General features: G+C 41.4%; 1 protein-coding gene across 1 annotated transcript; it reads right to left on the bottom strand.

Annotated features, from left to right (window-relative positions):
* Positions 1–21,166: 21,166 nt before the first annotated feature.
* LOC106576893 (phospholipid phosphatase 4-like) lies at positions 21,167–97,606 on the bottom strand. The gene is made up of 7 exons (XM_045701753.1): positions 97,599–97,606; positions 95,530–95,638; positions 84,638–84,728; positions 42,967–43,030; positions 42,347–42,471; positions 28,719–28,889; positions 21,167–22,076 (listed from the first exon to the last, which is right to left on the bottom strand). Exons 1-7 carry the CDS (start codon positions 97,604–97,606, stop codon positions 21,865–21,867), a joined length of 780 nt encoding a protein of 259 aa, XP_045557709.1. The 3' UTR covers positions 21,167–21,864.
* Positions 97,607–141,184: the final 43,578 nt, after the last annotated feature.

Below are 141,184 nucleotides of genomic sequence, written 5' to 3'. Positions count from 1 at the left end.
CAAGCAATGGCTCAAGGATCAGGCCATTGAACTCCTTATAAAACTCATTACAAAACCCGTCTGGTCCTGGGGCCCTACCATTTTGCAGTTTCTCAATTGCAAACATTATCTCTTCCTTGGTAGTAGCCTGGTGGTTAGAGTGTTGGACCGGTAACTGAAAGGTTGCTAGATCGAATCCCTGAGCTGACAAGGTAAAAATCTATCTACCCCTGAGCAAGGCAGTTAACCCACTGTTCCCCGGGCGCTGAAGACGGAGATGTCGATTTAAGGCAGCCCCCTGCACCTCTCTGATTCAGAGGGACTGGGTAAATGCGGAAGTCACATTTCAGTTGAATGCATTCAGTTGTACAGCTGACTAGGTATCCCCCTTTTCCCTTTCCCTAATAGGGCCATCAAGGAGAGACCTCTGTTCTTTGGAAATAGTTGGGAGCTTAATCTTAGAAAATAAGTCCTCCATTAGTTTGGGTGCATCATTTGTCAGTTCTGAGGCATAAAGATTTGCATAACATTTCTTAAATAACTAATTTATCCATTTTCATATATACGGTTGCCATCAGAATCAGTAATAGTAGCAATTGACTGGGAGTCTGCTCTCTTTTTACCTAGGTACGCCAAATATTTTCCTGGTTTATCGCCATGTTCATATAGCTTTTGCCTGACAAGTTTCATTTTCTTTTCAGCGTCCTGTGTTAGGAGAGAGTTCAATGTTGATCTAAGGACTGATATTTCCTTTAATAGGGCAGGAGTGGGCATTTTAATGTTGTCCTTCTCTTTAGTTGCCAATTCACCCGCTAAAGTTGTTTGCTTTTCATGTTTTTCCTGCCTCTTAGTGACTGAGTATGACAATCAGACCCCTGGCGTACGCTTTAAAAGTTTTCTCAAAGGAGCGAGGGGTTATCTGTTGATTGAGAGATAATAGTGAAAAATGCTTTAAACTCTGTAATAGAATATCATGTAAATGTATGGTCTTTAAGAATGGTTGTATTCAATCTCCAATGTCTTGATGGATTGGGTGCCCCTTTGAGTTTTATGTCCAGGATCACCTCGGCATGATCAGATATGACTATGCTTCCTATATTAGCAGATAAAACAGACTGCAAAGACATCCTGGCATTAAAAAGTAATCTATTCTAGTCTGACATCCATGAGGTGCAGAGAAAAAGGTGAACTCTCTGTTGGAGGGATGAAAGGTTCTCCAGATAACAGCATACGGCAGATCATCACAAATAGCTTTAAGCGACCTAGCTTGAGGAGAGGGTGAAGCTGTGCCACTGGGAAACTTGTCAATAAGCGGTTCAACAAACAATTACAATCTCCTCCAACCACTGCAGTGTCTGAGTTTAATTCTGAGAAGTCTAGAAATATCTTAGTGAGGAAATCGGGGGGTGGGCTGGGGGGAAGTAAATATTCGTCATGGAAATTTCCTGCCCTTTAAAGTACCTTTAATTATAACAAAACAACAACATGTATCTTTCACACAACTCAACACCTTAAGTGGTAGGTTCTTTTTCACAAGAATTGCCACACCTCTACTTCTGGATGTAAATGATGAGAAAAACACTTGACCAAACCCCCCTTATTGCAATTTCAGATGCTCCTTATCATTCAAATGAGTTTTTGCTTCAGAGCAATATCAATATTAGCTTTTTTCCAAAAACATTGTACTTTTTACTTTTAATGGGGTTATGGCTGCCTCTAATGTTCAATGTACATAAATGCATTCTGTTACCTGCCATTGCACTTAGACTAATCAATATGCAGACTGAATCCTACTGTAAAGATAGGGTGGTACCTTTTCCCACATGTTGAACTCTCCCCATGTGTTGAACTCTCCCCATGTGTTGAACTCTCTCCATTCTCACCGAGCCTAAACAAACTATATGAACCCTGAACCCAAACTATACTACACCTGAAAAATAAACATGTAATGTTCCAGAAGGGGGTTTTCCCGCTAGCTAACACAAAGGGGATTTCAACTCTCCAATGTAGACTCTTAAGTCTGCATAACCATTCTATAGCCTCGTCATTTATACATATGAAAATGAAAATCAATAAAAGAAGATTGAGGCTCTTCCACCTAAGACCAAGCCGGGGCACTGATATAGATTCACACAGATCTCAGTCTGAGCTATGGTGGCAGTTACAGTAGCAAGAAAAATAATATAAATACAAATGTTACTAAACAAGAGCACTCACATCACTACTTCATGACCAGATTTGAATAAAAAAGATATCCAATGCTGCGGAGGTGTAGCTTAAAGTTATTTACCCAAGAGAGTCAATAAACACAGCAGCCTCTTCAGGTGTATAAAGCTTATTAGACGTTCCGTTGACCATTATCTTCAATGTAGCTGGGTACAGCAGTGCGTAGTCCATCTTCATTCTCTTGAGTCGAGCCTTCACCTCATCAAACACCTTGCGTCTTTATACAACCGCTGTGGAGTAATCATTGAAGAATGAGACCCTTGGAACTTGGCGTTGAATACCGTCAGATCCGATGCGTCTGGCTGCATCCATGATGTGCTGCTTGTCGGTGAAGTTGTGTAACTTTATAACCACTGGCCGTAGGCGCTGGTTGGGACCGGGTGTCGATGTCTGAGAGCGATGGGCTCTATCCAGCTTCACACAACCAGCCTTATTATCCATTTGTAGGTAGCCAGTAATCCATTCCTCTAAGAATTTAACTGAACGTGTCCTTTCAGCATTTTCTGGGAGTCCCACTACACGGATATTGCATCTGCATCCTCGGTTATCTAAGTCATCATTTTGCTCCGCCATTTCGCGCACCTGTTTCTCAAGTGCCTTTATCTTAGTGTCCATTGATGTAGTTGAAGTTTCCACAGTAGCAATTCTTCCTTCCGCCTCAACAACACACTTGACAACCTTCTGTAGTTCAGCTGAAGGGCCTGCTATTCCTTCCAAGAACATTCCTATCTTGACATCGATCACTTTAGTAATGTTATCAGTCATCTTTTGAATCATCAGGTCCATTGTGCCTGGATCTGCAACGGTGTTAGTTAGCTTCGCTCATCCTGCACATCTACAGGGGTGGTTATTTATGTCAAGTTCTTAGTAGTTCTGTTGGGCATGTCGTCGGAAACTTTTGAGAAATAGCCCTCAAAACTCATTGTAGGGTAACTTATTTTACAAATTCTACCACTTTTTTCAAGCAGAAAAATGTATATAAAGAGAGAAACTAACGAATGCCATGGGAGCTCTCTGAAACAGTGTTTTCTCTACAGCGCCATTTTGTCCCCCGCCTCCATCATTTTTGAATGGAAGAATTATGAAACCACCAAGACTCTTCCTAGAGCTGACCGCCCAGCTAAACTGAATAATCAGGGGGAGAAGGGCCCTGGTCAGGGAGGTGACCAAGAACCGATGGTCACTCTGACAGAGCTCCAGTTCCTCTTTGGAGATGGGAGAACCTTCCAGAAGGACAACCATCTCTGCAGCACTCTACAAAATCAGGCCTTTATGGTAGAGATGCCAGACGGAAGCCACTCCTCAGTAAAAGGCACATGACAGCCCGCTTGGAGTTTGCCTAAAGACACCTAAAGGACTCTCAGACCATGAGAAACAAGATTCTCTGGTCTGATGAAACCAAGATTGAACTCTTTGGCCTGAATGCCAAGTGCCACATCTGGAGGAAACCTGGCACCATCCCTACGGTGAAGCATGGTGGTGGCACCATCATGCTGTGGGGATGTTTGTCAGTGGCAGGGACTGTGAGACTAGTCAGGATCGAGGGAAAGATGAACGGAGCCAAATACAGAGAGACCCTTGATGAAAACCTGCTCCAGAGCCCTCAGGACCTCAAACTGGGGCAAAGGTTCACCTTCCAACAGGCCAACATTCCTAAGCACACAGCCAAGACAACACAGGAGTGGCTTCAGGACAAGTCTCTGAATGTCCTTGAGTGGCCCAGTCAGAGCTCAGACTTGAACCCGATCGAACATCTCTGGAGAAACCTGAAAATAGCTGTGCAGTGACACTCCCCATCCAACCTGACAGATATTGAGAGGATCTGCAGAGAAGAATGAGAGAAACTCCCAAAATACAGTTGTGCCAAGCTTGCAGCATCATACTCAAGAAGACTCAAGACTGTAATTGCTGCCATAGGTGCTTCAACAAAGTACTGAGTAAAGAGTCTGAATACTTTTGTAAATGTGATATTTCTATATATTTTTTAATGAGGAAAAAAACAAAAAAACGATTTAATCCATTTCAGAATAAGGTTGTAATGTACAAAAATGTGGGAAAAGTGAAGGGGTCTTAATAATTTCCAAATGCACTTTATGCCTATTCAATGTACTTGCAGAAGGAGCTGTCTTCTGCTGGCACAATGGGCTTTTTCTGCTGCGATGTTGCACGCAAATGCTGGCCATATTTGCAGAAAGTTGTGTAGATATGCCCAGAGTTGGAGGAGCTTCTAAAAATGCACCCTCTCATCTCCGTTATTCATGCGAAGGCACATGAATGTTCTTGTGAGGTCATTTTTTTACTTCATGACTGTTTTTGTGTTATGCAGAAATGCTATTGTAATGCTTTTTAAAATAATAGAATGAATACAAAAACAAATATTTGTTCATTCCGGCATTAAACTGTAGCACAAATGGGGAGGCAGAAATCAGTCTGATGCCGGCAACACAACCGTGGAGGAAGTTGAGCAGGAGAATAGTTTTATATCCAGAGCTTCTGTCACGACAAAGTACATCTCCAAGGCTGACAAGTGTATTATGATAACATAACTAAACCTGAAGGTTTAGGATTGCAACCTAATTCCTTTAATAATGTTTAACTATTAAGTGGTCCTTATATTTGAGCTCCAGCACACTTCAATTAATAAGATAAACCTAATTGCCCCTCTCTTGGACTGTCACCTTGCCACGGTGGAGAGGCTTACATACTCCAATGACCCTGAGAGCTAAGCCGGAGGGGATTTATAATCCTGGCAGGTGAAACCAAGTCGACTAGGTCAAAGGGTAGGAGGCAGACAAAGCAGTCCATGGTCCTCCATGTTAGGGGTTGGGCAAGGGGTTGGGCACCTGTTTCTCAAGTGCCTTTATCTTAGTGTCCATTGATGTAGTTGAAGTTTCCATAGTAGAAAGAACACTCTTGTTATTCTGCATACCTAATGTTATTATTCTTCTTCTGCCATTTTCTGTGCTCCCTATCTACTTTAAAAACCGTTGAAACTATTATCATCACTTAAATCAAATCAAATCAAATAACATTTTATTATTTGTCACATGCACCAAATACAACCTGACAGTGAAATGCATACTTATAAGCCCTTACGCAACAATGCAGTTTTAAGAAAAATACCAAAATAAAAATTATAAATAAAACTAACAAATAATTAAAGAGCAGCAGTAAAATTACAATAGCGAGGCTATATACAGGGTGTACATGGTGTACAGAGTCAATGTGTGGGGCACTTGTTACTAGAGGTAATTGAGGTAATATGTACAATACCGGTCAAAAGTTTTAGAACACCTACTAATTCAAGGTTTTTATTTTTACTGTTTTCCACAATGTAGAATAATAGTGAAGACATCAAAACTATGAAATAACACATAAGGAATCAGGTAGTAACCAAAAAAGTGCTGAACAAATCAAAATATATTTATATTTGAGATTCTTCAAATAGCTTTGCACACTCTTGGCATTCTCTTAACCAGCATCATGAGGTAGTCACCTGGAATGCATTTCAATTAACAGGTGTGCCTTCTTAAAAATGAATGTGAAGAATTTCTTTCCTTCTTAACGCGTTTGAGCCAATCAGTTGTGTTGTGACAAGGTAGGGGTGGTATACAGAAGGTAGCCTTATTGGTAAATGACCGAGTCCATATCATGGCAAGAACGGCTCAAAAAAGCAAAGAGAAGTTACAGTCCATCACTACTGTAAGACATGATGGTCAGTCAATACGGAAAACTTTTAAAGTTTCTTCAAGTGTAGTCGCAAAAACCATCAAGCGCTATGATGAAACTGACTCTCATGAGGACAGCCACAGGAATGGAAGACCCAGAGTTACCTCTGCTGCAGAAGATAAGTTCATCAGAGTTACCAGCCTCAGAATTTGCAGCTCAAATAAATGCTTCACAGAGTTCAAGTAACAGACACATCTCAACATCAACAGAAATGTGTCCTTTGGTCTGGAGTCCAAATTGGAGATTATTGGGGTGGGTGAACGGATGATCTACGTATGTGTATTTCCCACCGTAAAGCATCAAGGAGGAGGTGTGATGGTGTGGGGGTGCTTTGCTGGTGACTCTGTCTGTGATTTATTTAGAATTCAAGGCACACTCAACTAGCATGGCTACCTAAGCATTCTGCAGCAATGCGCCATCCCATCTGATTTGGGATTAGTGGGACTATCACTTGTTTTTCAACAGCACAATGACCCAACACACTTCCAGGCTGTGTAATAGCTATTTTATGAATAAGGAGAGTGATGGTGTGCTGCATCAGATGACCTGGCCTCCACAATCACCCGACCTGAACCAAAATTAGATGGTTTGGGATGAGTCGGACCTCAGAGTGAAGGAAAAGCAGCCAACAAGTGCTCAGCATATGTGGGAACTCCTTCAAGATTGTTGAAAAAGCATTCCAGGTGATGCTGGTTGAGAGAATGCGAAGAGCCGTCATCTGTCATCAAGGAAAAAGCTGCGTATTTGAAGAATCTCAAATATTTAACATATTTTGATTTGTTTAACCCTTTTTTTGGTTACTACATGACTCCATAAGTGATATTTCATAGTTTTGATGTCTTGGTGGGAGTCGGCCAATTATGCACGGCTGCAATGCGGTCACTCTCCATCTCCACCCCTGATGTGGAAATGCGATACCCTAGGAAGGAGACGGCCTGCTGAAAGAAAAGGCATTTCTCAGCCTTGACGTACAGGTCATGCTTCAACAGTTGTCCAAGTACCTCGCGCACCAAGGACACATGCTTGGCGCATGTAGCGGAGTATATCAGAATGTCATCGATATACACCACTACACCCTGCCCGTGCAGGTCCCTGAAAATCTCGTCTACAAAGGATTGGAAGACTGATGGAGCATTCATCAACCCGTACGGCATGACGAGGTACTCATAATGCCCTGAGGTGGTACTAAACGGCGTCTTCCACTCGTCTCCCTCCCGAATACGCACCATTGACTCAATCGCAGTGGCGATAAGAGGAAGCGGGTAACTGTACCTCACCGTGATTTGATTTAGACCTTGATAGTCAATGCACAGGCGCAAACCTCCATCCTTCTTCTTCACAAAAAAGAAACTCGAGGAGGCGGGTGAAGTGGAGGACCGAATGTACCCCTGACGCAGGGATTCAGAGACATATGTCTCCATAGCCGCCGTCTCCGCTTGCAACAGGGGATACACGTGATTCCTGGGAAGTGCAGCGTCGACCAGGAGATTTATCGTACAATCCCCTTGTCGATGGGGTGGTAATTGAGTCGCCTTCTTTTTACAGAAGGCGAGAGCCAAATTGGCATATTCAGGGGGGATGCGCACGGTGGAGACCTGGTCTGGACTTTCCACTGTGGTAGCACCAACGGAAACCCCTACACACCTCCCCGAGCACTCTCGTGACCACCCCGTGAGAGCCCTCTGTTGCCAGGAAATGGTGGGGTTATGACGAGCCAACCAGGGAAGGCCTAGTACCACGGGAAACGCAGGAGAGTCAATGAGAAAGAGACTGATTCTCTCCTTGTCACCCCCCCGTGTCTCCATGGCCAGGGAGATGGTGGCTTCCCTAATGGTCGACTATCCAGAGCGTGGACCGGGAAAGGTCTAACCACAGGAATAATGGGGATCCCTAAACTAAGGGCTAACGCTCTGTCGATAAAATCCCCAGCTGTGCCTGAATCGACGAGCGCCTTATGCTGGGAATGCGGGGAAAACTCAGGGAAACAAACAGGTACAAACAGGTGGACAACAGAGGTCTCTGGATGAGAGAGGTGCAGACTCACCTGGGGTGACGCCAGAGTGCCCTGCCTGCTGCATCGACTCACAGAGGGACCAACCCGGCACCGACCGGCAGTGTGTCCTCTGCGGCCACAGATGGTGCACGTGAAGGCCCCTCCTCCAGCCTCCCTACACGCACCCCCTCCCAACTCCATGGGCACCGGAGCAGGAGTGCTGGGAGATGGAACCGACAGAGCCCCCTCAGGACGTCCACAGGTGACCAGCAGGTTATCGAACCGGATGGACAGATCCACCAGTTGGTCAAAGGGGATGGTGGCATCCCTGCACGCCAACTCCTGTCGGACATCCTCGCACAGGCTGCATCGATAGTGGTTGATGAGGGCCCTGTCGTTCCATTCTGCTCCGACGGCCAAGGTCCGGAATTCCAGAGTGAACTCCTGTGCGCTCCTCGTCCCCTGTCTCAAATGGAAGAGCTGTTCCCCGCTGCTCTTCCTTCGGGTGGATGGTCAAAGACGGCCCGGAAGCGGCGGGTGAACTCCTCGAAGTGGTCCAACGCTGCGTCTTCCTCTCCCCACACGGCGTTTGCCCACTCCAGACCTCTCCCCGAGAGGCATGAGATGAGGGCAGACACTCTCTCCCTTCCCGAGGGAGCTGGGTGAACGGTGGCCAGGTATAGGTCCAGTTGTAAGAGGAACCCCTGGCACTGTGCTGCCGTTCCATCATACTCCCTGGAAAGGGAGAGACGCATCCCACTGGAACTGGATCTGGACTGGATGGGTAGAGGTAACCCCGGTTGCGCTGGTCGATGGTCCATGGTCTTGATAACGCGATCCATCATGGCACCGAGATTATGCAGCATTGCCGCGTGTTCCTGGAAGCGCTTCTCGACTCCTCTGACCGGGGTACCTGCTCCTGCTGACTCCATGGGTGGTATGAAATTCTGTCAGGCGTGTGCATACTTGTGGGGAAGTCAGGTGCAGGAGAGCAGAGAATTGTGAACAGGCGCACACTTTATTTCGTCAGAAGAGAGATACAGACGGACGCAGCTGCGTCAAAAAACCTCCAGCCGACAAGGCAAAGTGTAAAGCGCGCAAAACAGTCACAAAACATAAAATGTATAACAATACAAACAGGCTTCGTGAAATAACACGGGAAAAAACGCACGTGAGCCTAGTGCGTACAAAACACGTAACACACAAACAATTTCACACAAAGACATGAGGGGGAACAGAGGAATAAATACATGTAGTGTGATTGGGGAATGAAAACCAGGTGTGCCGGGAACAAGACAAAACAAATGGATAAATTAAAAACGGAGCGGCGATGGCTAGAAAGCCGGTGACGTCGACTGCCGAACGCCACCCGAACAAGGAGAGGAGCCGACTTCGGCGGAAGTCGTGACAGCGAGATAGAAAGTGAGAGAGAGAGGGATGGGTTTTCCAATCTTGGTTTGTCCACCAGACGACAGAAACAGAAAGAAAACAGTTATCAGCTGAACATAACAATATGCCAGTGAAATCAATGACAGTAGCAGGTGACCCAACTGTGGTCTGACTATAATGATTTCCCATTGTAGCCAACTCAGTTGCAGTAATTCCATTTCAGATTTTTTGGTAATTTTGCTATAATTCTTTTATAATAAATAAACAAAATTGATATCAGCTAAATCATTATAACAGATTGGTAGGTCTACCATTAATGAGAAAATTTCTTAAATATATGTGGGTTTTTGGTTACGGAATTACAAGGCACAAGGCAATAATTCTTAAATCTTCATTCTTGCGGATCATTGGGACGCTACCGTCCCACCTGGCCAACATCCGGTGAAATTGCAGAGCGCCAAATTCAAATTTCAGAAACACGTAATATTAAACATTCATGAAAATACATCATTTAAAAGCTTAACTTCTTTTTAATCCAGCCGCTTTGTCAGATTTCAAAAAGGCGAAAGCACACCATGCAATTATCTGAGGACAGCGCCCCGCACACAAAAGCATTACATACATTTTCCAACCAGGTAGGTGCACCACGAAAGTCAGAGATAGCGATAAAATAAATCAATTACCTTTGAAGATCTTCATCTGGTTGCAATCACAAGGGTTCCAGCTACATAAGAAATGGTCCTTTTGTTCGATAAAGTCCTTTATATCCCAAAAAAGTATGTTTCAATGGCGTGCTTGACTCAGTAATCCACCGGTTTCCTTCGTTCAAAACACATAAAAAATGAATCCCGTAAGTTACCAATAAACTACTTCTAAACAAGTCAAACAACGTTCCTAATCAATCCTCAGGTACCTTATTATGTAAATAAACAATCAAATTTAAGACGGAGAGTACCGGAGACCATTACCGGAGATAAATAACGAAGTATGCGCACTCACCGGAACACGCTACAAACACTACAACCAAAATGGGAGCCATTTAGAAAAACTACAAATTCTTGCTCATTTTTCAAGGAATAAGCCTGAAACTCTTTCTAAAGACTGTTGACATCTAGTGGAAGCCCTAGGAACTGCAATCTTGGAGGACCTCATTTTATATTCCCATTCCCAGCCATTGTAATCAGAGGTGAGCTGAAGAAAAAAAATCTGGATGGATTGTCCTCGGGTTTTTGCCTGCCATATCAGTTCTGTTATACTCACAGGCATTATTTTAACAGTTTTGGAAACTTTAGAGTGTTTTCTATCCAATATTTATCCATATCCTAGCTTCTGGGCCTGAGTAACAGGCAGTTTACTTTGGGCACCTCATTCATCCAAACTTCCGAATACTGCTCCCTAGCCTGAAGAAGTTAACCTGTTAGGGCTAGGGGGCAGCATTGACACGGCTGGATAAAAAACATACCCGATTTAATCTGGTTACCACTCCTACTCAGTAACTAGAATATGCATATACTTATTACATATGGATAGAAAACACCCTAAATTTTCTAAAACTGTTTGAATGGTGTCTGTGAGTATAACAGAACTCAAATGGCAGGTCAAAACCTGAGAGATTCCTTTACAGGAAGTGGCCTGTCTGACCATTTCTGGAACTTCTTTGCCATCTCTATCATTTACTAAGGATCTCTGCTCTAACGTGACACTTCCCACGTCGTCCATAGGCTCTCATAGCCCGGGAAAAAAGAGAATGTCGTCATTCCAGCCCCAGGCTGAAACACATTATCGCCTTTCTCAAGTGGCCCATCAAGAGACACTAGCTTATGCGCGTGACCCCGACCGCCCCCGCCTTTGGGATTTTTTTCCTCTGTTTGCCGAAAAGGAGATTCCCTGTCGGAATTTTACCGCTTTTCTACGAGAAAAATGACGTAAAAATTGATTTTAAACAGCGGTTGACATGCTTCGACGTACGGCAATTGAATACTTTGAATTTTATTGTCAGGAATTGCGCCAAGCGCGCGACACTTCTTTACTATTTCGGATAGTGTCTGGAACGCATACGAACAAAACGCCGCTATTCGGATATAACGATGGATTATTTTGGACCAAACCAACATTTGTTATTGAAGTAGACGTCCTGGGTGTGCATTCTGACGAAGACAACAAAAGGTAATGACATTTTTATAATAGTAAATATGATTATGGTGAGTGCTAAACTTGCCGGGTGTCTAAATAGCGAGCCCGTGATGCCTGGGCTATATACTTAGAATATTGCAAAATGTGCTTTCACCAAAAAGCTATTTTAAAATCGGACATATCGAGTGCATAGAGGAGGTCTGTATCTATAATTCTTAAAATAATTGTTATGCTTTTTGTGAACGTTTATCGTGAGTAATTTAGTAAAATGTTAGCGAATTCCCCGTAAGTTTGCGGGGGGTATGCTAGTTCTGAACGTCACATGCTAATGTAAAAAGCTGTTTTTTGATATAAATATGAACTTGATTGAACAAAACATGCATGTATTGTATAACATAATGTCCTAGGGTTGTCATCTGATGAAGATCATCAAAGGTGAGTGCTGCATTTAGCTGTCTTCTGGGTTTTGGTGACATTATATGCTGGCTTGAAAAATGGGTGTCTGATTATTTCTGGCTTGGTACTCTGCTGACATAATCTAATGTTTTGCTTTCGTTGTAAAGCCTTTTTGAAATCGGACAGTGTGGTTAGATTAACGAGAGTCTTATCTTTAAATGGCTGTAAAATAGTCATATGTTTGAGAAATTGAAGTAATAGGATTTTGAAGATTTTGAAAATCGCGCCACAGGCTGGCAGTGGATGTTACGTAGGTGGGACGAATTCGTCCCGCCGGTCACATAGAGGTTAAAGACGGTAAAACATTTATTTGAAACTAACTGTAACAGTTGATATTAGTTGGCAGGGGTCCTAACGCCAACATTACTGTTTGATGGCCTCCCGGGTGGCGCAGTGGTCTAAGGCACTGCAGTGCTAGCTGTGCCACCAGAGATTCTGGGTTTGAGCCCAGCCTCTGTTGCAGCCGCCTCAACCGGGAGGTCCATGGGGCGACGCACAATTGGCCCCAGCGTCGTCCGGGTTAGGGAGGGTTTAGCTGGCAGGGATATCCTTATCTGATCGCGCACTAGTGACTCCTGTGGCGGGCCGGGTGCAGTGCAGGCTGACCAGGTCGCCAGGTGTACGGTGTTTCCTCCGACACATTGGTGCGGCTGGCTTCCAGGTTGGATGTGCGTTGTGTCAAGAAGCAGTGCGGCTAGGTTGGGTTGTGTTTCGGAGGACGCATGGCTTTCGACCTTCACCTGAGACCAGACTGTAACTACTACCAATTGGATACCACTAAATTGGGGAGAAAAAGGGGTAAAAAACACATTGTTTGATGTATTTCTGATTGCTTTTCAGACATTTTCTGGTAGTTGTTTCCTAGGACCCCTTTTCCATCTGTTTATCCAGAAATCAAAGCCTTTACTTATCCATAATTTTTAAGATGGAAAATGGTTGACAAATGTATCATGCCTTCATTTCTCAAAAATATAGACTCTTAGCTTTCATTTGAAACCCAATTTGATATGCTCCTATGAACTTTACATGGTTCATGCTCATGGTTCCTTTTTGATGGAAATGCCCTAGGGTTGTTTGTGTCCGGCGTTTCAAGTCTCTTTAAGAAAATAGTGTCCTAAACAAACATTGGCACAGACCACCGATAATGTGTATGTTATTCCATAAAAACAAACAAATAAAAAAATACATAATTCCCTCTACAGTTTGGTGATACTGAAATGATCCTTTGCCCTACATCTGTGAGTGTAAAATGGAATGTCATTGGAATCTGACTGATGATTAAATTTCTAGGATGCCGTCTACACTAATGAGGTGCAACATATCTACAGTTCCGGTCGCTCAATGGTTTGTGGATCTAAGTGTGCGTACCAATGACACCCTATATAGTGCACCACTTTTGATCAGAGTACTATCAGTCTTGGTCAAAAGTAGTGCATTATGAAGTGAATAGGGTTCCAATTGGAACGCGTGCTAAATGTGTTCAACGAAGGCCACTGTTGTTCATCTAATTTCTCTGGTCCTTCCTGCCAGCTAGAGACTTGTGGTGGGTCACTTTGGTGTGCAGCTGATAATGAAGAATTATGGACAGGTCATCCTCACAGGGGGAGGTGTGCCAGGGGATAGGCTTACCGGGGCACATAGTGAGAGAGAGAGATACTACACCCCTCTATTCATTGTTTCACAGCATGCGCATACATTGGGGAGAACAAGTAATTGATAACCTGCAAAATCGGCAGTGTTTCCTACTTACAAAGCATGTAGAGGTCTGTAATTTTTATCATAGGTACACTTCAACTGTGAGAGACGGAATCTAAAACAAAAATCCAGAAAATCACATTGTATGATTTTTAAGAAATTAATTTGCATTTTATTGCATGACATAAGTATTTGATACATCAGAAAAGCAGAATTTAATATTTGGTACAGAAACCTTTGTTTGCAATTACAGAGCTCATACGTTTCCTGTAGTTCTTGACCAGGTTTGCACACACTGCAACAGGGATTTTGGCCCACTCCTCCATACAGACCTTCTCCAGATCGTTCATGTTTCGGGGCTGTCGCTGGGCAATACGGACTTCCAGCTCCCTCCAAAGATTTCCTATTGGTTTCAGGTCTGGAGACTGGCTAGGCCACTCCAGGACCTTGAGATGCTTCTTACGGAGCCACCCCTTAGTTGCCCTGGCTGTGTGTTTCGGGTCGTTGTCATGCTGGAAGACCCAGCCACGACCCATCTTCAATGCTCTTACTGAGGGAAGGAGGTTGTTGGCCAAGATCTCACGATACATGGCCCCATCCATCCTCCCCTCAATACGGTGCAGTCGTCCTGTCCCCTTTGCAGAAAAGCATCCCCAAAGAATTATGTTTCCACCTCCATGCTTCACGGTTGGGATAGTGTTCTTGGGGTTGTACTCATCCTTCTTCCTCCAAACATGGCGAGTGGAGTTTAGACCAAAAAGCTCTATTTTTGTCTCATCAGACCACATGACCTTCTCCCATTCCTCCTCTGGATCATCCAGATGGTCATTGGCAAACTTCAGATGGGCCTGGACATGCGCTGGCTTGAGCAGGGGGACCTTGCGTGCGCTGCAGGATTTTAATCCATGACGGCGTAATGTGTTGCTAATGGTTTTCTTTGAGACTGTGGTCCCAGCTCTCTTCAGGTCATTGACCAGGTCCTGCCGTGTAGTTCTGGGCTGATCCCTCACCTTCCTCATGATCATTGATGCACCACGAGGTGAGATCTTGCATGGAGCCCCAGACCGAGGGTGATTGACCGTCATCTTGAACTTCCATTTTCTAATAATTGCACCAACAGTTGTTGCCTTCTCACCAAGCTGCTTGCCTATTGTCCTGTAGCCCATCCCAGCCTTGTGAAGGTCTACAATTTTATCCCTGATGTCCTTACACAGCTCTCTGGTCTTGACCATTGTGGAGAGGTTGGAGTCTGTTTGATTGAGTGTGTGGACAGGTGTCTTTTATACAGGTAACGAGTTCAAACAGGTGCAGTTAATACAGGTAATGAGTGGAGAACAGGAGGGCTTCTTAAAGAAAAACTAACAGGTCTGTGAGAGCCGGAATTCTTACTGGTTGGTAGGTGATCAAATACTTATGTCATGCAATAAAATGCAAATTAATTACTTAAAAATCATACAATATGATTTTCTGGATTTTTGTTTTAGAGTTTGTCTCTCACAGTTGAAGTGTACCTATGATAAAAATGACAGACCTCTACATGCTTTGTAAGTAGGAAAACCTGCAAAATTTGCAGTGTATCAAATACTTGTTCTCTCCACTGTATATACAGAGACACACTGTAGAAATAATATACTGTAGATGGAATTGACCTGCCCTGCCTCACTCATAAACTGTTCATGCCATATACACAGATACTTCTAACACAGTATACTCACACCCAGTCCATAACACACTGCAAAATACCTACATTTTGTCTTGACATGTGAACACAAAATCAAAGATACCATATTAATAAGCATATGCTGATGTTTATTGGAAACACCACAAACAGGAGTGCAACGGTACTGATGTAGAACAACACAACATACACCTTCACTGAGAACAGAGAGTAACACACACAAGTCTCCTTCAGTTCTACATTTTCATCTGACACTGAGTCCTGTTGGAGAAAAAAAAAAACGACCATATCCAACCAGGTTAGAACTGAGGACATATTCTATTTCAAATGTGGACATGCACTATACAATTGTTCAGTTGCATATTATATAACATAATATAGTATAATATAGAATGTTGTAATAATATATATCATAAAATCTCTCCAAATGTAGTTTCTATTAACATCCTCAAAGTTTGAGGTTTATGTCGTGTTCCCAAAATGGCTACTAGTTGATGTTGTTAAAGAATAGGTTTCCTTAGCCACAAATGAAAGATCTGTAGAGTCCCAATTGTCACCGAAGAAAGCACACATCAGGATCCAGTTCATTGTTGCACCTAAAGTATATAAACAGCAAAACACATATTGCCCTCAAGCCAGACATACTTATCCATATGCAACAGTGTCTTTTCACAAATGGTATTGTCATGCCATGGTCAATAATGATACTTTACTTAAAGGATGGCTATTCAACATCGGTCTGAAGGAATTGATAAGTAAAACATTGTTGATAAAATGAAGCAAAACATGATTGTACTCTCATGAACAGCAATTTAGTTTTTTCATATTTATCCACAATCACTTTTAATTATCAACTTTTTTTCTCACTTGATATATATTTTCAAGAGACATAAATACTTTTTTGCCACACTTTTTTTTTTACATTAGGAAAATAACCAATAAAATGGAAAATGATCAAGTTCCAGTACTTTGTGGCTCCAATAGGCAATCCATAGGTCCATACATCACTTAAACACTCCCAATAGTTTTCTGATATGTCATGGCAACGCTCCCAGCAACATCACAGAATTATGACGCACTCACACACACACACACAATCTAACTGCAGTGTCCAAGTGAAAAAAGACCATGCTATTGTTTGAGGAGAGTGCACAACAACAAAACACTTTTTATCACGGCAACTGGTTTGATACATTCACCTCTGAAGGTAAATAATGTGCTTACATTCAGCATTCTGCTCTGATTTGTCATCCTGAGGGCCCCAGAGATAAAATGTAGCATAGTTTTGTTTGATAAAATCTATTTTTATATTCAAATGTAGGAACTGGGTCCTACAGTTTGAACAACTGCTGTTTCTATTTTTAATGCTTAATATGAGTCTGGAATGAGAGTTTACAGTCTAGCCAGACACCTAGGTATTTATAGTTGTCCACATAAGTCAGAACCGTCCAGAGTAGGGATGCATAGCATTTTTTGTATGTTCTCTATAGTTATAGTTATGTACTTGAAAATGTATCAATTGACCAATTCGGGACATTTGGGCAAACTCCTGGCAGACGTGATACAAAATATTGTGTCATAATGTAATTCTTCACTGTATCAGTCTGAAACTTTGCACTCAAACTGGTGCCATCTGGTGGCCAAAATCTAAATTCCAATCTGAATGTATGGCCATTCTCTTGCATTTCAAAGATGATGAAAAAAAGAAAATAGAAAATGCATGTTTTTTTGTTTGTATTATATTTTACCAGAGCTAATGTGTTATATTCTCCTACAAAAATTTCACATTTCCACAAACTTCAAAGTGTTTCCTTTTAAATGGAATCAAGAATATGCATATCCTTGCTTCAGGTCCTGAGCTACAGGCAGTTAGATTTGGGTATGTCATTTTTGGCGAACATTGAAAAAAAAGGTTGGAGCCTTTAGAGGTTTTAAGTAAAATGCAGAAACTCAGCTCAGCCCATCCATATAATGTCACAACAATGGTATGGTATGCTTCAGCAGTATGGAAAATATGCCAATTCATCTTAGTCTGAACTACATCTGCTTAGTGGGGCTATGCAAATCAGTTTGATGACTAACAAGGAGGAATATGTTATCTCACTAAATAACTTCCAGTTGCTTACATCACAGAACACTATCAGTTGCTGGAAAATAACCATCCTTGGTATTTCTCTGTAAATTGGCACTCAAATTGGGCTTGGCATAACTCAATACCCAGTAAAGAGTAATGTGCAGATTGTCTATTTATTTTGTGAGGCCAATGTCGACTAAAACCTATTTGCAATGCTTGGGCTGTCTTTGGGGTTGCTTAGTTTTAATTTGACCCTAATGTCATCACAAGCAGTGCTGCCTAACCGAACATAATGAGGATTAATGCAGTATCAGATTGGAGTTTGTGCCTGGCTCAACGCTCTTCTACCATACCAATTCCACCTGCCCGCTATCAATTGCCCTCGTTGAACTTTAATCTGTATTCAAATCTACCTCAGTGCAGGAAACGTTAAATACCCAGTCAGCCCACGTCATGGCAAGAGGGAGAGATTACTTAGCGAGAGAGAGTGTGAGAGAGGGAGCGGGAGGAGATGGAGGAGGGAGAGAGAGGGTGGTAGATAAGGAAAGAGTAAGAGAGATCGAAAGAGAAAGAGAAGGGAGAAGAGAAAAAGGGAGAGAGAGAAAAAGAGAGAGGAAAATAAATAGAAGCGATAGAGAGAAGTGTCATGGAGGGATGAGAAAGATGCCATGAGAAACATTTGAGGAAAAAGAGAAACTGGATGGAGAGAAACGGATAGAAAGAATGGGAGGAATTGGGAAAAGATAAATGAACACAGGACTGGGTAGAAGATTGTTCTGTCATTGAACGGTGCTTCTCTCCATGTATGTATTGGTGCTATATTTATCCTTATGTTGCCATGGAGAAGCAGCAACAGGAGAGATGGCAACAATGCAATAGCAACCTCTGTGGGTCTAAGACCAAGGCATAGGCTAGTAGAATAACAATAAAATACAGTTTGGACAACATTAGTGACCATACATTAGGTCATGTCTGCTCTCAAAGTTAGAAATGTTTTAGCTATCAGATTTTGTAGTCTGAATTCCCTCACTGCCCAAGCAGTTAGATCAGTGGAGTAATAAGTACTTTTAAGTAAAATACTTTAAAGTACTACTTAAGTAGTTTTTTGTGGTATCTGTACTTTACTTTATTATTTTTAATTCCTAATTCCTAAAGAAATGAATGTACTTTTTACGCCATACATTTTCCCTGACACCCGAAAGTACTCTTTACGTTTTGAATTCTTAGAGGGACAGGAAAATGGTCCAATTCACACACTTATCAAGAGAACGTCCCTGGTCAACCCTATTGCCTCTGATCTGGCGGACTCAAAGCACATGCTTTGTCTATAAATTGTCTGCGTGTTGGAGTGTGCCCCTGGCTATCTGTAAATAAATAAGAAACTGGTTTGCTTAATATAAGGAATTTTAAATGATTTATACTTTACTTTTGGTACTTAAGCATTTTTTTTTAAATTACATTTACTTTTGATACTTAAGTATATTTAAAATCAAATACATTTTGACTTTTACCCAAGTGGAATTTTACTGGGTGACATTCACTTTTACTTGTCATTTTCTATTAAGGTGTCTTTACTTTTACTCAAGTATGACGATTGGTTACTTTTTCGACCACTGGATTAGATACTCATTAATCAAATTGGGGAGCTGTGACATCTACCGTAACGAGAGCTCCATATAGCTATTCAGCTTGTCGTCCTAAAAACTAGAAATTAGTTAGCATTTTTTGCCTCTGGTTCATTTGGCATTCCTATGAGGGAAATTAATGGGGTTCTGGGATATACACCAAAAATAACATCTGAGGTTAACACAGGCTTAGGAGATCTTATATGTTTTGTTCTATGAGATAATGCCAGTCAGTTAACATGACCTTTATGAATTCTGAAGCCTTTATGTGCTCAAAATAAGTCAGTTGCGAACGAGTCGCTAACTGTTGGAGAAATGGAACTACAACATTAGTTGCAAAGTGTTTCATGTCACTGCACCAACCACGCATACAAGTATACGCTAAATTCCACCAAAAGTTAGTTAGCGTTTTTCTTATCAGCTCGAATGAAAAAGCAAGGATGGTGTATTGTTTTGCGCCAGGCTGCAACCATATCGATTTAGCGGGAAAGTGCTTGTTTTATTGGTTCCCGAACAATGTTGCACAAAGGAGACTTTGGGTCCGTCTGATAAGGCATGCAACCTGAGGTGTAGTTAAAAATGTTTTACATGTCAACACATCATTAGAGTTTAACTTATTTTGATTACATAAATGCTTCAAAATTCATAAAACCTTATGTAAACTGATGAGATTATCTTGTACAACAAACGTATAAAATCTCCTAAACCTGAGTTTACCACAGACCTTATTTTTTGCATTAATCCAAAAACCCTCTGAAACTCCATTCCTTACCCAATAGGTTTTGGCCAACGAGCCATGGCCTCCGTTAGTGACTACAAAAAGAAGCTATTACTATTGCTCTCTATTGCTGTGACATTTAATGGGATTATCACCAGCTGCTCTGCTTTCCATCCAACTCCACATCAACTAATACCAGCTGCCATACAAGCTAACTTCATTCTACTGATGAGAACAGTGAAGCAATTGTAGACCAACAACTTATAATGAGCATCCTCGTTGTACCATAACCTTTTATCAACCCACTGGTATCATTTACCGTGCATTCGTAAAGTATTCAGAATCCTATACATTTTCCACATTTTGTTACGTTACAGCCTTATTCTTAAAGGTATCCTCATCCTCATCAATCTACACATAATACCCCATAATGACAAAGCAAAAAAGCAAAAACAGGTTGTATTTTGTCTTGCAAATGTATAAAATAGAAATAACAGAAAAATACATTTACATAAGTATTCAGACCCTTTACTCAGTACTTTGTTGAAGCACCTTTGGCAGCGATTACAGCCTTCAGTCTTCTTGGGTATGACGCTACAAGCTTGGCACACCTGTATTTGGGGCGTTTCTCATATTATTCTCTGCAGATCCTCTCAAGCGCTGTCAGGTTAAATGGGGAGCATTGCTGCACAGCTATTTTCAGGTCTCTCCAGAGATGTTAGATCGGGTTCAAGTCCGGGCTCTGGCTGGGCCACTCAAGGACATTCAGAGGCTTGTCCCGAACCCACTCCTGCATTGTCTTGGCTGTGTGCTTAGGGTCATTGTCCTGTCGGAAGGTTAACAGTTGCCCCAGTCTGAGGTCCTGAGAGTTCTGGAGCAGGTTTTCATCAAGGATCTCTCTGTACTTTGCTCCATTCATTTTTGCCTCGATCCTGACTAGACTCACAGTCCCTGCCGCTGACAAACATCCCCACAGCATGATGCTGTCACCACCATGCTTCACCGTAGGGATGGTTCCAGGTTTCGTCCAGACGTGACACTTGGCATTCAGGCCAAAGAGTTTAATGTTGATTTCATAAGACCAGAAAATCTTATTTCTCATGGTCTGAGAGTCTTTAGGTGCCTTTAGGCAAACTCCAAGCGGGCTGTCATGTGCCTTTTACTGAGGAGTGGCTTCCGTCTGGCCACTGTACATAAAGGCCTGATTAGTGGAGTGCTGCAGAGATGGTTGTCCTTCTGGAAGGTTCTCCCATCTCCACAGAGGAACTCTGGAGCTCTGTCAGAGTGACCATCAGGTTCTTGGTCACCTCCCTAACCAAGGCCCTTCTCCCCCGATTGCTCAGTTGGCCGGGTGGCGAGCTCTAGGAAGAGTCTTGGTGGTTCCAAACTTCTTCCATTTAAGAATGATGGAGGACACTGTGTTCTTGGGGACCTTCCATGCTGCAGAAATCTTTTGGTACACTTGCCCAGATCTGTGCCTCAAAACATTCCTGTTTTGGAGTTCTACGGACAATTCCTTCGACCTATGGACATGTGTGTCACTTTCCCAATCACGTCCAATCAATTGAATTTACCACTGGTGGACTCCAATCAAGTTGTAGAAATATCTCAAGAATGATCAATGGAAACAGGATGCACCAGAGTTCTATTACGAGTCTCATAGCAAAGGGTCTGAATACTTATGTAAATAAGGTATTTTTGTTGATTTTTTGCTTTGTTATTATGGGTTATTGTGTGTAGGTTGCTGAGGAATTACTTTTTAAAATCCATGTTAGATTAAGGCTGTAATGTAACAAAATATGTAAAAAGTCAAGTGGTCTGAATAATTTCTGTATGTATGTCATAACCGTTTTATGTTGATTTCGCACAATTGGCCCTTAATTTCCTTTTTTCATACTTTTAGTGCCTTTTTGCTCCAGCAGTGTTGTCCTATATTCCTACACATACGCAGCCTCTCTAAATGTATACCACTGAAATGCTCCTGATTCAGGCAGGTAAAACCAACAAAGAGTGAGGGTGGAGGAAGGCAAGAGGCTGGGAGAAAGGTTGAGAGTGGGAGAGGGGGTACAGTATTGTCCACATCTCAGTCTGTGTGAGTGAGAGGGGGTTAGGTGCTCCTTGGGTGGGTGTGAGGCTAGGGGCCAGGTCTGGGTGTAGGGGTGGCAGGAGTCATACAGGCCCCACTGTCAGCCCCTTCAGAGGCATGCTGGTGGTGTTCTCGGTGGGCAGGACCAGGGGATTGCCATGGGCAGAGACGAGGTGGGGGGCTTTGGCCAGACTGGCGTAAGGCAGATGGCAGTCCATGTGCTGGAACGGGGGGTAGTGCTGCCGGTAGCAGATGTAGGCAAAGAGCAGGCCGATCACCCCTCCAACAAAGGCATCTGGGGAATAATAATAATATATTAATAATGTACATATGCTACTTACCGTAGCAGATGTTTTTTTTCCAAAAGCGAGTTACAGTATAGTGAGTGCATACATTTTCTGTATGTCTATGTGAGTGATATCCACAACAGTTAGTGCCACACTCCTACCAAATGAGCCACACTCTACCACACACAGGAGTATTGCTAGATTGCACTTCAGGTCTCAGAAATCTACCGTAGGAAATAAATGTGGGTACTTAGTTATTTATACAGTGGATGAATCATTGATGATTTACTTAATTAATTATGTTTATATTGGAAATGTCAGCTAATTTAGTTTCATCAGTTGCTCTTGTGAACGTTGTGCTAAGATCGGTTGAACTTTGGGCTGATGTCACTACTGGGCCTGGCTGAGTCTCATCATGTCCCTGGCTTGGACAGACCATCTGTCACTTTGTCACCATAGCTGAGACCAAAATTATTTCCTAGTCATGATCAATGTTTGAAAATAAGTGCTAAATTGTAATGTTGATTTGTGATCCAATAAAAACAATTTTTCACAAACAAATACATTGTAATGTTGTAGAGAGAATGAATAACTAATGCATTAGTTAGACTGGCTGAACTAGACTCAAAAAGATTTTGGAAAGTATTATTTATCTATCCAGCTGGATAAAATTAAGTTAACACCTGCACCATAAATAGTTTAACTATACAGTCGAGATGGATGACTATTCTAAAAGTAGGGATACTACAAACTAATGATGTGGAGGCTCTGTCACTGAGCTGGTGATTTGAAATGCATCATAATATGTACAGAGTCATCTAAATGTTGATGGTGTTGATGCTTCAGTACGTGTCCCTTCTCCAATGCTGGAGCTGAAACCAGACATTTACAAAGGACCCGGGGGGCTACAGCATCCCTTAATGGGGAAGAGTGCATGATGTTATCCACGCAGCCTGTTCACAGAGCAGGGTAATAGGAGATTGGGCCCCTCAAGTTTAATGATCCAAACCGCTGCTGCATCCTTCTTTTTTTTCCTGCTTTAGAAAATGTACATAAAAAAGGTGTAATATTCTTCCTGGGGGTGTACAGTATATGAACAGATTTGAATAAGATTTAATGTTGCTAAAACGCTGTCAGTTCCACTTTAATGTGGTGTTTTTGCAGATTGTATTATACTGTAGTATTTCTGGACAAATATGCTGCAGTATTTACTGTGTTTTTTTGCAGACTGTAGTATACTGTATTTTTATTGCAGAAATTACTTTAGTATTTACTATCTTTGACATAAAATGGAGGCTTTCTCCTTGAAAAATTCTACTGGAGAAATACTAAAAGGCCACTTTAGGTAGGACTTAACAAATAGTTAATCACTTGCACTCTTTTCTATAACCTGTAGGGAAGGCAATATATAATCAATACTTGTCATGTAGGTTTCTAAATTATAGGTGGCACAAATTGGGCTATGGGAGAGGGGGATGGGCAGGGTATATGCAAATGAAATACTTTAGTATTTACTATAATAAATGTTTTTTGTGTTTTTGCAGACTGTAGTGTTTTTTCAGACATTAATGTAGTATTTTCTATAGTATTCTACAGCATACTACAACATTTTATAGTAAGTACTACACATGATCGATAAATACTAGTGTATAGTATAGAATTCTACGGTATACTACAGTTAACTACATAATTCTATAGTATATACTGTAGTATTCTATAGTAAACTCTATTTTTCTTTCATTTGCGATCCCTCTAAAAGTAATTAGTGGTGTCTGACAGCGATGTCGCCTAACGCCTAATTTCTGCTGTCACTTTATCACTGGACATCAAATCGCTCTCTTTCCCCCCTCTCTGGTTCTTTCTATCACTCTCTCTCTGGAAATAATGACTCAATGCTGTGTGCTTGCTTTCTGTCTTTCTCTCTCTATCCCTCTCTTTCTGGACATTACTGTCCATGTTGGTGGGGATGGAGGAACAGACGGCAGTTAAGACAGCATAGAAAATGTGTTACCTCACTGTCATCGCCAATGTTTTGAGATTCACACACTTATCACCCTCTTCCTTATACAAACCTCTAATTACCCCTGTGTGTGTGTCTGGCAGGGTTTGTGTGTTTGTGTGATTGTTTGTGTGAGTGTGTGAAAGAGAGAGAGAGACAGGTTTCCCTTTTAGACCTGGAGACTCGGTGCCCTAGTATTTACTATAGCGCTTTTGATTTATTATCTTTGACATAAAAGTGGAGGATTTCTCCTTCAAGAAACCAACTAGAGACATACTAAAAAAGCAAACTTACCCTAACCTGTAAATAGGACTGGGGTCTAAACAGATAATTCATCTCTTTTGCTTTTTTTCTATAACATATACAATGTAATACCGCATATGGTCTATACTTGGCATGTAGGTTTCTCAGTTATGGGTGGCACAAATTACAATATGGGGAGGGGAATGGGCAGGGTATATGCAAATTAAATACTTTAGTAGTTACTATAGTTTAAAAAGTGTAGTGTTTTTGCGGACTGTAGTGTTTTTGAGGACATTACTGTAGCATTTACTACAGTGCTTTTTGCAGATAATACTGTAGTATTTACTATAGTGTTCTACAGTATACTACAACATTCTATAATAAGTTCTACACATGATCGATGGATACAACCATGTGAAGTATAGTATTCTGTAGTATATCACAGTTTACTATAGTAAACGGTAGAATTTCTTCATGTGGGAATAATGATTTATAGATAGGGTTTAGGTTCCTAACTAAACCTACACAGACTGATTTAATTTTGGATTGGAGATGTTTAATGTGAGTCTGGAAGGAGAGTTTACAGTCTAACCAGACACCTAGGTATTTCTAGTTGTCCACATATTCTAAGTCAGAACCGTCCAGAGTAGTGATGCTGGACGGGCGGGCAGGTGCGGGCAGCAAACGGTTGAAGAGCATGCATTTAGTTTTACTTGTATTTAACCTGTCTGGGAACCTGGGACGCTTGCGTCCCACCCTAGTCCACAGCCAGTGAATCGCGTCGCGTGAAATACAAACACCTCATAAATGCTATAACTTCAATTTCTCAAACATATGACTATTTTACACCATTTTATAGATACACCTCTCCTGAATCGAACCACATTGTCCGATTTCAAAAAGACTTCACAGCAAAAGCAAAACATTAGATTATGTTAGGAGAGTACCCTGCCCAAAAAAATCACACTGCCATTTTCAAAACAACTAGCATGCATCACAAATATCCAAAACACAGCTAAATGCAGCACTAACCTTTGACAATCTTTATCAGATGACACTCCTAGGACATCATTTTACACAATACATGCATTTTTTGTTCGATAAAGTTCATATTTATATATAAAAACAGCATTTTACATCGGCGCATGACGTTCAAAAAATATTTTCCCTCAAATGCTTCTGGTGAATCAGCGCTACAATTTACAAAATTACTATTCGAAAACATTGGTAAATTATAATATTGCCATTCAAAGAATTATAGATTAACATCTCGTGAATGCAACCACATTGCCAGATTTCAAAATAACTTTACTGGGAAATCACACTTTGCAATAAACGAGGTGCTATGCTCAGAAAAATAGGCTAGGCGATACATGTTAGCGCCATCTTGGAACCATCTAAAATCAAATATACTATTGTAAATATTACCTTACCTTTGATTATCTTCATCAGAAGGCACTTCCAGGAATCCCAGGTCCACAACAAATGTAGTTTTGTTCGAAAAAGTGAATAATTTATGTCCCAATAGCTCCTTCTTGTTAGCACGTTCCGAAGGCTACTCATAATGTACGAGGCACGCTGGACTTGTCGTCACGAATGTGCAAAGAAAATATATTTACGTTCGTTCAAACATGTCAAACGTTGTATAACATAAATCTTTAGGGCCTTTTTCAACCAGAGCTTCAATAATATTCAAGGCGGACGATTGCATTGTCTTACTAAACGTTTCGGAACAAAAGGGTTCCCATGGGCGTCCGCGTCATAGTAGAAATGGCCCTCCCCCTGTGACCAACTTTCCAAGCCTCTCTTTTGGTCAGTTTCTACCGGAGAAGACTCCAACCACTTTGTAAAGACTGTTGACATCTAGTGGAAGCATTAGGAAGTGCTAAATGAATCCTAACTCACGGTGTGTTTCAAAGGCACAGGTGATTCCACAAATCAGATTTCCACTTCCTGCATGGAATCTTCTCAGGTTTTGGTCTGCCATATGATTTCTGTTATACTCACAGACACCATTCAAACAGTTTTACAAACTTTAGAGTGTTTTCTATCCAAATCTAATTATATGCATATTCTAGTTACTGGGCAGGAGCAGTAACCAGATTAAATCGGGTACGTTTTTTATCCGGCCATGCAAATACTGCCCCCTATCCCCAACAGGTTTAAGAGCAGTTGGAGGCCATGGAAGGAGAGTTGTATGGCATTGAAGCTCATCTGGAGGTTAGTTAACCTGTTGTGGTATAGGGGGCAGTATTTTCACGAGTATAACAGAACTCTTATGTCAGGCCAAAACCTGAGAAGATTCCATGCAGGAAGTGCCCTGTCTGACAATTTGTTGTCCTTCTGTTGCATCTCTATCGACATTACAGCATCTGTGTTGTAACGTGACACTTTCTAAGGCTTCCATTGGCACTCTAAAGCCGCCAGAAAGTGGAATGGGGTGTCTGCTGTCTCTGGGCAAAGTATAGGAGCAGAGTTTGTAAGTGGTCAGCCTGGGGACAGTGAGACTGGAGATGCGCATTCACGAGACTTCTCCATTTTTTTCTTTCAGTCTTTGAATGAATACAACGTTGCCTGGTTGGAATATTATCGCTATTTTACGAGAAAAGTAGCATAAAAATTGATTTTAAACAGCGTTTGACATGCTTCTAAGTACGGTAATGGAATATTTCTAAATTGTCACGAAATGCGCTCGCGCATTACCCTTCGGATAGTGACCTGAACGCACGAACAAAACGGCAGTATTTGGATATAACTATGGATTATTTTGAACCAAAACAACATTTGTTGTTGAAGTAGAAGTCCTGGGAGTGCATTCTGACGAAGAACAGCAAAGGTAATCCAATTTTTCTAATAGTAATTCTGAGTTTAGGTTGTCCCAAACTTGGTGGGTGTCAAATTAGCTAGCCGTGATGGCCGAGCTATGCACTCAGAATATTGCAAAATGTGCTTTCGCCGAAAAGCTATTTTAAAATCGGACATAGCGATTGCATAAAGGAGTTCTGTATCTATAATTCTTAAAATAATTGTTATGTATTTTGTCAACGTTTATCGTGAGTAATTTAGTAAATTTACCGGAAGTTTTCGGTGGGTATGCTAATTCTGAACAACACTTGCTAATGTAAAAAGCTATTTTTTTATATAAATATGAACTTGATTAAACAAAACATGCATGTATTGTATAACATAATGTCCTAGGAGTGTCATCTGATGAAGATCATCAAAGGTTAGTGCTGCATTTAGCTGTGTTTTGGGTATTTGTGATGTATGCTAGTTACTTGGAAATGGCTGTGTGGTTTTTTGTGTCTATGTACTCTCCTAACATAATCTAATGTTTTGCTTTCGTTGCAAAGCCTTTTGGAAATCAGACAACGTGGTTCGATTCAGGCTAAGTGTATCTATAAAATGGTGTAAAATAGTCCTATGTTTGAGAACTTTGAATTATGACATTTTGTGGTTTTAAATTTGGCGCTCTGATTTGTCACTGGCTGTTAAATAGTGTGGGACGATTTCGTCCCACCTCCCCTAGAGAGGTTAACACAGTGTCCAAAGAAGGGCCAGAGGTATACAGAATGGTGTCGTCTGCTTAGAGGTGGATCAAAGAATCACCAGCAGCGAGATCGACATCATTGATGTATACAGAGAAGAGAGTCGGCCCGAGAATTGAACCCTGTGGCACCCCCAAAGAGACTGCCAGAGGTCCGGACAACAGGCCCTCCGATTTGACACACACTATCAGATGACATAGCCTCCATAATCATCTGACCTCCATCCAATTGAGATGTTTGAGATGAGTTGAACCGCAGATTGAAGGAAAAACAGCCAACAAGTGCTCAGCATATATGGGAACTCCTTTAAGAATGTTGGTTGAGAGAATTCCAAGAGTGTGCAAAGGTGTCATCAAGGCAAAGGGTGGCTACTTTGAGGAATCTAAAATCTGAAACACTTTTTTGGTTACTACATGATTCCATTTCTGTTATTTTAATGTAGAACATAGAAAAAACCTTGAATGAGTAGGTGTGTTCAAATGTTGGACTGATACTGTATGTACCAGGAAAAACTCTGGGCCTTAGAAACCGAGTTTATGTGTATTCTAGTAATCTTATGTAAGCCTACAATTTTAAGTACATTCATGTTGATTTTAGCTTTTTATATCTTCCGTGTACATTGTGATGATAGGGATGCAATTCCCTGGTTTTCCAGAAATCCTATTTGGAAGATTCCTGGATTAGTTGAAAACCAGGGAATTTGGGGATAGTTAAAGGAATATTGCAAAAGTAATTCCCGCACATTGGATAATAAAGTTGACTGAATTCAACAGCCTGTAAGTCACATGGTCAGAAAAAAACTCCTGGACCTAAATGGTTTATCTGCTGGTTAATTTGGATGTGGCGTGACTGTGACAGACCTTGCCAGTGGTGTTTGTAGTCGCAGGTGCGGGACAGGGCGATCATCACAGCACTGTAAAGGGGCAGCAACATGGCACACAGACGCCAGCTGCGCCCGCGGCCCTGGTCCGTGAAGCAATGCAGCTTCCCAGCCAGGTAGAAGGAGGTGAAGCCCAAGCCAGAGAATGCAACTGAGGGATTGGGGGAGACAGGGAGAGGGAGATGGGGAGTGCAAAGAAGAGAGAGAGAACAAACAGCAAAAACATATTCATGATCAAGTACAAATCTTAGAATTAGCTATAAAAGACTACCAGAACCCACTGGATTCTCCAATTACATTGAATGAACTACAGGACAAAATACAACCCCAAAAGGCCTGTAGTGTTGATGGTATCCTAAATGAAATGATGAAATATACAAACAACAAATTCCAATTGGCAAAACTTCAACTCTTTAACACCATTCTTAGCTCTGGCATCTTCCCCAATATTTGGAACCAAGGACTGACAGACCACATATTCACCCTGCACACCCTAATTGACAAACAAACAAACCAAAACAAATGCAAAGTCTTCTCATGCTTTGTTGATTTCAAAAAAGCTTTCGACTCAATTTGGCATGAGGGTCTGCTACACAAATTAATGGAAAGTTGTGTTGTGGGAAAAACATATGACACTATAAAATCCATGTACACAAACAACACATGTGTGGTTAAAATTGACAAAAAACACACACCTTTCTATCCACAGGGCTGTGGGGTGAGACAGGGATGCAGCTTAAGCCCCGCCCTCTTCAACATGTATATCAACGAATTTGCGAGAGCAACAAAACAGTCTGCACCACCTGGTCTCACCCTACTAGAAAGTCAAATTTCGACTATTTGCTGATGATCTGGCGCTTCTGTCCCCAACCAAGAAGGGCCTAAAGCAGCACCTAGATCTGCTGCACAGATTCTGTCAGACCTGGACGCTGACAGTAAATCTCAGCAAGACAAAAATACTGGTGTTCCAAAAACGTTGCCAGGACCACAAATACAAATGTAATCTAGATACCATTGCCCTAGAGCACACAAGAAACGATACATACCTCGGCCTAAATATAAGGTAACTTCTAAAAAGCTGTGAACGATCTGAGAGACAAGGCACGAAGGGCCTTCTATGCCATCACAAGGAACATAAAATTTGATATACCAATTAGGATCTGGCGAAAAATACTTTATAACCTAGCAAAAAAGAAACGTTTATGTTCATTGAATAAGCATGGGCACACAAGAAACGAGCATGGGCACACAAGGACCCTGTATTTCAGGACCCTGTATTTCAAAGATAATTCAGAAAAATCCAAATAACTTCACAGATCTTCATTGTAAATGGTTTAAACACTGTTTCCCATGCTTGTTCAATGAACATAAACAATTAATGAACATGCACCTGTGGAACGGTCGTTAAGACACTTACAGCTTTCAGACGGTAGGCAATTAAGGTCACAGTTATGAAAACTTAACCTGTTAGGGCTAGGGGGCAGCATTGACACGGCTGGATAAAAAACATACCCGATTTAATCTGGTTACCACTCCTACTCAGTAACTAGAATATGCATATACTTATTACATATGGATAGAAAACACCCTAAATTTTCTAAAACTGTTTGAATGGTGTCTGTGAGTATAACAGAACTCAAATGGCAGGTCAAAACCTGAGAGATTCCTTTACAGGAAGTGGCCTGTCTGACCATTTCTGGAACTTCTTTGCCATCTCTATCATTTACTAAGGATCTCTGCTCTAACGTGACACTTCCCACGTCGTCCATAGGCTCTCATAGCCCGGGAAAAAAGAGAATGTCGTCATTCCAGCCCCAGGCTGAAACACATTATCGCCTTTCTCAAGTGGCCCATCAAGAGACACTAGCTTATGCGCGTGACCCCGACCGCCCCCGCCTTTGGGATTTTTTTCCTCTGTTTGCCGAAAAGGAGATTCCCTGTCGGAATTTTACCGCTTTTCTACGAGAAAAATGACGTAAAAATTGATTTTAAACAGCGGTTGACATGCTTCGACGTACGGCAATGGAATACTTTGAATTTTATTGTCAGGAATTGCGCCAAGCGCGGACACTTCTTTACTATTTCGGATAGTGTCTGGAACGCACGAACAAAACGCCGCTATTCGGATATAACGATGGATTATTTTGGACCAAACCAACATTTGTTATTGAAGTAGACGTCCTGGGTGTGCATTCTGACGAAGACAACAAAAGGTAATGACATTTTTATAATAGTAAATATGATTATGGTGAGTGCTAAACTTGCCGGATGTCTAAATAGCGAGCCCGTGATGCCTGGGCTATGTACTTAGAATATTGCAAAATGTGCTTTCACCAAAAAGCTATTTTAAAATCGGACATATCGAGTGCATAGAGGAGGTCTGTATCTATAATTCTTAAAATAATTGTTATGCTTTTTGTGAACGTTTATCGTGAGTAATTTAGTAAAATGTTAGCGAATTCCCCGTAAGTTTGCGGGGGTATGCTAGTTCTGAACGTCACATGCTAATGTAAAAAGCTGGTTTTTGATATAAATATGAACTTGATTGAACAAAACATGCATGTATTGTATAACATAATGTCCTAGGGTTGTCATCTGATGAAGATCATCAAAGGTGAGTGCTGCATTTAGCTGTCTTCTGGGTTTTGGTGACATTATATGCTGGCTTGAAAAATGGGTGTCTGATTATTTCTGGCTTGGTACTCTGCTGACATAATCTAATGTTTTGCTTTCGTTGTAAAGCCTTTTTGAAATCGGACAGTGTGGTTAGATTAACGAGAGTCTTATCTTTAAATGGCTGTAAAATAGTCATATGTTTGAGAAATTGAAGTAATAGGATTTTGAAGATTTTGAAAATCGCGCCACAGGCTGGCAGTGGATGTTACGTAGGTGGGACGAATTCGTCCCGCCGGTCCCATAGAGGTTAAGACACTAAAGAGGCCTTTCGACTGACTCTGAAAAACAACAAAAGAAAGATGCCCAGGGTCCCTGCTCATCTGCGTGAACGTGCCTTAGGCATGCTGCAAGGAGGCATGAGGACAGCAGACATGGCCAGGGCAATAAATTGCAATGTCCGTACTGTGAGACGCCTAAGACAGCGCTACAGGGAGACAGGACGGACAGCTGATCATCCTTGCAGTGGCAGACCACGTGTAACAACACCTGCACAGGATCGGCACATTCAAACATTACACCTGCGGGACAGGTACAGGATGGCAACATCAACTGCCCGAGTTACACCAGGAATGCACAATCCCACCATCAGTGCTGACTGTTCGCAATAGGCTGAGAGAGGCTGGACTGAGGGCTTGTAGGCCTGTTGTAAGGCAGGTCCTCACCAGACATCACCGGCAACAACGTCGCCTATGGGCACAAACCCACCATCGCTGGACCAGACAGGACTGGCAAAAAGTGCCCTTCACTGACGAGTTGCGCTTTTGTCTCACCCGGGGTGATGGTCGGATTTGCGTTTATCGTCGAAGGAATGAGCATTACACCGAGGTCTGTACTCTGGAGCGGGTTCGATTTGGAGATGGAGGGTCCATCATGGTCTGGGGCAGTGTGTCACAGCATCATCGGAATGAGCTTGTTGTCATTGCAGGCAATCTCAACGATGTGCGTTACAGGGAAGACATCATGTGGTACCCTTCCTGCAGGCTCATCCTGACATGACCCTCCAGCATGACAATGCCACCAGCAATACTGCTCATTCTGTGCGTGATTTCCTGCAAGACAGGAATGTCAGTGTTCTGCCATGGCCAGCGAAGAGCCCGGAACACAATCCCATTGAGCATGTCTGTGACCTGTTGGATCGGAGGGTGAGGGCTAGGGCCATTCCCCCCAGAAATGTCTGGGAACTTGGTGGAAGTGTGGGGTAACATCTCACAGTAAGAATTGGCAAATATGGTGCAGTCCATTGAGGAGGAGATGCAAAACAATGCCGTCGGAGGAGAGGGTGCTGGAGCGGTCATCTAGTGAAGCTTCGGATGTGCGCACACCACCCACCGCTTCTGAGTATATTACTCGCTAATGTCCAGTTGTTAACAAAGTCAATAAAATTAGGGCAAGAGTTGCTTTCCAAAGAGATATCCGGGATTGCAACATACTCTGTTTCACAGAGACATGGCTTGCTGGGGACATGCTGTTGGAGTCCGTACAGCCAATGGGATTTTCAGTGCATCACACCAAGGGGAACAAACATCGCTCTGGTAAGAAGAAGGGTGGGGGTGTATTTTTCATGATTAACCTCTATGGGACCGGCGGGACGAATTCGTCCCACCTACGTAACAGCCACTGCCATCCTGTGGCGCGATTTTCAAAATCTTCAAAATCATATTACTTCAATTTCTCAAACATATGACTATTTTACAGCCATTTAAAGATAAGACTCTCGTTAATCTAACCACACTGTCCGATTTCAAAAAGGCTTTACAACGAAAGCAAAACATTAGATTATGTCAGCAGAGTACCAAGCCAGAAATAATCAGACACCCATTTTTCAAGCCAGCATATAATGTCACCAAAACCCAGAAGACAGCTAAATGCAGCACTCACCTTTGATGATCTTCATCAGATGACAACCCTAGGACATTATGTTATACAATACATGCATGTTTTGTTCAATCAAGTTCATATTTATATCAAAAACCAGCTTTTTACATTAGCATGTGACGTTCAGAACTAGCATACCCCCGCAAACTTACGGGGAATTCGCTAACATTTTACTAAATTACTCACGATAAACGTTCACAAAAAGCATAACAATTATTTTAAGAATTATAGATACAGACCTCCTCTATGCACTCGATATGTCCGATTTTAAAATAGCTTTTTGGTGAAAGCACATTTTGCAATATTCTCAGTAGATAGCCCAGGCATCACGGGCTCGCTTATTTAGACACCCGGCAAGTTTAGCACTCACCATAATCATATTTACTATTATAAAAATGTCATTACCTTTTGTTGTCTTCGTCAGAATGCACACCCAGGACGTCTACTTCAATAACAAATGTTGGTTTGGTCCAAAATAATCCATCGTTATATCCGAATAGCGGCGTTTTGTTCGTGCGTTCCAGACACTATCCGAAATAGTAAAGAAGTGTCGCGCGTTGGCGCAATTCCTGACAATAAAATTCAAAGTATTCCATTGCCGTACGTCGAAGCATGTCAACCACTGTTTAAAATCAATTTTTACGTCATTTTTCTCGTGAAAAGCGATAAAATTCCGACAGGGAATCTCCTTTTCGGCAAACAGAGGAAAAAATCCCAAAGGCGGGGGCGGTCGGGGTCACGCGCATAAGCTAGTGTCTCTTGATGGGCCACTTGAGAAAGGCGATAATGTGTTTCAGCCTGGGGCTGGAATGACGACATTCTCTTTTTCCCGGGCTATGAGAGCCTATGGACGACGTGGGAAGTGTCACGTTAGAGCAGAGATCCTTAGTAAATGATAGAGATGGCAAAGAAGTTCCAGAAATGGTCAGACAGGCCACTTCCTGTAAAGGAATCTCTCAGGTTTTGACCTGCCATTTGAGTTCTGTTATACTCACAGACACCATTCAAACAGTTTTAGAAAATTTAGGGTGTTTTCTATCCATATGTAATAAGTATATGCATATTCTAGTTACTGAGTAGGAGTGGTAACCAGATTAAATCGGGTATGTTTTTTATCCAGCCGTGTCAATGCTGCCCCCTAGCCCTAACAGGTTAACCAAGCGTGGTGTAATTGTAACATCATATAAGAACTCAAGTCCTTTTGTTCACCTGACCTGGAATTCCTCACAATCAAATGCCGACTGTATTATCTCCCAAGAGAACTCTCCTCGGTTATCATCACAGCCGTGTATATCCCCCCGCAAGCGGATACCAAGACGGCCATCAAGGAACTTCACTTGACTTTATGCAAACTGGAAACCATATATCTTGAGGCTGTGTTTATTGTAGCTGGGGATTTTAAGAAAGCTAATCTGAGAACAAGGCTACCTAAATTCTATCAGCATATCGATTGCAGTACACGAGCGAGTAACACACTCGACCATTGCTACTCTAACTTCCGGGATGCATACAAGGTCCTCCCTCGCCCTCCTTTTGGCAAATCTGACCATGACTCCATCTTGTTGCTCCCCTCCTATATGCAGAAACTAAAACAGGAAGCGCCGGTGCTTAGGTCTATCCAACGCTGGTCTGACCAATCGGATTCCACGCTTCAAGATTGCTTCGATCATGTGGACTGGGATATGTTCCGGGTAGCCTCAGACAATAACATTGTATACGCTGACTCGGTGAGCGAGTTTATAAGGAAGTGTATAGGAGATTATGTACCCACTATGACTATTAAAACCTTCCCTAACCAGAAACCGTCGATTGATGGCAGCATTCGCGCAAAACCGAATGCACGTACTACCGCATTTAATCATGGCAAGGTGATTGGAAACGTGACCAAATACAAACAGTGTAGTTATTCCCTCTGTAAGGCAATCAAACAAGCAAAGCGTCAGTATAGAGACAATGTGGAGTCGCAAATCAATGGCTCAAACATGAGAGGTATGTGGCAGGGTCTACAGACAATCAAACAGATTACAACAACAAAAAATCAGCCCCGTCGCGAACATCGATGTCTTGCTCCCAGACAAATTAAACAACTTCTTTGCACGCTTTGAGGACAATACAGTGCCACCGACACGGCCTGCTACCCAAGACTGTGTGCTCTTCTTCTTCGTGGCCGACGTGAATAAGACGTTTGCCCCATTTAGCCCCACCCATCTCTTTAAGGGTTGATCCGAGCATTCTGTACTACCAACAGCAGTCAAGCACCCAAGCTAACTTGCTAGCTACTTCCAGACACAAATGAGAGAACAACTCATTGAACATTACTCGCCCTAGCAGAGCTGGTTAGGGTACAGCCTTCCCTGTAGCTCAGTTGGTAGAGCATGGTGTTTGCAACACCAGGGTTGTGGGTTCGATTCCCACGGGGGGCCAGCACAGATAAAAAAATATATAAAAAAAAATGTATGAAATGTATGAAATTGTATGAAATGTATGCATTCACTACTGTAAGTCGCTCTGGATAAGAGCGTCTGCTAAATGACGTAAATGTACTATGTTATCCAGAGTGTTGGTGACTGCAATTGTGCTGTCAGATTGTCTGTTCGTAAATTCCGGGTGTTTCGCTCTAGCAGCATTCAGAGTGCACACTGGATGCTCTGGCTGATGAGTAGGGTTGATCCGAACTTTCTGACTTCGCAACGGCAGTCAAGCACCCAAGCTAATTGGCTAACATTGGCTAGCTTGCTAGGTACTTCCAGACACATAATGAGAGAACACACCACTCTGACCATTTTACAGCTGATTAGGCTGGTTTCATATTATCCAGAGCGTTGGTGACTGCTACTGTGCTGCTGGCAACAATTTAATTATCCTTTTTTGCTGACGTTTAATGATACCGGCCATATTTAACGTGTTGAGCATTCATAAATTCATCAGTTATTCTGCGCTCTGGCACACAGATGAGAGTCTTTTGTTAAGACATGTAGGTAAACAATGAACCATAATTCCAACTCATGTTACTACCCTGCATGAATGTTAGAACTGTTAAGGCTCCATGGATTGATGAGGAATTGAAAAACTGTATGGTTGAAAGAGATGGGGCAAAAGGAGTGGCTAATAAGTCTGGCTGTACATCTGACTGGTTTACTTACTGCAAATTGAGAAATTATGTGACTAAACTCAACAACAAAAAAATAACAAACTTTATTATGAGGCCAAGATAAATGAGATTAAACCTTGAAGTACTTTAAATTAAATTATGGGCAGAAAGACAAATTCAACTCCATCTTTCATCGAATCAGATGGCTTATTCATCACAAAACCATTTGATGTTGCCAGTTATTTGAATGATTATTTCATTGGCAAAGTGGGCAAACTTAGGCAGGAAATGCCCATGACAAACAGTGAGCAATTATATTCATGTATAAAAAAACAAGTAATGAATAAAAAGCAGTGCAAGTTTGAATTTTGTGAAGTTAGTGTGGGAGAGGTGGAAAAATTATTGCTAACGATCAATAATGACAAACCTCTTAGCATTGATAACTTAGATGGAAAGCTACTTAGGATGGTAGCTGACTCTATAGCCACTCCTATCTGTCATATTTTTAATTTGAGCCTAAAAGAAAGTCTTTGTCCTCAGGCCGGGAGGAAGCCAAAGTAATGTCGCTACCCAAGATTGGTAAAGCGGCCTTTACTGGTTTTAACAGCAGACCTATAAGCTTGCTGCCAGCTCTTAGCAAACTGTTGGAAAAGATGGTGTTTGACCAAATACAAAGCTATTTCTCTGTAAACAAATTAAAAAACAGACTTTCAGCATGCTTTTAGAGAAGGGCACTCAACATGTTCTGCACTGACACAAATGACTGATGATTGGTTGAAAGAAATTGATAATAAGAAGATTGTGGGAGCTGTACTGTTAGATTTCAGTGCAGCCTTTGATATTATTGACCATAACCTGTTTTTGAAAAAACTTAAGTACTACGGCTTTTCAACCTCTGCCATATCGTGGATTCAGAGCTATCTATCTAATAGAACTCAAAGGGTTTTCTTTAATGGAAGCGTCTCTATTGTCAAACTTGTAAAGTGTGGTGTACCTCAGGGCAGCTCTCTAGGCCCTCTACTCTTTTCTTTTTTTTACCAATGACCTGCCACTGGCATTAAACAAAGCATGTGTGTCCATGTATGCTGATGATTCAACCACATACGCACCAGAAACCACAGTTAGCTACCGATACCCTTAACCTGTTAGGGCTAGGGGGCAGTATTTGCACTGCTGGATAAAAAAAATGTACCCGATTTAATCTGGTTACTAATCCTACCCAGTAACTAGAATATGCATATACTTATTATATATGGATAGAAAACACTCTAAAGTTTCTAAAACTGTTTGAATGGTGTCTGTGAGTATAACAGAACTCATTTGGCAGGCAAAACCCTGAGACATTTTCTGACAGGAAGTGGATACCTGATGTGTTGTATTACCTTTAAACCTATGCCATTGAAAAACACAGGGGCTGAGGAATATTTTGGCACTTCCTATTGCTTCCACTAGATGTCACCAGCCTTTACAAAGTGTTTTGAGTCTTCTGGAGGGAGATCTGACCGAACAAGAGCCATGGAACGATGATGGCCCATTAGACACCTGGCGCGTGAGTTCATGTTGGGTACCCTCGTTCCAATACGTTATAAAAGAGAATGCATTCGTCCACCTTGAATATTATTCATGTTCTGGTTAAAAAAGGCCCTAATGATTTATGCTATACAACGTTTGACATGTTTGAACGAACGGAAATATATTTTTTCCCCTCGTTCATGAAGTGAAGTCCGGCGGGCTTAGATCATGTGCTAACAAGACGGAGAATTTTGGACATAAATGATGAGCTTTTTTGAACAAAACTACATTCGTTATGGACCTGTGATACCTGGAAGTGACATCTGATGAAGAGAATCAAAGGTAATGGATTATTTACATAGTATTTTCGATTTTAGATCTCCCCAACATGACGGCTTGTCTGTATCGCAACGCGTATTTTTCTGGGCGCAGTGCTCAGATTATTGCAAAGTGTGATTTCCCAGTAAGGTTATTTTTAAATCTGGCAAGTTGATTGCGTTCAAGAGATGTAAATCTATAATTCTTTAAATGACAATATAATATTTTACCAATGTTTTCTAATTTTAATTATTTAATTTGTGTTGCTGACTTGACTGCCGGTTATTGGAGGGAAACGATTTCCTCAACATCAATGCCATAGTAAAACGCTGTTTTTGGATATAAAAATGAACTTGATAGAACTAAAAATGCATGCATTGTCTAACATAATGTCCTAGGAGTGTCATCTGATGGAGATTGTAAAAGGTTAGTGCATCATTTTAGCTGGTTTTATGGTTTTGGTGACCCTGTCTTTGAATTGACAAAACATTACACACAACTCTTGTAAATGTACTGTCCTAACATACTTTCGCCGTAAAACCTTTTTGAAATCGTAAAACGTGGTTAGATTAAGGAGATGTTTATCTTTCAAAGGGTGTAAAATAGTTGTATGTTTGAAAAATTTGAATTTTGACATTTATTTGGATTCAAATTTGCCGCTCTTGAAATGCACCTGCTGTTGATGGAGTGCACCACGGGTGGGACGCTAGCGTCCCACCTAGCCCATAGAGGTTAACCTCTCTAGGGCAGGCGGGACGAATTCGTCCCACCTACGCAACAGCCAGTCTAATCCAGTGGCGCGATTTTCAAATACCTTAGAAATGCTATTACTTCAATTTCTCAAACATATGACTATTTTACAGCTATTTAAAGACAAGACTCTCGTTAATCTAACCACACTGTCCGATTTCAAAAAGGCTTTACAACGAAAGCAAAACATTAGATTATGTCAGCAGAGTACCCAGCCAGAAATAATCAGACACCCATTTTTCAAGCTAGCATATAATGTCACAAAAACCCAGAAGACAGCTAAATGCAGCACTAACCTTTGATGATCTTCATCAGATGACAACCCTAGGACATTATGTTATACAATACATGCATGTTTTGTTCAATCAAGTTCATATTTATATCAAAAACTAGCTTTTTACATTAGCATGTGACGTTCAGAACTAGCATACCCCCCGCAAACTTCCGGGGAATTTACTAACAATTTACTAAATTACTCACGATAAACGTTCACAAAAAGCATAACAATTATTTTAAGAATTATAGATACAGAACTCCTCTATGCACTCGATATGTCCGATTTTAAAATAGCTTTTTGGTGAAAGCACATTTTGCAATATTCTAAGTACATAGCCCAGCCATCACGGGCTAGCTATTTAGACACCCGGCAAGTTTAGCACTCACCAATATCAGATTTACTATTACAAAAGTTTGATTACCTTTTGTTGTCTTCGTCAGAATGCACTCCCAGGACTGCTACTTCAATAACAAATGTTGGTTTGGTCCAAAATAATCCATCGTTATATACGAATAGCGGCGTTTTGTTCGTGCGTTCCAGAAACTATCCGAAATGGTAAATCAGGGTCGCGCGCATGGCGCAATTCGTGACAAAAAAAATCTAAATATTCCATTACCGTACTTCGAAGCATGTCAACCGCTGTTTAAAATCAATTTTTATGCAATTTTTCTCGTAAAAAAGCGATAATATTCCGACCGGGAATCTCCATTTAGCTAAACAGAGGAAAGAAAACAAAGCTTTCGGTCGACGCGGGCACGAGCCTGAGTCTCACAGTACTGTAACCAGCCACTACCCAAACGCGCTACTTTTTTTCAGCCAGAGCCTGCAAAGCCACGATTCAGCATTTTGCCGCCTTCTGAGAGCCTATGGCAGCCGTAGGAAGTGTCACGTTACAGCTAAGATCCTCACTCTTCAATAAACAGAGACAAGAAGAACGACACCTTGTCAGACAGGCCACTTCCTGCATGAAATCTTCTCAGGTTTTTGCCTGCCATATGAGTTCTGTTATACTCACAGACACCATTCAAACAGTTTTAGAAACTTTGGAGTGTTTTCTATCCAAAGCCAATAATTATATGCATATTCTCGTTACTGCGCAGGAGTAGTAACCAGATTAAATCGGGTATGTTTTTTATCCAGCCATGTCAATACTGCCCCCTAGCCCTAACAGGTTAACAAAGAGTTGCAGTCTGTTTTGGAATCAGTGGATAGTAATAAACTGGCCATGGACATCTCTAAAACTAAGAGCATTGTATTTGGTACAAATCATTCCTTAAGTACTAGACCTCAGCTTAATCTGGTAATGAATGGTATGGCTGTTGAACAAGTTGAGGAGACTAAATTACTTGGCGTTACCTGTCATGGTCAAAAAACAGATTCAATCGTTGCAAAGATGGGGAGAGGTCTAGCCGTAATAAAGAGATACTGTGTTTTTTTGACACCACAATCCAAAAAGCAAGTTCTGCAGTCTCTAGTTTTGTCTAATCTTGATTATTATCCAGTCGTGTAGTCCAGTGCTACAAGGAAAGACCTACTTAAGCTGCAGCTGGCCCAGAACAGAGCGGCACGTTTTGCTCTTAGTTGTAATCAGAGGGCTAATATTAATACTATGCGCGCCAGTCTCTCTTGGCTAAGAGTTGAGGAGAGTGACTGCATCACTTATTTTTTATAAGAAACATTGTGTTGAAAGTCCCAAATTGTTTGCATAGTCAACTTACACACAGCTCTGACACACACACTTATCCCACCAGACATGCCACCAGGGGTCTTGTCATAGTCCCCAATTACAGAACAAATTCAAGAAAACGTACAGTATTATATAGAGCCCTTATTGCATGGAACTTCCTTCCATCTCATATTGCTCAAATAAACAGCAAACTTGGTTTCAAAAAACAGATAGAGCAACACCTCGCGGCAGAACATCTCTCCCCTATTTGACCTAGATAGTTTGTGTGTATGCATTGATATGTATGCTACGTGTGCCTTTTTAAAAATGTATGTAGTTCTTTCCTTGAGCTGTTCTTGTCTAATGATGTTCTGTATTATGTCATTCTGTATTAAGTTTCATGTTTTGTGTGGACCCCAGGAAGAGTATCTGCTGCTTTTGCAACAGCTAATGGGGATCCTTGTAAAATAGAAAATACCAAATCTTCAGGTAGCTAATGAAGCATGTTCAATGTTAGCTAGCTAACATTAGACTATAACTAGTCAAACAAATGGCTCTGAGATACGAAAAATAAGATCATACACGCAACATTAGCTAGCAAGCCAGCCAGCCAACATTAGCTACCTAGCTAATAGCACACTTTAATTTGAAATGAAAATACTTTGTCAAAATTAGAAACATGTAATATCTGAAAATGTAGCTAGCTAGACTATCTTACCCATGGTCTGAAATCGGAGTAGAGAGCCAGAGCAAATTTACCAGCTTGTACGTCTATCAACAGTTGTTGCAGTGACATTCTGTTGAAATGGATAATTGCATAGTGGTCTTTTGTTAAGACACATAGCTAGCTAGCTAGCTAAACAATGAACCATAGTCCCAACTCATGACATTACTACCCTGCATGAATCTGCAGGTAGCTAACCAACCAGGTTCAATGTTAGCTAGCTAACATTAGGCTATAACTAGTCAAGCAAATGGCTCTGAGATACAAATAATAAGATCATACAGGTAACATTAGCTAGTGAGCCAGCCAGCTAACGTTAGCAAGATAACAGTACATTTTAACTTGAAATGAAACCACTTTCTGTCAAAATTAGAAATGGGTAATATCTGAAAATGTAGCAAGCTGGACTATCTTACCCGTATACATCATGGACGGACGCGTCTCCTGTCGGATGGTTGCCCTTAGTTTGAATATGTAATCCTTGCTTTCTCCATCTCCTTAGCTATCATACTCGAATTCCACTCATTTCAAAACTCTGTCCTCCAGAATGTGGAAAGCATACACTTGCTACAACCTAACCGATGTTCTGAGAACTTACACAGAACCAGTTTTGGTTTGCTGGGATCAAGATTAGGGATTCTGTGCCTTGCCTGGCTCAAACTGATCCCTAAAACATACTGATCGACAGTGTTGTGGCTGACTGACTGACTGATACTCACAAGAAGAGTGGCTGCTTGGGAAACTCTTGCGTCCCTCTGACACCAGGTATGGTTCTCCGGTGCACAGCATCTTAACATTCACCTGTCCATCTGGGAAACAACGCTGGAAGAAGTCTGGCCTGGGTCTGCAGAGAAAATGAAGAAGACATTTCAGTCATTTTACATTTACATTTTAGTCATTTAGCAGACACTCTTATCCAGAGTGACTTACAGTAGTGAATGCATACATTTCATACATTTGTTTTTCCCGTACTGGTCCCCCGTGGGAAGCAAACCCACAACCCTGGCATTGCAAACACCATGCTCTACCAACTGAGCCACACAAAGTTATGCCACCTAGAGTTAACTTTAAGTACATGTCAAGGCATTTAGTTCATTATTTAAATCACAACCGGACGTGATTGGGAGTCCCATAGGCAGTCATTGTAAAGAGAAATTTGTTCTTAACTGACTTTCCTAGTTAAATAATGGTTAAATAAAAATAAAAGAAATAAAAATAAGTGCCACACTGCATAACTGAATAGTGAATGCCAATTTAAATAAGGTACTCATTGATATATAATTCAACCTTCCCCAAACAGTTTTTGAGTCTATTTGGTGTACTGCAATGATGTATTTACCTGCCAACGATCAACTTGATAGTGTTTGTGAAGACTCCATTCAAGGCTAGAGCCAGTGAGACAGCTGCAGGACAGAGAAAGAATCAGAGACAGAAACTGGTTTTACAGAGACACAGAGTAGAAAACAACACAGCAAAATGATTGAGCAACCGGGGGTGACACAGCACTTACAACCTCAATAATATACCTGAGTCAGAGGGCAAGCATGCATCTATTACAGATGAATGATAATCTATGGGGAATAAGTTGCGTGCCAAGATTTGAGCTCCATTGTGAGGTTTTCTTTGCCACTCTGGTAGAGATTCTGGATCTGTGCCAGTTATTCTGCAGTTGATGTAGTAAAAAAACAGAACATTAAAGGGATATGTTTTTTGTACCTTTATTTAACAAGGCAAGTCAGTTAACCTGTTGTGGTATAGGGGGCAGTATTTTCACGGCCGGATAAAAAACGTACCCGATTTAATCTGGTTACTACTCCTGCCCAGAAACTAGAATATGCATATAATTATTAGCGTTGGATAGAAAACACTCCAAAGTTTCTAAAACTGTTTGAATGGTGTCTGTGAGTATAACAGAACTCATTTGGCAGGCCAAAACCTGAGAAGATTCCAAACAGGAAGTGCCATCTCTGACTATTTCTTGGCCTTCTTGATCATCTCTATCCAAAACAGGGGAGCTCTGCTGTAACGTGACATTTTCTAACACTCCCATAGGCTCTCAGAAGGCGCCAGAACGGGGAATGATGACTTTGCAGGCCATGGCTGAAAAACAGTAGCGCATTTGGATAGTGGTCGATCTGAGAACAATGAGACTGGGGGCGCGTGCACGAGAAGACGCCATGTTTTTATTTTTTCGTCTTTGAATGAAAACAGGGTTTCCCGGTCGGAATATTATCGCTTTTTTAAGAGAAAAATCGCATAAAAATTGATTTTAAACAGTGTTTGACATGCTTCGAAGTACAGTAATGGAATATTTTTACATTTTTTATCACGAAATGCGCCGGGCGCGTCACCCTTCTTTACCCTTCGGATAGTGTCTTGAACGCACGAACAAAACGCCGCTATTTGGATATAACTATGGATTATTTGGAACCAAACCAACATTTGTTATTGAAGTAGAAGTCCTGTGAGTGCATTCTGATGAAGAACAGCAAAGGTAATCCAATTTTTCTTATAGTACATCGGAGTTTGGTGAGTACCAAACTTGGTGGGTGTCAAAATAGCTAGCCATGATGGCCAGGCTATCTACTCAGAATATTGCAAAATGTGCTTTCACCGAAAAGCTATTTTAAAATCGGACATAGCGATTGCATAAAGGAGATCTGTATCTATAATTCTTAAAATAATTGTTATGTTTTTTGTGAACGTTTATCGTGAGTAAATTCACCGGAAGTGTTCGGTGGGAATGCTAGTTCTGAACGTCACATGCTAATGTGAAAAGCTGGTTTTTGATATAAATATGAACTTGATTGAACAAAACATGCATGTATTGTATAACATAATGTCCTAGGAGTGTCATCTGATGAAGATCATCAAAGGTTAGTGCTGCATTTAGCTGTGGTTTTGTTTTTTGTGACATTATATGCTAGCTTGAAAAATGGGTGTCTGATTATTTCTGGCTGGGTACTCTGCTGACATAATCTAATGTTTTGCTTTCACTGTAAAGCCTTTTTGAAATCTGACAATGTGGTTAGATAAAGGAGAGTCTTGTCTTTAAAATGGTGTAAAATAGTCATATGTTTGAAAAATGGAAGTTTTTGGATTTTTGAGGAATTTGTAATTCGCGCCACGCCTATCATTGGATATTGGAGCAGGTGTTCCGCTAGCGGAACGTCTACATGTAAGTTAACCTTGTTTTGAACACCTCCAAAACAAAGGTAATGTGGTTCGGTAAGAGGAATGCCTCTCTCCCTACCGGTGTGATTACTACCTCTGAGGGTTTAGAGCTTGAGGTAGTCACCTCATACAAGTACTTGGGAGTACGGGTAGATGGTACACTGTCCTTCTCCCAGCACATATCCAAGCTGCAGGCTAAGGTAAAATCTAGACTTGGTTTCCTCGATTGTAATTGTTCCTCTTTCACCCTAGCTGCCAAACAAACCCTGATTCAGATGACCACCCGACCCATGCTAGATTACGGAGATGTCATTTATAGATCAGCAGGTAGGGGTGCTCTCGAGGGGCTAGATGTTCTTTACCATTCGGCCGTCAAATTTGCCACCAATGCTCCTTATAGAACACATCACTGCACTCTATACTCCTCTGTAAACTGGCCATCTCTGTATACCTGACACAAGACCGACTGGTTGATGCTTATTTATTAAACCTTCTTAGGCCTCACTCCCCCCTGGATCTGAGATACCTACTGCAGCCCTCATCCTCCACATACAACACCCATTCTGCCAGTCACTTTCTTTTAAATGGTTCCCAAAGCACACACATCCATGGGTCGCTCCTCTTTTCAGTTTTCTGCAGCTAGCGACTGGAACGAGCTGCAAAAAAACACTCAAACTGGACAGTTTTTTCTTCATCTCTTCATTCAAAAACTCAATCATGGACACTCTTACTGACACTTGTGACTGCTTCATGTGATGGATTGTTGTCTCTACCTTCTGGCCCTTTGTGCGGTTGTCTGTGCTCAATAATGTTTGTACCATGTTTTGTGCTGCTACCATGTTGTGCTGCTGCCAAGTTGTCTTGCTATCGTGTTGTTGTCATGTTGTGTTGCTACCATGCTGTGTTGTTATATGTTGCTGCCATGCCATGTTGTTGTCTTTAGGTCTCTCTTTATGTATTATTGTGGTGTTTCACTTGTAGTGATGTGTGTTTTGTCCAACATTTTTATTTTTAATCCCAGCACCCATCCCTGCAGGAGGCCTTTTGCCTTTTGGTAAGCTGTCATTGTAAATAAGACTTTGTTCTTAACTGAAGTACCTAGTTAAATAAAGGTTAAATAAAAAATAAATAGAACATAATAGAAATAAGACCATGGTCATAAAAAAAAATCCTCCATAATCTTAAATGGCACTGACCACCACTGGTTTCCATCTACAGTTTTTGTGCAAATAAATTCATGCCGTATAAAAAAAAGATGGAAACAGGAAGTTTCGGTCCAATTTTATATATGCCAACAGATAATTTGTTCGTTTGACATGGTTGGATCTTTTTGTGTCAGTAAAATTAAAATGCCTTTATGTGCAAATATTAATATAATAACCATCATATTAATGTAAACTTGGAGTCACGCTGAGATATGGAGTGTAGTCCTCCCACTACTATTCAGGAATCCATGCGGTTTATTAGGCTACAAATGAATTAAGTTAGAACTTCACAGGGTGGTGACTGTGCACGGTGATGATCTTGATTCTCCTTTCCAATAAATATTGAGGGACTTATTCTGGTGACATGATGAGTGCTGCTTTACTGCCGTTTGACAAATAAAATTATTCTCGCTCTTATCCACAATAATCTAATTTTGTTGACTAGCCTACCCGCACATCCTATCAGCACTGTATCTGTGAGCTGTTGGCTAGAGTGCACATACCAAGAGCACAGTAGGCAGTATACTTTTTAACCTTTTCATGCGTGAGTTACAAATATCTCTAATGGTCCCCCCAGCATGAGTTTTTTATGAGTGTGATGTCAGAATGTGCTCACTTTTCCAAAATTGTATTGTTACGCAACAGGACAGTTAACCCACGTTTACAAACATAGATCTTGATGAAAAGGTACTGTCTGTCAACTAGGCAAATGAGAAAGCCAAAACAAAATCCTAGATAGCAAGACTACACAGTCCGGAGCTTCCAGCTCCACAAAAGAAGCCTCCAGTGATGATCTATGGTCTGAAGCCTGTAGGGATAATCCATGGCAAGAAGCCTGTAGGGATGATCCATGGCCCGGAGCCTGTAGAGATGATCCATGGCACGAAGCCTCCAGTGATGATCCATGGCACAAAGCCTCCAGTGATGATCCATGGCGCCGAACCTGTGGTGATGATCCATGGCACGGAGCCTGCAGCGACGGTCCCCAGTCCAGAACCTCCTGAGACGGTCTCCAGTCCGGAGCCTCCAGCAACGCTCCCCAGTCCGGGGCTCCAGCGACGCTCTCCAGTCCGGAGCCTCCAGCGACGCTCTCCAGTCCGGAGCCTCCAGCGACGCTCTCCAGTCCGGAGCCTCCAGCGACGCTCTCCAGTCCGGAGCCTCCAGCGGTGTCCTGCAGCCCAGAACCTCCAGTGGCGGCCTGCAGCCCAGAACCTCCAGCAATGATCTACAGTCCGGTTCTTTCGACGATGATCCATGGTCCGGTGATAATAAAGCAGAAGGATCAGCGGTTGGAGCGGGGATTACGCCCCGAACCGCCTCCTCTGCTGGAGGTTAAGGTTATGTGGACTGCATTTGAGTCGCCATAAACAGGAGTTGCCCACCCTACCCTCCCTTTTGTTTTTGTTTAGGAGCATTCGGAGTCTGCACCTTTGGAGCGGGGGGGGGGGTACTGTCACATCCTGACCATAGTAAGAGGTTATTTTCTATGGTAGAGTAGGTCAGGGCGTGACAGGGGGTGTTTTGTGTTTTTCTATGTTTAAGTTCTAGTATTTCTATGTTGTTTTTTTGGGGGTTGATCTCCAAATGGACGCAGCTGGTCCTCGTTGTCTCGAATTGGAGATCATATTTAAGTAGGGGTTTTTCTCCACCTGGGTTTTGTGGGTTATTATATTTTGAGTAGCGTTTGTTTCTCTCTGCGTCACGGTTTGTTGTCTTGTCAATTCAGTTATTTATGTATTGCAAAGTTTCACGGATTAAATCAAATGTGGAACTACAACCCCGCTGCACTTTGGTCAGCTCCTTTCGACAGCCGTGACAGGCACTCACAAACTCTACCCACCGTCGGATTACTTTAGACTTCTAGAAAATGTTTTACTAAATTATTTTGAGCGCTGTGTGAGCTCACCCGTAATGTGATGAATTATAAATAGTACCGTGAAACTTAAATTAATAGCATAGGCATGTATTTGCTTAAATCACTGAACACAACAGGCACTTATAAGAAAAAGGCTTCTTTTTGAGTCAGGTTTCTATTTCCTTAATTCACACAGCTACTGCTCATTTGCATAGTTAATTGTTTCATTCCAGCATTCACTTCCAGCATTTTAATCAATTTCCTGCACCAATGTGTTTTCGTTTACATACTTTGTCATGTCTCTCTCTCTCTCTCTCTCTCTCTCTCTCTCTCTCTCTCTCTCTCTCTCTCTCTCTCTCTCTCTCTCTCTCTCTCTCTCTCTCTCTCTATATATATATATATATATATATATATATATATATATAGTACCAGTCAAAAGTTTGGACACACCTACTCATTCAAGGGTTTTTCTTAATTTTTTACTATTATCTACTTTGTAGAATAATAGTGAAGACATCAAAACTATGAAATAACACATATGGAATCATGTAGTAACCAAAAAAGTGTTAAACAAATCAAAATATATTTTCTATTTTATATCCTTCAATGTAGCCACCCTTTGCCTTGATGACAGCTTTGCACACTCTTGGCATTCTCTCAACCAGCAGCACCTGGAATGCTTTTTCAACAGTCTTGAAGGTGTTCCCACATATGTTAAGCACTTGTTGGCTGCTTTCCCTTCAATCTGCAGTCCAACTCATCTCAAACCATCTCATTTGGGTTGAGGTCGGGTGACTGTTGAGGCCAGGTCATTTGATGCAGCACTCCATCACTCTCCTTCTTGGTCAAGTAGCCCTTCCACAGCCTGGAGGTGTTTTGGGTTATTGTCCTGTTGAAAAACAAATGATAGTCCCACTAAGCGCAAACCAGATGGGATGGGGTATCGCTGCAGAATGCTGTGGTAGCCATGCTGGTTAAGTGTGCTGCCATGACTGTCCTGTGAGTATCCAATGGGTCAGATCAGCTTGGCGGTGGATGACAGTAACCAGGCCCTCTCTCACCCACAGAAGGGAGGAGGGAACTGGGCCGGTTTGACAGCTCACACCCTGTCGTAAATTAAAGGAGGGGAGATCCAGTAGGAATGGCTTTGTTAACAGACAGTCTTCCCACCGAAACTCTAACAGTTTCTAAAGCAAATACTGGAGAAAAAAATTTAACATATGAATGGTCGGAGATAATCTATAGAATTGTTTTTATTTTGTAATGTCATTAAAAAGGTTATAAAGGAAATACTGTAACTTGGAAAGTTTCTGTCAAGTTTCCATCCTTAACGTTGTAAATGAAATATAAAAATTATGAAAGTAGTTTTGTTAAGATAGGAATGTGATTTTAGGAGCCATAAGAGAATCTATCTCCTATAAACTGTGCATAGTAAGTATCCACGCCCCGAGTGAGGTCAGAGAACGTGTCAGACTGACAGAACCATCCCCTTCGGCCAGAGTGCATAAAAGGATTGTTAAAGAGATTAAGCTCCCTGGGCAAGGTGGGCCACAGCCAGTGTAATCGCGTGGCACGAAATACAAATACCTCATAAATGCTATAACTTCAATTTCTCAAACATATGACTATTTTACACCATTTTACAGACAAGACTCTCGTTAATCTAACCACACTGTCCGATTTCAAAAAGGCTTTACAGCGAAATCAAAACATTAGATTATGTCAGGAGAGTACCCTGCCAACAATAATCACACAGCCATTTTCAAAGCAGCCTATATGTCACAAAAAACAAAACCACAGCTAAATGCAGCACTAACCTTTGATGATCTTCATCAGATGACACTCCTAGGACATTATTATGCTTTTTACATTAGCATGTGATGTTCAGAACTAGCATACCCACCGCAAACCTCCGATGAATTTACTTAATTACTCACGATTAACGTTCACAAAATACATAATTTTTTAAAGAATTATAGATACAGAACTCCTTTATGCAATCGCGGTGTCAGATTTTAAAATAGCTTTTCGGCGAAAGCACATTTTGCAATATTCTGAGTAGATAGCCCGGCCATCACGGCTAGCTAATTTGACACCCACCAAGTTTGGTCCTCACCAAACTCAGATTTACTATAAGAAAAATTTGATTACCTTTGCTGTTCTTCGTCAGAATGCACTCCCAGGACTTCTACTTCAACAACAAATGTTGTTTTGGTCCGAAATAATCCATAGTTATATTGAAATAGCTCCGTTCTGTTCATGCGTTCAGGTAACTATCCGAAGGGTGACGCACGAGCGCATTTCGTGACAACAAATTTCAAAATATTCCATTACCTTACTTCGGGGCATGTCAAACGCTGTTTAAAATCAATTTTTATGCGATTTTTCTCGTAAAATAGCGATAATATTCCAACTGGGCGACGTTGTATTCGTTCAAAGAGAGAAAGAAAAACATGGAGAATTCACATGAACGCGCATCTCCAGTGTCACTGTTCTCAGCCTGACCACTCACAAAATCTCCTGCTGTTTTTCGCCCAGAGACTGGAGAGACGTCATTCCACTTTCTGGCGCCTTCTGAGAGCCAATGGAAGACTTAGGAAATTTCACGTTACAGCAGAGATGCTGTATTTTTGATAGAGATGCCAATGAAGGAGAACAAATTGTCAGACAGGGCACTTCCTGTATGGAATCTTCTCAGGTTTTGGCCTGCCATATGAGTTCTGTTATACTCACAGACACCATTCAAACCGTTTTAGAAATGTTAGAGTGTTTTCTATCCAAATCTACTAATTATATGCATATTCTTGTTTCTGGGCAAGAGTAGTAACCAGTTTAAATGGGGTACGTTTTTATCCGGCCGTGCAAATACTGCCCCCTAGCCCCAACAGGTTTAACATTAGACCAGAAAAGAGTGGAGCGTGGCTACACATTTGAAACGGTTGGAACTTTGAACCTCAACACAAGGGGCGGCAGGTAACCTAGTGGTTAGAGCGTTGGACTAGTAACCGAAAGGTTGCAAGATTGAATCCCTGAGCTGACAAGGTACAAATCTGTCATTCTGCCCCTGAACAAGGCAGTTAACCCACTGTTCCTAGGCTTTCATTAAAAATAAGAATTTGTTCTTAATTAACTGACTTGCCTAGTAAAATAAAGATAAATAAAATAAAAGGTGAATAAACTCACCTCCCAGACTAGACCAGAACATCACCAGGCTGCAGCTGTGTGTGTAAAGGGATTCAAAGTCAGACTATTAACAAGAGCTGGAGAGAGGAGAATACTCCCCTCTCTGACAATCACTGGTATGGCTGATTAGCTGGTTCATTCCATGGTAAGTGTAGATGGGGAAAAAAACAGATTTAAGAATACCAAGCAATGACCTCATTGCACACCAATGAGACGGGCGGTGTTCACTTGATTGACTGTATTTTAGTCCAATGACCAACTATCGTTTTGAAACCTAGGTAGATAGCCAATGAGCTGGGCTTTAAAGGAGTACGTGATGGTCCTTTGTGTGAATAAAAAACATTTTGCTGAGCCCAACAGCCATCATTCGGCAGAGAGTATCGAGAGAAGAAAGCAGGACTGGTATTACGCACGCATGCTCGATTAGTTACACCAATTTAATTGCTATTTTAGAAAGTAGAACATGGCTAATAAAACAGGAAAAACTCAATCGAAGATGAAGTATACTGTACAGATTTGGACAAAATTATTGGACGAGATTATATTTCATAATAATCATTTTGTTCCCCAAACTCTATATAATATATGTTTATAGATATATGTTGTTTATTTGATGTATTGATGCAGGGCTCATCTGTAACGCCCCTGCTAAAATAATGGTTCAATAAAATAAGTAATAGTAAACTTGAGTTCTTACTTAATAAAAAAAAAAATCAATAGTGGTAAAGACTCAGATATAACCTCTGGGAGCTAACTCCAAAGAGACCACAGTCAAGTCTCCATCCCCCACTCATGCAAATGGCTCCACACCCACACCCACCCCCACCCAGCCATGTGTAGGATGGTAAGTGCTTTACAGCAGAAAGAAACTGCTATTGGACTTGGCATCAGCAGCACAATCTTGTGTAGAGGACTCAGGGTGTTCTAAATACCATAATTGTAAATAGTGTGTAAATAGATGTTTTTTTATATATACATATTGTGGCAAAGAAGGGGGTCAAGTGATAAATGGCAGATATGTGAGGGCAGAACTAATAAACGGGCTCTGCCCGATCACTAAAATGGCCACCCCGATCAGAACTACAGATCACAAAATGGCCGACTGCCAAAACTACAATTCCCAGAAGCAAGGGGAACCCTCAGAAGGTGGAGCCGACCCACAGATAAAAGGTCAAGAAAAACCAGGAAGAGAGAGAGAGGGTGGGAAGGATCTATGAACCATAGAGAAAGAGACAATCTACATTGGCTGGATTTACCGTGTACGAGCTGGACTGTTTTGGACTTACCTGTTGGCGTTTAGACCTGGACCTACCGAGAACCAGATTTGTGTACCGAACCCTGCTATCCTTGACCTTACCTACGGCCTGGGTGGACCAGGACAGCGAAACAAACACACAGGTACTGTCATGTTTGAAAGAACTTTCATTCGGAGCTGACTTTGGTGACAGTTTCCCACTTAATTTGTGACAAACGCTCCTAACTTTGAAGAGGTTTGCCACAATATATATATATATATACATACAGTTGAAGTCGGAAGTTTACATACACTTAGGTTGGAGTCATTAAAACGAGTTTTTCACTGGTGTACCTGTGGATGTATTTCAAGGCCTACCTTCAAACTCAATGCCTCTTTGCTTGACTTCATGGGAACATCAAAAGAAATCAGCCAAGACCTCAGAAAAAAATTGTAGACCTCCACAAGTCTGGTTCATCCTTGAGAGCAATTTCCAAACACCTGAATGTACCGCGTTCATCTGTACAAACAATAGTATGCAAGTATAAACACCATGGGACCACGCAGCCGTCATACCGCTCAGGAAGGAGACGCATTCTGTCTCCTAGAGATGAACGTACTTTGGTGCAAAAAGTGCAAATCAATCCCAGAACAACAGCAAAGGACCTTGTGAAGATGCTGGAGGAAACAGGTACAAAAGTATCTATATCCACAGTTAACCTGTTGGGTCTAGGGGGCAGCATTTGCACGTCTGGATAAAAAAAATGTACCCGATTTAATCTGGTTACTAATCCTACCCAGTAACTAGAATATGCATATACTTATTATATATGGATAGAAAACACTCTAAAGTTTCCAAAACTGTTTGAATGGTGTCTGTGAGTATAACAGAACTCATTTGGCAGGCAAAACCCTGAGACATTTTCTGACAGGAAGTGGATACCTGATGTGTTGTATTGACTTTAAACCTATCCCATTGAAAAACACAGGGGTTTAGGAATATTTTGGCACTTCCTATTGCTTCCACTAGATGTCACCAGCCTTTACAAAGTGTTTTGAGTCTTCTGGAGGGAGATCTGACCGAACAAGAGCCATGGAACGGTGATGTCCCATTAGACACCTGGCGCTACTTCATGTTGGGTACCCTCGTTCCAATACGTTATAAAAGACTATGCATTCGTCCACCTTGAATATTATTCATGTTCTGGTTAAAAAGGCCCTAATGATTTATGCTATACAACGTTTGACATGTTTGAACGAACGGAAATATATTTTTCCCCTCGTTCATGACGAGAAGTCCGGCTGGCTTACATCATGTGCTAACGAGACGGAGATTTTTGGACATAAATGATGAGCTTTTTTGAACAAAACTACATTCGTTATGGACCTGTGATACCTGGAAGTGACATCTGATGAAGAGAATCAAAGGTAATGGATTATTTACATAGTATTTTCGATTTTAGATCTCCCCAACATGACGTCTAGTCTGTATCGCAACGCGTATATTTCTGGGCGCAGTGCTCAGATTATTGCAAAGTGTGATTTTCCCAGTAAGGTTATTTTTAAATCTGGCAAGTTGATTGCGTTCAAGAGATGTAAATCTATAATTCTTTAAATGACAATATAATATTTTAACAATGTTTTCTAATTTTAATTATTTAATTTGTGACGCTGACTTGACTGCCGGTTATTGGAGGGAACGATTTCCTCAACATCAATGCCATAGTAAAACGCTGTTTTTGGATATAAAAATGAACTTGATAGAACTAAAAATGCATGCATTGTCTAACATAATGTCCTAGAGTGTCATCTGATGGAGATTGTAAAAGGTTAGTGCATCATTTTAGCTGGTTTTATGGTTTTGGTGACCCTGTCTTTGACTTGACAAAACATTACACACAACTCTTGTAAATGTACTGTCCTAACATACTCTAAATTTATGCTTTCGCCGTAAAACCTTTTTGAAATCGTAAAACGTGGTTAGATTAAGGAGATGTTTATCTTTCAAATGGTGTAACATAGTTGTATTTTTGAAAAATTTGAATTTTGACATTTATTTGGATTCAAATTTGCCGCTCTTGAAATGCACCTGCTGTTGATGGAGTGCACCACGGGTGGCACGCTAGCGTCCCACCTAGCCCCAAGAGGTTAATCTAACCACGTTTTACGTTTTCAAAAAGGTTTTACGGCGAAAGCATAAATTTAGAGTATGTTAGGACAGTACATTTACAAGAGATGTGTGTAATGTTTTGTCAATTCAAAGACAGGGTCACCAAAACCATAAAACCAGCTAAAATGATGCACTAACCTTTTACAATCTCCATCAGATGACACTCCTAGGACATTATGTTAGACAATGCATGCATTTTTAGTTCTATCAAGTTCATATTTATATCCAAAAACAGCGTTTTACTATGGCATTGATGTTGAGGAAATCGTTTCCCTCCAATAACCGGCAGTCAAGTCAACACCACAAATTAAATAATTAAAATTAGAAAACATTGGTAAAATATTATATTGTCATTTAAAGAATTATAGATTTACATCTCTTGAACGCAATCAACTTGCCAGATTTAAAAATAACCTTACTGGGAAATCACACTTTGCAATAATCTGAGCACTGTGCCCAGAAAAATACGGCGTTGCGATACAGACTAGACGTCATGTTGGGGAGATCTAAAATCGAAAATACTATGTAAATAATCCATTACCTTTGATTCTCTTCATCAGATGTCACTTCCAGGTATCACAGGTCCATAACGAATGTAGTTTTGTTCAAAAAAGCTCATCATTTATGTCCAAAAAATCTCCGTCTTGTTAGCACATGATCTAAGCCAGCCGGACTTCTCGTCATGAACGAGGGGAAAAATATATTTACGTTCGTTCAAACATGTCAAACGTTGTATAGCATAAATCATTAGGGCCTTTTTTAACCAGAACATGAATAATATTCAAGGTGGACGAATGCATACTCTTTATAACGTATTGGAACGAGGGTACCCAACATGAAGTAGCGCCAGGTGTCTAATGGGACATCACCGTTCCATGGCTCTTGTTCGGTCAGATCTCCCTCCAGAAGACTCAAAACACTTTGTAAAGGCTGGTGACATCTAGTGGAAGCAATAGGAAGTGCCAAAATATTCCTCAGCCCCTGTGTTTTTCAATGGGATAGGTTTAAAGGTAATACAACACATCAGGTATCCACTTCCTGTCAGAAAATGTCTCAGGGTTTTGCCTGCCAAATGAGTTCTGTTATACTCACAGACACCATTCAAACAGTTTTAGAATCTTTAGAGTGTTTTCTATCTATATATAATAAGTATATGCATATTCTAGTTACTGGGTAGGATTAGTAACCAGATTAAATCGGGTACATTTTTTTTATCCAGCCGTGCAAATACTGCCCCCTAGCCCTAACAGGTTAACATCCTTATAATTTATCGCCCTCCAGGTTCCCTTGGAGAGTTCATCAATGGGAGAGTTCATCAATGAGCTTGACGCCTTGATAAGTTCCCTACCTGAGGATGGCTCACCCCTCACAGTTCTGGGTGACTTTAACCTCCCTACGTCTACCTTTGACTCATTTCTCTCTGCCTCCTTCTTTCCACTCCTCTCCTCTTTTGACCTCACCCTCTCACCGTCCCCCCTACTCACAAGGCAGGCAATGCGCTTGACCTCATCTTTACTAGATGCTGTTCTTCTACTAATCTCACTGCAACTCCCCTCCAAGTCTCCGACCATTACCTTGTATCCTTTTCCCTCTCGCTGTCCTCCAACACTACTCACTCAGCCCCTACTCAGATGGTATTGCGCCGTCGCAACCTTCGCTCTCTCTCTCCTACTACTCTCTCCTCTTCCATCCTATCATCTATGTCCCCTATCCTCCCGGCCGGCTCGGTCCTCCCCTCCTGCTCCGTGGCTTGACGATTCATTGCGAGCTCACAGAACAGGGCTCCGGGCAGCCGAGCGGAAATGGAGGAAAACTAGCCTCCCTGCGGACCTGGCATCTTTTCACTCCCTCCTCTCTACATTTTCTTCCTCTGTTTCTGCTGCTAAAGCCACTTTCTACCACTCTAAATTCCAAGCATCTGCCTCTAACCCTAGGAAGCTCTTTGCCACCTTCTCCTCCCTCCTGAATCCTCCTCCTCCTCCGCTCCCTCTCTGCGGATGACTTTGTCAACCATTTTGAAAAGAAGGTTGACGACATTTGATCCTCGTTTGTTAAGTCAAACGACACCGCTGGTCCTGCTCACGTTGCCCTCCCCTATGCTTTGACCTCTTTCTCCCCTCTCTCTCCAGATGAAATCTTGCGACTTGTGACAGCCGGCCACCCAACAACCTGCCCGCTTGACCCTATCCCCTCCTCTCTTCTCCAGACCATTTCCGGAGAACTTCTCACCTCGCTCATCAACTCATCCTTGACCGCTGGCTACGTCCCTTCCGTCTTCAAGAGAGCGAGAGTTGCACCCCTTCTCAAAAAACCTACACTCGATCCCTCTGATGTCAAAAACTACAGACCAGTATCCCTTCTTTCTTTTCTCTCCAAAACTTTTGAGCGTGCCGTCCTTGGCCAGCTCTCTTGCTATCTCTCTCAGAATGACCTTCTTGATCCAAATCAGTCAGGTTTCAAGACTGGTCATTCAATATAGACTGCTCTTCTCTGTGTCACGGAGGCTCTCCGCACTGCTAAAGCTAACTCTCTCTCCTCTGCTTTCATCCTTCTAGACCTATCTGCTGCCTTTGATACTGTGAACAATCAGATCCTCCTCTCCACCCTCTCTGAGTTGGGCATCTCCGGCACGGCTCACTCTTGGATTGCGTCCTACCTGACAGGTCGCTCCTACCAGGTGCCGTGGCGAGAATCCGTCTCCGCACCACGTGCTCTCACCACTGGTGTCCCCCAGGGCTCAGTTCTAGGCCCTCTCCTATTCTCGCTATACACCAAGTCACTTGGCTCTGTCATATCCTCACATGGTCTCTCCTATCATTGCTACGCAGACAACACACAATTAATCTTCTCCTTTCCCCCTTCTGATAACCAGGTGGCGAATCGCATCTCTGCATGTCTGGCAGAAATATCAGTGTGGATGACGGATCACCACCTCAAGCTGAACCTCGGCAAGATGGAGCTGCTCTTCCTCCCGGGAAGGACTGCCCGTTCCATGATCTCGCCATCACGGTTGACAACTCCATTGTGTCCTCCTCCCAGTGTGCTTAGAGCCTTGGCGTGACCCTGGACAACACCCTGTCATTCTCCGCTAACATCAAGGCGGTGACCCGATCCTGTAGGTTCATGCTCTACAACATTCGCAGAGTACGACCCTGCCTTACACAGGAAGCGGCGCAGGTCCCAATCCAGGCACTTGTCATCTCCCGTCTGGATTACTGCAACTCGCTGCTGGCGGGGCTCCCTGCCTGTGCCATTAAACCCCTACAACTCATCCAGAATGCCGCAGCCCGTCTGGTGTTCAACCTTCCCAAGTTCTCTCACATCTCCCCACTCCTCCGCACACTCCACTGGCTTCCAGTTGAAGCTACAAGACCGTGGTGCTTGCCTACGGAGCTGTGAAGGGAACGGCACCTCCATACCTTCAGGCTCTGATCAGTCCCTACACCCAAAGAAGGGCACTGTGTTCATCCACCTCTGGCCTGCTCGCCTCCCTACCTCTGCTGAAGCACAGTTCCCGCTCAGCCCAGTCAAAACTGTTCGCTGCTCTGGCACCCCAATGGTGGAACAAGCTCCCTCACGACGCCAGGACAGCGGAGTCAATCACCACCTTTCGGAGACACCTGAAACCCCACCTCTTTAAGGAATACCTGGGATAGGATAAAGTAATCCTTCTAACCCCCCCCCCCCCCCCCCAAAAAAAGATATAGATGTACTATTGTAAAGTGGTTGTTCCACTGGATATCATAAGGTGAATGCACCAATTTGTAAGTCGCTCTGGATAAGAGCGTCTGCTAAATGACGTCAATGTAAATGTAAATGTAACCTGAAGGAAAAAGCCACTGCTCCAAAACTGGCATAAAAAGCCGGACTACGGTTTGCAACTGCACATGGGGACAAAGATCGTACTTTTTGGAGAAATGTCCTCTGGTCTGATGAAACAAAAATGGAACTGTTTGGCCATAATGACCATCGTTATGTTTGGAGGAAAAAGGGGGAAGCTTGCAAGCCGAAGAACACCATCCCAACCGTGAAGCATGGGGGTGGCCGCATCATGTTGTGGGGGTGCTTTGCTGCAGGAGGGACTGGTGCACTTCACAAAATTAGATGGCATCATGAGGCTGAAAATTATGTGGATATATTGAAGCAACATCTCAAGACATCAGTCAGGAAGTTAAAGTTTGGTCGCAAAGGGGTCTTCCAAATGGACAATGACCCCAAGCATACTTCCAGAGTTGTGGAAAAAGGGCTAAGGACAACAAAGTCAAGGTATTGGAGTGGCCATCACAAAGCCCTGACCTCAATCCTATAGAAAATGTGTGGGCAGAACTGAAAAAGCGAGTGCGAGCAAGGAGGCCTACAATTGTAACTCAGTTACACAAGCTCTGTCAGGAGGAATGGGCCAAAATTTACCCATCTTATTGTGGGAAGCTTGTGGAAGGCTACCCGCAAAGTTTGACCCAAGTTAAACAATTTAAAGGCAATGCAACCAAATACTAATTGTTTGTATGTAAACTTCTGACCCACTGGGAATGTGATGAAAGAAATAAAAGCTGAAATAAATCGTTCTCTCAACTATTATTCTGACATTTCACATTCTTAAAATAAAGTGGTGATCCTAACTGACCTAAGAGGGAATTTTTCCTCGGATTAAATGTCAGGTATTGTGAAAAACAGAGTTTAAATATATTTGGCTAAGGTGTATGTAAACTTCCGACTTTAACTGTATATATGTACATGTATATATATATATATATATATATATATATACATTTTTCAATTTGTTTGTGGTGTGTTCACTTATGACATACAATCAATGTTAGCTGCTTACTTGGCCCTTATCTTAAAATTTCACTTCTGTGTTTGAAGACATTTTATCAGCATTCTTGTCGCGTCTCCTGTTAGTTCCTTTTATTTAGGGAATCTAATCATCCATCATGTATGACATTACTGGGAGTGTGTAAACTTATATTTTTTATTAGCATAGCATTTTTGTATGTTCTCTATAGTTATGTTCTTGAAAATGTATCAATTTACCAATTCGGCCACTTGGAGGCCACTACATTTAGCCAACTGGTGAGGAACACCTTGGTGACCACCACACCATCACACCTCCTCCTCCATGCTTCATGGTGGGAACCACACATCCGGAGATCATCCGTTCACCTACTCTGCTTCTCACAAAGACACGACGGTTGGATCCAAAAATCTCAAATTTGGACTCATCAGAACAAAGGACAGATTTCCACCGGTCTAAAGTCCGTTGCTCGTGTTTTTTGGCCCAAGCAAGTCTCTTCTTCTTATTGGTGTCCTTTAGTAGTGGTTTCTTTGCAGCAATTTGACCATGAAGGCCTGATTCACACAGTGTCCTCTGAGCAGTTGATGTAGAAATGTGTCTGTTACTTGAAATCAGTGAAGCATTTATTTGGGCTGCAATCTGAGGTGCAGTTAACTCTAATGAACTTATCCTCTGCAGCAGAGGCAACTCTGGGTCTTCCTTTCCTGTGGCAGTCCTCATGAGAGCCAGTTTCGTCATAGCGCTTGATGGTTTTTGCGACTGCACTTGAAGAAACTTCAAGTTCTTGACATTTTATGAATTGACTGACCTTCATGTCTTAAAGTAATGATGGACTGTTGTTTCTCTTTGCTTATTTGAGCTGTTCTCGCCATAATATGGACTTGGCCTTTTACCAAATAGCGCTATCTTCTGTATACTACCTGTTAACCTCTATGGGCTAGGCGGGACGAATTCGTCCCACCTACGTAACAGCCACTTTAATAAGCCTGTGGCGCGATTTTCAAAACCTTAAAAATCCTATTACTTCAATTTCTCAAACATATGACTATTTCACAGCTATTTAAAGACAAGACTCTCGTTAATCTAACCACACTGTCCGATTTCAAAAAGGCTTTACAACGAAAGCAAAACATTAGATTATGTCAGCAGAGTACCAAGCCAGAAATAGTCAGACACCCATTTTTCAAGCTAGCATATAATGTCACATAAACCCAGAAGACAGCTAAATGCAGTACTAACCTTTGATGATCTTCATCAGATGACAACCCTAGGACATTATGTTATACAATACATGCATGTTTTGTTCAATCAAGTTCATATTTATATCAAAAACCAGCTTTTTACATTAGCATGTGACGTTCAGAACTAGCATACCCCCCGCAAACTTCCGGAGGAATTCGCTAACATTTTACTAAATTACTCACGATAAACGTTCACAAAAAGCATAACAATTATTTTAAGAATTATAGATACAGACCTCCTCTATGCACTCGATATGTCCGATTTTAAAATAGCTTTTTGGTGAAAGCACATTTTGCAATATTCTAAGTACATAGCCCAGGCATCACGGGCTAGCTATTTAGAAACTCCGCAAGTTTAGCACTCACCATAATCATATTTACTATTATAAAAGTTTGATTACCTTTTGTTGGTCTTCGTCAGAATGCACTCCCAGGACTGCTACTTCAATAACAAATGTTGGTTTGGTCCAAAATAATCCATTGTTATATCCGAATAGCGGCGTTTTGTTCGTGCGTCCCAGACACTATCTGAAATGGTAAATCAGGGTCGCGCGCATGGCGCAATTCGTGACAAAAAAAAATCTAAATATTCCATTACCGTACTTCGAGGCATGTCAACCGCTGTTTAAAATCCATTTTTATGCCATTTTTCTCGTAAAAAAAGCGATAATATTCCGACCGGGAATGTCCATTTAGCTAAACTGAGGAAAGTAAACAAAGCTTTCGGTCGACGCGGGCACGCGCCTGAGTCTCACAGTACTGTAACCAGCCACTACCCAAACGCGCTACTTTGTTTCAGCCAGAGCCTGCAAAGCCACGATTCAGCTTTTTGCCGCCTTCTGAGACCCTATGGCAGCCGTAGGAAGTGTCACGGGACAGCTAAGATCCTCACTCTTCAATAAACAGAGACAAGAAGAACGACACCTTGTCAGACAGGCCACTTCCTGCCTGAAACCTTGTCAGGTTTTTGCCTGCCAAATGAGTTCTGTTATACTCACAGACACCATTCAAACAGTTTTAGAAACTTTAGGGTGTTTTCTATCCATATGTAATAAGTATATGCATATTCTAGTTACTGGGTAGGAGTGGTAACCAGATTAAATCGGGTATGTTTTTTATCCAGCCGTGTCAATACTGCCCCCTATCCTAAACAGGTTAATTGAAATGCATTCCAGGAGATTACCTCATGAATCTGTTTGAGAGAATGCCAAGTTTGTGAAAAGCTGTCATCAAGGCAAAGGGTGGCTACTTTGAAGAATCTAACATATAAAATATATTTTGATTTATTTAACACTTATTTGTTTACTATGTGATTCCATATGTGCTATTTCATAGTTTTGATGTCTTCACTATTTTTCTAAAGTGTAGAAAATAAAAAAATACAGAAAACCCCTTGAGGGGTATTGACTGGTACTGTATATATATTTAAACAAAATCCTTGACAAAATAATGATTATCTTCTATGACTTTTCGCCAGTTCTTGTTTTCACCACTAGAGGGCAATTGGATGATTTATAGGGGTCTGTACTCCCGAAGTTGTTGAACTTTTTTTGTGCTTGCCAGTGTCATGACTCTCCTCTGAGGATCCAAAAGATCAGGTTACAGTGGATCAGCTCTACAGCGCTCTCTCTCTCTCCCACAGAGGGGAAGAGGGGGTTTTATGACACCTCACTCGATTGTAAATCATAGGCAGCAGATGATTCCCTTGGAATGTCTGTGTGACTTATGAACAGGTCACCGCCTAAGAACTTCAACAACTTCGGGAAAGTACACAGGGACAATATATTTCATCCTCTGAATGTTGGTAATGATGAGAAATGGAACATGGGAAATTAATGTATATTTTGTGATGTCATTAAAATGATCAGAAAGACGTTATAACAGGAACATTGTAACTTTAAGAGCTTTCATACAGTATATTTCAGATTTACATCTAAATGTTGTAAAACTTATATGATAGAAATGTGATTTTAGTATTCTAATGAGATAATGGGTTTTCATGTCTGTGGCACACTAACTAAATCACGCCCCGAATGAGGTCAGAGTTTGTGTCAACATGATGGAACTGCCTTCCAAGGCCATAGTGCTTAAAAGGACTTGTTGAGAATTTAAGTACAGACCAGAGAACGTGAGGATGTGGTCCACACGTTGAAATGGTTATAACTACAATATCAGAAAATGGTAAGACCCTCTGAAACTCTCGACGAGTGAAGAATGTGAAGACTAGACCAAAACATACACCATCTGCAGCTCTGCATGCAAAGTACTGTAGTCTAGGACAATTGACCAAGACTGGAGGGAAGAACAAATCCCTCTCACCACAGTGTGGTATATCAGATGTGTCCATTCTAAGAACACTCCAGAACAAAAGAAGCCTACAGCTAAGAAGGACATTGTGACCTGTGGTGGACAACCAGAGACTTGCATCGAACTACTTCTCATAGAGAGACCGAGTGGTTTCAACAGAAAGACAACAGGGAAAGACTTCTACGTATAAATATGTTGCATTTCAAATCCGAATGAGTGGTTGTTAGGGTGATAAATATTAACATTTACGGTGAGCGTAGTTTCCAAATCAATGTACAAGAAGTCCGCTCCCTTTGTCTCTCCCGCTCTTTATCTTTCCTCACCCCCTTTCCATTGGGTAACAAGCCATCATATCTGGTTAGTCCACTAGGGACTTTTCAATGCATTATGTTAGTAATCAATAACCTATGTATACCGTGTGTGTGTGTTTATGTATTTCTGTGTGATTATTTTGTTAGTTAGTAAGTAAATAATTAAGCCAATTTGTGTATCGATGATTCACCACTTAGGTTAGGGTTCGTGCAGATTTACGAAGTCAGTGACGTTCAGAATGAGACAGATATGAGGAAATTATTGATTGATGACTGGTATGATATCTATATATTCTTGAGTTAATTCGGGAAATGGTAACTCATTAAATTAACATTTCCCGTGTTGCCCCAAATTCCTGATGAGTTAATTGTTACGTGATTAATTTAATCAAGTAATAACTAAGCGTAGTAGGTAATTATTCAATGAATAGCAGTCATCACGATAGTGCTAGTCACGTCACGACACCAGTTAGCTAGCAGTTCTCAGTTCTCAGCCGCCAACGGCTAGCAGTTTCTGACTGGCGATAAAAACGGATGATTGCCATAATTTTTTGGAGTCATTACTGAATTATTTAATGTAACAAATAAAACATTAAACCTTGTAAACAATTCAGAGTAATTCATGATAAACTCATAAACAATCCATTTAGACCCGTCGTTTATTTTAAACAGGAGTTTATTTGCTGAAATATGTGCCGTTGCCCAGCTATAAAAAGGGACAGGCGGCTATTGAGACTCAGCGTTTAATTGAAGTTTTACAGTAATTGCTACTAGCTAATTCATATTATGATTTCTGTCAGTCGAGAGTTAGCCAACTATGACTCCTTGTGGGAGCTCACTATTTCCCCAGTTAGCACTAGGACTAAAGTAGCCTATAGTTTCTAATTTGGATGAGAATTGTGTTATGCTGTTGCGCCTTCTGTGAATTTCTGAACATTGCTGTTTGGGGTTTTAAGCTGGGTTTCTGTACAGCACTTTGAGATATCAGCTGATGTACGAAGGGCTATATAAAAATACATTTGAAATTTGATTTAGTTGATTGTTTGAGAAATTGGAATTATGAGATTTTAGCTGTTTTAAATTTGGCGCTCTGATTTTCCACTGGCTGTTGTCAACCTCAATCCCGTTAACAGGATGAGAACGGGAAGGGGTCCCATAGAGGTTAACCTGTTGGGGATAGGGGGCAGTATTTGCACGGCTGGATAAAAAACGTACCCGATTTAATCTGGTTACTACTCCTGCCCAGTAACTAGAATATGCATATAATTATTGGCCTTGGATAGAAAACACCCTAAAGTTTCTAAAACTGTTTGAATGGTGTCTGTGAGTATAACAGAACTCCTATGGCAGGCCAAAACCTGAGAAGATTTCAAGCAGGAAGTGGCCTGTCTGAGAAGTAGTGTTTCATCTTGGCTCTTTTTATTGAAGACTCAGGATCTGTGCAATAACGTGACACTTCCTACGTCGTCCATAGGGTCTCAGAGCCCGGGAAAACGTTGAACGATATCGAGGCAGGCTCTGGCTGAAACACTTTATCGCTTTTGGTAAGTGGCCACTCAGAGTACTATGGGCTTAGGCGCGTGCCCGCTTCGACCGAATGCTTTCTTTTCCTTTGTCTGTTTATCTAAACGCAGATTCCCGGTCGGAATATTATCGCTTTTTTATGAGAAAAATGGCATAAAAATTGATTTTAAACAGCGGTTGACATGCTTCGAAGTACGGTAATGGAATATTTAGAATTCTTTTGTCACGAATTGCGCCATGCTTGTCACCCTTATTTAGCCTTTAGGATAGTGTCTAGAACGCACGAACAAAAGGCCGCTGTTTGGATATAACGATGGATTATTTTGGACCAAACCAACATTTGTTATTGAAGTAGAAGTCCTGGGAGTGCATTCTGACGAAGACAACAAAGGTAAGAACATTTTTCTTATAGTAAATCTGACTTTGATGAGTGCTAAACCTGCTGGGTGTCTAAATAGCTAGCCCTGTGATGCCGGGCTATCTACTGAGAATATTGCAAAATGTGCTTTCACCGAAAAGCTATTTTAAAATCGGACATATCGAGTGCATAGAGGAGTTCTGTATCTATAATTCTTAAAATAAGTGTTATGCTTTTTGTGAACGTTTATCGTGAGTAATTTAGTAAATTCACCGGCAGTGTTCGGTGGGAATGCTAGTCACATGCTAGTCACATGCTAATGTAAAAAGCTGTTTTTTTTATATAAATATGAACTTGATTGAACAAAACATGCATGTATTGTATAACATAATGTCCTAGGGTTGTCATCTGATGAAGATCATCAAAGGTTAGTGCTACATTTAGCTGTGGTTTGGGTTTATGTGACATTATATGCTAGCTTGAAAAATGGGTTTCTGATTATTTCTGGCTGGGTACTCTGCTGACATAATCTAATGTTTTGCTTTCGTTGTAAAGCCTTTTTGAAATCGGACAGTGTGGTTAGATTAACGAGAGTCTTATCTTTAAAATGGTGTAAAATAGTCATATTTTTGAAAAATTGAAGCAATAGCATATCTAAGGATTTGAATAACGCTCCACAGGATTCAACTGGCTGACGCAAGCGTCCCACCTAGCCCATAGAGGTTAATGTGCTTCTTCTTGAGCCACTCCTTTGTTGCCTTGGCCGTGTGTTTTGGGTCATTGTCATGCTGGAATACCCATCCACGACCCATTTTCAATGCCCTGGCTGAGGGAAGGAGGTTCTCACCCAAGATTTGACAGTGCATGGTCCCGTCCATCGTCCCTTTGATGCGGTGAAGTTGTCCTGTCCCCTTAGCAGAAAAACACCCCCAAAGCATAATGTTTCCACCTCCATGTTTGATGGTGGGGATGGTATTCTTGGGGTCATAGGCAGCATTCCTCCTCCTCCAAACACGACGGGTTGAGTTGATGCCAAAAAGCTCCATTGTGGTCTCATCTGACCACAACACTTTCACCCAGTTGTCCTCTGAATCATTCAGTTGTTCATTGGCAAACTTCAGACAGGCATGTATATGTGCTTTCTTGAGAAGGGGGACTTTGCCGGTGCTGCAGGATTTCAGTCCTTCACGGCGTAGTGTGTTACCAATTGTTTTCTTGGAGACCATGGTCCCAGCTGCCTTGAGATCATTGACATGATCCTCCCGTGTAGTTCTGGGCTGATTCCTCACTGTTCTCATGATCATTGCAACTCCACAAGGTGAGATCTTGCATGGAGACCCAGGCCGAGGGAGATTGACAGTTCTTTTGTGTTTCTTCCGTTTGCGAATAATCGCACAAACTGTTGTCACCTTCTCACCAAGCTGCTTGGTGATGGTCTTGTAGCCCATTCCAGCCTTGATTGTAGGTCTACAATCTTGTCCCTGACATCCTCGGAGAGCTCTTTGGTCTTGGCCATGGTGGAGAGTTTGGAATCTGATTGATTGCTTCTGTGGACAGGTGTCTTTTATTCAGGTAACAAACTGAGATTAGGAGCACTCCCTTTAACCTGTTGGGGCTAGGGGGCAGTATATTCACGGCTGGATAAAAAAAACGTACCCGATTTAATCTGGTTACTAATCCTACCCAGTAACTAGAATATGCATATACTTATTATATATGGATAGAAAACACCCTAAAGTTTCTAAAACTGTTTGAATGGTGTCTGTGAGTATAACAGAACTCATTTGGCAGGCAAAACCCTGAGACATTTTCTGACAGGAAGTGGATACCTGATGTGTTGAATTACCTTTAAGCCTATGCCATTGAAACACACAGGGGTTGATTAATGTTTTGGCACTTCCTATTGCTTCCACTAGATGTCACCAGCCTTTACAAAGTGTTTTGAGTCTTTTACTGTGAGATCTGACCGAACAAGAGCCATGGAACGGTGATGGCCGATTAGACTCTGGCGCGCGAGTTCATGTTGGGTACCCTCGTTCCAATACGTTATAAAAGAGAATGCATTCGTCCACCTTGAATATTATTCATGTTCTGGTTAAAAAAGGCACTAATGATTTATGCTATACAACGTTTGACATGTTTGAACGAACGTAAATATATTTTTTCCCCTCGTTCATGACGAGAAGTCCGGCTGGCTTAGATCATGTGCTAACAACACGGAGCTTTTTGGATATAAATGATGAGCTTTTTTGAACAAAACTACATCCGTTATGGACCTGGGATTCCTGGAAGTGACATCTGATGAAGAGAATCAAAGGTAATGGATTATTTACATAGTATTTTCGATTTTAGATCTCTCCAACATGGCCCTTTGTCTGTATAGCAAAAAATATTTTTCTGGGCGCAGTGCTCAGATTATTGCAAAGTGTGATTTCCCAGTAAGGTTATTTTTAAATCTGGCAAGTTGATTGAGTTCAAGAGATGTAAATGTATAATTCTTTAAATGACAATATAATATTTTACCAATGTTTTCTAATTTTAATTATTTAATTTGTGGTGCTGACTTGACTGCCGGTTATTGGAGGGAAACGATTTCCTCAACATCAATGCCATAGTAAAACGCTGTTTTTGGATATAAATATGAACTTGATAGAACTAAAAATGCATGCATTGTCTAACATAATGTCCTAGGAGTGTCATCTGATGGAGATTGTAAAAGGTTAGTGCATCATTTCAGCTGGTTTTATGGTTTTGGTGACCCTGTCTTTGAATTGACAAAACATTACACACAGCTATTGTCAATGTACTCTCCTAACATAATCTAACTTTATGCTTTCGCCGTAAAACCTTTTTGAAATCGTAAAACGTGGTTAGATTAAGGAGATGTTTATCTTTCAAAGGGTGTAAGATAGTTGTATGTTTGAAAAATTTGAATTTTGACATTTATTTGGTTTCAAATTTGCCGCTCTTGAAATGCACCTGCTGTTGATAGGGTGCACCACGGGTGGCACGCTAGCGTCCCACCTAGCCCCAAGAAGTGTGCTCCTAATCTCAACTCGTTACCTGTATAAAAGACACCTGGGAGCCAGAAATCTTTCTGATTGAGAGGGGGTCAAATACTTATTTCCCTCATTAAAATGCAAATCAATTTATAACATTTTCGACATGCGTTTTTCTGGATTTTTTTGTTTTTATTCTGTCTCTCACTGTTAAAATAAACCTACCATTAAAATTATAGACTGATCATTTCTTTGTCAGTGGGCAAATGTACAAAATCAGCAGGGGATCAAATATTTTTTGCCCTCACTGTATTTGCCATTAATTTTGCCTCATCCGTCTCAACCACACAATTTTTCAATTCCTCATCAATCCACGGGGATTTAACAGTTTTTACAGTCATTTTCTTAGTGGGTGCATACTTATTACTGACTGGGATAAACAATTTTATAAATGTGTCAAGTGCAGCGTCTGGTTGCTCTTCATTACACACCACGGATCAACAAATATTCTTTACATCAACAACATAGGAATCACTACAAAACGTATTGTATGACCTCTAATACACTGTCTTAGGTTTGGTTTTTGTTTCCCCAGATATCGCTCCTATATTGTGATCACTACATCTGATGGATTTGGATACTGCTTTAAATACATTTCTGCTTCATTAGTAAATATGTGATTAATTCATGTTGATGATTTCATTCCTGTGCTGTTTGTAACTACCCTGGTAGGTTGACTGATAACCTGAACCATGTTGCAGGCACTAGTTACAGTTTGAAGTTTTCTCTTGAGTGGGCAGCCTGATGAAAGCCAGTCAATATTTTAATCACCCAGAAAATATACCTCTTTGTTGATATCACACACATTATCAAGCATTTTATCCAGATAATGACTGTTAGCACTTAGTGGTCTATAGCAGCTTCCCACCAGAATGAGCTTTAGGTGAGGCAGATTAACCTGTAGCCATATTACTTCAACAGTATTTAACATGAGATCCTCTCTAAGCTTTACAGGAATATGGTTCTTAATATAAACTGCCACATCTCCACCTTTGGCATTTCTGTCTTTTCCGTAGATCTTATAACCATGTATTGCTACCAATCTATCATCAAATTATCTAAGTGAGTTTCAGAGACAGTCAGAATATGAACTCCATCTGTTATTAGCAATTTATTGATGTCATGTATTAACGTGGGCTATTTTTAGCACTTTTCTGGGATGCTTGATTGTTTTTATTGCTTTACTGGGAAGCTTAGCAGAGGTAAACATGCTCATGTTATTTATGTTAGTGCAGGGTGAGCTGCACACAGTGGACCTCTTACTAGAGCACATCACCTCAGTGCTAATAGTATGACTCTGGTTCATAGGCACATGATTACTGCATACAATAGCTGTGGGATCAGGAGAGGCATGCAGGGCAGTAAGAGGGACATCAATTAGGTTACTTACATTGTGTCTTCCAACGCCCCTGGGATAATGTACATTTGCTGAAGCATTATGACAATTCAGCAACACAATGGTAGGGATTAAATGAGCTGGGCTTGGGTCATTGATAAGTCATTTTCTCAACGCAGCCTTATAATGCTGTGAAAGGATCCAGGAACCCAAATTATTTGGGTGGATCCCATCCTCCTTATAATACGAGCTTTGTTTCCAGAAGATATAAAAATTGTCAATAAATGTTTGACCCACAGACCTGCAATAGTCTCGTAGCGAGTTATGGAGAGCTAAAAGTCTGCTGAATTGTTCAATGCCACGTTTTAGGGAGGGCAGAGGGCCCGATACTATGGTGCATTTATTGGTGTCAAGTAGTGACCCAATCTGTCACGCTCGTTGTCAGAAATGGACCAAGGTGCAGCGTGGTAGGCGAACATTTTACTTTATTTAAAAATGACACTGGAAAAAAAACACAAAATACAAAAACGAACGTAAAGCTATATGCAGTGCAGAAAGCAACTACACACAAAAAATATCCCAAAATCACAGGTGAGAAAAAGGGCTGCCTAAGTATGATCCCCAATCAGAGATAACGATTGAGATATCAGAGCCTCTGATTGGGAACCATACTAGGCCAACAAAGAAATATAAACACAGATATGCCCACCCAAGTCACACCCTGACATAACAAAATAGAGAATAAAAAAGGCTCTCTAAGGTCAGGGCGTGACAGTACACCCAAAAGGTGCGGACTCCGGCTGCAAACCTGAACCTATAGGGGAGGGTCCGGGTGGGCATCTCCTCTCGGTGGAGGCTCCGGGGGCGGGACGCAGACCCCGCTCCGCTTGAGGCGCCCCCCATTTCCATGGAACTGGACCGTGGATTGTCGCCGGAGGCTCCGGACCGTGGATCGTTGCCGGGGGAACCGGACCGTAGATCATCCCCGGGGGAACCGGACCGTAGATCGTCCCCGGAGGCTCTGGACTGGGAAACCCCACTGGAGGCTCTGGACTGCAGACCGCCACTGGAGGCTCTGGACTGCCGACCATTGCTGGAGGCTTTGGACTGCAGACCGTCGCAGGAGGCTCTGGACTGCAGACCGTCGCTGAAGGCTCTGGACTGCAGACCGTTCCTGGAGACTACAGGCCTTGGCTCATCACTGGAGGCTCCAGGCCATGGATTATCACTGGAGGCTCCGGGCCATGGATTATCACTGGAAGCTCTGGGCCATGGATCACCACTGGAAGCTCTGGGCCATGTATCACCACTGGAGTCTTTGGGCCATGGATCACCACTGGAGGCTTCGTGCCATGGATCACCACTGGAGGCTTCGTGCCATGGATCATCACTGCAGGCTTCATGCCATGGATCATCACTGGAGGCTTCGTGCCATGGATCATCACTGTAGGCTTCGGGCCATGGATCATCACTGGAGGCTTCCTGCATGAAGCCGGCACAGGGCATACCAGGCTGGGGAGATGCACTGGAGGCTGGGTGTGCGGAGCTGGCACAGCATATACTGGGCCGTGGAGGCACACTGGAGGTCTAGAGCGTAGAGCTGGCACAACCCGTCCTGGCTGAATGCTCACTTTAGCCCGGCAAGTGCGGAGCGCTGGCATAGGACGCACTGGGCTGTGAAGGTGCACTGGCGTCACAGTGCGTAGAGCCGGCGCAGAATATCCTGGACCGAGGAGGCGTACTGGAGACTAGGAGTGCTGACCAGGAGTGCACAACCCATCCTGGCTGGATGCTCATTCTCGCACGGCAAGTGCGAGGAGCTGGCACAGAACGCACCGGGCTGTGGATGCGCACTGGAGACACATTGCGTATCTCCGCAAAGCATGGTATCTGAACCGTGACCAACTCCTCATCTTAATTACAGGGAGTTGGTTCTTGTTCCCACCTTTGCTCCGCTCGCCACCCCGTGTGCCCCACCCCCCAAAAAATGTTTGAGGCTGCCTCTCGGGTTTCCGTCATCTCCTTGATTCCTGGTCTCATCGCCGTTCCTCTCTCGCTGCCTCTGCCTGCTTCCATGGCAGGGTCTTGTCCCCTGCCATTACCTCCTCCCAGGTCCAGGATGTCCTCCACTCCCTTTTCTCCCGGGCCCAGGATCCCTGCTCTTCCTGGGCATGCTGCTTGGTCCTTTGGTGGTGGGATCTTCTGTCACGGTCATCGTTAGAAATGGACCAAGGTGCAGCGTGGTAGGCATACGTTTTACTTTATTTAAAAATTACACCGGAAAAAAACAACAAAATACAAAAACGAATGTAAAGCTACATGCAGTGCAGAAAGCAACTACACACAAACAAGATCCCACAATCACAGGTGGGAAAAAGGGCTGCCTAAGTATGATCCCCAATCAGAGACAACGATAAACAGCTGCCTCTGATTGGGAACCATACTAGGCCAACAAAGAAAAATAAACATAAGTATGCCCACCCAAGCCCTGACCTAACAAAATAGAGAATAAAAAAGGCTCTCTAAGGTCAGGGCGTGACACAATCAGAGCTTTAAAATTCATATTCAGCTATTCTGAGCTGCCCTTTATAATGTCATTGAATCCCACATAAACTAGGAAAGACTCCCTTTCCTGTTGTTTAATATTGTAGGTTGAAAATCCTTATTTACATATTTCCCCAGCATGCCTTTCAAATGAAGGTGAGAGATACCCACCCATGACTAGGTCTGTTGCGGTAACCGTATTAATTCCACACCAGTGGCCATCTGTCATGAAGTTAGTCATTTTCCATGTGACTGTTAAATCATGGAAATTAGGCTTCTCTATTGCTGATGATGGACATTAGTAGCCTACCAAACTTGCCAACTGTCTGGTACTCAGCAATCAAACACTTCATGAGAGCACATGAGCTTATATTGTGCAACATTTCTATAGGCTACGCAATTGCATAAGAAAACAGAGTGATGGCCTCTATTAAAAGAGGAGGATCCAATTGGATTCTATAGGCTAGGCCTAATATATCTATAGCTTATCTTTACAACAGGAGTATAGCCTACCTGGCTGGCATGAAAATGAACCACAGGAAAAGCGTTCTCCATTCGCTATTTAAGTGCATAGATGGCATGTATTTTTTCCACTGTTTCAAGACAGGTGCATGGTAATGGTGGATTCTAAATCAAAACCCATACACTACCATTCAAAAGTTTGGGGTCACTTAGATATGTCCTTGTTTTTGAAAGAAAATCACATTTCTTGTTCATTAAAATAACATCAAATTGATCAGAAATACAGTGTAGACTTTGTTAATCTTGTAAATGACTATTGTAGCTGGAAACGGCAGATTTTTATGGAATATCTACATAGGCGTACAGAGGCCAATTATCAGCAACTATCACTCCTGTGTTCCAAAGGCACGTTGTGATAGCTAATCCAAGTTTATCATTTTAAAAGGCTGATCATTAGAAAACACTTTTGCAATTATGTTAGCACAGCTGTTTACTGTTGTCCTGATTAACCTGTTAGGGCTAGGGGGCAGTATTTGCACGGCTGGATAAAAAAATGTACCTGATTTAATCTGGTTACTAATCCTACCCAGTAACTAGAATATGCATATACTTATTATATATGGATAGAAAACACCCTAAAGTTTCTAAAACTGTTTGAATGGTGTCTGTGAGTATAACAGAACTCATTTGGCAGGCAAAACCCTGAGACATTTTCTGACAGGAAGTGGATACCTGATGTGTTGTATTACCTTTAACCTGTTAGGGCTAGGGGGCAGCATTGACACGGCTGGATAAAAAACATACCCGATTTAATCTGGTTACCACTCCTACTCAGTAACTAGAATATGCATATACTTATTACATATGGATAGAAAACACCCTAAATTTTCTAAAACTGTTTGAATGGTGTCTGTGAGTATAACAGAACTCAAATGGCAGGTCAAAACCTGAGAGATTCCTTTACAGGAAGTGGCCTGTCTGACCATTTCTGGAACTTCTTTGCCATCTCTATCATTTACTAAGGATCTCTGCTCTAACGTGACACTTCCCACGTCGTCCATAGGCTCTCAGAGCCCGGGAAAAAAGAGAATGTCGTCATTCCAGCCCCAGGCTGAAACACATTATCACCTTTCTCAAGTGGCCCATCAAGAGACACTAGCTTATGCGCGTGACCCCGACCGCCCCCGCCTTTGGGATTTTTTCCTCTGTTTGCCGAAAAGGAGATTCCCTGTCGGAATATTATCGCTTTTCTACGCGAAAAATGACGTAAAAATTGATTTTAAACAGCGGTTGACATGCTTCGACGTACGGCAATGGAATACTTTGAATTTTATTGTCAGGAATTGCGCCAAGCGCGCGACACTTCTTTACTATTTCGGATAGTGTCTGGAACGCACGAACAAAACGCCGCTATTCGGATATAACGATGGATTATTTTGGACCAAACCAACATTTGTTATTGAAGTAGACGTCCTGGGTGTGCATTCTGACGAAGACAACAAAAGGTAATGACATTTTTATAATAGTAAATATGATTATGGTGAGTGCTAAACTTGCCGGGTGTCTAAATAGCGAGCCCGTGATGCCTGGGCTATGTACTTAGAATATTGCAAAATGTGCTTTCACCAAAAAGCTATTTTAAAATCGGACATATCGAGTGCATAGAGGAGGTCTGTATCTATAATTCTTAAAATAATTGTTATGCTTTTTGTGAACGTTTATCGTGAGTAATTTAGTAAAATGTTAGCGAATTCCCCGTAAGTTTGCGGGGGGTATGCTAGTTCTGAACGTCACATGCTAATGTAAAAAGCTGGTTTTTGATATAAATATGAACTTGATTGAACAAAACATGCATGTATTGTATAACATAATGTCCTAGGGTTGTCATCTGATGAAGATCATCAAAGGTGAGTGCTGCATTTAGCTGTCTTCTGGGTTTTGGTGACATTATATGCTGGCTTGAAAAATGGGTGTCTGATTATTTCTGGCTTGGTACTCTGCTGACATAATCTAATGTTTTGCTTTCGTTGTAAAGCCTTTTTGAAATCGGACAGTGTGGTTAGATTAACGAGAGTCTTATCTTTAAATGGCTGTAAAATAGTCATATGTTTGAGAAATTGAAGTAATAGGATTTTGAAGATTTTGAAAATCGCGCCACAGGCTGGCAGTGGCTGTTACGTAGGTGGGACGAATTCGTCCCGCCGGTCCCATAGAGGTTAAACCTATGCCATTGAAAAACACAGGGGCTGAGGAATATTTTGGCACTTCCTATTGCTTCCAACTAGATGTCACCAGCCTTTACAAAGTGTTTTGAGTCTTCTGGAGGGAGATCTGACCGAACAAGAGCCATGGAACGATGATGGCCCATTAGACACCTGGCGCGCGAGTTCATGTTGGGTACCCTCGTTCCAATACGTTATAAAAGAGAATGCATTCGTCCACCTTGAATATTATTCATGTTCTGGTTAAAAAAGGCCCTAATGATTTATGCTATACAACGTTTGACATGTTTGAACGAACGGAAATATATTTTTTCCCCTCGTTCATGAAGTGAAGTCCGGCGGGCTTAGATCATGTGCTAACAAGACGGAGATTTTTGGACATAAATGATGAGCTTTTTTGAACAAAACTACATTCGTTATGGACCTGTGATACCTGGAAGTGACATCTGATGAAGAGAATCAAAGGTAATGGATTATTTACATAGTATTTTCGATTTTAGATCTCCCCAACATGGCGGCTAGTCTGTATCGCAACGCGTATTTTTCTGGGCGCAGTGCTCAGATTATTGCAAAGTGTGATTTCCCAGTAAGGTTATTTTTAAATCTGGCAAGTTGATTGCGTTCAAGAGATGTAAATCTATAATTCTTTAAATGACAATATAATATTTTACCAATGTTTTCGAATTTTAATTATTTAATTTGTGTTGCTGACTTGACTGCCGGTTATTGAAGGGAAACGATTTCCTGAACATCAACGCCACAGTAAAACGCTGTTTTTGGATATAAATATGAACTTGATAGAACTAAAAATGCATGCATTGTCTAACACAATGTCCTAGGAGTGTCATCTGTTGGAGATTGTAAAAGGTTAGTGCATCATTTTAGCTGATTTATGGTTTTGGTGACGCCTGTCTTTGAATTGGCACAACATTACACACAACTCTTGTAAATGTACTGTCCTAACATACTCTAAATGTATGCTTTCGCCGTAAAACCTTTTTGAAATCGTAAAACATGGTTAGATTAAGGAGATGTTTATCTTTCAAAGGGTGTAAAATAGTTGTATGTTTGAAAAATTTGAATTTTGACATTTATTTGGATTCAAATTTGCCGCTCTTGAAATGCACCTGCTGTTGATGGAGTGCACCACGGGTGGGACGCTTGCGTCCCACCTAGCCCATAGAGGTTAACATAGTGCTATATATCATTTGGGCAGTATAAATGCCATTTGGACATGGTTCACTGACTTTTGGGTTTGGAAACCGACTTCCTATGATCGTACATGGCAAATGGACATAACATCCAGATTTGGCACTTTCACTACTTTCATATTGCATTTGGACATTTCTTATGGCATTTGGCAATGGTTCAATGACTTTTGACTTCCTATGAAATCATTTTGCAAATGGCTAAAACATCCTGATTTGGCACTCAGAGGTTTAAATACACTAAGTTGACTGTGCCTTTAAACAGCTTGGAAAATTCCAGAAAATTATGTCATGGCGTTAGCAACTTCTGACAGGCTAATTGACATCATTTGAGTGAATTGGAGGTGTACCTGTGGATGTATTTCAAGGACTACCTTCAAACTCAGTGCCTCTTTGCTTGACATCATGGGAAAATCAAAAGAAATCAGCCAAGACCTCAGAAAATTAAATTGTAGAACTCCACAAGTCGGGTTCATCCTCGGGAGCAATTTCCAAACACCTGAAGGTACCATGTTCATCTGTACAAACAATAGTACGCAAGTAGAAACACCATGGGACCACTCAGGTGTCATACCGCTCAGGAAGGAGATGCGTTCTGTCTCCTAGAGATGAACGTACTTTGGTGCGAAAAGTGCAAATCAATCTCAGAACAACAGCAAAGGACCTTGTGAAGATGCTGGAGGAAACAGGTACAAACGTATCTATATCCACAGTAAAACAAGTCCTATATCGACATAACCTGAAGCTCAGCAAGGAAGAAGCCACTGCTCCAAAACCACCAAAGAAAAGCCAGACTACGGTTTGCAACTGCACATGGGGACAAAGATCGTACTTTTTGGAGAAATGTCCTCTGGTCTGATGAAACAAAAATGGAACTGTTTGGCCATAATGACCATCGTTATGTTTGGAGTGAAAAGGGGGAGGCTTGCAAGCCAAAGATAACCATCCCAGCCGTGAAGAACGGGGTTGGCAGCATCATGTTGTGGGGGTGCTTTGCTGCAGGAGCGACTGGTGCACTTCACAAAATAGATGGCATCATGAGGCAGGAAAATTAAGTGGATATATTGAAGCAACATCTCAAGACATCAATCAGGAAGTTAAAGCTTGGTCACAAATGTGTCTTCCAAATGAACTTTGACCCAAAGCATACTTCCAAAGTTGTGGCAAAATAGCTTAAGGACAACAAAGTCAAGGTATTGGAGTGGCCGTCACAAAGCCCTGACCTCAATCCTATAGAAAATGTGTGGGCAGAACTGAAAAAGTTTGTGCGAGCAAGGAGGCCTACAAACCTCACTCAGTTACACAAGCTCTGTCAGGAGGAATGGGCCAAAATTCACCCAACTTATTGTGGGAGCTTGTGGAAGGCTACCTGAAACATTTGACCCAAGTTATACAATTCAAAGGCATTGCTACCAAATACAAATTGAGTGTATGTAAACTTCTGACTCACTGGGAATGTGATGAAATAAATAAAAGCTGAAATAAATAATTAGCTCCACTATTATTCTGACATTTCACATTCTTAAAATAAAGTGGTGATCCTAACTGACCTAAGATGGAATATTTACTAGGATTAAATGTCAGGAATTGTGAAAAACTGAGTTTAAATGTATTTGGCTAATGTGTGTGTAAACTTCCTCCTTCAACTGCAGATTTTTCTATGGTGTTATTGACTGTACGTTTGTTTTTCCCATGTGTAACCCTGTGTAGTGTTTTTTGTCGCATTGCTTTGCTTTATCTTTACCAGGTCGCAGTTGATAATGAGTATTTGTTCTCAACTGGCCTACCTGGTTAAATAAAGTTTAAATAAAAAATAAATAGAAATATATTCAATGTGCGGGACAAAATTGAGGCTATGATTAAGAAGTTGGAGCTCTTCTCAGTCTGCATTAACCTGTTGGGGCTAGGGGGCAGTATTTTCACGGCCGGATAAAAAACGTACCCGATTTAAACTGGTTACTACTCTTGCCCAGAAATGAGAATATACATATAATTAGTAGATTTGGATAGAAAACACTCAAAAGTTTCAAAAACTGTTTGAATGGTGTCTGTGAGTATAACAGAAGTCATATGGCAGGCCAAAACCTGAGAAGATTCCATTCAGGAAGTGCCCTGTCTGACAATTTGTTATCATTCTGGGGCATCTCTATGAAAAATACAGCATCTCTGCTGTAATGTGACATTTTCTAAGGCTTCCATTGGCTCTCAGAAGGCGCCAGAAAGTGGAATGACGTCTCTGCAGTCTCTGGGCGAAAAACAGCAGGAGTTTTTATGAATGGTCAGGCTGAGAACAGTGACACTGGAGTGAGCATCCACGAGAGGACTCCATGTTTTTCTTTCAGTCTATGAGTGAATATAACTTCGCCCGGTTGGAATATTATCGCTATTTTACGAGAAAAATCGCATAAAAATGTATTTTAAACAGCGTTTGACATGCTTCTAAGTACGGTAATGGAATATTTTTGTCACGAAATGCGCCCGCGCGTCACCCTTCAGATAGGGACCTCAACACACGAACAAAACGGAGCTATTTCTATAAAACTATGGATTATTTCGAACCAAAACAACATTTGTTGTTGAAGTAGAAGTCCTGGAAGTGCATTCTGACGAAGAACAACAAAGGTAATCCAATTTTTCTTATAGTAAATCTGAGTTTGGTGAGTGCCAAACTTGGTGGGTGTCAAATTAGCTAGCCGTGATGGCCGGGCTATCTACTCAGAATATTGCAAAATGTGCTTTCGCCGAAAAGCTATTTTAAAATCGGACACTGCGATTGCATAAAGGAGTTCTGTATCTATAATTCTTAAAATAATTGTTATGTTTTTTGTGAACGTTTATCGTGAGTAATTTAGTAAATTCACCGTAAGTTTCGGTGGGTATGCTAGTTCTGAACGTCACATGCTAATGTAAAAAGCTGGTTTTTGATATAAATATGATATCCGCCCTGGCCATAGAGAGGGGTTTTTGTTCTTTATTTTGGTTAGGCCAGGGTGTTACATTGGGTGGGCGTTCTATGTTCCTTTTTCTATGTTTTTGTATTTCTTTGTTTTGGGCCGTGTGTGGCTCCCAATCAGGCACAGCTAAAGGTCATTGTTGCTGATTGGGAGTCACACATAAGGAGCATGTTTTTCCTTTGGGTTTTGTGGGTAATTGTTTCTGTTTTGAGTATTTTCCTAAGAGGACTGTTTGCTGTCGTTTTTGTTCATTTTTGTAGTGTTCTCTTGTTTTTTGAAATAAAATTCCAATGATGAACACATCCTCTGCTGCACCTTGGTCTAATTCTGACGACGGCCGTTACATATGAACTTAATTGAACAAAACATGCATGTATTGTATAACATAATGTCCTAGGAGTGTCATCTGATGAAGATCATCAAAGGTTAGTGCTGCATTTAGCTGTGGTTTTGGTTTTTGTGACATATGCTAGCTTGAAAAATGTGTGTCTGATTATTTCTGGCTGGGTACTCTCCTGACATAATCTAATGTTTTGCTTTCGTTGTAAAGCCTTTTTGAAATCGGGCAATGTGGTTAGATAAAGGAGAGTCTTGTCTTTAAAATGGTGTAAAATAGTCATATGTTTGAAAAAATAACGTTTTTTGATTTTTGAGGAGTTTGTAATTCGCGCCACGCTCTATCATTGGATATTGGCGAGGCGTTCCGCTAGCGGAACATCTAGATGTAAATTAAGTAGTTTCACACATGTATCCAATCAGACTATTTAAATGGAGAAAAGTAGTCACTGTGCTGTTTGGTATCATTATGTCCACCACACTGAACATGGACCAGAGAAAGCAAAGGAGAGATTTGTCTGAGGAGATCAGAAAGAAAATAATAGACAAGCATGGTAAAGGTAAAGGCTACAAGACTATCTCCAAGCAGCTTGATGTTTCTGTGACAACAGTGGCAAATATTATTAAGAAGTTTAAGGTACATGGAACTGTCATAAAGTTCGTCGACTGAAGAGGAGAAATCATCGGACCAATACGCAGCGTGGTAAGTGTCCATACTTATACTTTTATTTACTAGTGAACACTGAAACAAAACAAGAAAACAAACGACAGTCCTGTAAGGTACACTACCTATACACGGAGACAACCTCCCACAAAACAAAAACCCCTACTTAAATATGGCCTCCAATTAAAGGCAACGAATAACAGCTGGCTCCAATTGAAGGCCAAACCAAAACCCTGAACATAGAAATAGACTATCTAGAAATACAAACTTAGAAATACATGACATAGAACAGTACCCCAAAAACCCAACAACACAAAACAAACACACCCCTGCCACGTCCTGACCAACTACAATGACAAAATGACCCCTTTACTGGTCAGGACGTGACAGGAACTGTAGCCAACCTCCCTGGGTGGGGCTGCAAGAGGAACATCGACCCCAGATTGAACAGAAGGATAGTGCGAATGGTAGAAGAAGAACCAAGGATAGCTGCCAAAGACATACAAGCTAAACTCCAAGGTGAAGGTACGTCAGTTTCTGATCGCACCATTCTTCGTTTTTTGAGCGAAAGTGGGTTCCATGGAAGGAGACCCAGGAGGACTCCACTTTTGAAAGAAAAACATTAAAAAGCCACACTGGAATTTGCTAAAATGCATATCGACAAACCACCATCCCTCTGGGAGAAAGTCCTTTGCACAGATGAGTCAACACTGGAGCTTTTTGTCAAGTCACATCAGCTCTATGTTCACAGACGACAACATGAAGCTTTCAAAGAAAAGAACACCATACCTACAGTGAAACATGGACGAGGCTCGGTTATGTTTTGGTGCTGCTTTGCTGAGTCCCTTGAATCTGTGCAGGTTACAATGAAATCTCAAGACTATCAAGGCATTCTGGAGTGAAACGTACTACCCAGTGTCAGAAAGCTCTGTCTCAGTCGCAGGTCACGGGTCCTCCAACAGGATAATGACCCCAAACACACAGCTAAAAGAACCCAAGAATGAATAAGAACAAAACATTGGACTATTCTGAAGTAGCCTTCTATGAGACGTGATCTGAATCCTATCGAACGTCTATGGAAAGAGCTGAAACTTGCTGTCCGGAGAAGGCACCCATCAAACCTGAGACAGCTGGAGCAGTTTGCCCAGGAAGAGTGTGCCAAACTACCTGTTAACTGGTGCAGAAGTCTCATTGAGAGCTACAGAAAATGTTGATTGCAGTGATTGCCTCTAAAGGTTGTGCAACAAAATATTAGGTTAAGGGTCCCATCATATTTGTCCATGCCATTTTCATTTGTTTTATTATTTACAATATAATGTTTAATAAAAAATCTAAAGCAAAGTCTGATTTCTATTAAATATGGAATAAACAATGGTGGATGCCAATTACTTTTGTCAGTTTCAAGTTATTTCAGAGAGAACTGTGCATTCTTTGTTTTTTGTGGAGGGGTACCAACAAATTTGAGCACGTCTGTATATGGGAGGCAGGCAAATACCTTTCACTGAGAGATGGAAAGACAGATTGACAGGGGTGAGACAATTAATTGTAATGTATCTTAATGTTCTTTTGTTGTTTGCAGGTGCACTATCATTCTGACCCCAATTAGCCATGTCCCATCTACTTTTTAACTCCTTGCAAGTGTGGCTTGTTTGGTGTCTGCTGTGAAGGAATACCACAACAAGTCAACTACTTCATTGATTGATGTCTTCCAGCAAAGGCAGCAGCGCAGTCATCAACTACATGCGCCGTTTCTTCACCAACCACGGAATAGGGGAAACGTGTGGACCTGAATTGTGATAACTGCAGTGGCAAAAGCAAGAACAAGTTTGTGCTCTGGTATTGTGCCTGGCGGACCATGCACAAGCTCCAGCACAGTTTGGACCTTCACTTCCTGATCACAGGCCACACCATGTTTGCCCCCGACTGGTGCTTCAGCCTCATCAAGCAGTGCTCCAGAAAGACCAGAGTGAACACTTTGTCTGAGATTTCTGGTGTTGTGAAGGACAGCACTGTGACAGGGATCAACATCCTACAGCTGATTGGACTGGAGGATGGTACGGTACTGGTGGAAAGCTATGGCTGGCAACAACACCTGACTCCGTACTTCAGGCCGCTGCCACAGATCAAGCAGTACCAGCACTTCAGGTGAATATCATTTTCATTGCATTGTATGAGGTTATTCTTCCTATCTAAACTTGGGAGGTGAATTGATGTTATGCAAGGTTGTAATGTCTTCAATTTGTTTGTTTTTTATTTCCTGTTTTACAGCTTCGATGCTCTGGAGCCTGGTGGTGTTGTCACCAAGGAGCGTTCGGACTCAGTCGGGACCAGGTTTAATTCAATACATCCTTTAAGCCAAATAATATGGAAATAAGATAACTCTAGCTTTAGTTAATGATAGGGTGTGCATTGTTACAGTAGCTGGCGGAGTCCTAGCCTAGCTTATTTTGGTGGGAGTGATTTATGTAGTTACATGTAACAAGGTTACATATGCTACACAGGGGACTGCAAAGTGTAATTACAGAACATGTTAGTTACATTTGGAACAAGACATCTTGTAATTACATAAATCATGAGTAATTACACATGTGGAATAATCTCAGACAAGCTGGTTTGTAACTACATACCTTTGTTCCACTTGTGTAATAACCTATACTGCTTAACCCTTATTACATACACCTGGCTCCACAATCCCCCGACCTCAACCAAATTGAGATGGTTTTGGATGAGTCGGACCACAGAATGAAATTAAAGCAGCCAACAAGTGCTTAGCATTTGTGGGAACTCCTTCAAGACTGTTGGAAAAACATTCCAGGTGAAGCTGGTTGAGATAATACCAAGAGTGTGCTAAGCTGTCATCGAGGCAAAGGGTGGTTACTCGAAGAAGAATTTGTTAAACACTTTTTTGGTTACTACATGATTCCATGTGCTATTTCATAGTTTTGATGTCTTCACTATTATTCTACAATGTGGAAAATAGTAAAAATAAAGAAAAACCATTGAATGTGTAGGTGTTCTAAAACATATACATGTAACTACTATGTTATGAGTACATTTATTACTATTTAGTTTCATACTAATTAATGTGCACTTGATGTAAAGTGTTACCTGATGCGTTCTCCGTTTTGCTCTACAACTCTCACAAGTGTCACGGGACTCGTCTGAAAGTAACCGGTACCGTTTTTTAAAAACGAGTACTGTATGAAGGTAGTTTTGTGCCTACCCAAAAAAAGGGGTTAAATATTTGTAAAAACATATACATATATATACTTGATAAGGGAATTATATAATAAAGGTAAATGAATAAAGAATCCAATCCTGTCACGTAACCAATTAGTAATTAGTAGTTATGTAGCATGTATAATGAATAATTAAAGTACTAATCGACAGGCCCATAAGGTCTAGTAGAGGCCCTGGACAAAATGTGTGTGTGTGTGTGTTTTAGTGGGCCTAAGATAACAACAAGTAGACTGTGATTGACCCGGCAGCCGAGGAACTTGGAGTAACTTAGAGGAGAAAGGGAGTAACTCTAGGGGTTTCTCTAATCTCCGGGGAAAGGAACAGACAGCACTAGGTAGTAATTAACAGTGATGGGAACTCCAGGGAGGGATACAACTCACCTACTGTTTGTGTGGAGGTATGTGTGTAAGTGGAGAGTTAGCATAAAATTAATGTCATTGTTATTTGGACCTCAGAACGTTCTCTGAATAAACTGTACAGACCTTTTGCAGAAAGCTGAGTCCTTGCCTAATTATTATTAACCCAGTGTCTTACAAACCTTGGGGATTAGTCAAGGCTTATTGATTGTTAATTATTATCATTGGGATAGAACAATTCCCATGACAATACTGTACATACATATCCTTGATTTAGGACAGAAACTTCAAAACCTTGTTTCTTATTATTCCTTTTTTGACTGTCCTTTATGCCATTTATGAACGTGTTATTCAATGCTTTACATGGGCTTTAATAGTAAAAGCAAAAAATCTATATTTTATCAAATAATTTTTTTAACGTTATTTAACTAGGCAAGTCAGTTAAGAACAAATTCTTATTTTCAATGACGGCCTAGGAACAGTGGGTTAGCTGCCTTGATCAGGGGCAGAACGGCAGATTTTTACCTTGTGTCAGCTTGGGGATTTGATCTTGCAACCTTTCGGTTACCAGTCCAACGCCACCCCATATTTATTTTAGTGATATCTAAAGGGTTCCTAAAATTCCAAATCAAATAGCTAAATGATCCATAGGATTACCATCGTAAAACAATTCCATATGTCAGCTTAGCACCCCCCCCCCCCACAATTTCTATGCATCAGTAATGCAAAATACATGATATGCACTTAATATGGACATATCAACTCACTGATTTCATTCCCATACATTAGACCAGTCATCACAACTCAAGCACCCTACCGTATTTCTTTCACATCAAGTCCGCATTAGAAAACATCACTGTTATGTCACACTTTATACAGCATATATACATAGTATGACATAAGCTTATAGATGATGTGTGAAGAATTTGTCATGCTTCTGATGACTTTATGTATGCTATATAAAGCCTTTATAAGTTGTAGTTTGTTTATAGTGTGACCAACAATTGGCATAATAAAACACAGATTCAGGATAATGGTGAATATGAAGAACGAAAGGAGGATGATGTAATTAACCTTATTAAAGTTGTTTATTCGGATCCCCATTAGATGTTAGCTTACCAACTACTATTCCTCCTATTGGATTTGAGATGTGGTATGGCCTGCATTACAACCACTTATTTAATCATACTCACAGCATTTCTGCAGGATGTAAATAATGATAATAGTTTCAAGAAAATGATGAGTCATTTTAAGGGTCCAAAACATACATACCTAGACACGCTTCCTTGATTTCTGTCTTATCTGTCCGCTGAATGATCTTTACCACGAATATCACAGCCAAAGGAGTGAGAAACGAAATTGCCTGTGACAAAAACAAGAAGAAACACAATCTAAAGACATACAACAACACACTTACGTACAGTATCACTGACATTGTTGTCGATTACAGGAACTCTTAATCATTTCCCAAAGAGGTCCACTAGAGCGATTTTCCTGGCTTGATACAAAATTACTTTTCCTTCCACTGGGAGTGTGCAGTGTGGAATCTACCGTTAAAAGTTTTAATCAAAATAGTGCAAAATGAGCTGCCACCGACAAGGTTCTTTATCGTGCTCTGGAATCTCTTGCACTAAAGGGAGCATTCTGTTTGGTGTTCAGTGGCTGTCACTCCATAGGAGACTTGGGCCATCGCAGATACCAGGTTATTATTTCTGCTTCAAAAAGTGTTAATTAATTACTTTCAGACCCAATTCAATAATCCTGTTTTTCCTTCAAAATCTGCAAACACTTGATTCATAAGATGTGCAGCACATTGATGTTCACAGCACATCGAATTTCCCTTGAGATAGCAATAATTGGACCATTTAAGTCTTTAAATTCAAATGTATCGTATCAGTTAAGCAATCTGTATCAAAATCACTATCGCTCTCTGGCAATTATAACCTCACCCAGGAGATCATAGTGGGTCTATAAGAGGTCAGACTGAGTAGGGCTCTTTAACTTCTGGGATGAAGGATGACTATGGATTAGATACAGGATAGGCACAGCCCTGTCTGTGTGAAGCACAAAAGCGATAGATGGAGAAGCAAAGTTTGTGTATTAGTGCTTTGTCAATACAAATATGTTATTTTGTCATGACAATAACATTTCTTTTTGGAGAGAGTTCCTTTTTAGTTTTTTCAATATAATTTCCCTTGCTTTTTATAGAAGGCAGGGGAGGAAGTTACACAGACATTATGGTGTTAACCTTCTTCAATGTGTATCAGGGGACAGCAGTAAGCCGCTGTCACTCTGCGTATTTGCTGACCTGTGACACACGTCCCCAGTTAGATGGGGGCAGCCAAAGAATTAACACACACAGGAACTTTATTTAAACACACTGGAGATGAACATGGGCATATGCATGGGGATGATTCTGTAACGGACAGAAACAGAGATACTGTAGAATGAATATGCTATACAGGAGATAAATACACTGGCCTGAATGGAAATATGCAGTACGATAGAGTGGGATATGGGATAGAACAACAAGGATTGTATCTAATATTGACCTAATAATTACCATGTATTACATAGTAACACCAGATTAATGACTAGCATGGCAATAGGACAGTAAGAATAATGGCAAGGACTGTATATTGCATATAGTAGGCTATTGCACACCAACATTCAAGAGCAAGGACTGTATTTAAATCTATAGGAAATAGGAAGTAGTAAACAGTGACTAATCATTGCAGATAATATCAGTAGTAGTAACGTAGTAATAACAGGAATGAGAACTACATAGAATAATGCTACTCTGCACATACTGCAATGACAACAACATCGACAACAACTTACTTTGAGTACACATCCCATGCCTACATGTCCACTCACGTTCTCAGACCAGAAAACATGGTTCAGGCCTGGCTAATACTTATACGTTTGAGGGAGCATGCAAAGGACTAGATTGACTAGACTGATAGGAGCATTTGACCAATCACAGGATGCATGATAAGTGCATGGGGCCAGTGTGGGGTGCATGGGGTCAGTCTGATTGGCTGAAGCCATGAGCTGGAGGTGATTGATATTCTCAAGTGAGGGGAGAGCTAGACTACAGTGGTTCTTCCTTTAAAAGTTTTGAGTTTATGCTACGACCATTAATGGTAGATGGTGGATAGATGCTGCCTCTTAATGAGTTCCGAGAGCCGATCTGTTATCCAACGATTATTATTATTATTATTATTATTTATATTATTATTAACCCTGCATTAAAATGAGATAAAATGTTGGATCAAGCATATAATGTACAGTATTTTTTCATCAACATCTTTATGCTTTTGTTAATAAAAGAATGATAAAAATACAAAATGCAGATGTTTATTTCAACTACTGTACATCTCAGCTACATAATCCCCCAATATAATAGTATTTTTGAAATGTCTCCAGTAGATTTTCCTTTCCTCCTGAAAGCCATAATCTGTTCACTTAAATGAATAGAGATCCTGGTCATGCTACAGTATGTTGTTACAGCATAATCAAGGTGAGGACAATCGGCGATCTGCTGTATATTTATGGCCTATAGTAACCTGGAGTCACACCTTTCCAGTACTCATCAACCCGCACAAAACTCCACTCTTAAACAGCTCGTTTTTGAATGGGAACTGTGTTATCTAAAATAAAATGACATTGCGACCAAAGAGAACAGACAAAATTGACATAGTTTTCAAGCCAACTTCTGTGTTTTTGTTTGACAGCCAATATTAAAAACAGTCAAATGCATTTGTGAATTCAATCGCTTTAGCTGACATGTTGCAGTTTTTTCATTGTTCAATTATCCTGTTGGGGATAGGGGGCAGTATTTGCACGGCTGGATAAAAAACGTACCCGATTTAATCTGGTTACTACTCCTGCCCAGTAACTAGAATATGCATATAATTATTGGCTTTGGATAGAAAACACCCTAAAGTTTCTAAAACTGTTTGAATGGTGTCTGTGAGTATAACAGAACTCCTATGGCAGGCCAAAACCTGAGAAGATTTCAAGCAGGAAGTGGCCTGTCTGAGAAGTAGTGTTTAATCTTGGCTCTTTTTATTGAAGACTCAGGATCTGTGCAATAACGTGACACTTCCTACGTCGTCCATAGGGTCTCAGAGCCCGGGAAAACGTTGAACGATATCGAGGCAGGCTCTGGCTGAAACACTTTATCGCTTTTGGCAAGTGGCCACTCAGAGTACTATGGGCTTAGGCGCGTGCCCGCTTCGACCGAATGCTTTCTTTTCCTTTGTCTGTTTATCTAAACGCAGATTCCCGGTCGGAATATTATCGCTTCTTTATGAGAAAAATGGCATAAAAATTGATTTTAAACAGCGGTTGACATGCTTCGAAGTACGGTAATGGAATATTTAGAATTCTTTTGTCACGAATTGCGCCATGATCGTCACCCTTATTTAGCCTTTAGGATAGTGTCTAGAACGCACGAACAAAAGGCCGCTGTTTGGATATAACGATGGATTATTTTGGACCAAACCAACATTTGTTATTGAAGTAGAAGTCCTGGGAGTGCATTCTGACGAAGACAACAAAGGTAAGAACATTTTTCTTATAGTAAATCTGACTTTGATGAGTGCTAAACCTGCTGGGTGTCTAAATAGCTAGCCCTGTGATGCCGGGCTATCTACTGAGAATATTGCAAAATGTGCTTTCACCGAAAAGCTATTTTAAAATCGGACATATCGAGTGCATAGAGGAGTTCTGTATCTATAATTCTTAAAATAATTGTTATGCTTTTTGTGAACGTTGATCGTGAGTAATTTAGTAAATTGTTAGCAAATTCCCCGGAAGTTTGTGGGGGGTATGCTAGTTCTGAACGTCACATGCTAATGTAAAAAGCTGTTTTTTTTTATATAAATATGAACTTGATTGAACAAAACATGCATGTATTGTATAACATAATGTCCTAGGTGTGTCATCTGATGAAGATCATCAAAGGTTAGTGCTGCATTTAGCGGTCTTCTGGGTTTTGGTGACATTATATGCTAGCTTGAAAAATGGGTGTCTGATTATTTCTGGCTTGGTACTCTGCTGACATAATCTAATGTTTTGCTTTCGCTGTAAAGCCTTTTTGAAATCGGACAGTGTGGTTAGATAAAGGAGAGTCTTGTCTTTAAAATGATGTGAAATAGTCATATGTTTGAAAAATTGAAGTTTTTGTATTTTTTAGGAATTTGTAATTAGCGCCACGCCTATCATTGGATATTGGAGCAGGTGTTCCGCTAGCGGAACGTCTAGATGTAAGAGGTTAAAAACTAAGGTGTCATTGTATGCTGATGATTCATGTTTTCTTTTAAAACCACGATTATAATTTCTCCACGGCCTCATAGAGGATCTAGATACTTTGCTATCCTCTCTGGATTAAAACCAAATTATGATGTGTACCATATTACGTATTGTAACCCTAAAAAATGCAAATTTAACTTTACCGTGTAGTTTACCAATTAAATGGTCTGACGGAGATGTGGACATACTCGGTATTGTCACAGTATCCACAGAAGATGGCGCCCCTCCTCGGTTGGGCGGCGCTCGGCAGTCGTCGTCGCCGGTCTACTAGCTGCCACCGATCTATGTTTCTGTGTTCTTTGGTTTTTGTCTGTCTAGGTCCGCACCTGTTTCTTGTCTGTCATTAGTGGGGGGGGGGGGTATTTAGTTTGGTCCTTTGGGTTTGTTTTTTGTGCGGGATTAATTGTATGTCAGCGGGCAGTGTTTGTGTATGCTGTTGTTGTGTGTTCCCAGTAGCGGAACACGTTGAATTATTATTATTGCCGGGCTGCGCCCCGTGCGTATTTTTCATTCGTGGATTACCTGTTTTCCCTTTTGGGTACTGTGCCTTTTTGACCACCGAGTGTTCGGTGTAAATTAACTTCGGCACTACTGGACATAAGTCTCCTACGTTTGACTCTGCCCCTTCCTCCTGCCCTTAAGGATCCGTGACAGGTATACAAATCCCAAAAGAAAGAAATTATTTCACTCAATAAATGTTTATAGAAAGTTAGCAAAAATGGACAAGATCTTGCTCCATGGAAAGGAAAATACCTGTCTATTTGTGGAAAAATCACCCTGATTAACTTTTTAGTCATATCACAGTTTACCTATTTGCTTATGGTTTTACCTCCGCATAGTGACCTGCTTCTTAAATTCTTAAATTATATGAACAAAAAATATTCAATTTTATTTGGCATGGCAAGCCAGACAAAATTTAAAGTGCCTATTTATATAACGAATATGAATTCGGAGGGCAGAAATGATTAAATATTAGACCTCACTAAAGGCATCAGTCATACAAAAGTTATAATTAAATCCAAACTGGTCTCTAGTAAATTGGTAGGAATGTCTCATCCTATGTTCAAGAATGGCCTTTTCCTCTTTATTCAGATTACACCTCCTTACTTTCAGTTGTTTGAAAAGGAAATAATCTCCAAAATATCCTTCTTTTTTAAACAAGCCTTAGAAAGTTGGTTGCAATTTCAATTTAATCCACCTGAAAAGACAGAACAAATAATACAACAAATATTTTCGTTAAACTCAAATATGCTAATTGATTAAAAAAACATATTTTTATGAAGAATATTTTAAAAAAGGTATAATTCTAGTGAATGATATCATAAATAGGATTGGTGGAGTTATGTCACACATGCAGCTGCACCACAGCTAAATAGCTAACATTGGCTAGCTTGCTAGCTACTTCCATAATGAGAGAACACCCCGCTCTGACCATTTTACTCACCAAAGTAGAGCTGGTTAGGCTGTTTTCATGTTATCCATGTTATCCACAATTTTAATTACGCTTTTTTGCCAACGTTTACTGACACCGGCCATATTCAACGGGTGTTGAGCATTCGTAAATTCATCAGTTATTCTGCACTCTTGCACACTCTGACAAGAGTCTTTTGTTGAGGCATGTAGCTATCTAGTTGAACCAATGAACCATAATCCTAACTCATGACGTTACTACCCTGCATGAATCTGCAGGTAGCTTACCAACCAGGTTTAATGTTAGCTAACTAACATTAGGCTATAACTAGTCAAGCAAATGGGTCTGAGATACGAATAAGAAGATCATACACGTAACATTAGATAGCGAGCCAGCCAGATAACGTTAGCTAGCTAGCTAACAGTACACTTTAACTTGAAATGAAATCACTTTCTGTCAAAATTTGAAACGTGTAATATCTGAAAATGTAGTCAGCTAGACTATCTTACCTGTGGTCTGAAATTGCAGTAGATAACCAGAGCAAATTTACCAGCTAGTATGTCTGTCAACAGTTGTTGCAGTGACATTCTATTTAAAGGGATACTTGCATAGTGGAGTTTGTTGTTAAGACATGTAGCTAGCTAGCTAACTAGCCAAACAATGAACCATAATGCCAACTATTACTATTAAACTGCATAAGCCTACTGTCAAGTTAAAGTGTACTGTTATCTAGCTAATGTTAGCTGGCTCGCTAGCTAACATTATGTGTATGCTCTCCACTTTCTGCAGGACCAAGTTTTGAAATCAGTGGAATTCAAGTATGATAGCTAAGGAGATGGAGAAAACACTTGTCCATCGATGATGTATACAGGTAAAATAGTCATTTTCAGATATTACACGTTTGTAATTTCGACAGAAAGTGGTTAAATTTCAAGTTAAAGTGTACTGTTAGCTAGTTAACGTAGGCTGACTGGCTGCAGATTCATGCAGGGTAGTAACGTCATGATAAAAAAAATGATGTTCAAACGGCTCCGTTCAAACGGCTCTGTGAAGTAATGACCCGATACACACTTCTAGATTCCTGAAACGGGTCACATTTATAAACCATGCGTGGGCATAAAATAAATCCCAAAACATGCATGTGCAAGTTGTAATGCAAAGTTGTCATTTATAAAAATTGAACTTGATGTAAGAATGTACATAAACTTCAGACCATGCGTACACACAGTTTCAAGTGGTGGGTGTATTGCACTGCAAGCAGGCAAGTAGCCTAGTATTTTGTGCCAATGGGAGATAAGATGGACATGTCTATTGAGGCACCCATGCATCAATCTAAGTAACATAATAAAAAAATCCCCATCAAAATATGTAAGTTAAATCTAGAGTGATTTGATTTTTGGCATGGTATCAATTCACTGCATCTGCCTATGTTCCCTCCTGCATCTGCGGTGGAAAGTGGGAGAGCTACAGACCAGCAGACATCCCGAAAATCGGTCTTCTCACGAAAATGTCTGTAGCATTCAAACGGTTTGGCCTACGAAAAACTATGACCACTCTATAGAAAAGAGAACCTCTTCTCCGTTTTGCTCTACAACCTCCACAAGTGTCAATGGACTCGTCTAAAGGTAACCCATTGAAATTAATTGAAGTATGGAGGTAGTTTTCTGCAAACAAAAATAAGGGGTTAAATATATGCAAAAAAAGGTATGCAGTACCAGTCAAAAGTTTGGACACACCTACTCATTCTTAGGTTTTTCTTACATTTTTATATTTTCTACATTGTATAATAATAGTGAAGACATCCAAACTATGACATAACACATATGGAATCAGTGTTAAGCAAATCAAAATATATTTTATATTTGAGATTCTTCAAAGTAGCCACCCTTGGCTTGATGGCAGCGTTGCACACTCTTGGCATTCTCTCAACCAGCTTCATGAGGTAGTCACCTTGAATTCATTTCAATTAACAGCTGTGCCTTGTTTTTAACAAGTTTTTAGCATTTGTGGAATTTCTTTCCTTCTTATAGCGTTGGAGCCAATTAGTTGTGTTGTGACAAGGTAGGGGAAGAATACAGAGGATATCCCTATTTGGTAAATGACCAAGTCAATATTATGGCAAGAACAGCTCAAATAACCAAAGAGAAACAACAGTCCATCATTACTTTAAGACATGAAGGTCAGTCAATCTGGAAAATTGTGCAGTCCCAAAAACCATAAACGTTATGATGAAAGTGATTCTCATGAGGACTGCCACAGGAAAGGAAGACCCAGAGTTACCTCTGCTGCAGAGGATAAGTTCATTAGAGTTACCAGCCTCAGAAATTGCAGCCCAAATAAATGCTTCAAAGAGTTCAAGTAACAGACACATCTCAACATCAACTGTTCAGAGGAGACTGCGTGAATCAGGCCTTCATGGTGGAAATCCTGCAAAGAAACCACTACTAAAGGACACCAATAAGAAGAATAGACTTTCTTGGGCCAAGAAACACAAGCAATGGACATTAAGACCGGTGGAAATCTGTCCTTTGGTCTGATGAGTCCAAATTAGAGATGTTTGGTTTCAACCGTGTCTTTGTGAGATTCAGAGTAGGTGAAAGGATGATCTCCGCATGTGTGGTTCCCACCGTGAAGCATGGAAGAGTAGATATGATGGTGTGGGGGTGCTTTGCTGGTGACACTGTCTGTGATTTATTTAGAATTAAAGGCACACTTAACCAGCATGGCTGCCACAGTATTCTGCAGCGATACATCATTCTATCTGGTTTGTGCTTAGTCGGACTATCATTAGTTTCTCAACAGGACAATGACCCAACACACCAGAAGGCTGTGTAATGGCTATTTGACCAAGAAGAAGATTGATGGAGTGCTGCATCAGATGACCTGGCCTCCACAATCACCCGACCTCAACCCAATTGAGATGGTTTGGGAAGAGTTGGACAGCAGAGTGAAGGAAAAGCAGCCAACAAGTGCTCAGCATATGTGGGAACTCCTTCAAGACTGTTGGAAAAGCATTCCAAGTGAAGCTGGTTGAGAGAATGCCAAGAGTGTGCAAAGCTGTCCTCAAGGCAAAGGGTGGCTTTAATTCGTTTAATCTAATAATAACACTTTTTTGGTTACTACATGATTCCATGTGTTATTTCATAGTGTTGATGTCTTCACTATTATCTTTATTATCTGATGTCTTCACTATTATTCTACAGTCTTGACCAAAAATGTTGAGAATGACACAAATATTAATTTTCACAAAGTCTGCTGCCTCAGTTGGTATGATGGCAATTTGCATATACTCCAGAATGTTATGAAGAGTGATCAGATGAATTGCAATTAATTGCAGAGTCCCTCTTTGTCACTGAATCCCCCAAAAAACCTTTCCACTGCATTTCAGCCCTGCCACAAAAGGACCAGCTGACATCATGTCAGTGATTATTTCCTTAACACAGGTGCGAGTGTTGACGAGGACAAGGCTGGAGATCACTCTGTCATGCTGATTGAGTTTGAAGCTTCCAGATTGGAAGCTTCCAGTTTGAAGCTTCCAGACCACCTTCCAAAAGGAAGGTGGTGCTTGGAATCATTGTTCTTCCTCTGTCAATCATGGTTACCTGCAAGTAAACATGTGCCGTCATCATTGCTTTGCACAAAAAGGGCTTCACAGGCAAGGATACTGCTGCCAGTAAGATTGCACCTAAATCAACCATTTATCGGATCATCAAGAACTTCAAGGAGAGCGGTTCAATTGTTGTGAAGAAGGCTTCAGGGAGCCCAAGAAAGTCCAGCAAGCGCCAGGACCATCTCCTAAAGTTGATTCAGCTGTGGGATCAGGGCACCACCAGTACAGAGCTTGCTCCGGAATGGCAGCAGGCAGGTGTGAGTGCATCTGCACGCACAGTGAGGCTAAGACTTTTGGTGGATGGCCTGGTGTCAAGAAGGGCAGCAAAGAAGCCACTTCTCTCCAGGAAAAACAACAGGGACAGACTGATATTCTGCAAAAGGTACAGGGATTGGACTGCTGAGGACTGGGGTAAAGTCATTTTCTCTGATGAATCCCCTTTCCGATTGTTTGGGGCATCCAGAAAAAAGCTTGTCCGGAGAAGACAAGGTAAGCGCTACCATCAGTCCTCTGTCATGCCAACAGTAAAGCATTCTGAGACCATTCATGTGTGGAGTTGCTTCTCAGCCAAGGGAGTGGGCTCACTCACAATTGTGCCTAAGAACACAGCCATGAATAAAGAATGGTACCAACACATACTCTGAGAGCAACTTCTCCCAACCATCCAGGAACAGTTTGGTGACGAACAATTCCTTTTCCAGCATGATGGAGCATCTTGCCATAAGGCAAAAGTGATAACTAAGTGGCTTGGGGAACAAAACATAGATATTTTGGGGCCATGGCCAGAAAACTCCCCAGACCTTAATCCCATTGAGAACTTGTGGTCAATCCTCAAGAGGCGGGTGGACAAACAAAAACCCACAAATTCTGACAAACTCCAAGCATTGATTATGCAAGAATGGGTTGCCATCAGTCAGGATGTGGCCCAGAAGTTAATTGACAGCATGCTAGTGTGGATTGCAGAGGTCTGCAGAGGTCTGCAAAAAGAAGGGTCAACACTGCAAATATTGACTCTTTGCATCAACTTCATGTAATTGTCAATAAAAGCCTTTGACACTTATGAAATGCTTGTTATTATACTTCAGTATTTCATAGTAACATCTGACAAAAATATCTAAAGCCACTGAAACAGCAAACTTTGTGGAAATTAATTTTTGTGTCATTCTCAAAACTTTTGGCCATGACTGTACATGACCTTAAAGTACAACATATCCCTCAACAATAAGACAGCACTAACATACACATGAAAGAGCCAACTCAGTGGCCTTATGTTCTGCCCTGAGATTGGAAGGTTTGGAGTGCAATCCCTGGCGCCAAGTCATAACAAAGACCATAAAAATGGGACCCGATGCGTCTCTGCTTGGCAATCAGCATTAAGGAGTTTTTGTTGTTGTTGATTTACAGTAGTTGATTTTCTTATGTTTTATATGCTTCCAACTGAAAAACATGTCCTGGAGATTTTGCTACGTTATGTTTGTGAAAATTGATTGGCAATGTCCTCCATGGACCTCCACTGCCCGTATTCTTTCCGTAGAGACTTGCAGGCAATTTCTTTAAGGACGATTGATCAATATGGCTCTGTGAGGAACTTTTCATATCTTTTGATTAATGCTTAGAACATATGCGAATAGAGAATTTGACGCCTTACAAGTAATTGATTATCCTGAATGACTAATTTCTCCAGTTCACAGACCATCTGAAATCTTGCATTTGAGTCTCACTTGAGAGGTAATCGAATGAGTGGGATGAGGATGATGGTGATGATGATGGTGTGTGCTCTTGTGTGTGTGCGGCCATCTGTCTGTGTGTGTGTGTGTCACTTACGAACATGACCCTCTTGGGGATGTGGTCTGACTCCACCAAGGGGTTTTTGTAGAGCCAGAGCTCCTCTGGTTGGATTACTCTTTCAAAAGGCTCCAGGAACTCTGTGAATCTGAGGGAGACACACATATGCACATTAGCTCTCAGTCATTCACAATACATTTATTTTCATATGGGTGGCCCCAGCTGGAATCAAACCCACAATCCTGACTTTGCAAGCCCCATGCTCTACAGGACCACACGATCTCTTTACGGTAATACCAAGTTTTTTGTTCTTTGATACATTAGACAGAAAACTGGCGCTCCAACATTGTATGTACAGAACTTTGAAAAGGATTCAATATTTTTTACTGGACTTAACACGATTTTACACTTTTAACTGTTCAAATCTCTAAAAGTCTAAGCCTTTAGGGGGGGGGGTTCTACTAAGCTAACATATTAAATCGTTTTAAGATGGTCATACCATAGATCATTTAGCTGTTGATTTTGAATATTTGAATTTTAGATTTTCAATATTAGAACATTATTTGATAAAATATTGACGTTGACCTTTACTACAATAGCCCATATAAACGCATTAAGTAACACATTCAAAAATGGATAAACAGACAGTCAAAAAATGTATCATAAAGAATAAGGTTTCGAAGTGTCTGTCCTATATCTAGGAGATTTAAGAAAGCTGAGTAAATATTTTTGTATTTTGGACATATACAGTGCCTTGCAAAAGTATTCATCCCCCTTGGTGTTTTTCCTATGTTGTTGCGTTACAACCTGCAATTTAAATTTATTTTTATTTGGATTTCATGTAATGGACATACACAAAATAGTCCAAATTGGTGAAGTGAAATGAAAAAAATTACTTCTTTCAAAACATTCTAAAAAATAAAAACGGAAAAGTGGTGGGTATGTTCACAAAATACATAACAATTATTTTAAGAATAATAGATACAGAACTCCTTTATGCAATCGCTATGTCCGATTTTTAAATAGCTTTTCAGCGAAAGCACATTTTGCAATATTCTGAGTACATAGCTCGGCCATCACGGCTAGCTATTTTGACATCCGCCAACTTCGGGGTCACCTAAACTCAGAATTAGTATTAGAAAAATTGGATTACCTTTGCTGTTCTTCGTCAGAATGCACTCCCAGGACTTCTACATCAACAACAAATGTTGTTTTGGTTCCAAATAATCCATAGTTATATCCAAATACCGCCGTTTTGTTCGTGCGTTCAGGTCACTATCCGAAGGGTAACGCGTGAGCGCATTTCGTGACAAAAAATGTCAAAATATTCCATTACCGTACTTAGAAGCATGTCAAACGCTGTTTAAAATCAATTTTTATGCTACTTTTCTCGTAAAATAGCGATAATATTCCATCCGGGCCACGTTGTATTCATTCAAAGACTGAAAGAAAAAAATGGAGAAGTCTCGTGAAAGCGCATCTCAGTCTCACTGTCCCCAGGCTGACCACTTACAAACTCTGCTGCTGTACTTTGCCCAGAGACAGCAGACACCCCATTCCACTTTCTGGCGGCTTTAGAGAGCCAATGGAAGCCTTAGAAAGTGTCTTGTTACAGCACAGATGCTGTAATGTCGATAGAGATGCAACAGAAGGACAACAAATTGTCAGACAGGGCACTTCCTGCATGGAATCTTCTCAGGTTTTGGCCTGCCATATGAGTTCTGTTATACTCACAGACACCATTCAAACAGTTTTAGAAACTTTAGAGTGTTTCCTATCCAAATCTACTAATAATATGCATATTCTAGTATCTGGGCAGGAGTAGTGACCAGATTAAATCGGGTATGTTTTTTATCCGGCCGTGAAAATACTGCCCCCTATACCACAACAGGTTAATAATCTCAACCCACCCAATTCATATTCATTATATAGATAGGCACGTTTTATTTTGTCTGGTTTAGCGTCCCAGGTAAAGCAAAGTGTTTTTTTCTCATATGATTTGAAAAACGAATCATCAGGAGTAGGCAGCGCCATAAATAAGTGAGTAAACTGAGATATAACTAAGGAGTTAATCAGGGCAATTTTTCCATAAATAGACAGTTATTTACCTCTCCATGGTTGCAGGATGCTGTCTATTTTACAAGTTTACTATTGAAATTCATTGTGGAGAGCTTATTTATATATTTTGGGATATGAATAACAAGTATGTCTACTTCACCATCAGCCCATTTTATAGGTAAACTGCAGGGTAATGTAAAAGTTGTATTTTTTTAGGATCCAATACGTAATATTGTACACACACATAATTAGGTTTAAGTCCAGAGAGTACAGAAAAGCTATATAGATCTTCAATGAGAAATTGCAGGGATCTAGCTTGCGGACTTAACCTGTTAGGGCTAGGGGGCAGTATTTGCACGGCTGGATAAAAAAAGGTACCCGATTTAATCTGGTTACTAATCCTACCCAGTAACTAGAATATGCATATACTTATTATATATGGATAGAAAACACCCTAAAGTTTCTAAAACTGTTTGAATGGTGTCTGTGAGTATAACAGAACTCATTTGGCAGGCAAAACCCTGAGACAGATTCTGACAGGAAGTGGATACCTGATGTGTTGTATTACCTTTAAACCTATGCCATTGAAAAACACAGGAGCTGAGGAATATTTTGGCACTTCCTATTGCTTCCACTAGATGTCACCAGCCTTTACAAAGTGTTTTGAGTCTTCTGGAGGGAGATCTGACCGAACAAGAGCCATGGAACGATGATGGCCCATTAGACACCTGGCGCGCGAGTTCATGTTGGGTACCCTCGTTCCAATACGTTATAAAAGAGAATGCATTCGTCCACCTTGAATATTATTCATGTTCTGGTTAAAAAAGGCCCTAATGATTTATGCTATACAACGTTTGACATGTTTGAACGAACGGAAATATATTTTTTCCCCTCGTTCATGAAGTGAAGTCCGGCGGGCTTAGATCATGTGCTAACAAGACGGAGATTTTTGGACATAAATGATGAGCTTTTTTGAACAAAACTACATTCGTTATGGACCTGTGATACCTGGAAGTGACATCTGATGAAGAGAATCAAAGGTAATGGATTATTTACATAGTATTTTCGATTTTAGATCTCCCCAACATGGCGGCTAGTCTGTATCGCAACGCGTATTTTTCTGGGCGCAGTGCTCAGATTATTGCAAAGTGTGATTTCCCAGTAAGGTTATCTGGCAAGTTGATTGCGTTCAAGAGATGTAAATCTATAATTCTTTAAATGACAATATAATATTTTACCAATGTTTTCTAATTTTAATTATTTAATTTGTGGTGCTGACTTGAATGCCGGTTATTGGAGGGAAACGATTTCCTGAACATCAACGCCACAGTAAAACGCTGTTTTTGGATATAAATATGAACTTGATAGAACTAAAAATGCATTTATTGTCTAACACAATGTCCTAGGAGTGTCATCTGTTGGAGATTGTAAAAGGTTAGTGCATCATTTTAGTTGGTTTTATGGTTTTTGTGACCCTGTCTTTGACTTGACAAAACATTACACACAACTCTTGTAAATGTACTGTCCTAACATACTCTAAATTTATGCTTTCGCCGTAAAACCTTTTTGAAATCGTAAAACGTGGTTAGATTAAGGAGATGTTTATCTTTCAAAGGGTGTAAAATAGTTGTATGTTTGAAAAATTTGAATTTTGACATTTATTTGGATTCAAATTTGCCGCTCTTGAAATGCACCTGCTGTTGATGGAGTGCACCACGGGTGGGACGCTTGCGTCCCACCTAGCCCATAGAGGTTAATATAAAATTTGAGTCATCAGCATACATGGACACCTTTGTTTTTAAGCCTTGGTGTCACGTCCTGACCAGTAAAGAGATTATTTGTTATTGTAATTTGGTCAGGATGTGGCAGGGGGTGTTTGTTTTATGTGGTTCGGGCTATGTATTTTGGTAGAGGGGTGTTTGGTTTATGTGTTCCGGGGTTTGTTGGTTTATGTTCTATGTTAGTTATTTCTATGTTCTAGTCTAGTCCTTTTAGTTCTATGTTTAGGGTTTTGATGGACCTTCAATTGGAGGCAGCTGTTCCTCGTTGCCTCTGATTGAAGGTCCTATGTGTAGTGGTGTTTTTGTATTGGGATTTGTCGGTAGTTTTTTATACGTGTTTTGTTTGTTTTTCCTTCTTTTTACTTAATAAAGAACATGTGCATACATGTTCCCGCTGCACCTTGGTCCAATTCTTACGACAACTTTGACAGAACTACCCACCACCAACGGACCAAGCAGCGGAGGAAGGAGCAGCAGGTGGACTACAAGGAGTTTTGGACTTGGGAGCAAATACTAGCGGGAGAAGGACCATGGAAGAAGACTGGAGAGATCCGGGAACGCTATACAGGAACACAGGGATTGGAGCACCGGGGTGAAGGATGGACATGGGTGGACAAAGGAAGGAAGCTAGAGGAGACCAGGGGGCAGCCTCAAGAAAATTTTGGGATGGAGCTCACAGGAAGGTCGGTGGAGCCAAGGGTGGAACCAGAGCCAGTCGGAGTGAAGTTGGAGGTGAACGAAGGGAGCGAAACAGAGACAGTGAAGGATTTAATGGGGAAATTGGAGGAGAGAGCTATGAGAGAGCTGCTGTGTTGGTGCATGAGGCACGACATTCGCCCTACGGAGCGTGTCCTCGAATTATTGTCACCTGAGTTAGCTCTCCATACTTGTCCTAAGGTGCGTGCTAGCCGTCTAGTGAAGACAGTAACAGCACCACGCAGCAGGCCTCCAGTGCATCAGCCCAGTCCAGTATGTCCTGTTCCTGCCCCTCGCACTAGCCCAGTAGTGCGTGTTGCTAGTGAGGTACCTCCAGTATCAGTCTCACGCAACAGTCCTCTAGTGCGTCAGTCCAGTCCAGTACGTCCTGTTCCTGTCCCTCGCACTAGGCTTCCAGTGCGTCAGCCCAGTCCAGTACGTCCTGTTCCCGCTCCTCGCACTAGCCTTGGGGTGCATGTCTCCAGTCTGGTACCTCCACTACCAGCCCCACGCACCAGGCCTCCAGTGTGTCAGCCCAGTCCAGCTCGTCCTACTCCTGCTCCTCGCACTAGCCCTGAGGTGCGTGTATCCAGTCTGGCATCTCCAGTACCAGCCCCACGCACCAGGCCTCCAGTGCGTCAGCCCAGTCCAGCTCGTCCTACTCCTGCTCCTCGCACTAGCCTTGGGGTGCATGTATCCAGTCGGGTACCTCCACTACCAGCCCCCCGTCCAGAGCATCCGACGACAGTTCCCCGTCCAGAGCTTCCGGCAACAGTGCCCCGTCCAGAGTGTCCGGCGGCAGTGCCCCGTCTAGAGATGGCCCATAGTCCGGAACCGAGTGAGACGGCCTACAGTCCGGAACCGAGTGAGACGGCCTACAGTCCGGAACCGGCGCAGCCAGAGTCGCCTTACAGTCCGGAACCAAAGCAGCCAGAGCCTTCCTACAGTCCGGAACCGACGCAGCCAGAGCCTTCCTACAGTCCGGAACCGGCGCAGCCCTACAGTCCGGAACCGGCGCAGCCAGAGTCGCCCTACAGTCCGGGACCGGCGCAGCCAGAGTCGCCCTACAGTCCGGGACCGGCGCAGCCAGAGTCGCCCTACAGTCCGGGACTGGCGCAGCCAGAGTCGCCCTACAGTCCGGCACCGGCGCAGCCAGAGTCGCCCTACCGTCCGGGACCGGCGCAGCCAGAGTTGCTCTACAGTCCGGGACCGGCGCAGCCAGAGTCGCCCTACAGTCCGGGACCGGCGCAGCCAGAGTCGCCCTACAGTCCAGGACCGGCGCAGCCAGAGTCGCCCTCCAGCCCTGAGCCTGCGGAGACGCTCATCAGTCCTGAGCCTGCGGAGACGCTCATTATCCCTGAGCCTACGGAGACGCGCCTCGGCCCGAGGTGTCCAGCGACGCGCCTCGGCCCGAGGTGTCCAGCGATGCGCCTCGGCCCGAGGTGTCCAGCGACGTGCCTCTGCCGAGGTGTCCAGCGACACACTTCGGTACGAGGTCTCCAGCGACGCGCCTTAGCCTTGAGTCTTCAGCGGGGGAGGACAGGTTAGGTTGGGGACTAAGGCCGGGGCCTGAGCCACCTCCATAATTTCAGGATTAGGGAGGGGAGGGGTGCAGCAAGGGAGCCGTCGGTGATGGTAGCCGCCCTGCTTTCCCTCCCTTTAGTTGGGGATTATTTTTTGTTGGTTTTTTGGGGTTTTTGGATTAGGTTTTTGTTTTGTTGTGTGAGGTTTATCCGGGGTCTGCAACTTTTGGGGGGGGGGGGGGGGTACTGTCACGTCCTGACCAGTAAAGGGATTATTTGTTATTGTAGTTTGGTCAGTACGTGGCATGGGGGTGTTTGTTTTATGTGGTTCGGGCTATGTATTTAGGTAGAGGGGTGTTTGGTTTATGTGTTCCGGGGTTTTTTGGTTTATGTTCTATGTTAGTTATTTCTATGGTCTAGTCCTTTCAGTTCTGTGTTTAGGGTTCTGATGGACCTTCAATTGGAGGCAGCTGTTCCTCGTTGCCTCTGATTGAAGGTCCTATGTGTAGTGGTGTTTTTGTATTGGGATTTGTCGGTAGTTGTCTCCTGTTTAGTGTCTGTTCTACTGACAGGTCTGTTAGTGTCGTTCGAAGATGTGCATACACGTTCCCGCTGCACCTTGGTCCAATTCTTACGACAACTATGACTCTTGGATTTCTAATCCTCTAATGTTGTTATTGGATCTGATTTTAATAGCTAGCATTTCGATGGCCATAACGAATAGATATGGTGACAGCTCTTCTTGACAGTTCAAATCTCTCTGAGAAGTAGCCGTTATTTACTATTTTACACCTGGGGTTGCTATACATTATCTGTACCCATTTTATAAGAGAATTACCGAAATAGAAAAAATTCAGGCATTTATAAACAAAATCCAGTCTAACTTTATCAAATGCCTTTTCAAAATCCGCTATAAATACCATTCCTGGCTTCTTATATGTTTCATGATGTTCTATTATTTCTAGTAGTTGTCGTATATTATCTCCAATGTATCGTCCAGGTAAAAAACCTGTCTGATCAGGATTAACAATATCTGGTAAAACCCTTTTACTTCTAAGTGCTATGCATTTTGGTAGTATTTTTTGCATCACAAGATTGAAGTGTAAGGGGCCTCTAGTTTTTTAGATAGACTAGGTCTTTATTCATTGGGGAGAACAAGTATTTGATACACTGCCGATTTTGCAGGTTTTCCTACTTACAAAGCATGTAGAGGTCTGTAATTTTTATCATAGGTACACTTCAACTGTGAGAGACGGAATCTAAAACAAAAATCCAGAAAATCACATTGTATGATTTTTAAGTAATTAATTAGCATTTTATTGCATGACATAGTATTTGATACATCAGAAAAGCAGAACTTAAAATTTGGTACAGAAACTTTTGTTTGCAATTACAGAGATCATACGTTTCCTGTAGTTCTTGACCAGGTTTGCACACACTGCAGCAGGGATTTTGGCCCACTCCTCCATACAGACCTTCTCCAGATCCTTCAGGTTTCGGGGCTGTCGCTGGGCAATACGGACTTTCAGCTCCCTCTAAATATTTTCTATTGGGTTCAGGTCTGGAGACTGGCTAGGCCACTCCAGGACCTTGAGATGCTTCTTACGGAGCCACTCCTTAGTTGCCCTGGCTGTGTGTTTTGGGTCGTTGTCATGTTGGAAGACCCAGCCACGACCCATCTTTAACCTGTTGGGGCTAGGGGGCAGTATTTTCACGGCTGGATAAAAAAACGTACCCGATTTAATCTGGTTACTAATCCTACCCAGTAACTAGAATATGCATATACTTATTATATATGGATAGAAAACACCCTAAAGTTTCTAAAACTGTTTGAATGGTGTCTGTGAGTATAACAGAACTCATTTGGCAGGCAAAACCCTGAGACATTTTCTGACAGGAAGTGGATACCTGATGTGTTGAATTACCTTTAAGCCTATGCCATTGAAACACACAGGGGCTGATTAATGTTTTGGCACTTCCTATTGCTTCCACTAGATGTCACCAGCCTTTACAAAGTGTTTTGAGTCTTTTACTGTGAGATCTGACCGAACAAGAGCCTTGGAACGGTGATGGCCGATTAGACTCTGGCGCGCGAGTTCATGTTGGGTAATGACATGTTTAAATGACAATATAATATTTTACCAATGTTTTCTAATTTTAATTATTTAATTTGTGGTGCTGACTTGACTGCCGGTTATTGGAGGGAAACAATTTCCTGAACATCAACGCCATAGTAAACCGCTGTTTTTGGATATAAATATGAACTTGATAGAACTAAAAATGCATTTATTGTCTAACATAATGTCCTAGGAGTGTCATCTGATGGAGATTGTTAAAGGTTAGTGCATCATTTTAGCTGGTTTTATGGTTTTGGTGAAGCCTGTCTTTGAATTGACAAAACATTACACACAGCTATTGTCAATGTACTCTTCTAACATAATCTAACTTTATGCTTTCGCCGTAAAACCTTTTTGAAATCGGACAACGTGGTTAGATTAAGGAGATGTTTATCTTTCAAAGGGTGTAAGATAGTTGTATGTTTGAAAACTTTGAATTTTGACATTTATTTGGTTTCAAATTTGCCGCTCTTGAAATGCACCTGCTGTTGATAGGGTGCACCACGGGTGGCACGCTAGCATCCCACATAGCCCCAAGAAGTTAATGCTCTTACTGAGGGAAGGAGGTTGTTGGCCAAGATCTCGCGATACATGGCCCCATCCATCCTCCCCTCAATACGGTGCAGTCGTCCTGTCCCCTTTGCAGAAAAGCATCCCCAAAGAATGATGTTTCCACCTCCATGCTTCATGGTTGGGATGGTGTTCTTGGGGTTGTACTCATCCTTCTTCTTCCTCCAAACACGGCGAGTGGAGTTTAGACCAAAAAGCTCTATTTTTGTCTCATCAGACCACATGAACTTCTCCCATTCCTCCTCTGGATCATCCAGATGGTCATTGGCAAATTTCAGACCGGCCTGGACATGCGCTGGCTTGAGCAGGGGGACCTTGCTTGCGTTGCAGGATTTTAATCCATGACGGCATAGTGTGTTACTAATCAGACCTTCCTGCTGAGTACCTGACAGACTACCATTTCTATAGGAGTAGGTTAAACAATCTAACAATGGAGTTTTTAGTATATCAAATACTTGATATACCTCTACCGGTATGCCAACAAGCCCTGGGGTTTTTAACCTCTCTGGGCCAGTGGGACGCTTGCGTCCCACCCTAATCAACAGCCAGTGGAATCGCGTCACGCTAAATGCAAAACCTCATAAGTGCTATAACTTCAATTTCTCAAACATATGACTATTTTACACCGTTTTATAGATACACCTCTCCTGAATCGAACCACGTTGTCCGATTTCAAAAAGGCTTTACAGCAAAAGCAAAACATTAGATTATGTCAGCAGAGTACCCAGCCAGAAATAATCACACAGCCATTTTCAAAGCAACTAGCATGCATCACAAATACCCAAAACACAGCTAAATGCAGCACTAACCTTTGACAACCTTCATCAGATGACACTCCTAGGCCATCATGTTACACAACACATGCATTTTTTGTTCGATAAAGTTCATATTTATATATAAAAACAGCATTTTACATTGGTGCATGACGTTCAGAAAATCTTTTGCCTCAAATGCTTCCGGTTTATTAGCACTACAATTTACAAAATTACTATTCGAAAACATTGTTAAAATGTAATATTGTCATTCAAAGACTTATAGATTAACATGTCTTGAATGCCATCTCTTTGCCAGATTTAAAAAGAACTTTACTGGGAAATCACACTTTGCAATAAACGGCGTGGTATGCCCAGAAAAAAAGTCTAGGCTATAAATGTTGGAGCCATCTTGGAACGATCAACCATCAAAAATACTATTGTAAATAATCCCTTACCTTTGATTATCTTTATCAGAAGGCACTTCTAGGAATCCCAGGTCCATAACAAATGTAGTTTTGTTCAAAAAAGTTAATAATTTATGTCCCAATAGTGTTAGTGCGCTCCGAAGGCTAGTGAAAATGTACCGTGTGCGTCTGACTTGTCGTCAGGAATGAGCAAAAAATATATATTTAAGTTCGTTCAAACATGTCAAACGTTGTATAACATAAATCTTTAGGGGCTTTTTCAACCAGGGCTTCAATAATATTCCATTGGGACGGTTGCATTGTCTTTCAAAACGTTTCGAAAAGGGAGAGTACCCATTGGCGCCGACGTCACAATGGTAATGGCCCATCCCCTGTGACCAAGATAAACAGGCTCTCTTTCAGTCAATGTTGATAGTAGGAGACTCAAACCACTTTGTAAAGACTGGGGACATCTAGTGGAAGCCATAGGAAGTGCTAAATGATCCACAAGCCCCTGTGTGTTTCAATGGCAAATGTTTGAAGTGATATCCACACATCAGATTTCAGTTTCCTGTCAGGATTTGTCTCAGGGTTTTGCCTGCCATATGAGTTCTGTTATACTCACAGACACCATTCAAACAGTTTTAGAAACTTTAGGGTGTTTTCTATCCAAAGCCAATAATTATATGCATATTCTAGTTACTGGGCAGGAGTAGTAACCAGATTAAATCGGGTACGTTTTTTTATCCGGCCGTGTCAATACTGCCCCCTAGCCCTACCAGGTTAAAGACTGAAAGGATTGAATAGCCTCAAAAAGTTCTTCCTCTTTAATTTGGCCTTCGCACTGATCTTTCTGTACATTTGTTAATGTTCTATTTTTTTAATTATTTGGAAAGAATTCCTTACCGTAATCTTCATTCAGTGGGAGAGGATGAGACGGAAAAGAGAACATCTGCCTAAAATAATTAGCTTCCTCTTTTAAAATATAATTCAGAGAATCAAAGATGATTCCATCTTCAGTAATGAGTTTCTGCAAATTCTTTTTGTTAGAGTTCCTGTACTGGAGATTAAGGAAGAATTTAGTGCATTTTTCTATATATTCCATCCAGTTTGCTTTATTTTTGTAATAGATTACATTAGATTATTCTTGAATAAGTTCATCAAGTTGTTTTTGTTTTTCTTCTAACTTATTTTGTATCTCTGTAGTATCGTTTTTATTGCTATATACCTGTACTATTAGTTCATGGATTTCACTTGTTAGTCTTGTCTCTTTAGCCAGAAACTGCTTTTTTGTTATTGATGAATATTGAATTGAATGACCCCGGAAGATACATTTAAAGGTATCCCAAACAATAAGGGGATTTTCTGAACCTTTATTATACTGTAAAAATTCAGTTTTAAATTATTTTGTCTTAGTTAAAAATAATTAGTTCTCCAGTAAACTTTGATTCAATTTCAAATATCCCCATCCATGTGGAAAATCTATAAGAGTTATGTGAATGCCAATTAGATGATGATCCGATCGCATTCTGTCTCTTGTTAAAAAAATGTAACCTTTGATGAAAGAGACAAGAAGGTAGTCAAGACAACTAGCTTGGTTAAGTCTCCTCCATGTATATCTCACTAGGTCTGGGTTTTTTAGTCTCCAAATATCCACTATTTCTAATGTGTCCATAATATTTGTGATGATTGTTGAGTGATTACCTTTACGCTCCATTGAGGTACTTAACACTGTGTTATAGTCTCCTTCGATAATGAATAGATACTTTGTTGCCTGTAAGTTCAATAAATTGGTTTAAATGTTTTCGAAGAAGTATGGCTCATCCTGATTTGGACCATAGAGATTAACGAGACAAATGTCTTTTACGTCCACTTTCATATTCAATAGGATCCACCTTCCTTGTGAATCATTTCTGACTATTTGCACACTCTGATCGAAATGTTTGTTAATTAATATCATCACACCATTTGAGTTCCTTTGTCCATGACAGAAAATTATTTCACCACCCCATTCCTTTTTCCATGCAACTTCATCCAAGAAGGTAGAGTGAGTTTCCTGTAAACAGTATATGTTATATTCCTTTTCTTTTAGCCATGTAAAGACTGATCTTTTTTATAATCTGCTAAGACATTATAATTATAACTGGCTGCACTTATTTCACCCCTTACCATAACTAGATACTATTCTCAGTCTAAATTGACCATTGTTAGTGCTTGTAAAGTTACTGCCATCAGAGGTATTATTACGGTCAAAACTAGAGCTTTCAAATGTCTGATATTTAGAATTCAAGAAATATGTTCTAGCAATATTTGTTTTATTCCCTTTCCTGTTTGCCTGTGAGCCAATGCCACAGATGTTAGAAAATTGATACAAGATAATATGTATGTAGTAAATCTGAGTAGGTTGATGTGTATAATATTGGATGTAATTTAGTGAGAGTGTGTACGATGTATGTATAAGTGTAAGACTATAATGTGTGATGTCCAAGAAAATAATAACTCTGTCAATTTGCATGGTTGAGTTTCTATTTGTGTAACATGTAGTGTGTATAGCCTTAATATTCATGATGATAATTGTAATCCATATCATATCACCATCATAATTGCATCATAATTACTTTTAACATAATTGAAAAACACATCCCAGCATTTCCATAGCAATTGACTTTTCACATGATCATGAGAGAGATCTTTTATTACTCTAGAGTCAGCTTCACTACACTACAAATGTATTCCGTACAATATGTTATTATTCCCCAATGCCCCTATTCTGATATCTTACCCTTGCTTATTGTAAACATATATAAACTTGTTGACAAATACATAAAAAAAGATAGACAAACAAACACATTCAATTCTAAAACAGTTCTCGACAATCGAGAGAGGGAGAGTAGAGAAGAGAAAAGAGAGAAGCAGAGAGTGAGAGAAGAGAGCGAGGTCAGGTGTGTGTGTGTGAACGTATAAGTCCATATGTGTAAGCAAGCATGTAATTGAGTACGTGTGTTCATATCCACTTAATAATGTTCAGATATTTTTACAGTTCCCATACCTTCTTTTTTTCATAACCTGAAGTCCCTGTAGAATTTTGAACAGCCACGGTGTTATGGAGCTGTCTCGGAATAGCTGTCCATCTATAAAGACTTTGTCCATAATGATAAAGGCATGCTTACTCTTCTCCCTTTGTTGTCTTTGTACCGGATACAGTCTCTTACTACGTTCATTTATCTCCCTTGGAAATTGGTATTTGAGACCGAATTTGGTCCCTTTAAGCTCCCTTACCCTGCTTTTGATCAGCTCATTTTGTTGGTAGTGTTAAAATTTTGCGATGATCTGTCGGGGACCCTTGGTCTTGTCGCTCCGAGTTCTAAGTCTGTGTACTCGGTGGAAAGCCACCTTGCTCTACAGGAAGTTTCAAGGTGGATTGCATGAATTCTCTGATCTTGCCCTCTGGATAATTGGATGCGTCCTCAGGAATCCAAGAAAAAAATAGATTTTCACGTGGATTTTTACCTTGGCTGTGAATGTCTTGCTTTCTCTTTGGAGCGTGACAATTTCACTCCCCTCAGCCCTGCTACCTCCTCACAAAACTTTTCCAGTGCTGCATGGATTCCAGCCAGAGCACTAGCCTCTACTTCAACGGTAAGTAAATCATCCGTTTCTGTAGATTAATCTGTTTTAAAGTTATTTTGTGAGGTAGTCGGATCTTTCCATGGAGTATGTTGTCCCTCCATAGCGTAAAGCTGTTGGTGCTCATCAATTTCCCTCAGGATCTCTTTAATATCCAGGTTGGCTCTTTACTGCAACCAGTTGTTTTACAAAAAGATAACAATGAGTCTTTCCCACGACGACGACAGTTGTCTGTAGTACAGCCAGCTAACAATCGCGTAATCCACGGGAAAAAAAGGAACACAAACTTGCAGTCCCAGCCGTAAAGGCTAGCCGTGTCTTGGAATCCTTAGCAACAAAATGTTAGTTCGGATTAACCTCTTACATCTAGATGTGCTGCTAGCGGAACGCCTCGCCAATATCCAATGATAGAGCGTGGCGCGAATTACAAACTCCTCAAAAATCCAAAAACTTCAATTTTTCAAACATATGACTATTTTACACCATTTTAAAGACAAGACTCTCCTTTATGTAACCACATTGTCCGGTTTCAAAAAGGCTTTACAACGAAAGCAAAACATTAGATTATGTCAGGAGAGTACCCAGCCAGAAATAATCACACCCATTTTTTAAGCTAGCATATAATGTCACAAAAACCAAAACCACAGCTAAATGCAGCACTAACCTTTGATGATCTTCATCAGATGACTCCTAGGACATTATGTTATACAATACATGCATGTTTTGTTCAATCAAGTTCATATTTATATCAAAAAACAGCTTTTTACATTAGCATGTGACGTTCAGAACTAGCATAACCACCGCAAACTTCCGGTGAATTTACTAAATTACTCACGATAAACGTTCACAAAAAACATAACAATTATTTTAAGAATTATAGATACAGAACTCCTTTATGCAATCGCGGTGTCCGATTTTAAAATAGCTTTTCGGTGAAAGCACATTTTGCAATAGTCTGAGTAGATAGCCCGGCCATCATGGCTAGATATTTTGACACCCACCAAGTTTGGCACTCACCAAACTCAGATTTACTATAAGAAAAATTGGATTACCTTTGCTGTTCTTCGTCAGAATGCACTCCCAGGACTTCTACTTCAACACCCAATGTTGTTTTGGTTCCAAATAATCCATAGTTATATCCAAATAGCTCAGTTTTGTTCTTGCGTTCAAGACACTATCCGAAGGGTGATGCGCCGGTGCGTATCGTGACAAAAACATTCAAGCAGGTCAAACGCTGTTTAAAATCTATTTTTTGCCGATTTTTCTCGTAAAATAGCGATAATATTCCCACCGGGAGACCTTGTTTTCGTTCAAACACTGAAAATAGAAAATGGAGTCTTCACATGCATGCGCACAACCATGTCATTGTTCTCAGAACGACCACTTTCCAAAAGCCCTACTGTTTTTCGCCCAGGGACTGCAGAGTCAACATTCCCCGTTCTGGCGCCTTCTGCGAGCCTATGGGAGCCTTAGAAAATGTCACGTTAAAGTTTTAGAAACTTAGGGTGTTTTCTATCCAAATCAAACCATTATATGCATATTCTAGTTTCTGGGCAGGAGTAATAACCAGATTAAATCGGGTACGTTTTTTATACGGCCGTGAAAATACTGCCCCCTATCCTAAACAGGTTAAAATCGATTTAATAAAAATGTTTTAAAATAAACAACAAACCGAGTGTAGACAGAACAATGTTCTGTTGCACGCTCTTATGATGTATCTGAGGATAAATAGTCCTTTCCTTCCAGCTATTTTATTAAAGTCTGCATAAACATCGAAGGCCTCCCGAGTGGCGCAGCGGTCTAAGACACTGTATCGCAATGCTAGCTGCATCACTACAGATTCTGGTTTGATCCCAGGCTGTCGCAGCTGGCCACAACTGTGAGTCCCATGAGGCGGTATACAATTGTCCTGGTTAGGGGAGGGTTTGGCTGGCTGAGTTGTCTTTGTCCCATCGCGCTGACACGGTCGCCAGGTGTATGGTGTTTTCTCTGACACATTGGTGTGGTTGGATTCCAGGATAAGCAAGCATTGTGTCAAGAAGCAGTACAGCTTGGCGGGGTCCTGTTTTGGAGGATTCATGGCTCTCGACCTTTGCCTCTCCTGAGTCCGTACGTGAGTTGCATTGATGGGACAAGACTGTAACTAACAATTGGGGATAAATAAATAAAAAAAATGAGTAAAATAATAATCTGGACAGTACATTCAGTTAGAGCTAATGTCTTTCCATTCACTGATAATGGATTTGGTTGGCTGTCCTTTTCTGAAATGCCTTGTCATTTCCGGCCGTTATTTACCACGATCCGATGAGAGCAATCCCAGTTCCATCCATTACAGGTCATGACAGGGAGGATATTTATCACTGCTGTGATGGGTGCAATGATCATCAACCAGGCCAACAGTTGTATGCCTGATTACCAACAATAATGAAACAGCCTACAGGGAGGAGGTGAGAACCCTGGCGCAACAGCGCCTCTTCAACCTCAGGAGGCTGAATACATTTGTTTTGGCCTCTAAGACCCTCACGAACTTCTACAGATGCACCATTGAGAGCATGTTGTCGGGCTGTATCACTGCCTAATACAGCAATTGCACCGTCCCCAACCGCAGAGCTCTTCAGAGGGTGGTCAACCCGACACATCACCGGGGGCACACTGCCTGCACTCCAGAATACAGCACTCGGTGTCACAGGAAGGCCAAGAAGATCATCAAGGACCTCAGCCACCGGAGCCATGGACTGTACACTCCGCTACCATCTAGATGGCGGCGACAGTACAGGTGCATCAAAGCTGGGACCGAGAGACTGAGATACAGCTTCTATCTCCAGGCCATCAGACTGTTAAACAGTCAACACTAGCCTTAGTCACTGTTCTAGCTGGCTACCAACCGATACTCTACCCTGCACCTTAGAGACTGCTGCCCTATGTTGATAGAGTCATTGAACACTGGTCACTTTAATAATGTTTAAATACTGTTTTTCCCACTTTATATATACAGCACCTTCAGAAAGTATTCACACCCCTTGACTTTTTCCAAATTTTGTTGTGTTACAAAGTGGGATTAAAACTGATTTAACTGTAATTCATTGTCAACAATCTATACAAAATAACGTAATGTCAAAGTGGAAAGAAATTCTAACATTTGTAAAAAATATGTGAAAAATAAAACGCAAATATACTGTATCTTGAGTCAAAACATGTTAGAATCACCTTTGGCAGGGATTACAGCTGTGAGTCCTTCTGGGTTAGTCTCTAAGAGCTATCCACACCTGGATTTTGCAACATTTGTCCATAGTTTTATTCAAAATTCTTCGAGGTCTGTCAAATTGGTTGTTGAACATTAATAGACAACCATTTTCAGGTCTTGCCATACATTTTCATATTCAATTCTGTCACATATACTTCCTCTCGAGGTCACCAGGCGCTCGAGGTCACCAGGCTGCTCATTATTACGCTCACATATCACGATCATTACACGCACCAGCACCTCATTAGACTCACCTGCCTGATTACCTTCCCTATATATGTCACTCTCTTTGGTTCTTTCCCAGTGTTTCATGTCTGTATGCTACTTGTGTTTCTTGTTTTGTTCCTTGCGTTATTTATTATTAAAGTCACTCCCTGTACTAGCTTCCCGACTCCCAGTGTCTCCATTACAGAATAACGCCTCAACAAAGGGGAGCATCAGGAAGTGTTTTTTGGTTTTTGTTTTGGTAGGTGACGCCGGGTCCTTGTGACGTTACCAGAGTAACCGGGGATGCCTCAGCTGGCTCATCAGGCTTCCATGCCTCAGCTGGCTCTTCAGCTTTACAAGACTCGGTTGACCCGTCAAGCGTCCGTGGCCAATGCTACAGAGGATGCCTCAGCTAGCTCGTCAGTCTCCCATGTCTCGGCTAGCTCGTCAAGGTCACAAGACTTGGTTGGCTAACCGGATGACGCTGGGCCAATTGTGGGCCGCCCTACGAGACTCCCAATCATGGCAGAGTGTGATACAGCCTGGAATCGAACCAGGGTCTGTACTGTCGCCTCTGGCACTGAGATACAGTGCCTTAGAATCGCTGCGCCGCTCAGGAGCCCATATAATATATTATATATGTATAGAGTATATATTTATATTCTGGTCTCTGACACTGATATTTCTTAATATTCTGTATTTTTCTGGATAATGTGTATATAAAAAAATATATATATTGCTAGATATTACTGCACTGTTGGAGCTAGAAACAGTTATTTCAGAGCATGGTAATGACCGACCAAGCAGGCCCTCCAATCTATCCTGCTGGGGAGTGATTGGGCAAACATCACTTCAAAGCGCTCCGGTTGGATGCATCTGTGTGTTTGTATGTTTTTATGTGTGTGTGTGTGCTTGCGTGTGCCTGTGGCAGTGTTCTTGGACAATCTTGAAGAGAGATAGCCAGAAAGGGAATTAGAGAAAGTGAGAGCCTTTTTCTTTGAATGGAACAAAAGGAAAAAGTGACTATTAGAAAAAGAGAGCGAGAGAGCGAAAGAAAGAGGTAGAGGCTGTGCCTGTTGGTACACAGTGAAGGGCAGGCTCATTGTTTTTCTATAGAAGCAGCTCCGGTCTGGTCATAGACTTTCATCAGTGCTAGAGCGGGACCCCAGGCCCTTTGACACAGAACTCAAGCCAGAATAGATCAATGTGCCCTGCTGCCCATAAATACAAGCCAGGGAGCTCTGCACTTTTGCAGGAGAGCAGCTTATTGTGTTTTATTTGTCTTCATTAGCTCTCTGGCTTTATTGCACCATGGTATGAAGGTACCTTTTACCACCTATGGCAAAGACCTGATCAAATGACCCAAAACCACCACCACCACCACCACCACCATCCCAACAACCACTCCCACAACAACAACAACAGTTCTGAGAGCATATTTTACTGCTGACATACGGTTCTGGAGGAGAATGGTTAACGCTGTACATCTAGATAACTTTAGTAGAGTACAGAGTTATTTCAGTGCCTCGTTGGTTGCTTTTAGCTAGCTCCCCAATTGAATTGAACACAAGCTATATACACAGACTACATTTGGCCAAATTCTGACATTCACTGAGTAGGATGGTCCTCCCCTTCCTCCTCTGAGGAGCCTCCAATGAAATCTCATATGTGACTCACCACCTGGATTCGGTCTTATGCATAAAAATGTGAAATTGTGTTTTTCACATCAGATAAAATTAGAGACATTCACAAAAGTATTCAGACCCTTAACTCAGTACCTTGTTGAAGAACCGTTGGCAGTGATTAAGATTCCCTGCATTAAAGTCCCCGACTACTAGGTTTGCTTATGGCGGAATACAACTCATTCAATGCCGTCTTAGTGCCAGCCTCTGTCTGTGGTGGTATGTAAACAGCTACGAAAAAAACAGAAACTCTCTAGGTAGATAGTGTGGTCTACAGCTTATTGAGACATTATACCTCAGGTGAGCAATAGCTCGAGACTTCCTTAGATATCGTGCACCAGCTGTTATTTACAAAAATATATAGCCCGCCGCCCTTTGTCTTACGAGACGCCGCTGTTCTATCTTGCCGGTACAGAGTATAACCAGCCAGCTGTATGTTGATAGTGTCGTCGCTCAGCCAAGACTTTGTGAAGAATAAGATATTACAGTGTTGCTAGCTAATCCAACTGTATCATTTTAAAAGGCTAATTGATCATTAGAAAACCATTTTGCAATTATGTTATCACAGCTGAAAACTGTTGTGCTGATTGTAGATGCAATAAATCTGTCCTTCTTTAGACTAGTTGAGTATCTGGAGCATCAGCATTTGTGGGTTCGATTTACAGGCTCAAAATGGACAGAAACAAAGACCTTTCTTCTGAAACTTGTCAGTCTATTCTTGTTCTGAGAAATGAAGGCTATTCCATGCGAGAATTGCCAAGAAACTGAAGATCTCGTACAATACTGTGCACTACTCCCTTCACAGAACAGTGCAAACTGGCCCTAACCAGAATAGAAAGAGGAGTGGGAGGCCCCAGTGCACAACTGAGCAAGAAGACATGTACATTAGAATGTCTAGTTTGAGAAACAGATGCCTCACAAGTCCTCAACTGGCAGCTTCATTAAATAGTACCCGCAAAACACCAGTCTCAATGTCAGCAGTGAAGAGGCGACTCCGGGATGCTGGCCTTCTAGGCACAGTTGCAAAGAAAAAGCCATATCTCAGACTGGCCAATAAAAATAAAAGATTAAGATGGGCAAAAGAACACACACTGGAGTGATGGTTGCTGATAATGGACCTATGTAGATGTTCCATAAAAAATATGCGGTTTCCAGCTTCAATGGTCATTTACAACATTAACAATGTCAACACTGTATTTCTGATCAATTTGATGTTCTTTTAATGGACAAAAAATTAGCTTTTCTTAAAAAAACAAGGATATTTCTAAGTGACCCCAAACTTTTGAAAGGTAGTGTGTGTGTGTGTGTGTGTGTGTCAGTGTGTATAGTTAACTATGATCATGTACCATATCCTTACTTCCTAGTCATTACTTAAACCATTTGCAAGTCATTTCTAGAGATCTTGATAAATTTGATTTAGAATTAGCCACAGGGGAGTTTATGAGCAGCCATTTACATGACCAGCCAAGGAAGATTTTGTGTTTTAAATGTCAGTCTGCTCTGCAGGATAGAAAGTGGACTCCTCTTGAGGTAGTTAACCACCATGGTGAATTAATTAAACCAATTGATTGGACGAGGTGCATTGCGAACCCAGTAATTCTCCCCTCCTGTTTTAACGATTGACTTGTTAAGTAGTTCCCATTGGTAGCCGCATGCTCTGGCCAGACACTGAAGGCGGCTTGGTCAGTGTCGGCCAGGCGTGACAAATGCAGATGAAAAAGATGGCCAGGTCTCTTTCGCTTAGCTGTCATTGTAATGATGCATCTATTAAAACCTGTTGGGGCTAGGGGGCAGTATTGAGAATTTTGAAAAAAATATGTGCCCATTTTTAACTGCCTCCTACACCAACTCAGAAGCTAGAATATGCATATTATTGTTCAGGTTTGGATAGAAAACACTCTGAATTTTCTAAAACTGTTTGAATGGTGTCTGTAAGTATAACAGAACTCATATGGCAGTCAAAACCCTGAGACAAATTCTGACAGGAAGTGGATACCTGATGTGTTGAATTACCTTTAAGCCTATGCCATTGAAACACACAGGGGCTTATTAATCTTTGAGCACTTCCTATGGCTTCCACTAGATGTCACCAGTCTTTACAAAGTGTTTTGAGTCTTATACTGTGAGGTCTGACCGAACAAGAGCCTTGGAACGGTGGTAGCCGATTAGACTCTGGCGCGCGAGTTCATGTTGGGTACTCTCGTTCCAATACGTTTTAAAAGAGAATGCAATCGTCCGCCTTGAATATTATTCATGTTCTGGTTAAAAAAGGCACTAATGATTTATGCTATACAACGTTTGACATGTTTGAACGAACGTAAATATTTTTTTCCCCCTCGTTTATGAAGACAAGTCCGGCGGGCATAGATCATGTGCTAACAACACGGAGCTTTTTGGACATAAATTATGAGCTTTTTCGAACAAAACTACATTTGTTATGGACCTGGGATTCCTGGAAGTGACATCTGATGAAGAGAATCAAAGGTAATGGATTATTTACATAGTATTTTCGATTTTAGATCTCTCCAACATGGCGGTTAGTCTGTATCGCAAAGCGTATTTTTCTGGGCGCAGTGCTCAGATTATTGCAAAGTGTGATTTCCCAGTAAGGTTATTTTTAAATCTGGCAATCCGGTTGCGTTCAAGAGATGTAAATCTATAATTCTTTGAATGACAATATAATATTTTACCAATGTTTTCGAATAGTAATTATTTAATTTGTTGTGCTGATTGACTGGCGGTTATTGGAGGGAAACGATTTCCTCAACATCAACGCCATAGTAAAACGCTGTTTTTGGATATAAATATGAACTTGATAGAAAAAAAAATGCATGTATTGTCTACCATAATGTCCTAGGAGTGTCATCTGATGGAGATTGTCAAAGGTTAGTGCATCATTTTAGCTGGTTTTCTGCTTTTGGTGACGCCTGTCTTTGAATTGACAAAACATTACACACAGCTATTGTCAATGTACTCTCCTAACATAATCTAACTTTATGCTTTCGCCGTAAAGCCTTTTTGAAATCGGACAACGTGGTTAGATTAAGGAGATGTTTATCTTTCAAAGGGTGTAAGATAGTTGTATGTTTGAAAAATTTGAATTATGACATTTAATTGTTGTCAAATTTGGCGCTCTTGATATTTCACCTGTTGTTGATAGGGTGTACCAGGGGTGGGACGCTTGCGTCCCACATAGCCCATAGAGGTTAACTTCTTGCAGATTAGTGGGACTCTAGTGAAATTGCAGAGCGCCAAATTCAAATTAAATTACTATAAATATTATACTTTCACGAAATCACAAGTTCAATACATCAAAATAAAGCTTACCTTGTTGTTAATCCAGCCGCCATGTCAGATTTCAAAAAGGCTTGACGGCGAAAGCAAACCATGCAATTATCTGAGGACAGCACCCAGCACACAAATGCATAACAAATCATTTTCAACCAGGGAGTTGCGACACGAAAGTCAGAAATAGCAATATAATATATGCCTTACCTTTGAAGATCATCTTCTGTTGGCACTCCAAAAGGTCCCAGTTACATTACAACTGGTCCTTTTGTTCGATAATGTCCTTCGCTGTCTCGGCCATGTGCTTGGAAACACTACAGCCAAAATGGGAGCCACTTAGAAAAACTACAACTTCTCCCTCATTTTTCTTTAATCCAGCCTGAAACTCTTTCTAAAGACTGTTGACATCTAGTGGAAGCCCTAGGAACTGCAATTTGGGAGGGTTTCGCCTTATAATAAAAATGCCAGCCATTGAAATTAGTGGTAGGCTGAATTTTTTTTGGGGGGGGGGATGGTTTGTCCTCGGGGTTTTGCCTGCCATTTCAGTTCTGTTATACTCAGACATTATTTTAACATTTTTAGAAACTTTAGAGTTTTCTATCCAAATCTACCAATTATATGCATATCGTAGCTTCTGGGCCTGAGTAGCAGGCAGTTTAAGTTATCATACGTAAATATGAGTGCTTGCATAGTTTAACATGAATGTGCTATAGATATGTTATGTATATCTTTAATTTCTAATCTCTCTCTGTCTCTCTCTTTCAATTCAATTTGCTTTATTGGCATGACGTAACAATGTACATATTACCAAAGCCTACTTCGGATACTTACAATATGAAAATAATAAGAATCAAAATTGTCAACGGGACAACAGTAACAACAATAAACAAGGGTCAAAATAACCATACATTGAACAATAACAATAAGCATACAGTAGAGGACATGTGCAGATTGATTGGTCTGTCAGACAATGTCCCTCAACTTATGGCAGGCAGCAATGTAGTGTGCTGCCAACCCACAGCTGTGTCCTTCCCCAACAAGATGGGTAGCCTACTCTGATCAGAGAGGTCTTTGAAACCTTGACTAAGGGTTTGCCTATTCAGTGACTTAGGGTTCATTTTTGCACTTCCTAATGATTCCACTAGATGTCAACAGTCTTTAGAACCTTGTTTCATGCTTCTACTCTTACTGGGGAGAGAATAAGAGCTGACTCTACAAGTGGACTGCCTGAGGCCAATGAGTTGTTTACTGCGCGTCACACAGGCACACCGTTCCTTCTTTTTCCTCTATAATGAATACGCAATTGTCCGGTTGGAATATTATCGAATATTTATGATAAAAATACCCTAAGGATTGATTGTAAACATTGTTTGACATGTTTCTACGAACGGTAATGGAACTTTTTGATTTTTTGTCTAGCGTTTTGCGCTCGGGCATTGTTTCTTTGGAATAGTGATCTGAACGCGCTAACAAAACGGAGGTATTTGGACATAAATATGGAGTTTATCGAACAAAACAAACATTTCTTGTGGGAGTCCTGGGAGTGCATTCCGACGAAGATCAGCAAAGATAAGTGAAGATTTATTATACTATTTCTGAGTTTTGTTGACTCCAGAACCTGGCAGGTAACTGTATAGCTTGCTTTGATGGCTGAGCTCTGTACTCAGAATATTGAACAATGTGCTTTCGCCTTAAAGCTATTTTGAAATCTGACACAGCGGTTGCATTAAGGAGAAGTGTATCTATAATTCTTTCAATAACTGTTGTACATTTTATCAATATTTTTGATGAGTATTTTTGTAAATTGATGTGCTCATTCACCGTTAGGTTTGGAGGCAAAAAATTTTCTGAACATCACGCGCCAATGTAAAATGTTTTTTTTTTTTATATAAATATGAACTTTATCGAATAAAACATATATGTATTGTGTAACATTGAGTCCTGGGAGTGTCATCTGATGAAGATCGTCAAAGGTTAGTGATTAGTTTTAGCTGTATTTCTGGTTTTTGTGACGCCTCTCCTTGCTTGGAAAATGGCTTTGTGGTTTTTCTTGTCTCAGCGCTGTCCTAACATAATCTAATGTTATGCTTTCGCCATAAAGCCTTTTTTTTGTGTCCCACATACCCCAGAGAGGTTAAAGAATTCTGTTATTTTCCTGACAATTTTAATGCTGCACGTATTGCCAGTATTCATTGATTTAATGATGTCATTTATTTTACCCCCTACACCACTTTCAATAACTTTGTAGAACAGTCCTGTATGCCAAATAGAATCAAATGCTTTTTGGAAGTCGATAAAGCAAGTGTATATTTTGGTGGACATGTTTATCTCTCAGGGTGTGTAGGGTGTACATATGATCAGTCGTGCGATGTTTTGGTGTAAATCCAATTAGGCTTTTACTCAAGACATTGTGCTTATTAAGGACGTTTAGTTCTCTTACATGTATAATACTACATAAAACCTTCCCCAGGTTACTGTAAACACAAATACCTCCGTAATTGTTAGGGTCAAATTTGTATCCTTTCTTAAAGATTGGAGTTATGAGTCTTTGATTCCAGATGTCAGGGAAATAACCTACACTCAGGATCAAATTAAACAGTTTTTATATGGCCAATGGAAATTTTTCACTAGTGAGTTTGAGCATCTCATTTAGGATGCCATCAGGTCCGCATGCTTTTTTAAATTTGAGGGCCTGAAGTTTCTTATAGAGCTCCTGGTCACTAATTGTGGAGTCCAATGGATTTTGATTGTCCTTTATAGCTTTTTTTTATTCCATTCAACTTCTCATGAATTTGGCATTCTGTGATTGTGTCAATTTGAACAGTGTTGTCGATTGTTTTAAAATGTCCATATGTCACCATTTTGTATCGCTAATTCCTCTTGTTTTGATTTGTTTTAGTTTTTTCCAATTTTGCCATAAGTTGTTCGTGTTTATGGACTCCTCAATTAGTGTCAGCTGCTTGCTGTTGTACTGTGCTCTTTTGGTTCTGAGTGTACGTTTTTAGAGTTTTAAAGTCTCACAGTAATGAAGGCGTAATTCACCATTATTTGGGTCTCTGTGCTTTTGGATGGTGTTTGGATAGTGTTTTTGGATAGTGTTCTAAGTTTTTTTCCTTATTTTACAATCTGCATCAAACCAGTTGTCATCTGTGGTCTTTTTTTGTTTTGTTTTTATCATCTCTCTCTCTCTCATGGAGCACAGTCAGGCAACAGTGTGTTATGAAGCGTTACAGTCAGCCAGGTGTCTACGTGCCCAGAATTCTCAGCACCATACCTGTCACTCTCTGGGGAGAGGGAGGGAAATCTGAGTCCGACACTGTGACACTTTGGCACAGCCCAGACTTGCAGTGGCTCCCCTAAGTAATTACTGTCCCAAGATGGGCAAGAGGGAGAGAGTCGAGATAGAAATTGGCATCCTCTCGCTACTCAGACATATGGGAAGATGCTGGGGACTCTGGGAGGAGGGAATGCAAGATCTATCACGTTCTGTAATTACTCGACAACACTGGATCTATTCAGCCAGCCAGGTACATTAACCTAGAGTTGATGTCCCCACACCGGCTTAAATCAAATTAGCATAATACAAAAATCACCATACAAGTCTGTCAGTTTAAGATAGAGATCTGTTTTCTTTTGAATTGGATGAATCTCAATCCACCGCATCCGCCGAGGTCGCACTTTCGCATCTGCGGCAAAAGGTGACAGAGCTAGAGCGGTGTTTGTGAGACCATGAAACGTCCCGAGAATCTGTCTTCTCACAAAATCGTCTCTAGATTACGGACAGTTTGGCTAACTATTATGACCCTATATGGAAAGATTACTCTCATGAACACAATGGTGTTCTCAGTTTTGCTCTACAACCCCGACAAGCATCTTGGGACTCATCTGAAGTTGGTACATCCGATCTGCCAACAGCGAAAGCACTAGCCTATGTCATTCTACAAAAGTTGACCTATTCTATTGGTCAACTTTCCTTCTGTGCAATAAATAAATATTCCAAACATAGTCTGGGACAGTTGTGGGATGCGATAGATCCCAAATGAATACAACCACTAGGATCAAAAAACATTTAAAAAACAGTGAGGCTATTGCAACAGATCAGAACGTTTAGCTTAACCTTTTCACATGTGAGTTCCAAATATGTCTAACGGTCGCCCCAGCATGAATTTTTTTGTGTGCTTGATGTCAAAAGGCACTCACTGTTCAAAAATGTGATTGTTGCGCAAAAGGAAAATTTAACCACGCTGGCCTCAAACCAATGCACGCTGCCTGTTATCTATGTTTCAACTTGTCACCTTCAAATAATTGTATAACTAGTTTCATTTTCTAACAATACTTTGAATAGAGGTGTGTTCCGCCTCGTCATTAATTCACATAAAAAGTTGCCAATTTCACTGTTGTGGATAATTTGTTTGAGGCTTTATTGCGAAGAACAAATGTCTCTATTCGACGAGAGCCCACACACTTCCCCAGTGTTTCCCCAGATCAAGTATGATACATGTGCATATCTCTTTTTCCCCCTGGCACATTTTCTGGTTGATGTCTGAAAAGCCTTTATTGATGTTTTCCTTACAAATAATAACTTTGGACATGTGTGTTCCTATCAAAGTAAGGTATATATTTTGTTGTAATTTCTACTCTATCACACCATATGTACAGTATGTATGCACAGTTCGAGTCAAAAGTTTGAACACCTACTTATTCAAGGGTTTTTCTTTATTTGTCCAATTTTCTACATTGTAGAAAAATAGTGAGACATCAAAACTATAAAAAACTGTGCGTAACTTGAATGGGTTGAGTCATTCAGTTGGTGGTTGTGAATGTCCCTGTGGGGGCTGTGCTTTGGCAAAGGGGTTATATCCTGCCTGTTTGGCTCTGTCCGGGGGTATCGTCGTACGGGGCCAAAGTGTCTCCAGACCCCTCCTGTCTCAGCCTCAAGTATTTATGCTGCAGTCGTTTGTGTCAGGGGACAGGTCAGTCTGTTAAATCTGGAGTATTTCTCCTGTCTTATCCAGTGTCCTGTGTGAATGTAAGTATGCTCTCTCTTTCTCAGAGGACCTGAGCCCTAGGACTACCTGGCCTGATGACTGCTTGCTGTCCCCAGTCTACCTGGCCGTGCTGCTGCTCCAGTTTTAACTGTTGTGCCTGCATCTATGGAACCCTGACCTGTTCACCAGACCTGCTGTTTTCAACTCTCTAGAGAGAGCAGGAGCAATACTCTGAATGATCAGCTATGAAAAGCCAACTGACATTTACTCCTGAGGTGATGACCTGTTGCACTCTCAACAACCACTGATTATTATTCTACCTTTATTTAACTAGGCAAGTCAGTTAAGAACAAATTCTTATTTCAATGACAGCCTAGGAACAGTGGGTTAACTACCTGTTCAGGGGCAGAACAACAGATTGTACCTTGTCAGCTCAGGGATTTGAACTTGCAACCTTTGCAACCTTTCAGTTACTACTCTAACCACTAGGCTACCCTGCCCTGCTGGTCATCTATGAACATTTGAACATCTTGGCCATGTTCTGTTATAATCTCCACCTGGCACAGCCAGAAGAGGGCTGCAATTTCTGAGGCTGGTAAGTCTAATGAACTTATCCTCTGCAGCAGAGGTAACTCTGGGTCTTCCTTTCCTGTGGTGGTCCTCATGAGAGCTAGTTTCATCATAGCGATTGATGGTTTTTGGGACTGCCCTTGAAGAAACTTTCAAAGTCCTTGACATTTTCCATATTGACTGGCCTTCATGTCTTAAAGTAATGGACTGTCATTTCTCTTTGCTTTTTGAGCTGTTCTTGGCCATGTTCTTTTATCAAATAGGGCTATCTTCTGTAACTCACCCCTACCTTGTCACAACACAACTGATTGGCTCAAGCGCATTTAAAAGGAAAGAAATTCCACAAGTTAACTTTTAACAAGGCACACCTGTTACTTGAAATAAAGCAGGTTGAGAGAATGCCAAGAGTGTGCAAACTTGTCATCAAGGCAAAGGATGGCTACTGAAGAATCTCAAATATAAAATATATTTTGACATGTTTAACACTTTTTTGGTTACTGCATGATTCCATATGTGTTATTTAATAGTGTCGATGTCTTCACTATTATTCTACAATGTAGAAAATTGTAAAAATAAAGAAAAACCCTTGAATGAGTAGTGTCCAATTGACTGGTAGTTGTGTGGTGATAGTTGTCAATAGTTGTGTCAATAGTTGTGTGGTGATGATAAATAGTTTTGTGTTGTGGTCAGTAGTTGTATGGTTGTGGTGAATAGTTGTGGTCAGGACTTTTGTGGTTGTGGTCAGAAGTTGTGCTCATGAATGTTGGTCAGGAGTTGTGGTCTGTAGTTGTGGTCAGTATGTGTGGTCAGCAGCTGTGTGGTTGTTGTCAGTAGTTGTGATCAGTAGTTGTGTGGCTGTGGTCAGTAGTGGTGGTCAGTTGTGGTTCAGTATTTGTGTGGTCAATAGTTGTGTGATTGTGGTCAGTAGTTGTGTTGTGGTCTGTAGTTGTAGCCAGTACTTGTGTGGTCAGTAATTGTGTGGCTGTGGTGTTCAGTGTTTTTTGTGCAGAATTTTTTTGTGGTCGTCATCAGTTGTTGTGTGGTTTGTGGTCAGTCATTTTGTTTAGTAGTTGGGGTTAGTAGTTGTGTGTTTAGAAGTTGTGGTCTGCAGTTGTCAGTAGTTATGTGGTCAGTAGGTGTGTGGTTGTGGTCAGTAGGTGTGTGGTTGTGGTCAGTAGTTTGGTCATTAGTTATGAGGTATGGTCAGTAGTTGTGTTAATTAATTTGTTCAGTCATTATGTGGTTGTGTTCAGTAGTTGTGTGTTTCAATAGTTGTGAGGTCAATATTTTTGTAGTTGTGTGGTTGTGGTTAGTAGTTGTGGTCAGTATTTGTGTGGTTTTGGTAACCACAACCACACAACTACTGACCGCAACTAAGAACTAACCACAACCACACAATTTCTGACCACAGCTGATGACCACAACCACACAACTACTGGCCACAACCCCTGACCACAACTACTAACCACAACCACCCAACACATGTATTTGTATTGTGGTTGGTAGTTGTGGTCAGTAATTGTTGTCAGTAGTGATGGTCAAAAGTTGTGTGGTTGCGGTTAGTAGGTGCGGTCAGGGGTTATGGCCAGTTATGCTCATCAGTTGTGTGGTTGTAGTGAATCGTGGTGGTCAGTTATTATGTGGTTGTGATCAGTTGTTGTGCTCATGAATGGTGGTCAGGAGTTGTGGTTAGTAGCTGTGTGGTTGTCTTTAGTAGTTGTGTGGTTCATTATTTTTGTGTGATTTTGGTCAGTAGTTCTGGTCTGTAGTTGTGCTGTGGTCCCTATTTGTGGTTAGTACTATTCAGTAGTTTTGGTGAGTAGTTGTGGTCAGTAGTTTGAGGTTGTAGTCAGTAAATGTGGACATTAGTTTTGGACAGTAGTTGTGTGGTTGTTGACAGTAGTGAGTGCTCAGTAGTTGTGTGGTTGTGGTCAGAACTTCTGTGGTAGTGGTCAGTAGTTGTGCTCATGAATGTTGGTCAGGAGTTGTGGTCTGTAGTTGTGTTTTTTGGTCCATTGTTGTGTGATTCAGTAGTTGTTTGGTCAGTAGCTGTGGTTGTGGTCAGTGGTTGTGGTCTGTATTTGTGTGGTCAGTTATTGTGGTCATTTAGTTTTTGGTCATTAGTTGTGTGTTTGTCATCAATAGTTGTGTGGTTGTGGTCAGTCATTTGGTTCAGTAGTAGTGTGGTCAGTAGTTGTGTGTTCAGAACTAGTCTGTAGTTGCTGTCTGTAGTTTAGTTCTGTAGTTGTGTGATTGTGGCCAGTAGTTGTGGTCAGAAGTTATGGTCTGTAGCTGTGCTCAGTAGTTGGGTGGTCAGTAATTGTGTTTTTTTGGTCAGTGGTTGTGAGGTTGTAGTCAGTAGTGTGTGGTTGGCAATTCCGGTCACACTTTCCAACGTTTTCATATTTTTTTTCCTATGCTGCCAGATGTGTCTGTGTATCCACATCAATGTCTCTTTTGGGCTGCTCAATAGTTGTGGTCAGTAGTTGTGTGGTTCAGTATTTGTGTGGTCAATAGTTGTGTGGTTATGGTCAGTAGTTTTGGTTAGTATCTGTGTGGTTTTGGTGAGTAGGTATGGTCTATCGTTGTGTGGTTATTAGTTGTGGTAAGTAGTTGTGGTCAGTAGTTGTTTTCAGTAGTTTTTGTCGGTAGTTGTATGGTTATGGTGAATATTTGTGGGCAGATGTGGTCTTTAGTTTTCATCAGTAGTTCTGGTGTTGTGGTCAGTAGATGTGCGGTTGTGGTGAGTTTGGTCAGTAGTTTTGTGTTTGTCAGTAGTTCTGTGGTTGGTAATTTTGTTCACTCTCCAACCTCGTCATAATTCTTCTCATCACTGCCACATGTGTATGGGAGTACCCATTGCAACGGCTCTGTTTGGGCTTCTCAAAGATGAGACAGAGAGCTGGTAACTGACGTTAGCTACCTACTTTTTGTCACTCTAAACTGCAGAAGTTGTGTAGTTCCGTATTTGTGTGGTCAATAGTTGTGTGATCTTGGTCAGTAGTTGTGGTAAGTAGTTCAGGTCAGAAATGGTGCTTTGGTCATTAGTTGTGGTAAGTAGTGGTCAGTAGTTTTGTTAAGATGTTGTGGACAGTAATTGTGTGGTTCAGTAAATATGTGCAACATTTTTGTGGTTGTGGTCAGTAGTTTTGTGGTTGTGGTCAGCAATTGTGTGGTTGTTGTCAGTAGTTGTGTGGTTACGGACAGTACTTGTGGTAAATTGTTTTTTGTTCATTAGTACTTTGGTTGTGGTCAGTAGTTTTGATGGTCAGTAGTTGTGGTCATTAAATGTGTAGTCAGTAGGTGTTTGGTCAGAAGTTGTGTGGTTGTGGTTCAGTATTTATGCGATCAATAGTTGGGTGTGATAAATAGTTATGTGGTTGTGGTCAGTAGTTGTGTTGTTGTGGTCAGTTTTTGTGTTTTTGTGGTCAGTTTTTGTGGTCAGTCATTGTGGTCAGTAGTTGTTGTTGTGGTCAGGTTTCATGGTCAGGCATTGTGGCCAGTAGTTGTGTGGTGGTAGTCAGTAGTTGTGTGGTGGTAGTCAGTAGTTGTGTGGTGGTAGTCAGTAGTTGTGGTTCAGTAGTTAAGTATTTGAGTGGTCAATATTTTTGTGGTTGTCATCAGCAGTTGTTTTTGGATTTTGGTCGGTAGATGTGTGGTGGTTGTGGTCAGGAGTTGTGTGGTTCTGCTCAGTAATTGTGGACAGTAGTTATGGTCAGTAGTTGTGTTGCTGTGGTTCAGTAGTTGTTTAGTCAACATTTTTGTGGTTGTGGTCAGTAGGGGTGTGGTTGTGGTCAGCAAGTGTGTGGTTGTTGTCAGTAGTTGTGTGGTTATGGCCATTAGTTGTGGTCAGTAGTAGTGTGGTCAGTAGTTGTGAGGTTGTGGTCAGTAGTTATGTGGTTGTGGTCAATAGTTTTGTGGTTTTGGTTAGTAGTTCTGGTCTGTAGTTGTGCTGTGGTCCCTATTTGTGGTTAGCTGTGGTGGTCAGTAGTTGTGGTCAGTAGCTATCATCATTAAATGTGTTATCAGTAGATGTTTGGTCCAAAGTTGTGTGGGTATTGTCAGTATTTGTATGGTTTTAGTTCAGTATTTATGGGATCAACAGTTGTGTGGTTGTCATCAATAGTTGTGTGGTTGTGGTCAGTAATTCTGTTCAGTAGTTATGGGCATCAGCTGTGGTCAGTGGTTGTGTGGTTATGGCCATTAATTGTGGTCACTAGTTGTGGTCACTAGTTGTGGTCAGTACTTGTGCGGTCAGTTGTGAGGTTGTGCTCAGTAATTGTTGTCATTTGTTTTGGTGTGTGGTTGTGGTCAGTTGTGTGTTTCAGTAGTTGTGTGGTCAATAGTTTTGTAGTTGTGGTCAGTAGTTGTGTACAGTAGTTGAGGTCAGTATTTGGGTGGTTTTGGTGATTATTTGTGGTCAGTAGTTGTGTGCTTGTGGTTATTAGTTGGGGTCAGTAGTTGTGTTTTTGTGCTCAGTAGTTGTGTGGTTATAGTCAGTAATTGTGGTCATCAGCTGTGTTTAGGACGTATGTGCTTATGGTCAGTAGTTGTGCTCAGAAGTTGTGCTCATGATTGATAGCCAGTAGTTGTGTTGTCAGTTTGTGTGGTTAGTAATTGTGGTCAGTAGTTGTGTGATTGTTGTCAGTAGTTGCGTGTTTCAGTGTTTGTGTGGTCAATAGTTGTGTGTATGTGGTCAATAGTTGTGGTGTTTTGGTCAGTACTTGTGTGATTAGTAGTTGTGTGGTTATGGTCAGTGGTTGAGGTTGTGGTCCTTAGTTTTGGTCAATAGTTGTGTGGTTGTGCTCAGTATTTGTGTGGTCAGTATTTTTGTGGATGTCATCAGTTGTGTTTAGGACATATGTGCTTATGGTCAATAGTTGTGCTCAGACGTGCTCATGATTTATGGTCAGGAGTTGTGGTCTGTAGTTGTGTTGTTGTGGTCAGTAATTGTGGTTGTGGTCAGTTGTGTGGTCAGTAGTTGTGTGATCAGACGTTGTGTGGCTGTGGTCCGTAGTTGTCAGCAGTTATGTGGTCAATAGTAGTGGTCAGGAGTTATGGTCTGTTGTGGTCATTAGTTGTGTGGTTGTAGTCAGTAGTTGTGTGGTTTTAGCCAGTTGTTGTGTGGTTGTGGTTGGTAATTGGGGTCACTCTCGCCATCATCTTCATAATTCTTCCCAACGCTGCCAGATGTGTCTGTGAGTATCCATAGCAACAGCTCTGTTTGGACTGCTCAATTATGACAGAGCTGTTAGCTACCTACATTTTGTCACTCTAAACTCCGACGAACAACTTTTTATTTTTAGAAGATATTTCTGTACAGATTTTTTTTAAATAGCAGAGAAGTAGAAGAAGATGTCATACCCTGTAACTTTTTGTCAACATTTTTGGGGAAGTGGTCAACATTTATTTTCTTTAGAAATGTTGTTGATATGGTTACTTACCTGTCATGTCCTGACCAGCAGGTGGAGTAGGTGTATAAGTGTTGGTCAGGGCGTGGCAGAAGAAGTTGGGTTTTCTTTGTTCTGTCTAGGTTGGGTGTTTCTATGTAGAGGTAATTGGGGTGGACTTCCAATTGAAGGCAGCTGTGTGGTGTTGCCTTTGATTGGAAGTCCTATATTAGTTGGGTGTGTTTGTCTGTGTGTTTGTGGGGAATTGTTGTGAGCACTGCTTTTTTTTGGTTTAGCCTGCTACACTGTCGTATCGTGAGTACTGGTCATTGTTTTGTTTATTGTTTTTTCAGTGGATGCTTTACTCCTGTTTTTGAAATTAAAATATGAGCATCCATATTCCCGCTGCGCCTTGGTCCTCCTTTCAACAGCACGATGGATTATGTGACAGAATTCCCCACCAACACAGGACCAAGAAGCGGAAGAATTCTGGCGAGGACTGGGGAACACGACGGGTAAGGGAGACCGAGAGGCACCCCCAAGTATTTTTTAGGGGGGGGCACAAGGGCTGTGTGACGGGGCAAGATTGGAGACCCAGGCCAGCGCCCCGTACCCTTGTTCAAAGTAAACAGACTGGACAGGTCCCGTGCTTTGGGGTAGGTGCCATGGTAAGGCCTGGTATTTTTAGGCCAGTAGGCTCAATACCAGCACCCCGCACGTGCCAGGGAGAAGTAGGCATCGAGCCAGCACCGGAGATGCCAACCCTGCGCTTAAGACTGCCAGTGCACCTCTATGGTCCGGTGTTTCCCGTTACATGCACTAGCCTTGAGGTGCGTGTTCCCAATCTGGTACGCCCAGTACCAGCACCACGCACCAGGCTCCAAGTGCGTAAACCCAGCCTCGCCAGTCAACAGTCACCAGAGCTGCCCGCCAGTCAACAGTCGTCAGAGCTGCCCGCCAGTCAACAGTCGTCAGAGCTGCCCGCCAGTCAACAGTCGTCAGAGCTGCCCGCCAGTCAACAGTCGTCAGAGCTGCCCGCCAGTCAACAGTCGTCAGAGCCGCCCGCCAGTCAACAGTCGCCAGAGCTGCCCGCCAGTCAACAGTCGCCAGAGTGGCCCGACCGCCCTGAACTGCCGGAGTGGCCCGACCGCCCTGAACTGCCGGAGTGGCCCGACCGCCCTGAGCTGCCGGAGTGGCCCGACCGCCCTGAGCTGCCGGAGTGGCCCGACCGCCCTGAGCTGCCGGAGTGGCCCGACCGCCCTGAGCTGCCGGAGTGGCCCGACCGCCCTGAGCTGCCGGAGTGGCCCGACCGCCCTGAGCTGCCGGAGTGGCCAGACCGCCCGAGCCGCCGGACTGCCCAGACCGGCCCGAGCCGCCAGACTGGCCGGACTGCCCCGAGCTGCCAGAGCTGCCGGACTGCCCCGAGCTGCCGGACTGCCCCGACTGCCTGGAACGGCCAGAACCTGAGCCGCCTCCAACATAGGTGGGTTGGGGAGGGGGGGTGTAGCACAGTGCCGTCGTTGACGGCAGCTACCCTCCCTTCCCTCCCTGTAGTTAGGGGGAAATTTTCTGGTTGTTTTGGGTGTTTTGTGTTTTTTCTTTCGAAGGTGCATTCAGGGTCTGCACCTTTAAGGGGGGGTAATGTCACGTCCTGACCAGCAGGTGGAGTAGGTGTATAAGTGTTGGTCAGGGCGTGGCAGAAGAAGTTGGGTTTTCTTTGTTCTGTCTAGGTTGGGTGTTTCTATGTAGAGGTAATTGGGGTGGACTTCCAATTGAAGGCAGCTGTGTGGTGTTGCCTTTGATTGGAAGTCCTATATTAGTTGGGTGTGTTTGTCTGTGTGTTTGTGGGGAATTGTTGTGAGCACTGCTTTTTTTTGGTTTAGCCTGCTACACTGTCGTATCGTGAGTACTGGTCATTGTTTTGTTTATTGTTTTTTCAGTGGATGCTTTACTCCTGTTTCGGAAATTAAAATATGAGCATCCATATTCCCGCTGCGCCTTGGTCCTCCTTTCAACAGCACGATGGATTATGTGACATTACCGTAAATTCCGGCCTATAAGCCACAACTTTTTTCTCACTCTTTGAACCTTGCGGCTTAAACAATGACACGGCTAATATATGGATTTTTCCCGCTTTCAATTTTTGTTTTCCAAAAAAACACATTCTGTGATGTGCTCAGTTTTTTGGCGGCATGAAGCTTTCATTAGACCAACGAAATTGCCGAACGGGTTAAGGTCAAACAACTTTTTTGTTTACTGTTTAGATTAAATCGAGCGCTCAAACTTCCCATCATTCTGATTACGGTAGTCATTTTGTCACCCTCATCATGGCAAAGACACGGAGAAATGCATATGATGCAGCTTTCAAGTTGAAGGCGATTGATCTGGCTGTTGGAAAAGGAAATAGAGCTGCTGCACGGGAGCTTGGTCTTAATGAGTCGATGATAAGACGTTGGAAACAGCAGCGTGAGGAATTGACTCAGTGCAAAAAGACAACTAAGGCTTACTGCTAATTTTACATTTTTTGTTACAAGCCGTGTTTCGTTAAAGCCTATTTATTTTTGTTACAAGCCGTGTTTCGTTAAAGCCTATTTATTTTTGTTACACGCCGTGTTTCGTTAAAGCCTGTGTATAGTTCATTTGTTTCAATGTACCGGTAGGCACCTGCGGCTTATAGACATGTGCGGCTTATTTATGTTCAAAATAAAAATAAAAAAAAATTTCGGTGGGTGCGGCTTATATTCAGGTGCGCTTAATAGTCCGGAAATTACGGTAAACAGCTGTTACAATTGATCGATACCAGATAATTCTGTTCTATATTCCGATTTTTCTACTTTTGTGTAAGTGGTTGGCAAAGTGGTCAAAGTAGCTGATTTGTGTCAAAAGATATATTGTTTACAGTGAATGTTGGAAGAGATTATGTCAAAATGGAGGGCTTTAGAATGTTGAGGAAATTCCATGAAAGTGAATGAAGATTGATAAAAATAAAGAAAAAAAAACATTTACTTAAAAAGTATCAAATATATCAAACATTTGAATACAAGGAACTCAGCCCAGTCTACACATTTGTAAGTTTTAATGGTGTTTCTAGCTTTAACTGTGTATGAGGTGTTGAGTGATTAAGAAGTATGTTGAAGATTTAAGTCGGGGATTATGCTTCGCTAGCCCCACAATTAAAAACTATGTCTAAGATTTAAATGGAGGCTTTGCAAGCCCCACAATAATAATATGAGTGTGTACTCATTAGTATTTACCTATACAGTGCATTTGGAAAGTATTCAGACCCCTTGACTTTCCACATGTTCTTACATTACAGCCCTATTCCAAAATTGATTCAATATTTTTTTTGCTGTCAATCTACACACAATACTACATAATGTCAAGGCGAAAACAGGTTTTTAGACATTTTTGCAAATGTATTACAAAAAAACCTGAAATTCCTTATTTACATAAGTATACAGACCCTTCGCTATGAGACTCGAAATTGAGCTCAGGTGCATCCTGTATCCATTGATCATCCTTGAGATGTTTCTACAACTTGATTGGAGTCCATCTGTGGTAAATTCAATTGATTGGACATGATTTGGAAAAGCACACACCTGTCTATAAAAGGTCCCACAGTTGGCAGTGCATGTCAGAGCAAAAACCAAGCTATGAGGTTGAAGGAATTGTCCTTAGAACTCCAAGACAGGATTGTGGTACCAAAACATTTCTGCAGCATTCAATGTCCCCAAGAACATAGTGGCCTTCATCATTCTTAAATGGAAGAAGTTTGGAACCACCAAGACTCTTCCTAGAGCTGGCCCCCCGGCCAAACTGATCCATCGGGGGTGAAGGGCCTTGGTCAGGAAGGTGACCAAGAACCCGATTGTCACACTGACAGAGCTCCAGAGTTCCTCTGTGTAGATGGGAGAACCTTCCAGAAGGACAACCATCTCTGCAGCACTCCACCAATCAGGCCTTTATGTCAGTGGCCAGATGGAAGCCACTCTTCAGTAAAAGGCACGTGACAGCCCGCTTGGAGTTTGCCAAAAGGCACCTAAAGAACTCTCAGACCTTGAGAAACAAGATTCTCTGGTCTGATGAAAACAATATTGAACTCTTTGGCCTCAATGCCAAGCATCAGGTCTGGAGGAAACCTGGCACAATCCCTACTGTGAAGCATGGTGGTGGCAGCATCATGCTGTGGGGATGTTTTTCAGCGGCAGGGACTGGGAGACTAGTCAGGATTGAGGGAAAGATGAATGGAGCAAAGTACTGAGAGATCCTTGATTAAAACCTGCTCTGGACCACAGACTGAGGTGAAGGGTCACCTTTCAACAGGACAATGACCCTAAGCACACAGCCAAGACAATGCAGGAATGGCTTCGGGACAAGTCTCTGAATGTCCTTGAGTGGCCCAGCCAGAGGCCAGACTTGAACCCATCTCTGGAGAGATCTGAAAATAGCTGTGCAGTGACACTCCCCATCCATCCTGACAGGGCTTGAGAGGATCTGCAAAGAAGAATATGAGAATCTGTGTGCCAAGCTTGTAGCGTCATACCCAATACGACTTGAGGCTGTATTCGTTGCCAAAGGGGCTTCAACAAAGTACTGAGTAAAGGGTCTAAATACTCTGTTTTTTTATATACATTTGCAAAAATGTATAAATACCTGTTTTTACTTTGTCGTTATGGGGCACTGTTTAGATTGATGGCAGAATGTTTTTTGCATCCAAATTACAATAAGGCTGTCATGTCACAAAATATGGATAATGTCAAGGGGTCTGAACACTTTCCAAATGAACTGTAATAATAAAGTGGAAATACACCAAGGTTGGTGTTTGTATAGTCTCTTAATAAGAGGCTCATACAGTTGTGTAAGACTTGTTAAAGCTACAAAAGTTTTAGTGTCCCACCTTAACAGGTAATAACAATACAACAGAACAGATGAACAGGAATGACATTTACTCTTTCGGGTGGCCAAAAGGAACTATCTAAAATCCATGCCCCTACTAAGCCGAGCCTCCAGTCTACTGATCTGACCCACTTGGTCATATCTCAATAATCCAGCATCAACAAACCAACCTTGCTCTTTTTAAAGAAACAACCCAACTGTGTGACCCAATGAGTGAGCTTTTTTACACTGGTAAAGGCTGAACCGGGCCAAGGCCCGTCACGTCTTCAGGTGAAAGCGTGGAGGGAGATGCGCACTCAAATCGAATTGTAATCTGCGCTGCTCAGTCAGGTTGTCAACAAGGCAAAATGTTGCATTGTCAAACTTACATCTCTTTTCCATAACAAAAAAAAAAAAAAAAAAATGATTGGGAAGGCAGATAAAGCATTTTTATCAAAAGCAATCACTGTTGCAAGGAAAACACAAAATCCTACAAATTAAAACACATGCTTAATTACATATTTTGTTTTGAGCCAAATTGCCGTCAGACAGAGCGGCGCACCTGGCAGCCCGGTTCCAAATCGAATGCAATCAACTTTCAGGCGATGCAAAAAACCTACACGGGTGCCCAGGCGAGATTAATCTAACCCCCTCATTGTCAGCAACCCAGAAGTTGGGTCATCCAAACAACCCAGCATTTTTTGTGTGCCAGGTTCGAATCATGTCTCAGACCCTCATACTGTCTACACAAAACTCCAAAGTATATTTTAAGTGAACATTTATGATACACATCTACATAATACTTGCCAATCGACCATTTAAATTACAGGTTGTAATGCAATAAAATAGGAAAAATGCCAAGGGGGTGAATACTTTTGCAAGGCACTATAAATGTCCATAACAGAACTTTATAATTTCCTTTAGTACGCTTGTTCTCTGAGTATTTTTTATATTTTTTATTGGCCAAACATTTGTCTACAATATGAATTTTTGACATTGTACTATATTTAGTCTTTGGTCACATGAGATTGACCAAAAGTATTCCCCAATTGCATTTTTCCTATTTTTTGCATTACAACCTGTAATTTAAATTTATTTTTATCTGGATTTTATGTTGGTGATTTCACCAAATTGGTGAAGTGAAATGAAAAAATGACTTGTTTCAGAAAATAAATAAAATGGAAAGTGGTGTGTGCATATGTATTCACCCCATTTGCTATGAAACCCCTAAATAAGATCTGGTGCAACCAGTTACCTTCAGAAGTCACATAATTAGTTAGATTGCAAACAGGTGGACTTTATTTAAGTGTCACAAGATCTGTCACATCATCTCAGTGTATACATACACCAGTTCTGAAAGGCCACAGTATGCAACACCAATAAGCAAAGGGCACCACCAAGCAAGCGGCACCATGAAGACCAAAGAGCTCTCCAAACAGGTCAGTGACAAAGTTTTGGAGAAGTACAGATCATGGTTGAGTTATGAAAAAATATCCAAAACTTTGAACATCCCACGGAGCACCATCAAATTCATTATAAAAAAATGAAAGAATATGGCACCACAACAAACCTGCCAAGAGAGGGCCGCCCACCAAAACACATGGACCAGACAAGGAGGGCATTAATCAGAGAGGCAACAAAGAGACCAAAGAAAACCCTGAAGGAGCTGCAAAGCGCAACAGTGGAGATTGGAGTACACTTTAAGCCGTACACTCCAAAGAGCTGGGCTTTACGGAAGAGTGTCCAGAAAAAAAGCCATTGCTCAAAGAAAAAAATAAGCAAATCCATTTGGTGTTTGTAAAAATGCATGTGGGAGACTCCCCAAACATATGGAAGAAGGTACACTGGTTAGATGAGTCTAAATGTGAGCTTTTTGGCCATCAAGGAAAATGCTATGTCTGGCACAAACCCAACACCTCTCATCACCCCAAGAACACCATCCACACAGTGAAGCATGGTGGTGGCAGCATCTTGCTGTGAGGATGTTTTTCATCTGCAGGGACTGGGAAACTGGTCAGAATTGAAGAAATTATGGATGGTGCTAAAAACAGGGAAATTCTTGAGGGAAACCTGTTTCAGTCTTCAAGAGATTTGAGACTGGGACGGAGGATCACCTTCCAGCAGGACAATGAACCTACGCATACTGCTAAAGCAACACTGGTTTAAGGTGAAACATTTAAATGTCTTGGAATGGCCTAGTCAAAGCCCAGACCTCAATCAAATTGAGAATCTGTGGTGTGACTTAAAGATTGCTGTACACCAGCAGAACCCATCCAGCTTGAAGGAGCTGGAGCAGTTTTGCCTTGAACAATGGGCAAAAATCCCAGTGGCTTGATGTGCCAAGTGTATAGAGACATACCCCAAGAGACCTGCAGCTGTAATTGCTGCAAAAGGTGGCTCTACAAAGTATTGACTTTGGGGGGGGTGAATAGTTATGCACACTCAAGTTTTCTGTTTTTTTTGTATTATTTCTTGTTTATTTAACAATAAAAAATATTTTGCATCATCAAAGTGATAGGCATGTTGTGTAAATCAAATTATACAAACACCCAAAAATCTATTTTATTTACAGGTTGCTTAGGAAAAATGCCAAGTGGGGTGAATACTTTCGCAAGCCACTGTACAAATGATCAGATCTTAATCATTTTCAGTATATAGGTTGTTCGGAACAATAAACTGTATATATGTGAAAACAATATATAAAGAAATCCACACACACTCTTTCACACATCCCTCGAGTACATACGGTATAAGCAAATCCAATGCAAGTGAACGGAGACTGGAGAGTGAGTCTTTTTACAGCATTTTCCCTCCTTTCAGATCTTAAATGTGTTCTGATCTTTAAAAAAGTTGGTATATAGATTGTGTGAACCAATATATAAAAACAATATATAAATATGCACACTCTCTCACACATCCCATTTTGCGGTGTTAAATCAACACTTAGAGTGCATTTTAAAATGACCTCAGATAACATATGTTCCCAATCTACAGAGTGTAAAAGTACTCTGATTATAGTATTACATTTTAAGTGTTAATGTAACACTTCTTGTGTATGAAATCTACACTGCATTACACTGGCCAGTGTTACACAAGTGTAACACTTTGGGGTAATTAACACTCAGTGTTATTTCTATTCAACACTAGTGTTAAACTAGAGTTAACTCCTATTAGTGTTTTGCAAAAACAGTACGTGATTTTGGCAGTTTTTTTAACACTATACGGTGTAAAGTTGCATAGTGCCTTCTCTGTTAGAGTGAATTGTAGTGTTACCACCCATGACTATTTGTTAGTGACAGAGACATGGTTGTTGAATTATTTCCTTTTAAATGCCTGTGGATTTCACCAAAGGAGTACCTAGGTGAATGGTATTATAAAAAATGGTACTTTATGACAAAACATTACAGCTATCATAAGGACTTACTATGATTGCCTAGTTTACCCTAACACAGTGTTGTTAGGAAAATTCTTAATCACAAATTGCAGGTCACATCAGGCCTACAAGTCACATCTTTGCTGGCTGGCAAAGTGATGTGTAAATCCTTTTGTAATCCATCCAAAGTTAGGATATCCAACAGTTTGAATTTTATACACCTGCAACCTGCATTCCTAATGACTGTCAGGGTTAGGGACAGTGTGAGGAGACTACCTAAGCCATTTAAACTGGAACAACCATTTCAAAATGTGCAAAAAATGTAACAAATGATTGGATTAGTTTAGAAAAATGTTATTTATCTTTGTGTAGTATGAGATTAATCAATCAATCACTCAATGTACTGTATGTGCAAAAATACAGATATGAATTAGTATGATAACAGACAGTCTTCTGCCAACTTGCTACCCATGGCCCGGCTAGCTGTCTGAATCGCCGTGACCGCAAATGACCTCACTACTCACTGGACCCTTTTAATCACTTGGCTAAGCATGCCTCTCCTTAATGTCAATATGCCTTGTCCATTGCTGTTCTGGTTAGTGTTTATTGGCTTATTTCACTGTAGAGCCTCTAGCCCTGCTCTTTATACCTTATCCAAACTTTCAGTTCCACCACCCACACATGCGATGACATCACCTGGTTTCAATGATGTTTCTAGAGACAATATCTCTCTCATCATCACACAATGCCTAGGTTTACCTCCACTGTATTCACATCCTACCATACCTTTGTCTGTACATTATATCTTGAAGCTATTTTATCGCCCCCAGAAACCTGTTCCTTTTACTCTCTGTTCCGGACGTCCTAGACGACTAATTCTCATAGCTTTTAGCCGTATCCTTAGCCTCCTCCTCCTCTGTTCCTCTGGCGATGTAGAGGTGAATCCATGCCCTGCAGTGCCTAGCTCCACTCCTATTCCCCAGGCGCTCTCTTTTGATGACTTCTGTAACGGTAATAGCCTTGGTTTCATGCATGTTAACCTGTTAGGGCTAGGGGGCAGCATTTGCACGTCTGGATAATTTTTTTTTACCCGATTTAATCTGGTTACTAATCCTACCCAGTAACTAGAATATGCATATACTTATTATATATGGATAGAAAACACTCTAAAGTTTCTAAAACTGTTTGAATGGTGTCTGTGAGTATAACAGAACTCATTTGGCAGGCAAAACCCTGAGACATTTTCTGACAGGAAGTGGATACCTGATGTGTTGTATTGACTTTAAACCTATCCCATTGAAAAACACAGGGGCTGAGGAATATTTTGGCACTTCCTATTGCTTCCACTAGATGTCACCAGCCTTTACAAAGTGTTTTGAGTCTTCTGGAGGGAGATCTGACCGAACAAGAGCCATGGAACGATGATGTCCCATTAGACACCTGGCGCGCGAGTTCATGTTGGGTACCCTCGTTCCAATATGTTATAAAAGAGTATGCATTCGTCCACCTTGAATATTATTCATGTTCTGGTTAAAAAAGGCCCTAATGATTTATGCTATACAACGTTTGACATGTTTGAACGAACGTAAATATATTTTTTCCCCTCGTTCATGACGAGAAGTCCGGCTGGCTTAGATCATGTGCTAACAAGACGGAGATTTTTGGACATAAATGATGAGCTTTTTTGAACAAAACTACATTCGTTATGGACCTGTGATACCTGGAAGTGACATCTGATGAAGAGAATCAAAGGTAATGGATTATTTACATAGTATTTTCGATTTTAGATCTCCCCAACATGACGTCTAGTCTGTATCGCAACGCGTATTTTTCTGGGCGCAGTGCTCAGATTATTGCAAAGTGTGATTTCCCAGTAAGGTTATTTTTAAATCTGGCAAGTTGATTGCGTTCAAGAGATGTAAATCTATAATTCTTTAAATGACAATATAATATTTTACCAATGTTTTCTAATTTTAATTATTTAATTTGTGACGCTGACTTGACTGCCGGTTATTGGAGGGAAACGATTTCCTCAACATCAATGCCATAGTAAAACGCTGTTTTTGGATATAAATATGAACTTGATAGAACTAAAAATGCATGCATTGTCTAACATAATGTCCTAGGAGTGTCATCTGATGGAGATTGTAAAAGGTTAGTGCATCATTTTAGCTGGTTTTATGGTTTTGGTGACCCTGTCTTTGACTTGACAAAACATTACACACAACTCTTGTAAATGTACTGTCCTAACATACTCTAAATTTATGCTTTCGCCGTAAAACCTTTTTGAAATCGTAAAACGTGGTTAGATTAAGGAGATGTTTATCTTTCAAAGGGTGTAAAATAGTTGTATGTTTGAAAAATTTGAATTTTGACATTTATTTGGATTCAAATTTGCCGCTCTTGAAATGCACCTGCTGTTGATGGAGTGCACCACGGGTGGCACGCTAGCGTCCCACCTAGCCCATAGAGGTTAACATTAGAAGCCTCCTCCCTAAGTTTGTTTTATTCACTGCTTTAGCACACTCTGCCAACCCAGATGTCCTAGCCGTGTCTAAATCCTGGCTTAGGAAGACCACCAAAAACTCAGAAATCTCCATCCCTAACTACAACATTTTCAGACAAGATAGAACGGCCAAAGGGGGCGGTGTTGTAATCTACTGTAGAGGTAGCCTGCAGAGTTCTGTCCTACTATCCAGGTCTGTACCCAAACAATTTGAACTTCTACTTTTAAAAATCTACCTCTCTAAAAACAAGTCTCACCGTTGCCGCCTGCTATAGACCACCCTCTGCCCTCAGCTGTGCTCTGGACAGCATAATTGAACTGATTGCCCCCCATCTATCTTCAGAGCTCGTGCTGCTAGGTGAGCTAAACTGGGACATGCTTAACACCCCAGCCATCCTACAATCTAAGCTTGATGCCCTCAATCTCACACAAATTCTAAATGAACCTACCAGGTACCACCCCAAAGCCATAAACACGGGCACCCTCATAGATATCATCCTAACCAACTTGCCCTCTAAATACACCTCTGCTGTTTTCAACCAAGATCTCAGCGATAACTGCCTCATTGCCTGCATCCGTAATGGGTCAGCGGTCAAATGACCTCCACTCATCACTGTCAAACGCTCCCTGAAACACTTCAGCGAGCAGGCCTTTTTAATCGACCTGGCCCGGGTATCCTGGAAGGATATTGACCTCATCCCTTCAGTAGAGGATGCCTGGTTATTTAAAAACAAATGTCTTCTTCACCATCTTAAACAAGCATGCCCCATTCAAGAAATTTAGAACCAGGAACAGATATAGCCCTTGGTTCTCTCCAGACCTGACTGCCCTTAACCAACTCAAAAACATCCTGTGGCGTTCTGCATTAGCATCGAACAGCCCCCGTGATATGCAACTTTTCGGGGAAGTTAGAAACCAATATACACAGGTAGTTAGAAAAGCCAAGGCTAGCTTTTTCAAGCAGAAATGTGCTTCCTGCAACACAAACTCAAAAAAGTTATGGGACACTGTAAAGTCCTTGGTGAATAAGAGCACCTCCTCCCAGCTGCCCACTGCACTGAGGATAGGAAACTGTCACCACCGATAAATCCACTATAATTGAGAATTTCAATAAACATTTTTCTATGGTTGGCCATGCTTTCAACCTGGCTACCCCTACACCGGTCAACAGCACTGCACCCCGCACAGCAACTCGCCCAAGCCTTCCCCATTTCTCCTTCTCCCAAATCCAGTCAGCTGATGTTCTGAAAGAGCTGCAAAATCGGGACCCCTACAAATCAGCCGGGCTAGACAATCTGGACCCTTTCTTTCTAAAATTATCTGCCGAAATTGTTGCAACCCCTATTACTAGCCTGTTCAACCTCTCTTTCGTGTCGTCTGAGATTCCCAAAGATTGGAAAGCAGCTGCGGTCATTCCCCTCTTCAAAGGGGGGGACACTCTTGACCCAAACTGCTACAGACCTATATCTATCCTACCCTGCCTCTCTAAAGTCTTCGAAAGCCAAGTCAACAAACAGATTACCGACCATTTCAAATCCCACTGCACCTTCTCCGCTATGCAATCTGGTTTCAGAGCTGGTCATGGGTGCACCTCAGCCACGCTCAAGGTCCTAAACGATATCTTAATATCGTTATCTTATTCATTGACCTGGCCAAGGCTTTCGACTCTGTCAATCACCACATCCTCATCGGCAGACTCAATAGCCTTGGGTTCTCAAATGATTGCCTCGCCTGGTTCACCAACTACTTCTCTGATAGAGTTCAGTGTGTCAAATCGGAGGGACTGTTGTCCTGGCCTCTGGCAGTCTCTATGGGGGTGCCACAGAGTTCAATTCTTGGGCCGACTTTTTTCTCTGTATACATCAATGATGTCGCTCTTGCTGCTGGTGAGTCTTTGATCCACCTCTACGCAGACGACACCATTCTGTATACTTCTGGCCCTTTCTTGGACACTGTGTTAACTACCCTCCAGACGAGCTTCAATGCCATACAACTCTCCTTCCGTGGACTCCAACTGCTCTTAAATACAAGTAAAACTAA

Source organism: Salmo salar, chromosome ssa18 (genome assembly GCF_905237065.1).
Source record: "Salmo salar chromosome ssa18, Ssal_v3.1, whole genome shotgun sequence".
NCBI classification, from domain to species: domain Eukaryota; kingdom Metazoa; phylum Chordata; class Actinopteri; order Salmoniformes; family Salmonidae; genus Salmo; species Salmo salar.
Note: the sequence above shows the minus strand (reverse complement) of the source record. Positions and strands in the feature narration are given on the sequence as shown.

Bases quoted from the DNA above. Each gene is read 5' to 3' on its own strand.
- LOC106576893 (XM_045701753.1), bottom strand. The intron at 84,729-95,529 runs GTAAGTGACACA...TTTTTGTCACAG, and splicing joins TCCCCAAGAGGGTCATGTTC to GCAATTTCGTTTCTCACTCC. The intron at 43,031-84,637 runs GTATGTATGTTT...TCTGTCCTGCAG, and splicing joins AATCAAGGAAGCGTGTCTAG to CTGTCTCACTGGCTCTAGCC.